Genomic DNA, 144,179 nt, shown 5'->3' with positions numbered 1-144,179 from the left:
ATAATCCTCATGCTTAAAATCTTAAAGACACGTTATCTTTTGGACAATTAGGATGAATGGGTTATAAATTAACATCATGGGTAAACACTTAACATTCATCACTTGAACAAATTTCACTCCTCTCTCTCCTTCCTCTTGATTCTCGGCCGACAACCATAGCCACACCACCACCACTTTCCGATTTCGATCTTGCTATTTCAAGCACATACAAGGGTGAAGGATCACGCACAAGGAAGCCCGGTGCTTACGGATTGCCAAGGACCTCACTACGTTGCTATTAACCACCCGTTTTTCGTCTAGTTTCTTCCCTAGCCTCGAGCTAGTAGTAAGTGACTCTAAACGCCTTCTTGATCTTGTCTAAAGTGGTTAATAAGAGATTTGTCGGTTGAAAATCATGAACACTAGAGAACAAAACTAAAAGTCTACTAAAAGTGATGAACTTGGTGGATAATAAGTAAATATTGGCGTAAAACTCTTGGATCTTGTTTTGTGATGATTATTTTATGTTGTTTTATGCTAGTAGTAGTTCGGATCGTCATCTAACCCGGCTAAGTTATGTTCATGGAACATGGACTAGTGTATGTTAATGTGTGAAAGTGGTTAGATGAAGAACACTACTACTTATAACCATGAACTTGTGTAAAAGTGATTCTTTTTGTAAAATGGAGTTCCAAACTAGTAGATCTAAAGATCTACAAGTGGTATTTTTGAAGAACCAAGTGTAAGATGAAACCATGTTTTAAAGCCGGATCTTTCATAAACTAAAGGTGATTTTGTGAACACACAAGTGTGTAAACACTTTTGTAACAAAAGGTTTTAACAAAGAATTATTTTTGTAATATTGACCTAGAAGTTGTAAAAATGTATTTTCTGTAAAAATAAGATTTTCAAGAAACCGATTTCATTTATAACAATAGAAAGATCTATTAAAAATAATGGAAAGTTACTACGCACTTTTACATAACCCGCAAGTTCATGTGTTTACGATTTAAGTATATTTTGAACTAGATTGACGTTGAAATATTGTTTGTTGATGTTGGGAACATTGTTGATTGAGTTTTGAAAAGAAAATGATACGCTTGTAAGCGTGGCCACCTCCAGTTACAGAGAAAACTCTGGCGAAATTTTTCCAGAAATAAAACACTTGGAAATATTTTTACAACAAGTGTTATGAATGTATTTTTAACTTGTTTTTCCAAATAAGTTTCGCCACGATTTTTATTACAAAAATAACCAAGTGTCGGAGGTGGGATTTTCGTAAATAAAACTTGCTAAAATATATATTTTCATACTAGCCCTTGTGTGATTGTTATGATTATTTTGTGAACTATACAAATATTATTTTTACAATAAAAATAATATAACTCGTATACACTGAGAAGTAACAACTCCGAAATAATACGAACGTCTTCATAATATTTAAGTTACACTGGTATTATTGTATTTACCACCCGAACTTTAACTGTAACTTGCGTATTTACAGAAATACTCTTAAAAGCGTATTTTGATAGAAGTATTATTTTGGGAAATTATATGTAATAAAATATAATATTTTTGGGAAAAGTATTTATATATTGGAGTTAGAATTAAAATATATTTTAAGTGAGACCTAATAATATATTTCGAAATTATACGAACACACATGTATTAAAGCCCTCATCCTTCGGAAGGAATATAATTAATACATAATTACGAAGTGTAATCACAAAATAGTTGTCTAACTATTTCCCAAAAAACTTAAACCTTAACCTAAGGCACGACCGTCCGTCTAATAGAAGTTAGTACGTGTAGGTCGTCGTACAGCAGATTGTTTGGGAGATTTCTTTTTAGAGACGCACTTCGGTGAGTTCATGTCCCCCTTTTCTCTTAACTGTTTTCAGTTTTCTAAACTGCGGGGGTGAAATACATGTTACTATGATTACAAGTACTTTTACACATGGTATGATTAGCGTAAGGAGGGTTACTGCTTAGATCATGTGAGTGGGTAGGCGGGAACTAAAGGCCATTAGTCCTCATTGTAGGACTGAGGGACAGTAGCGGTAGATCTATCTGGGTGTAGCGAGCCCAGCCCCAGGCCCAACAGAACGGACCTCGGGGTGACTTTGTACCCAACGCAAAAATCTGCTAGGTTTGAGTCTTCCTACTGCACTTCACACATATCAATGGCCTTGCAAACCATTGGTGATCTCTTTATTTCCTTATTTGCTACATACCAGGGTTTTTATACTTACAAAGGTTTTACTTACTCACTACACATGAACTCGCTCAACATTTTTGTTGATTTTTCCAACTTACATGTATTTCAGGGAACTAAGGATCTGGCGCGGTATGCTACGTTTCCGCGCTGCGTTAGAGTTATGGGATCATCCTTGTTTAGGGATTGCGACTTTTACCTGGAGGAGTCGCAAGTCTTAAACGGTGTTTTATTTTATGTTTATGGTTGCGTCTTAAGAACAATGTTCTGGTATTTTGTTTTTAAGACTTTAATTAATGGATGATTCTGCATGGTTTTACATTCATATAGCTTTGTTGTGATTAAGCTATGGTATTAAGAAGTCACACCAAATTTACCCACGCTTCCGCAAAGCCAGGGTGTGACAGCTTAGTATCAGTGCTCTGATCATAGCGAACTAGGATTCCTTCTCGAGTCTAGACTATGATCACTAGGGCTCTCACGAAAACATTTTTACATTGCATACCACTTAAGTCCAGATCCAGGTCACAAAACGTTTTCTTTACAAGCAAAAGTTGAGCACATTTTATTTGTTAGTTATGGCTCAATCTGGGAGGCTGAGGCTCGGTCTGGGAGGCTGAGGGAGTTGTCTAGTGGGACTAGGGAGTCAGTCTGGGAGGCTGGGAGAGTTGTCTAGTGGGACTAGGGAGTCAGTCTGGGGGGCTGGGAGACTTATCTAGTGGGACTAGGGAGTCAGTCTGTGTGACACCCCGCTGAAACACTCTAGCTTGACAGTGGCTGCTTTAACTTTCGGGACGAAAGTTCTTAAAACTTGGGGATAATGTGACACTCTAGGTTTTTCCGAACGAACACCTTGTAATATCTTTGTGCATATATATGTTATCAAATGGAAACGTGACTTTTGTATGATATGTGTTATATATATATATATATATATGTGTGTATGTGAGTCGAGACCATGACTCGCAACCGCTCGGTTGCGAGTGGGCCGTAACCGGTTTGGGCCGAAACCCCCTTAGCCTATTTGATACTTGTTATATAATCTCCAACATTTCCCCACTTCCCTCATTTGTTACACAAACATATCCACACTCCTTCTATTCTCTCTCACTAGAAAACCTTCAACAACATCCCATCTCTTCCAACTTTCGGTTCAAGCTCGGATCTCACAAGGAAACTCGGCCAAGTTCATCATCATTACTCGGATACTTCAACTCTAGGTTTCTTCCTTCTATTCGGTGACTTTTTCACAAACCGGTTAGTTTTGAGATTTACTAAATGTTATATGAACTATGATGCCTACTTTCAATGCTAGAAAGATGAGGGTTAGAAATGTTATGCATGATCTTTGAAGTGATTTGTGGGTTTAATGATGTGTGTAAATCATTATGTGATAACATTTGATAACATGATTCAAAATGGCTAAAGAATGATATTTTAGGAATGATAAATCAACCAAATTCATGCTTGATGTTACAAAAGTATGTTTCTTTTGCTTTCTTGCATAATGATCTTGTTAAAACATGTGTTGGGACTCATAAAATGCATGTTTATAATTACTTTGTGTGAATGAGAAAACCCTAAAAAGATGAACTTGGGATGAACATGATTGAATAATAGTTGAAGATGGGAAAACCCTTAGGATTTGATCCATTTTTGATTAATAGATAGTTTGGATAAGTTGTTAGTTAGACCCTATTGGTTGTTTCCTGATATGGGTCTGTGTATTACATCATTTGACTGTTAAAAATCAGCATCAACACGTGAACAAGAAAAGGACAGCATTGCGACTCGAGATCACACGGTTGCGACTCGTAACCACAGCATGACAACTCGAAACCGCAACGGTTGCGACTCGAGACTACGACGGTTGCGACTCGCAACCACAGCGTGACAACTCGAGACCACACAGTTGCGACTCGCAACCACAGCATGACAAGCCGAGACCTCCTGGTTGCGACTCGAGACCACCTGGTTGCGACTGGGCTGTCCACTTTGGTTATTGGGCCATAATGTGTTTAATATGGGCTACCTGTTGACTGATCTACGTGTTACTGTTTGATTGTGTAAATGTTAAGGCCGGCCCAATAACCCACTGTCTGATTTCATGCGTGCTACGTGTTAGTTAAGTGTAGAATTTTTACGTGATTACTTGTACACCAAACCTGACCTATACCGGTAACCATGTTAGGACGTGGTGACCAACGTGTTTGACAAGTAACCTAATCTGCCGAGCAACCCAAGGTGAGTTCACACACTAAAAGCATGCGTCCCGCGGAGGGACACGAACAAACTACCAACTTTGGGAAAAACACTTTTGACCCATTACTCCGGGGGAAAACAGAATGGGTAATTACTATCTCCGGGGGAGATACGTTTGGATATTATTTATAAATCACGACTAGCCATGCTAAACGAAACTCTATCACTTTAAGTCCCTGCTTACAGTACCGATTAATCGCCGGGGGCGAACGGGTTATTAGTTGATAGCGCTATTAGGTTTGACAACCTCACACCGTGACCGGGGGAGATCGGGCGTGAACTAGTAGACCTTGCAACATGGTCAATGACGATAGACATTGACTCGGGGCACAATAACATTCCGTCAACAGTTTCGGTATCTACAGTTTAGTGAGCTTACAGTTGGGGTAGCTCCCCACAACGTGGTTTTAAATGCTTTATCTAAATAACTTAAGTTTTTGGTAAACTAAAACTGGACAACTAGTGAACTCACTCAGCATTATTGTTGACCCCTTACTGCATGCTTTGCAGGTAATCAGTGACTGTGGAGCTGCTGCTTGGGGATGTGTAGTGTTCGTCAAAACCCGTGTGTTGGGTTTAATTATCTTGAACTAAGAACTATCTTTAAAACTATTTGGTTTTTGCTTCCGCTGTTTTGTTAAACTAATCATCGAACTTAAACTGCGATGTTGCTAACTACTTTGAATAGTGTCTATTATTAAATCAATGCTCAGTATGATTAGTGGCTGGATCCTGGTCGGTCACGCCTCCAAGCGGTGGTGTTCCGCATGTGGATTTTGGGGGTGTGACAGATTGGTATCAGAGCCATTGGTTATAGTGAACTTGGTTTTAAAAAGGGGAAAATCTTTTTGGGAAAAACCAGACTATAACCTGTGACTCGCGACGACACTACACTCCAAGTGCAAGGCTCAACACATTAGACCTCATAGCTCGGACTAGTGTTTACTTGATTGCTTACCGTATGTTTCCTATTTTGCTATACGTACTAGTGTGCCTAATTAGATAGATACGCCTCTCTCTTCTATCCCATTCTCGCTACATTACAACATCACACTCATACTATGTTTTCTGATTATGAAGACAATGAGTGGACGTGGAAGAGGAAACATCAACATGACTCAGGCTCAATTCACTAACCTGCTTAACACGGTGGCTGCAGCTTTCGCAGCTCACCCTGGAGGTCAGCATGCACCTGCGCAACCACCCGTGTGTACTTTCAAAACTTTCATGGATTGCAAGCCTCTCCCTTTCAACGGCACTGAGGGTGCCATAGGTCTTCTGCATTGGATTGAGAAAGTTGAAGCTGTCTTTGCTGTCTGTGAGTGTCCCCCTGCGAATTGGGTGAAGTTTGCTACTGCTACGCTTGAAGGAAACGCGCTTTCCTGGTGGAAGGCGCAAATTCAGATGTTTGGATTGGAAACTGCTAATGCTACTGCGTGGGAGGATTTCAAGGATATGATTAAGGAGGAGTACTGTCACCGGGATGACATCCACAAACTTGAGAACGAGTACTATGCGCTTAAGATGGTTGGGTCAGAGATTGAAACCTACACCAAGCTGTCCAATGACTATGCTGCCCTTTGCCCAAACATGTCCCGACCTATGTATCGAAGAATCGAATTGTACGTCAAGGGTTTGGCTCCAGAAATTCGAAGCCATGTAACTTCAGCCAACCTCACTACCATTCAGCCGATCGTTCGACTTGCTCACAAACTCACTGATCAGGCCGTAGAAGAGGGCAGGTTGCCCAAAAGGATCAGTGCTACTGTCGGGTCTTCTAGTGACAACAAGCGTAAGTGGGAAGGGAATCAAAGCAAGGATGCTAACCCCACTCAGGCCCCAGCACAACAAAGGAAAACTGAAAACAACAAGGGCACTCAACAACAGGGTGGCTATCGCGGTAACCACCCCAAGTGCAACAAGTGCAATCGGCATCACAGTGGGCCTTGTGGGAAAAGTCAGTGTCAGCGATGTAACAAGATGGGGCATGAGGCCAAGGACTGTAGGAGTCCACGCCCCGTGGGGCAGAACCAGCAGCCACAACATCACGGGAATGCTAAGGGTTGTTTCCAGTGCGGAGCTGAGGGGCACTTTAAGAAGAATTGCCCTGAACTGAACCAGAACCGCAATAACAATCAGGGAGCTGGAAACAACGATCAGAACAACAACGCTGGGAATGGTGCTAGAGGAAGGGCTTTTGTGATTGGAGCTGGAGAAGCAAGGAATGACCCCAATGTCGTGGCGGGTAAGTTCCTACTCGATGATCGTTATGTTTCTGTATTATTTGATTCTGGAGCCGATGCTAGTTATGTGTCCCTACGTATTAGTAAGAAGCTTAAGCGTCTGCTTTCGTTACTAAGTTCACACCATATCGTCGAGTTAGCTAATGGTAGAAACATCGAGGCCTCACATGTTATCAAAGGCTGCAAGCTAGAATTGTCCGGTCAGACGTTTAGTATCGATCTTTTCCCTGTTACACTTGGAAGCTTCGACGTCGTTGTCGGCATGGATTGGTTATCCAAGCATCGCGCGGAGATCCTCTGTCAAGAGAAAGCAGTTCGTATTCCCCGCCGTTCTGGCAAACCCCTCATTGTACAAGGTGGCAAGGGCGGAGAAATCTCCGGCGTTATCTCGTTCTTGAAGGCCCAGAAGTGTTTACGAAAAGGGCACACCGCTATCTTAGCACTTGTCACCAACACGCAGGAAAAGGAAAAGAGGATTGAAGATTTTCCAGTAGTGCGTGACTACCCCGAGGTATTTCCTGAAGAATTACCTGGACTCCCTCCCCACCGTCAGGTCGAATTCCAAATCGAGCTAGCTCCCGGAGCAGTGCCTATAGCTCGTGCGCCTTATCGACTAGCCCCCGCAGAATTGAAGGAACTCTCCACTCAACTACAGGAACTATTGGATAAAGGGTTTATCCGCCCTAGTTCATCACCCTGGGGAGCACCGGTACTCTTTGTTAAGAAGAAGGATGGCACGTTCCGAATGTGCATTGACTATCGTGAGCTGAACAAGGTTACCATCAAGAATCGTTACCCTCTCCCGCGAATCGACGACCTATTCGATCAGTTGCAAGGATCGAGCTACTACTCTAAGATCGACTTACGATCGGGCTATCATCAGCTAAGAGTCCGTAATGAAGACATCTCCAAAACTGCATTCAGAACTCGTTATGGCCATTATGAATTCCTTGTTATGCCCTTTGGAATGACCAACGCGCCCGCGGTATTCATGGATCTCATGAACCGAGTGTGCAAACCTTACCTCGACAAATTTGTGATCGTGTTTATAGACGACATCCTGATCTACTCGAAAAGTCAAGAAGAGCATGAACAGCACCTACGCCTTATCCTCGAACTCCTTCGCAATGAGCAACTGTATGCCAAGTTCTCGAAATGCGACTTCTGGCTTCGAGAAGTCCATTTCCTTGGGCACGTGGTTAACAAGGATGGAATTCACGTCGACCCTGCAAAGATCGACTCTATAAAGAATTGGCCTACCCCTAAGACTCCGACCGAAGTCCGCCAATTCTTGGGACTAGCAGGGTACTATCGAAGATTTATCATGGGATTCTCAAAGCTTGCTCAGCCTCTCACGGCTCTTACTCAGAAGGGTATGGTTTACAAATGGGGTGAAGCTCAGGAAACCGCATTTCAGAAACTAAAGGATAACCTCTGTAGTGCTCCCATTCTCTCGTTGCCTGAAGGCACTGACGACTTTGTGGTTTACTGCGATGCATCCATCCATGGGCTCGGTTGTGTGTTAATGCAACGCGACAAAGTTATTGCTTACGCCTCTCGACAACTTAAGACGCACGAAAGGAACTATACTACGCACGACTTGGAACTAGGAGCAGTGATCTTTGCGCTTAAGATATGGAGACATTACCTGTACGGTACCAAGTGCACCATTTACACCGATCACAGGAGTCTCGAGCATATCTTCAAGCAAAAGGAATTAAACATGCGACAACGTCGATGGGTCGAACTCCTGAATGATTATGAATGCGCCATCAAGTACCATCCGGGCAAGGCCAATGTCGTGGCAGACGCCCTCAGCCGAAAAGACACTACGCCCAAGCGCGTGCGAGCGTTACAACTTACTATCCAGTCTAATCTCCCTACCCAGATTCGAAATGCTCAGGCTGAAGCTCTGAAACCGGAAAACATCAGGGCTGAGTCCCTGCGAGGATCGAGACAACGACTAGAGCAAAAAGAAGACGGCGCCTACTATGTGGCAGGGCGCATTTGGGTCCCACTTTACGGAGATCTACGAGAGCTTGTGATGGACGAAGCCCATAAGTCCCGTTATTCAGTACATCCTGGTTCAGATAAGATGTACCACGACTTAAGGACCACTTACTGGTGGCCTGGCATGAAGGCCCACATAGCAGCATACGTTAGAAAATGTTTGACCTGCGCAAGAGTCAAGACTGAGTATCAGAAACCAGCAGGCCTACTCCAGCAACCAGAAATCCCGAAGTGGAAATGGGAACAAATTTCCATGGATTTTATTACGGGGCTACCTAGATCCCAACGCGGGAATGACACTATTTGGGTGATAGTAGATCGATTGACTAAGTCTGCACACTTTCTGGCCATTAAGGAAACAGACAAGTTTTCTACCTTGGCAGAAATCTATTCAAAGGAAGTAGTCTCGAGACACGGGGTGCCAACTTCTATTATTTCCGACCGAGACGCTCGTTTTACTTCCGAGTTGTGGCAAGCTATGCACAAATCCTTTGGCTCACGTTTGGACATGAGCACCGCTTACCACCCACAAATGGATGGGCAGTCTGAACGCACCATCCAAACCCTGGAAGACATGCTTAGGGCATGTGTGATCGATTTTGGCAAGAACTGGGAGAAGCATCTACCGCTGGTGGAATTCTCCTACAACAACAGCTACCACACTAGCATTCAGGCAGCACCTTTTGAGGCATTGTACGGTCGTAAATGCCGATCACCTCTTTGCTGGGCGGAAGTCGATGACAGTCAAGTCACAGGCCTAGAACTGGTGGTTGATACGACAGAAAAGATTACCTAGATCAGACAACGCATGGCGGCAGCTCGTGACCGTCAGAAAAGCTACGCTGATAAGCGTAGGAAACCGCTAGAATTCCAGGTCGGGGACCGGGTTCTACTTAAAGTCTCACCCTGGAAGGGTGTGGTTCGTTTCAGTAAACGGGGCAAGCTGAACCCGCGATATGTTGGACCATTCGGAATTACCGAGAAAATCGGTAAGGTTGCTTATAGATTGAACCTGCCTGCAGAGCTGAGTGCAGTGCACAATGTCTTTCACGTGTCTAATCTGAAGAAGTGTCTGTCAGATGAAACACTCATAATTCCCTTCAAGGAACTCACTATCGATGAACAGCTACACTTTACTGAGGAACCGATTGAGATCACGGATCGAGAGATCAAAACCCTCAAACGTAGCCAAATACCTCTCGTGCGAGTTCGTTGGAACTCACGACGTGGCCCAGAGTTTACCTGGGAGCGGGAAGACCAGATGAAGTCCAAGTATCCCCAGTTGTTCCCAAACGAAAACCCCAGCACTGAAGCTACAACCGAATTTCGGGACGAAATTCCAAACTAACAGGGGGATGATGTGACACCCCGCTGAAACACTCTAGCTTGACAGTGGCTGCTTTAACTTTCGGGACGAAAGTTCTTAAAACTTGGGGATAATGTGACACTCTAGGTTTTTCCGAACGAACACCTTGTAATATCTTTGTGCATATATATGTTATCAAATGGAAACGTGACTTTTGTATGATATGTGTTATATATATATATATATGTGTATGTGAGTCGAGACCATGACTCGCAACCGCTCGGTTGCGAGTGGGCCACTCGGTCTCGAGTGGGCCGTAACCGGTTTGGGCCGAAACCCCCTTAGCCTATTTGATACTTGGTATATAATATCCAACATTTCCCCACTTCCCTCATTTGTTACACAAACATATCCACACTCCTTCTATTCTCTCTCACTAGAAAACCTTCAACAACATCCCATCTCTTCCAACTTTCGGTTCAAGCTCGGATCTCACAAGGAAACTCGGCCAAGTTAATCATCATTACTCGGATACTTCAACTCTAGGTTTCTTCCTTCTATTCGGTGACTTTTTCACAAACCGGTTAGTTTTGAGATTTACTAAATGTTATATGAACTATGATGCCTACTTTGAATGCTAGAAAGATGAGGGTTAGAAATGTTATGCATGATCTTTGAAGTGATTTGTGGGTTTAATGATGTGTGTAAATCATTATGTGATAACATTTGATAACATGATTCAAAATGGCTAAAGAATGATATTTTAGGAATGATAAATCAACCAAATTCATGCTTGATGTTACAAAAGTATGTTTCTTTTGCTTTCTTGCATAATGATCTTGTTAAAACATGTGTTGGGACTCATAAAATGCATGTTTATAATTACTTTGTGTGAATGAGAAAACCCTAAAAAGATGAACTTGGGATGAACATGATTGAATAATAGTTGAAGATGGGAAAACCCTTAGGATTTGATCCATTTTTGATTAATAGATAGTTTGGGTAAGTTGTTAGTTAGACCCTATTGGTTGTTTCCTGATATGGGTCTGTGCATTACATCATTTGACTGTTAAAAATCAGCATCAACACGTGAACAAGAAAAGGACAGCATTGCGACTCGAGATCACACGGTTGCGACTCGTAACCACAGCATGACAACTCGAAACCGCAACGGTTGCGACTCGAGACTACGACGGTTGCGACTCGCAACCACAGCGTGACAACTCGAGACCACACAGTTGCGACTCGCAACCACAGCATGACAAGCCGAGACCTCCTGGTTGCGACTCGAGACCACCTGGTTGCGACTGGGCTGTCCACTTTGGTTATTGGGCCATAATGTGTTTAATATGGGCTACCTGTTGACTGATCTACGTGTTACTGTTTGATTGTGTAAATGTTAAGGCCGGCCCAATAACCCACTGTCTGATTTCATGCGTGCTACGTGTTAGTTAAGTGTAGAATTTTTACGTGATTACTTGTACACCAAACCTGACCTATACCGGTAACCATGTTAGGACGTGGTGACCAACGTGTTTGACAAGTAACCTAATCTGCCGAGCAACCCAAGGTGAGTTCACACACTAAAAGCATGCGTCCCGCGGAGGGACACGAACAAACTACCAACTTTGGGAAAAACACTTTTGACCCATTACTCCGGGGGAAAACAGAATGGGTAATTACTATCTCCGGGGGAGATACGTTTGGATATTATTTATAAATCACGACTAGCCATGCTAAACGAAACTCTATCACTTTAAGTCCCTGCTTACAGTACCGATTAATCGCCGGGGGCGAACGGGTTATTAGTTGATAGCGCTATTAGGTTTGACAACCTCACACCGTGACCGGGGGAGATCGGGCGTGAACTAGTAGACCTTGCAACATGGTCAATGACGATAGACATTGACTCGGGGCACAATAACATTCCGTCAACAGTTTCGGTATCTACAGTTTAGTGAGCTTACAGTTGGGGTAGCTCCCCACAACGTGGTTTTAAATGCTTTATCTAAATAACTTAAGTTTTTGGTAAACTAAAACTGGACAACTAGTGAACTCACTCAGCATTATTGTTGACCCCTTACTGCATGCTTTGCAGGTAATCAGTGACTGTGGAGCTGCTGCTTGGGGATGTGTAGTGTTCGTCAAAACCCGTGTGTTGGGTTTAATTATCTTGAACTAAGAACTATCTTTAAAACTATTTGGTTTTTGCTTCCGCTGTTTTGTTAAACTAATCATCGAACTTAAACTGCGATGTTGCTAACTACTTTGAATAGTGTCTATTATTAAATCAATGCTCAGTATGATTAGTGGCTGGATCCTGGTCGGTCACGCCTCCAAGCGGTGGTGTTCCGCATGTGGATTTTGGGGGTGTGACAGTCTGGGAGGCTGGGAGACTTGTCTAGTGGGACTAGGGAGTCAGTCTGGGAGGCTGGGAGAGTTGACTAGTGAGACTAGGGAGTCAGTCTGGGAGGCTGGGAGGCTAGTGGGACTAGAAGAACTATTTGATTGCTTATTGGTGACTAATGTGTTTATATGACTATATGATTGATTATTTGTGCATATATGTGTTTGTGTTACAGACATCATGACTCTCCGGTGTCAGATGACATGTTTGTGCGTATGAGAGTCGGACACCACAGACCCCATGCCTACCGTATCGGACGACATGGTCTCATCAGAGCACGAGGTGCATACCTCAGACACTACCAGCACAGACGACGATGATTTCCGGCCATTTGCGTTGCCCGATGTCGTTGCTGAGCCCGCTGATGGCCCTATCGTTGGGGATTTGCCGCTCGTGGTGATCCCTGCCCCTATACCTCTTGCCTCTTACCCTGCTCTTGATATGCTCCTTGACGTAGTCGCAGACGACGACGCCGACTTATTTGACGAGGATCCACTAGAGGATTATTTTGAGGGCGAAGCCCACATAGCTGCTGGTGATCTCTTACTTCTCGCGGATGCTCCTGCTGAGGAGTCACCTGTTCATTCACCCGTCCCAGACTCCTTTGAGTCTGTGGCATCTGCACCATCGCATGCACGGGGAGTGCAACACTTTTCGCTTGATTCAGACCCTGATAGAGCATCATCCGCTGCACCTGCCCCTGCCCCGAGTTTTGCGATCGATCATGACATTGATGATGATTCAGACCCCGTCTTTCCACCTGGTTTTGATCTAGACCAGGAGATTGAGTTTATTCACCTAGATCAGCCCATGGAGGACCTTGTTGACCCTGTTGACCCTATGTTTGCTGATCCTGCAGATTTTGAGATGGAGTTTGACGATCCAGAGCCTGCTGTGGCCCCCGAGCCAGAGGTTGCTCCAGACCCCGCATTCGAGCATGGCCCTATTCATGCTGATGTACCCGCTGTTGATCCTTTAATTGCTGATATACCTGTCGATGATCATCCTATTGTTGCTCCACTGTTGGAGGATGATCATGCTGTTGATGCCCCTCACATTGCTGACATTCCTGCTGATCCTGTTATTGCTCCTCTTCCTGACCCAGTGCCTATAGAGCCCGAGCATGCACTTTTTGCGACCCATGTTGACCCTCGATATGCGCACACCCGAAATGGGTGGATAGATGATGATGATGACTACCTGCCTTTTGTTGTACCCGTTACACCTGCTTTCAGCACCTGCTTCAGTTCCTATTGATGCACCCTTGTTTCCTGCACACGTTACTGATGCGCATCGCGCAGACCTGCCTATCACATTTATCCAGGACATACCTCCACCACGTCCTGGGGAGGGTTCATCCCGTCAGCCTTTTGGCCATGCACCTTTTATGCCTGGAGGATACCAGTTTGTACCACAGGTCTCTCATCAAACTGCTATTCCCCCTATTGCACCGTTTGCTGTGCCGTCCATTGCTCCATCTAGTGAGCCTTTTCTTTGGACTTCACCACCCATCATGCCACCATCTGATCCTTATCATCCTTATCACATGGGTTATTCTGTAGAGGATATTCTCAGGTCGTTCATGATCCAGCAGGAGGCACTGACACGTCGCGTGCAGGAGCTTGAGAAAGCACAGCGACCACCATGCCAGTGCCAGGGCCAGACTCACCCTGCGATATCACACCCTCCTCATCCATTATCTCCCGATTCTGCTGCTCGTTTTTGGACTCAGGAGCAGCAGCTAGCGTATCTATTGTGTTCTCATCGAGCCATGGAGGAGGATTGGCTTCAGATGCGACGTTTGTTCTTTTCCCGTTTCCCCCCTCCTCCACCGCCATCAGCATAGGGCTATTTTGTACGACACGGGTAGAATTTTGTTGAGAAGACGGCGATTGCACAGATTGCACAACTTTTGGGAGACTGCATATTGATCTTGACTTTTGGTTGTTATGTATATTGGATATTGTTGACACTGATTTGATATTTTGGACTGGGGTGATGTAGCCCTTAGTCGTTGATGTTGTATGATACATTACGTACTTGTAAACTTTACATTGTGGTCCCGATTTATGGCAATGCAATCGCAGTATTCTCATCACATGTGATGTTTGATTGATTATTTATGTTCTATAACATGAGATGTTATGTGGTTGAATTATTTGTAACATGGGATGTTATGTGTTTGGTTTATTTTAACATGAGATGTTATGTATTATTACTATCGTTATATACGTACACTTTACCTACTATGACCTGACCTACGTGAACACATCTTTTAGAAGATGCCACCGAGACGCCAGACACGCATGCCTACCAACGAGGCAGAACTTCAGCAGGTCATCGCTGCCGCCATTACGCAGTACGCAGCCTCACAAGGAGGAACTAGCGGGAGTAATTCAAACAACAATGGCAACAACAATCCGCCTCATGGTAATACTAAGTCATTAAGGCATACCACGATTCAATTGGATATCTCTAGAAAGTTTGCTAAAGCCATTTGTATATTCTAACGTATGTGTAGGGTGCACCTACAAGCAGTTCCTAGACTGCAAGCCTGACAACTTTGATGGCACCGGAGGTGCTGTTGCTTTTGTTCGATGGGCCGAGAAGATAGAATCTGTTCTCCGAATGAGCAAGTGCGCTCCAGACCAACAAGTTACTTACATTTCTGGGCTATTCTTGGACGGAGCCCTGTCCTGGTGGAACTTAAAAGTTCAAACCCTTGGAGAAGCCGCAGCCTACGCAATGACATGGACTGAGCTGAACGAGCTCATATTGCTATCGCGCTGAAATTCAAAGGTTGGAGACTGAGTTTTGGCATTTGAAGATGGAAGGTCCGAAAATTGCGGAATATGTTCAAAGATTCCATGACTTATCTCATGTGGTACCTTATATGGTTACACCAGAATTCAAGCGAATCGAGCGCTTCATTTGGGGTTTAGCTCCTCAAATCATAAGTATGGTGACCTCTTCCAAGCCGGCAACAATCACTGAGGCAATCGATCTGAGCGTGGCTCTTACTGAGGAGGCTATCTGCCTAAACAAGTTTTCTGATGTTGAGCAAAAGAAGAAGGAGACTCATGTAGAGTCGTCTGGGGGTAACAAAAGGAAATTCTCAAACTTCAAACAAGGCACAAGCAATGATGGTAGGAAAGGAGAACCAAGCGCACCAGTCCAAGCTACAACTGGTACTGGAAAGAAAGGAAAGGGATATATGGGCACCCATCCTAAGTGTAACACCTGCCAGCGTTGCCATTCTGGCCGGTGTGGGTCAAAAGTATGTGAAGCATGTGGAAAGGTTGGTCACTCGAAGGATATCTGCTGGGCCACTGTTGGCCGGGGAGGCCAAGGAGGTTTTGGAAATAGAAACAATAATCGGGATGGAAATGGAAATCGTGCATAAGGAAATAACGGAGGGAATGGAAATCGAGGCAACAACGCGAATCAAGCTGGTACTGTGAATCGTAACCAAAACAATAATCAAGCTGGGAATGGAGGTGGAAACGGGCAGAGGCCGGGTTGCTTTAATTGTGGTGACATTGGGCACTATAAGAGGAACTGCCCAGAGTTGAACCAAGCACGGGGAAGGGTTTTCAATATCGAAGCGAGGGAAGCGTGCCAGGATCCCAATGTTGTTACTAGTACGTTCCATGTAAACCAACGCTTTGCATCCGTTTTATTTGACATCCCCTACTCAATTGAATTGGCTAATGGAAAGTTAGTAGAAGCCAATGAAGTGGTCAGAGGTTGTGTGATCGAGTTGGGAGAGTGTGAGTTTGCTCTGGATCTACTACCGGTCAAGTTGGGAAGCTTCGACGTGGTAGTAGGGATGGATTGGTTATCGAGCAACAAGGCAGAGATTGTTTGTCACGAAAAGGTTGTTCGTATCCCAACCGAAGATGGTGAAACAATTGTGGTTCATGGAGAAAAATGCAATACACCTTTAAGAATCATCAGCTGCCTGAAAGCCCGTAAGTGTTTGCAGAAGGGATGTGCTGCCTTCCTGGCACACATTGTAGATAACAAAGCTGCAGAACCAAAGATCGAAGACATCCCTATCATGAGGGAATATCCGGAAGTCTTCCCAGAGGACTTGCCAGGATTGCCACCCCAAAGGCAAGTGGAGTTCCGTATTGACTTAGTTCCAGGCGTCGCGCCTGTAGCTAGGGCACCTTATCGACTTTCCCCGTCTGAGATGCAGGAATTGTCGACACAACTCCAAGAGTTGTTAGACAAGGGATTCATCAGACCAAGCTTCTCACCTTGGGGAGCTCCGGTCCTGTTTGTCAAGAAGAAGGACGGTAGTTTTCGCATGTGTATTGACTATCGGGAGTTGAATAAGTTGACTATCAAGAATAGGTATCCTCTGCCAAGGATCGATGATCTTTTTGACCAGCTGCAAGGTTCAAGCTTTTACTCGAAGATCGATTTGCGATCAGGTTACCATCAGCTAAGGATACAAGAGGAAAGTATCCCGAAGACAACCTTTAGGACTTGTTATGGACACTACGAGTTCCTAGTTATGCCGTTTGGGTTGACAAACGCACCTGCAGTTTTCATGGATCTAATGAACAGAGTTTGCAAGCCATACTTGGATAAGTTCGTGATTGTGTTTAGCGACGACATTTTGATTTATTCAAAGACAAAGGCTGAGCACGAACAACACTTAAGAGCTATTCTGGAGTTGCTGAAAAAGGAATAGTTATATGCCAAATTCTCAAAGTGCGAATTTTGGCGACGTGAAGTCCAATTCCTTGGACATGTGGTGAATAGAGATGGGATTCATGTGGATCCAACAAAGATCGAGGCGATCAACAATTGGGAAATGCCAAAGACGCCAACCGAGATACGTCAATTCTTGGGTTTGGCTGGCTACTACCGAAGGTTCATCGAGGATTTTTCAAAAATCGCTCAACCAGTGACACTCCTCGCGCAGAAAGATAAGAAGTTTGATTGGGGAATCAAACAGGAAGAAGCGTTTCAGCTATTAAAAGACAAGCTCTGCAATGCGCCAATCTTAGCACTACCAGAGGGTACAGATGATTTTGTGGTATATTGTGACGCCTCGCGTCAAGGTTTGGGTTGCGTCTTGATGCAATGCCAGAAGGTTATAGCTTACGCGTCACGCCAATTGAAAGTTCATGAAAAGAATTATACCACACACGATTTGGAACTCGGCGCAGTGATATTTGCATTGAAGATGTGGAGACACTACCTATATGGTACGAAATGTACAATCTTCACAGATCATAAAAGTCTGCAGCACATATTCGACCAGAAGGAGTTGAATTTGAGACAAAGACGTTGGGTTGAGTTGTTGAATGATTACGACTGCGAGATAAAGTATCATCCAGGGAAGGCGAATGTGGTCGCCAACGCCCTAATTCGAAAAGAAAGGATCAAGCTCATAAGGGTTAGGGCTTTGGAGATGATTATTCAAACGGATCTTTCCTTGCGCATTCGTGCCGCGCAAAAAGAGGCTCTGAAAGAAAGAGACATTGAAGCAGAATATCTTCGTGTGATGGAGAAGCAGTTAATACCAAACGAGGAAGGAACATTATGTTTTATGAAAAGGAATTGGGTTCCTCTGTTGGTGGTTTGAGACAAGTTATTTTTTATGAAGCTCACAAATCGCGGTACTCTATCCATCCAAGAGCGGATAAGATGTACCAGGACCTTAAAGATTACTATTGGTGGCCTAGAATGAAAGGCAACGTTGTTGTTTATGTGAGCAAGTGTTTAACGTGTGCCAAAGTTAAAGCGGAATACCAGAAGCCTTCGGGACTTCTGCAACAACCTGAGATTCCCAAGTGGAAATGGGAACAAATTTCCATGGATTTTATAACGAAGTTGCCAAGAACACCAAAGGGTCATGACACTATTTGGGTAATAGTGGACCGATTAACAAAATCTACGCACTTCTTACCTATCAGAGAGAAAGATAACACGAGCAAATTAGCTGAAATTTACATGAGGAAAATCGTTACACGCCATGGAGTGCCTCTCTCGATCATCTCTGATAAAGACGGAAGGTTTCTGTCAAGGATATGGCAATCCTTCCAAGAAGCTTTTGGCTCACAATTGAATCTGAGCACTGCATTTCACCCACAGACCGATGGACAAAGCGAACGAACTATTCAAACATTGGAAGATATGCTGAGAGCATGCATTATGGATTTCGGCGGTAGCTGGGATAAACATTTACCATTGGTCGAGTTTTCATACAATAACAGCTACCACACCAGTATTGGTGCCGCGCCATTTGAAGCTTTATATGGCCGCAAGTGCAGATCACCGCTTTGTTGGTCTGATGCAGGTGATAAACAATTGGTTGGTCCTGACGTGGTCCAGGAAACCACAGATAAGATTGCACAGATCCGAGATCGCATCAAGGCGGCTCGCAATCGTAAGAAATGTTATGCGGACCGAAGAAGGAAACCTCTAGAGTTTGAGGTAGGTGATATGGTTTTGTTGAAAGTATCACCCTGGAAGGGTGTGGCACGCTTCGGGAAGCGTGGAAAGTTGAACCCGTGGTATATTGGTCCATTCAAGATTCTAGAAAGAATTGGGTTGGTAGCATACAAGCTGGACTTACCTGCTGAACTGAACGGTGTTCACGATACATTTCATGTATCAAATTTAAAGAAAAGTCCAACGCAAGATACTGTTGTCATTCCTGCAGACGAGATCCATATTGACGACACGCTCCATTTTGTCGAAGAACCGGTTGAGGTTACAGATTGGAAGATCAACAAAACCTGCCGGAGCAATGTCAAACTCGTCAAGGTACGTTGGAACGCAAGAGATGGTCCTGAATACACCTGGGAGCGTGAGGACCGAATGAAAGAAAAGTACCCCCACTTATTTCACAAGAACCCTGCAACTAGAAACGGAACTTAAAATTTCGGGACGAAATTTTTCTAACGGGGGGAGAATGTGACAACCCTCACCAAATCAGGTATCCGTACGAACTAATTAATATTTAAATACTGCTTAATTACTGTGCTTACATACAGCTGTGAATAAACTGCTACTTGAATTCTGATAAATACACATACTTGCATCATACCTTATTAACTGTCACTCTATTATTTACATACAGAACGTTAGTGACAAACTTGATGCACAAAAGCACAGTAGCACAATGAACGGATAACCCAGTAAACGTACTGACATAGCCAGCACCAGGCAGACACTGCCTCTAAGGCCTGTATGAGCCAGAGATAGTTTACTACACCTGTAGAGAGTGTAGGGACATGAGGGCTGTAGAACTGCGTCGCTAGGTGATAGTTATAGTGACCGGATGTGCCAAAAATATGATTTAAACACAAAATTCTGCACTTTAACCCAAAATTCAGCATTTTAGCAAACTAGTAAAGTGCAAAAACATGGGAAAATAATACTAGACACTTTCCAAAGTGTCAGGAATTCCTTGTGTCCCTAGAAATAATATTAACGACACTTTAAATGCTTGTTAAGCACTTTAACGAATCAGTATCCAACCGAACAACCGGACTTTACCCGGAACATAAAAATATTGTCATTAACACTGTTTTTCTTTTTCTGAGCCAGTTAGGTTCCCCGAATACCCTAACACTCGTTATGAATTACAACACACTAGTAACCAATTTTAAATCTCTAACTTAACTAACTAACTTAATCATCTAGTTGGAATCTTACCATGAGACCCCCCCCCCTCCCCCCAATGAGTTCGGTCCCATGAAAGGGACAACCACTTACACATTTTGATTATTATAATCCTCATGCTTAAAATCTTAAAGACACATTATCTCTTGGACAATTAGGATGAATGGGTTATAAATTAACATCATGGGTAAACACTTAACATTCATCACTTAAACAAATTTCACTCCTCTCTCTCCTTCCTCTTGATTCTCGGCCAACAACCATAGCCACACCACCACCACTTTCCGATTTTGATCTTGCTATTTCAAGCACATACAAGGGTGAAGGATCACGCACAAGGAAGCCCGGTTCTTACGGATTGCCAAGGACCTCACTACGTTGCTATTAACCACCCGTTTTTCGTCTAGTTTCTTCCCTAGCCTTGAGCTAGTAGTAAGTGACTCTAAACGCCTTCTTGATCTTGGCTAAAGTGGTTAATAAGAGATTTGTCGGTTGAAAATCATGAACACTAGAGAACAAAACTAAAAGTCTACTAAAAGTGATGAACTTGGTGGATAATAAGTAAATATTGGTGTAAAACTCTTGGATATTGTTTTGTGATGATTATTTTATGTTGTTTTATGCTAGTAGTAGTTCGGATCGTCATCTAACCCGGCTAATTTATGTTCATGGAACATGGACTAGTGTATGTTAAAGTGTGAAAGTGGTTAGATGAAGAACACTACTACTTATAACCATGAACTTGTGTAAAAGTGATTCTTTTTGTAAAATGGAGTTCCAAACTAGTAGATCTAAAGATCTACAAGTGGTATTTTTGAAGAACCAAGAGTAAGATGAAACCATGTTTTAAGCCGGATCTTTCATAAACTAGAGGTGATTTTGTGAACACACAAGTGTGTAAACACTTATGTAACAAAAGGTTGTAACAAAGAATTATTTTTGTAATATTGACCTAGAAGTTGTAAAAATGTATTTTCTGTAAAAATAAGATTTTCAAGAAACCGATTTCATTTATAACAATAGAAAGATCTATTAAAAATAATGGAAAGTTACTACGCACTTTTACATAACCCACTGTGACACCTGTGTCACCGCGACCATCAAACAAATACCAAGCCGATGAAATATTGTATTTCATACTTGGGATCTTGTATAAATATGTGTATCTTTTGCACGTATCAATTCTTTTTCAACTTCAAACTTTATATCGCTTTCTGGAGAATTATACGCAAACTGGTGCGTAAACGTACTCAGTTTAAATGCGACAAATACTCCGGAACATCAACATATACTTAACATACCTTAAATAACCTTTACATAACTTAGAAATAAGTTTTGAAGGCTTTGGTATGGCAAAAAACAAGTTAATTCGCTTACAGGGACTAAACTTGACAAACTGCGAAAGTATGCCAATTTGAACTGTAACGAACATTCCGGAACATGTCCATAAGTTAAACGTACCATAAATATCCTTTACATAGCTTAGAAATAGGCTTTGAGGGGTTTGGTATGCTAAAACAAACTTTTGGATCATTCAGGGGCTAAAAGTGTCAAAAAGTGCACAAGTTTGCACTTTCGCGCATAACTTACGTTCTGAATACATCCGGACATCCAAAAATTTATGTAAGCCTCCTTATATTATGCCTTAGTGTTTGGCATGAGAAAAATCCCTTCGTCGCGCAATTTGGATCATTTTTCGCGCTTATACGCATTCCATCGTAATTAACCGAACATCGCGATCGTACGGCCAAACGAACCAACATCTGGCATATTTTTGAGCATGTTTCATGTTCACAATGTTTAGGCATCATTTTAGGGCCTTAAAGTTGGCTTTACGGGCATTAGAAGTGTTGGAAATGGCTTAAATATGCAACAGGGACTAAAACTGCCATTTATGAAAGTTTGTGCAGATCAGACAAGGCCAGGCGGCCCGCCTGAGTTTTGTGTGCATCCTAACGCGGGCCGCGTGAGCCCTGCAGATGCAGAAATTCGTTTTTTTTTTTTTGCTGTTTTTGGCCTTTCAAACACTCCAAAGGGCAATGCCCTTTCACAATCTCTGGAGTTAAGGTCATTATAAGCCACCACAACATCTTGACAAGTGTACGCATGAGATCGTGGCACGATATTCAAGAAACGATCCTAACGGTCTTGCTTTTCCTATAAATACCCCCCCCCCATTTGTGTTAAAACCCACAAAACTGATCAAAGAGCTCTAAGTTGATGCTATTGCTTCATACCTGAGCTCCTGGATCAAGTTTAGCTTTCGGGGACCCTTCGTAAGTGTTCTTTCGTTCTTTTAATCGCTTTCTAGTGCCAAAGTCAAACTTTGTTTGACTTTCTGCGTTGACCAGCTTATGGTCAACACGAAGTTCGTTGGAACTTCATAACGTGAGCGTGATCACGATGGTTATAGTCCGTAGTGACTATACCTACTGATTACCACGTATCTAGGCTCAGTGACGAGTAGTAGTTTCGGCCAAAATGCGCATTCTTGCGTATTTTGTAACCAAACTACTCGTGGGTATCAAAACCGTTTGTTTTGATACCAAACCTGTTTTCTAAACTTAGTTAAGCATGTTTTAACATGCTTAGCTCGTCACTTTCAGTATAGTGCTTGTATAGGGTCGTAAGATAAGCGATCTAAACAATCGCTTATACTTCCGAACCCGACCCATTTGGTCGATCATTAGGATCCGACCAAAACACATTAGGTGACCATAGCTCTAACCTCCCGAGGTTATACCTTATGGTCACGATGTTAGGCATTCCAAACGCGTTCTACGTGAACGACGCGTTAAGGTAGCCTAAGCTACCTAAACGGGTCGCAGTGGGTCATAAGCACTTAGGCTAGGTTTCATTTTAGTATGTAGGCTTTGTTAAATCATATTACACGAGTCTCCATACTCGTAGGGTTTACGAACCCGCATACTATCCGATCCTCCGATTTAGGTCCGGTATATTAATATAGCTACCTATTAGGTGCCGTTTGATATCCGTGATCTCTAGCATTATTTGGTTGTTATACAAGGACTTCTAAGCAATCTCAGGTGAGTACATAGAACCCCATCTTTCAAATGCTTTCAAGGTGTCTATGTGAGTACATAGACCCCTCTTTTACTGTTTTCCAAACTGTTTTGGGGTGAAACACATGTGCCTACTTGTTACTTTCGTGCTTTCCTGTTTCCACATCATATACTTGCTATGTTCATTAGTACATTTATAGTACATGATTTCAATACATTTTATGCTATGTATGCCCATTGTGTGCATACTTAGTACATCACTTTACAATACATTTCATGCTATGTATGCCCATTGTGTGCATACTTAGTACATCACTTTACAATACATTTCATGCTATGGACGCCCATTGTGTGCATACTTAGTACATCACTTTACAATACATTTCATGCTATGTACGCCCATTGTGTGCATACTTAGTACATCACCTTACAATACATTTCATGCTACGTACGCCCATTGTGTGCATACTTAGTACATTATTCTACATTGCATTTCTGTTGCATATGCTCATCCAGCATATGAACATATTATACTACATTTTGAACCGTTGTAACCACTTGACTATGTGAACCGTCTTAACCCTTTGATTATATGAACCGTTCGTAACCATTGAACCGTGTGAACCAGTTGTATCTGTTGACATGATTTACATTTGACAATAGACATTTGACTATACATAAACATTTCTACAATAGTTAAACATTTATCTTGATGGTTTGGTTTGAGTAAGTGATCTAAGTAACGAGGCGTGTGTAATATGATACAAGCATGGTGGATACGCCGCTGGTACTTCCTATATATAAGTGTTTGTGTGGTATTACATATCGTAGCGTTATTTGAATCATTTCAATTTGAGACATATAACATTTTATACAAATAACACACTTTTCACAAGACCTTGATTCACAAACAACTTATCTTATACAAACTCATTTTACATGGTTATTCAGTTAACCATACATTATTCTCTTATTTATACATATCATCTGATCTTACCGTTCTTCAAATGATTTACAAGACAAAGCAAATCACAAGGTTTATGACTAAACATTTTCTCAAACATAAGTCATGAATTCTGTTTTCACAAAACCTATGTATCTCACAGGCATTTTTATGCTGACGTACCTATTTTCACATGTGTTTTCAGGAGATGATGCATAGGACTTATCAAAACTTACTTAGGCGGACCTGTGCCTTAGTGACTTAAAACGAGACAAGAGCTAGTTAATTTATGTTATGTACTCTTTGGTTCTTGTTTAAACAATGTATACTTTCATATTTGATTAATAAAACAAAACTTCATTTGCCATGGATTTGAAACAATAAATTCTGTTACAACACTACCCGATGTTTCCGCCATGATTTGTATGTTCTTCGTGGTTGGGTGTGACACCCACAAGTTCATGTGTTTACGATTTACGTATATTTTGAACTAGATTGACGTTGAAATATTGTTTGTTGATGTTGGGAACATTGTTGATTGAGTTTTGAAAACAAAATAATACGCTTGTAAGCGTGGCCACCTCCAGTTACAGAGGAAACTCTGGCGAAATTTTTCCAGAAATATAACACTTGGAAATATTTTTACAACAAGTATTATGAATATATTTTTAACTTGTTTTTCCAAATAAGTTTCGCCATGATTTTTATTACAAAAATAACCAAGTGTCGGAGGTGGGATTTTCGTAAATAAAACTTGCTAAAATATATATTTTGAATATATATTTTCATACTAGCCCTTGTGTGATTGTTATGATTATTTTGTGAACTATACAAATATTATTTTTAGAATAAAAATAATATAACTCGTATACACTGAGAAGTAACAAATCCAAAATAATACGAACGTCTTCATAATATTTAAGTTACACCGGTATTATTGTATTTACCACCCGAACTTTAACTGTAACTTGCGTATTTTCAGAAAATACTCTTAAAAGCGTATTTTGATAGAAGTATTATTTTGGGAAATTATATGTAATAAAATATAATATTTTTGGGAAAAATATTTATATTTTGGAGTTAGAATTAAAATATATTTTAAGTGAGACTTAATAATATATTTCGAAATTATACGAACACACATGTATTAAAGCCCCCATCCTTGGTAAGGAATACAATTAATACATAATTACGAAGTGTAATCACAAAATAGTTGTCTAACTATTTCCCAAAAAACTTAAACCTTAACCTAAGGCACGACCGTCCGTCTAATAGAAGTTAGTACGTGTAGGTCGTCGCACAGCAGATTGTCTGGGAGATTTCTTTTTAGAGACGCACTTCGGTGAGTTCATGTCCCCCTTTCCTCTTAACTGTTTTCAGTTTTCTAAACTGCGGGGATGAAATACATGTTACTATGATTACAAGTACTTTTACACATGGTATGATTAGCGTAAGGAGGGTTACCGCTTAGATCATGTGAGTGGGTAGGCGGGAACTGAAGGCCATTAGTCCTCATTGTAGGACCGAGGGACAGTAGCGGTAGATCTATCTGGGTGTAGCGAGCCCAGCCCCAGGCCCAACAAAACGGACCTCGGGGTGACTTTGTACCAAACACAAAAATCTGCTAGGTTTGAGTCTTCCTCCTGCACTTCACACATATCAATGGCCTTACAAACCATTGGCGATCTCTTTATTTCCTTATTTGCTACATACCAGGGTTTTTATACTTACAAAGGTTTTACTTACTCACTACACATGAACTCGCTCAACATTTTTGTTAATTTTTCCAACTTACATGTATTTCAGGGAACTAAGGATCTGGCACGGTATGCTACGTTTCCGCGCTGCGTTAGAGTTATGGGATCATCCTCGTTTAGGGATTGCGACTTTTACCTGGACGAGTCGCAAGTCTTAAACGGTGTTTTATTTTATGTTTATGGTTGCGTCTTAAGAACAATGTTGTGGTATTTTGTTTTTAAGACTTTAATTAATGGATGATTCTGCATGGTTTTACATTCATATAGCTTTGTTGTGATTAAGCTATGGTATTAAGAAGTCACACCAAATTTACCCACGCTTCCGCAAAGCCAGGGTGTGACATGACAAAAAAATCTTTTTAAACATATATCACAGGATTAGCAAGTTCACAAGGAAAGTGGCGACTCCACTGCTAAGTCAGGTATCAGCTGTGCATGATCGCCCAGGTTTCGGGTGTGGTGTTATAGCTGGTATCAGAGCCCGATGTTTTTAGCGAATTAGGTATTGCATAGAAAATACCTAGGCTCTAACCAGAACATCTAAGGGACATAGATGACTAAGACTTGGACATTAAGACTTAATTACATTGGTCGTCCTAAGAATACTTACGCATTAATAATGGAAGCCTAAGGCTTCATTGCTTGGATTCATAATACTAAGTAATAATAGTACTTAATAGACGAGTCACTAAGTATATTATCGTAGGTCATGATAGCTAGATCGTACTCTACTAAAAAGAGTGATCATTAACTCTTTGACATTCTCAATGTTGACGTGAGTGATTTGCTCAAATCTGAATCACGCAAGTACAAATATAAATAAAGCAAAGACTAAGCAAAGAACATGTATTAGTAAATATGAAAAAAATGTTGCCCTTAAGTTGTGGTTAGACTAAGAGCATACAAATGTGTATAACATGACTAAAGCATGAAATTTAAACAAAAAAGTACAACATGCGGTATGTGACGTGATCATATCCTTGAACTATAATAACTTAATGAATATGCTATTGTGGATCGATCACATGGTTTGAGAAAATGATTATACATTTTGATCCATACCTTATTAAAGGAAAGTAATCTATTTACTAACTTATATATAATATCTCAAAAACACTACGCCTATAAGCAAAGATAAAATAGTTATATCATAAATGATAAAACAAGTATTAGTATAATAGAAACATAGAATTTGATCAAATTTTACATTGGAAGGTGAAGATGAGATTAAGATGTTTCACCCTTACTTATTAATAATTTAACAGGTTTCGAGGACGAAACCTAATTTAAGTGGGGTAGAGTTGTAACACCCCAATTTGTAGACAAATAAAATATACAAAACTAATATTTCTCTATTTGTTGTCAAATGAGTAAGTAACGAGTAAGATGTCATTTGAAATATGAGATATCTAGATGAGCCTTAGCATTTTTGTAGGAGACCGTTTAATATTAATTATAAAATATATTATATACTAATATATATTATATTTGGCCCTACTTCGTTTTTGACGAAGCTTAGTTTAAAATGTAGATAAAAATGAGCTCGTCCCGATGACATATTAATCGTTTTATAAAACATTATATTTTAAAACTTATACAAGAAAAACGAGTGAAGCAGCTGAATTAATTATAATAATAATATTTAAAACACAACATTTCAAAACAATACGTGAGGAAACAAGCACCCACACACGTCAATCTATCCCACATCGCCTCAAAGAAAGAATTGAGCTGTTTGCCTTCTATTATAAATATAGACAGTACACATGAGTTATAATTATAAGTGTAACGCTTCGCATTTTCTGTACTTTCCATATTTAGAAAGTTATATTCGTATTTTTATTTTTAGAAACTTGTATTCTTACTTCATTTCAATCCTTGTAATCTCGAGACTTTGATCATAACGGAAATCGAATTTTTATATCAACCTTGTTTAATCATACATGCATAATATGTAATCAGTCGCAAAATACACGTTTTAATTTAAAACCGAGACATACATCGATATTTTATTTTCTCGGAATCACATTCATGCATGTATTATACTTATAATATACCTGCATACACCTTTATAGCATAAAATAACCAACAATACAAGTGCAAGGACTAAAAATGAAAATTTTCATCTCCCTAACCACTTTCTTTAATGTCCTAACCTCTAACCAACTCATTTAATACCCCAAACTCACCTTCTAACCTCCAACCAACTCATTTAATACACCTCCTAACTTCCAACCACCTTCATTTAAACCCCAACCACTTAACCCTCTTATAAATACCAACCCTAACACCTTCCAAACACTTGCACCACCTCCAAATTACTTCCAAACTCTCTCAAATATCCAAGATTTTCAACTTTTGTCAAAAAGTTCAAGAACCAAAACTGGTAACTTCGGTGTTCCAACAATTCAAGACTCGTCAAACTCACTAAGTGGAAATTTCTTTGCAAACCGTGAGTATACATGATCCCTTTTTCCTTTTACACTTTTGGGTACAATACGTTATACTATCTAAACACATGAAATTGTACTTTATGCTTTAACCACAAACAAAAGCAATCCAATCATACTTGCTTAAATACATGATACTTTATTTGTATACTTGGGTGATTCTTATGTGATTTACTTGTTATTAACTTTGTTTAAAGCCTCCCCTTAACATGTATGGCACTATAGGAGTAACGCACCGCCCATATTCTTGAGGTCATGTTAAGTTTAGTCATACAAAAATGGTCTTATCATTGCTACAATAAGATTACGCTAGCAGTAATCAGAGGATTGACTTGTATAATCTCATGCCATGTTTACATTAATTTAGTTAACTATTTTTGTCATGTGGATTATCCAACCTTTTGTATATTTATGCTAGTACTCAAAACTTGTATACTCTCCAATACTTTTGTATTGAACTATATTTTAAAACATATTGCAGGATTTTGATGATGATGATGATGATGATGATGATGATGATGATGCACGAAACCTAGTAGGATGCCTAGAAACGCACCAAACTTAAATTAATGTGTATTAGTTTAGTCATGCGGTAATTGTTGTAATTTGTTTGTTTCAAACAATGTACTTGATATTAGCAATGAAATGAAATTATTTATTAAATACTTGTCACATTTAGTGTTATGAAGTCTCGAGAAATCTCGTTCGTCTAACTCCGATGTTTCCGCCATCGGTTGGGGTGTGACAATAAGTTTCTTTTTGGGAATGCTCTAGTTTAGAGAATCCTGAGCATACGATACCCCATCAGGTGTTGTTAGTAGTCATTTTTGGAGCATGAGTAGGGGCTCGAGTAGGGAGACTCTACATCAAACTTCCGTAGATAGTTTAAGGTATGCTCTCTTTTAAGTTTATGTTTAGTTATTTATTATCTTTTAGTAATTAATAATATTAGTGTTATTATTAGTTGTATTATTAGTATTATTTTTAGGTACTAGGGTTATTATCAGGGGCGAGTACTGGGTAGCCTAGCCTTAGTTAGGAGTTGACTGATCAACCATGCTTAAACAAGGCAATAACCATGATAATGACTAGTAAGGTGTACCATTGCCTAACCTAGTATTATGTATTTCTGTCAGGACTCTGAGATAGTACTCGGTCATACTAGCAGCTGTTTAGCAACTGTTAAATAGGTTGGTTTCATGTTTTTTTTCCCAAAACCGTGATATACGTTTGTGTAATAAATATATGTGATGTGAAGGAGGTGTTCAAACCATGTAAGGCCTGCAACACACCCAAACCCAATAAATAAATGAATGTGATGTGTCTTACAAGCATGGGCATTGGGGTATTCCGGATCCATGGATACGTAATGGGGTATTGAGGCTGGGGAAACCGTGGTGAGCCGTCCCAGTATGGGTTGCCCAGTATAGGTTGCCCAGTAGTAAAATACGCTCATAGTAGGCAGTATGCCACTGTCTTATATAATGGCAATACGCCAGCCCAGTACGAGTATTTGTTTAGTATGTAAGGTTGTAGGGATGTATATCCACACCCATAAAAGTAAATATGGACATGCTAAGGTAACCAAGACATGTGCCAACCTACGTGTATCATGTAAATAGAATTAGTAATGTTCATTATTCATAAAGGAGATGATTATTTTTATATAACTATGCATGAGCTCACCAGCAAAAGCTGGCATAATTTTTGTTAAATATATGTCACAGAATTAGCAAGTTCATAAGGAAAGTTGTGATTCCGCTGCTAAGTCAGGTATCAGCTGTGCATGATCACCCGAGTTTCGGGTGGGGTGTTGCACAAATCCAGCCAACAAGGCCAAAGTTTCAGAAACCACTGCTCAGTCTATCCAAACCACTGCCCAACCAACTCAAACCTCTGTCCCATCTCAAACCACTGCACCTCAAACATCTTTTGGCATTACAAAAGGCCAACAGATGTTACAACAATATCACTCACCACATCACTACCACCTATCCCTCAAACCATAAAAAGAAAAATGATAACTTCACCTATCAAATCACCCAACAAAGCACCTTCCACCAAAACCATAACATCATCACCACCATCTGTGAGTGCATTATTTGTATGTCCATAGTTAGAAATCTATTTGTACGTGTAAAGTCTAATGTCTTGAGTCAGTAAAATTCCAGACATAGGTTTCGCTAGGTTTGGTTAGGATATATTAGACTGGGTCAGGATACGATACGTCACGGAGCAGGAATGATAAGGCATGATGTCATCATCCTACATGATGACATCATACCAAATATATCATCATAACATCATTACTATAGTATTAAAAAATTTATTCATGCATGGAAAGACAACTCGCACGACTAGAAGCAATTACCATTTGCATGACACGGAATTAATCCAATTCGAGCGAGTAGGAGGTACTGTTTGGAACGAAAGGGATAGTGCATGAGCTTTGGAACGACTGAGACTTCTCCTATAAATACCTAGCATGTACTCTTGTTCAAAACAGTCATTGACAACAGACCTTCAAGTTCTTCAAGTTCATCAGACAGTCAAGTTCTCATTCAGCACTCTCGGTTACATCATGTTGATCCAATCTTGAGTGTTTTGTGTATAGAATTGAGTCGAAACTCTGTCCGGTTTACGTTCGTTTGCAATAAAACAGCGTTTCTTTACGATTCACGCATTCGATTACGCTTCGTTTTAAGGATTCCGCACATAAAAACGAAGTTAAACACAGATCTTTTGATTGTTAAGATCCGATCCTCAACTCACACCATCATCATCACTTCCATCTACAAACCTTCCAAGTCTAGCCAGTGTCAGTGAATATATAGAACTCATGAAAAGGCAGGTTAAAAGGATGGTTTTGGAAAGAAACTATGGGAAGGATGACAAACAGATTTTGCAGATTCTATTAGAAGAATACAAAAAGGTAGAAGCTCTAAGAGGCTATGTCATCATGATCTGTAGAACTCTATCCCATGATCCCATAGCTGATGTAGATCTCAAAATCTTGATTAGGGAAGATTACCTTAATCACGTCATGGAGAAGAAACTATATGATGCTATTAAGGAATAGTTCAATGGATGGCCAACTAAATCCTTGCTAGATGAAATAGTGAGGATTTAAAATTGAAGTTATTCCCAAACATCAATACTTCACCCCCATGCTGTTGGCAAAAAGCCAAATGACAAGAGGGCTCTAAAGATGAGAAGAATGAAAGAAGAACTGGCTGCTGCGAAAATGGGCACCATGAAGACAATAGCAAAGTGGAATGAGTCATATAGGTCCCTATCACACATGGATCAATCACTAGATTGATAATCAACCAAGGGTGAGGAATCCCCTTAGTTAATCACTCGAATACCGAAACAAGTATTAAGATAAAGAACACACAAATTCCAAAAAATGACCTTCTATGATTATCCAACACAAATGTTCACAATCACTCAAGATCTCTCACCACTCAAACTCACAACCTTTGTCTGTGTTTTCTCTATCTCTATAACTTCTCTCAAGTGTCTAGCCTAAACCCTAATGCATTAAGCTGTTTATATAACACAATCATGCAAACTAGGCTAGGCCCACGTTACAATTAACTCAAACTCGGAACAAACATAAAGAACAAACTCAGAATAATAATAAAGAACACTAAACTCGGAATACTCTAAAGCAAACTGGGAATCCTTATGTAACTTCACAAACTCAGAATCCTCTCACAAACTCCGAACTTCTTGAATATCTTCAGTTCCGTGGAATGCTATAATTCAGAATCCCCAAACTCGGAACCAAGTCTTCAATATTATCCAAGTCTTCTTTAATATATACAAAGACCAAACCCAAAGTTGTTGTCACATAAAATGCACCAACAAACTCACCCTTGACAATAACTTGCAAATGTGAACTTAGTCTTCAGAATCTCTAAATCTTTGGTCTTTGGATAGCTTCAGCTTCAACAAGATTTCTGTCAGCAACAGACTCCCCCTAAGCTGATGCATCCAATCACCAAGTCTTCCAATTGAGTTAGCAATCCAAGTATGTCTTCATATCTTCCGTTCTGCATTGTAGAATGAGGATTCTACCAAGCAGCATAACTCCCCATTTTATCACATCACTTCTGTGAGTGCATAATGTCTATCACTTCCATCAATCACGTATCGTAGCTTAATCAGATGTAACAAGACTAGTGCTGAACTAAGCTGAATAACAAGATGATGAAGATAACAGTCCATTTGGATGGATGGACACAAAGTCGATCTGAAACGAATGTGCAATCTGGTTGATCCAAGAAGTACTATATATCGTTTTACTCCATCCGTCCGGATGGAGGTCCATCCGTCCAGATGGAGGTCCATCCGTCCGGATGGAGGCCATCCGCTAGGTGCATACGTCCGGATGGAGTCTGCCTATAAATAGAAGTGTAGGGTCTTGTCATTTGATAACTTTTGGTGACTAGACTGGGGAAACTCTGTCCCTTTGATTTTGTGGTTTTTTACTATCACAATATCAATAGAAATCAGTTTACAATTACATCTTTGTGTCTGATCCACACACGTGATTGGATTCCACACAAATTACGTGTTCGTATGCATTCAACGGTCAAGGAATCGATCATGGATTCGAATCCACAAGTGGTATCAGAGCGGGTGATTGTTTGCACGGATTGAAGACACGAAGATTCAAGCTTCTTCATCAATTTCAGAGCCGAAATCATCATCTTCTACACACATCTTCTTCTACTCTTTTTTTGAACTTAAAATTCAGATCTACAACGTTTTCATGGTTAAAATTGACCAAATTTTGGATATCTTGTGTGAAAAACGTTTTTGAACAATCCTTCAAAATTTCAAATCATAATTCAAACTAAACTCGTGAAAATCAGTAAAAAACCATGAACTTTGGAACTAAGTTTGCTGACGTCATCGCTCATCCAGACGGATAGACTTGCTTATCCGGACGGATACACTTTTCTGTAGTGGAAAGTGTTCAAGGTTTTTAGTCCATTCGTAAAATTTCAAAGTCTATCCAGACGGATAGACCTTTTAGTGTCCATCTGTTAGTACATTAATGTCTATCGCCTCCGTCATCTCAGTTCGTAGCAGAAACAGAAGAACTTTGTGTTTACAATGTAATATCTTGTTACTAAAAGGCAAGGTGGCATTATTGTAAATAAGGAAAGTTTCCTTATCACCTTTGGCCTATAAATAGAAGCCTTAGGCTTTTAGTTAAGAACTTTTGCCATTTTGATCTTTGGAGCTTAGAGGTTAGAGAGAGAAGCTAGAGAGAGAAAGTAGAGAGAGAAAGGCAAAAAGTGATTCACGGTTCTTGTATCTTTTCAGATCTATCAAAGAATCACGTTAATAGTACGTCTCGTGTGTTTCGGTTATTCACGTTCACGGTTTCCGCACGTCGAACGTGTCATACGCAATCGTTTCGGAGTCAAACCGATCCTAACAAGTGGTATCAGAGCAGGAGCTCGATTGCACAGATCAAACGCACGAATTCGCACAGAAATCCTTCAGATTCAGAGTCGAATTTACTCAGATTTGTCAAATTTCTTCATACTTTCTTGTTCTTCACGTTTTTATCTGAAAATCGCAAAATTAACAGTGTTTTTACGGTTGAAATTGGCTGAAATTTTGATATGTTGTGCGCCTATATCTGATCTATGATCCTACAAATTTTCAGGTCAAAATTCCAAGCCGTTTGGGAGAAATCGTTGATTTTGTGTTCGTTTTTGCTGAAAATGTGATTCGAGGTAATTCAAAAAGTTCAAACCATGGCTGAGGAATTTTATAACACGTTTTTCAACGCGTTCACATCTGAATCATCCGAAGTTACAACTGTTACACCAAAAACAATTACGAAGGCAATCAATGAGAACATCAAGCATGATAACTTTTACGGAACGCATTCTAAACCACCAACGCTTGAAAGCATTGAAGATTATACTTGGTGGAAAGAAAGATTTATTAATTGGGCAAAAGCGTATGCACATGAAAGTTGGTTTTGTCTAGAATACGGATACGAAAAGCCAAAAGATGATAAAGGTGAAGATCTACAGTTCAAAAAATTCTCCAAAGACGACAGAGCAGAATTTGCCGCCGAACAAAGGATGATCGCATTGATACAATCAGCAATTAGAAACGATATATTTGCATTATTAAATCATAGCGGGACATCCAAATCGGTTTGGGAAGCTCTACGTATTAAAGCTGAGGGTGGCAAACAAATTAAAAAGAACAAAATCGCGCTAATTAAAAAAGAATTTGATCTTTTTGATAGTTTAAAAGGAGAATCGGTGAGACAAATGATAGAAAGATTTTGTCACCTAAAAATCGAACTCGAAAGATTTGAAATTGCTAAAACAAGAGAAGAAATCATCGATAAAGTGATTGAAGCGTTACCACGAGTTGATCAGTGGCAAACGTTTGTGTTTATTTTGAAAAATGATGATTCATATGATACAATTTCTCTTGATACATTATTTGAAAAGATTGAGAGTCATGATCTAGAGCTGCAGAAACAAAGCAAGATGACAGAGTCTTCACGTCAACAGAATGTTGGCTTGTATTACAAAAGTAGTGTACTTTCAGAGAAAGGCGTTGGTTCACCAAAGACAGCATTCATTGGTGAAAAGATGAATGAATCTCAAACAACGTCAACAAGTCATCAGTCTGGATATCATTCATCTTCAAAAACAAATTCTGAAGACACAGATGAAATTTTGTGCAACATTGCTCTTAAACTGAAGAATTCTCCAGCAATGAGTATCAATGCAGCGAAGCAGCAAATGAGCTTTCTTGCATCTGTCCTGGAATCATATGAAGGTCTGGTAGCTGGAAAAATCGGTAATTCTGAACTGACGAAAGAAGACTACGACCAGATTGATCCAGAGGAGATGGAACTTATTGATATTCGTTGGTGTTTAGCAAGCTGCATTAGGAGAGCTCAAAGATACATGGAAATTACTGGGAAACAATCTCTTGGTGGTCCGTCAACAAAGCTCGGTTTTGACAAGTCAAAAGTGACCTGTTTCAAATGCAAGCAAAAGGGTCATTTCAAAAGAGAGTGTAAGAATGCAGAAGTTGCTGAAAGAAATGAACGTCCTTTCAATGATGATTATTATCAAAAGGCGATCTACCATCGAAGCAGAGAAGAGCCAAAGTTGATTGAAGATAGACCAAAAACAACTTCAAGAGCTTGTCCTGTCATATATCCTGATGAAGGATATGATTGGTCTCAAATTTGTCCAGAAGAAGATCGAAATGATATTGTTCGCAAAACAGCTCATGGGAAAGCTACGACAGCACCAAGAAAGTTTGCGAATGTTGCTGAAATTAAAGAAGAAAAAGAACCTGCTAAAAACCATGAAGAAAAGATTGAGAACAAAGAGAAAACTCGAGAAGAGATCTTGAGTGAGAAAACACATAAAGAAAGAGATGTGGTTTACAGAAGAATGGATGAGATGCAGGAAGAATATGAGAATGCTGTCAGCAACAAACGATGGGACAAGAAGAGAGAGTGTTATTACAACAGAGAAGGAGAACCAGTTGTTCCAAAGAAAGATATAATCTTTGATGATGTTCTTCTTGCTGTCCCGTTGAGAGCTGAATATTACAGAAGAGTGACGAAAGATGATGCATACGTTAAACAATACGAAAGAGATATCCGATATGCTATGCTGTCATGCTTGAGAAAAAGGGATGAAGAGAAAATGAAGAAGAGTGTTGAAGAGATGGTAGTTAATCTGAAGAAGGTTGCTGAAGAAGTCGAAACAGAAGCTGTAGAAGCTGAAGTGGTGAAAGAAGTTGAAGAACAGCAAATTGAAGAAGAAGAAGAAAAGAAAAATGAAAAATCAGTTGTTGGTGATGTTGGCGAAGAAGTCAGTGTTGAACAAAAGCTGAATGATGCTGAGATGAAGCAGCCAGAGGAAGCTGAAAACACCGAAGTGCCAAACACTGAGGTACATTCTGATTCTGAATTCTTAAAACCATTTGAACAGTGCAAGAAATGCATGGTACCGTGCAGAGCTTGTACAGAAAAAGATGAGCAGTTCAGAATAAAAGAACTTGAATTCACAAAATTCGAAAACATTTTCAAAATTAAATGCAAAGAAATGTTAGAAAAAGAAAAAGTTTTACAAGAAAATGATGAAAAACTTTCAGAAAAATGTAACAAATTAGAAAAAGAAAATGAGGTTTTGAAAGAAAACGTTTTGAAAATGACAAATGAATGTGAACAAAAAGAGATTGCTTGTCAAGAAATGAAAAAGGAATATGATTCAATGAAATTATCATATGAGATTATAAAAGAGTCATATGAAAAAGTGAAAGACGAAATGAAATATGCTCAATCTAGAATGAATTATATGTCTGAAACAACAAAAGAGCTAAAACGAATGTATGCTATAAAACAAGATGTTGTTAATTCATATATTGAGAATATTGCTAAGCTAAAGCAACAGATTGTTGATTTAGAACAGGAAAACAACAAGTTAAAAAGTTACCATGTGTCGTCATATGTGCTTGAACGAATTTTCAATATAAAACCTGGTGATGGTGAGTCTGAGCAGAACAAGAAAGGCATTGGCTCAGAGTTTCATCAAGTTCCACCACCGGAAAAGTTTGCATTTTATGATGAGGAAAAGGTCGAAAAAGCTTTCAACATGGTAGACAAATTGCCAGACAACATTGACATAACCTATTCCAAATCTGATGATATTCATGATTCAGAGGTGGTAGGTAAAGTCGTTGAAAGTGTCTTGAACGAAGAGTCGGTTCATACAGGTAAAACTGAATCACAGGATGAAGATGAAGGAAATCTTCATGATGGATATCTGAAGAACACAAAATCCGAGAAAAATTTGAATGATGATTCAAAAGGATTGGTTTATACCATGATTGGATCAGACAAATTATTCTTAGATGTTGTATTCCCGATTCAGAATGTGATTTCAGAAAAGATTGACAAAGTTTTCAAGATGGTAGAGATTGAAAAATCTGAAATTCCAAAATTTGCTGGTAAAGGTCACAAAACTTGTTATAACAAACCTGGTTACAAGAAGAAAAACATGAAGGCTGGGTTGGGTTATAAGAAGAAACAAAATAGAAATAAAAATGAAATTCCGAATTTTCAGGCAAAAATGAACTTCGTTCACGGAACAAGTTCCGAAGAAGAGAAAGAACTCAAATTTAGACAACAGTCAAATGAAGAGTTTCAGGCCCAGAAAAAGCAACAACAACAGGTCAAAGATGTTTCAAAGAGAACATGCTTTAAATGTGATCAAACAGGACATCTTGCTCGCAAATGTCCAAATCTGAAACCTGTTGGTGTTGAGACGAAAAAGAAGTCTGAAGTTGTGAATCAAAAGTCAACCAAGTTTGAATCAAAGCAAACTTGGAAGCCAAAATTGTCAAAGGCTGACTCACAACAAACTTGGAAACCAGTGACACCCGAACTTAGAACAACACAAAGTTGGAAAACAACTGTTGATGCAACAAAACCAAACCAATTTTGGAAACCAAAAGATGTTGTTCAGAGTCCAAATGTTCAAAAAGAATCACATTTTTACAAACGTGGGACTCCAAAAGGTCAAACATGGAGTGTTAAGAAACATGTTGATTTGATTAAAAATGAGAAACAAAAACAAATCTGGAAATCGAAAACAGAAACAGAAAGTTCAACTTATGAGGTGAAAAAGGCTGAGGAGTCAATTTTGATTGATTATGATGCAAATTTTCCATCACTTAAGGCTGAAAACTTTAAAATTCAGATTGCTAGAGTCAAGGTTACACCCAAGGCTGGTGAGGCTTGGGTGGATAAAATGTTTGATTGAACAATTTAATTTGCCGGAGTTTCCTTTATCGCGAAGCATGAATCGGCATCCATCTTTAGTGAATGAAAATTATTGTGTTGTATTTGATAAAGCTTGAATGTGCAGGTGTTTCTGAAGAAAAATGAATGTCAACCAAAGGAAAAACGAAGCAGCCTGGCACAGGAGGTTGCTGATCCCTGCAATGGTTAATCAGGGAGTTTGTTTGATTTCTGTAAATAAATAAACAATATTTTCAAAAACTCTAAAAATTGAAAAATTTAAAAACCAAAAATATGTTTTCATTTTGTCAAAAATTTGAAAATCAAAAATATGTTTGTTTCTAAATTTTTCAAAAATACAAAAATTCAAAAATATGTTATTTGAATTTGCCGGAACTCCCAGGTTGGTAATTGAGGAGTAGGAATCGGCATCTTTCTTGAGAAATGTTTTATCAAGGACATTAAGTTGTACTTGATTTAACTTTCGAATTAGTTAATGAAAGAACAAGGTGATGAATAAACCCCGTGTGTGAATTAAACAAAACTTATTTTCCGGAAAAACCATTTTGATTAAAACAAACTTAAGTGTTTTGAAATCATAATGGGAAAATAGTTTGTTATCAGGGGATGTTTTGATTGAATACGCCGAAACCCTCACGGCTGAACAAACATGATTAATTTCACAAGATTGAAAAACGGTTTTCAAACTGTAAAAGATCAATGTGTTGTAAATCATGGGGGTACATCTGCAAATCTATGCATGAGATGTAGAAAATGGATGGCGAGACAAAGCTATCAGTATCAGGTTGTCAAATTTTCTTTAAATAGTTTTGAATTTTAGGGGGAGTAAGAGATATTATTGTCAGAAAATCCAAAAACATTAGAAAATTTGAAAAAGCCAAAAACATGATAAAATTCAAAAATTTGAGTTTTTGTTGATAAAAGAGGAAATGATAGTACATCAGTGGACTATCACAGCACGCTAAAGAAATGTAATGACAAATGTGATAAATGGTCTCACTGATGATGTGACGATAGGTTTTTTGTACATTTAGTAGATTTATTCAGGATATAAACCTAAAATTTCAAACTTGCGAAATTTGTGGGGAACACTACTTGGATATATAGGTAACCCCTGAAATCTCGTTTGAAAGGTCTCGTATTCTGATATACTAGGTATTAATACTCTATGATGTCTGGGGTATTATTCCGGGACTTCTGCTGAACGGTAGTTCTGACCTAGTCCTTGGATAATGCTTTGCAGTAAATGCTTGAAACATAGCATTCTAGCCCTCAGTGATTAGACAATAAAATTGATAATCATCTGTTGTAGCTAAAAGATTCTCTAAAGGGGACACACCGCAAAGTCGAAATTGATATCTCTCTGCTGAACGGAAGTTCTGACCTGAGATCCCTCAATTCTCGCATTAAACCCCTAATTTATGTACAGACATCATTGTAGTACTCTTGTCTGTAAGACTGAATATTGAGATTCTAGATACGGGAGTATATTTAAGAGGTGGGACACATAAATCGAGCTAAGTTCCTAAAATATCTAAAACGTATCCTGAATAGATTGAAAATTGTGTGAAAATTTAAGAGGACAACTATATCGTTAATCGAGGTGAATCATTTAGAACTTAAAATGATTAAAGCTTAACGGTGCTAGTGATTTGTTTCAAAAACTGATATGATCCTCTTACACGAACTCAAACAAAAATATTGTCTGTAAATATGTTTGTACATATTTCTTTACTGCTTTATATTTTCAGTAAAATACAAAAAGATTTTGATTTCCGTTTTATTTTCGACAACCGATGTCTGAATGTTGTGTTTCAAAATCTAAGTATGCTAATCGTGTTTCTGGAAATAAATCAAGTTCATTAATTTGAAACTTGAAGTTTTTAAAATTAAAATCAAAATTTAAAAATAGTTTGTGATATCTCCAAGGTCATTAATTTGGACTTGGATGATCAACCATGAAGGATTTGGATGCTCATATTGTTAAAATCTTAAAAGAGTCAGTTTTTCGATTTGGATTCTTTAACGCTGTCAAATCTATAAAGCATTTTGATAGGGGGAGAGAGTCAAGATAATCCTGGATATATTCATATTATTATATCTTAAAGCCAGAATCTTGATTTAGAAAGTTTAAAGAGCCAGATTACGATTTCTGGACAATTTCAAAACACTGTCACTTATAAACGTATGAGTGTTGCAGATGTTATTCCAGACTACGATCCCGACAGCCGAGTCTGAGGGGGAGTTTGAAGACGAGCTCAATGCTAACGGAAGCGTGTAAGGAGCCAGGTATCGTTCCTGGAAGAGCTTGTAACTGGAAAGCCAGGTGTCGATCCCAAAGCACGGAAGCTTGTCGAAAGGGGGAGCCTGAAGAGTTTACCGAAAGGGGGAGCTGAAGCTGAAGACAGATCCACCGGGATTATATTCAAGCTAAAGAGAGAGAAAGAAAAGAAAAGAAGCTATGAGTCTGAATGATTGAGATTGACTGCGGCAATATCCAAGGGGGAGATTGTTAGTACATTAATGTCTATCGCCTCCGTCATCTCAGTTCGTAGCAGAAACAGAAGAACTTTGTGTTTACAATGTAATATCTTGTTACTAAAAGGCAAGGTGGCATTATTGTAAATAAGGAAAGTTTCCTTATCACCTTTGGCCTATAAATAGAAGCCTTAGGCTTTTAGTTAAGAACTTTTGCCATTTTGATCTTTGGAGCTTAGAGGTTAGAGAGAGAAGCTAGAGAGAGAAAGTAGAGAGAGAAAGGCAAAAAGTGATTCACGGTTCTTGTATCTTTTCAGATCTATCAAAGAATCACGTTAATAGTACGTCTCGTGTGTTTCGGTTATTCACGTTCACGGTTTCCGCACGTCGAACGTGTCATACGCAATCGTTTCGGAGTCAAACCGATCCTAACACCATCCGGAGGTTTGTACATCTGGATAAAGTCCACCCGAAAATTGTCCATTCGGATACTTATTCATCCGGAGATCTTGTCCATCCGGAACAGTATATCCGGACATAGTTCATCCGTAAATCTGCTCATCCAGACCAGCAGAGTGTTTAGTTTGGTCTCAAAAGTGTTTGACTTTCTTTGACTTTTGTAGGTTGCTCAAAGATCAAAACTATAGCTAAAGAATTTTATAACACGTTTTATAACGCGTTTATATCCGAAACAACAACTGAAGCAACACCTGGGACATAAACTGTTTCAAAAGTCATTTCCGAGAGTTTAAACCATGATAATGTTTACAGAAAGCACCAAAAGCCACCTAAACTAATGAATATCGAAGATTATCATTGGTGGGGCACAAGATTTGAAAACTGGGTGAAGGATTATGCCTACGAGAGTTGGATTATGATGACTTACGGATATGAAAAACTTGTGAGCGATCAAAATGAATTACTTACAATTCCACAATTTTAAAAAATCGAGAAACAAAAACATTCTGATGAACTGAAAATGGTAACATTATTGCAACAATCGGTTAGAGAGGATATCTTGTTTATACTTCAACATGGTGAAACATCCAAGTCGATGTGGGAAGCATTGAATCTGAAAGCTGAAGGCGGTAAAGATATCAAAAAGAACAAAATCTCTCTACTGAAAAAGGAGTTTGATCTGTTTGGATGCATGAAGGCCGAAATTGTTAAAAAAAAAGATAGAAAGGTTTTGTCATTTGAAAATCGAGCTGGAGAGGTTTGGAATCAACAAAGACAGAGAAGAGATTGTTGATAAACTGATTGAGGCATTACCACAGATTGATGATTGGAAAACTTTTGTGATAGTTTTGAAAAATGATGCTAAGTTTGATGTAATCACGTTAGATAGTTTAATTGAAAAACTAGAGGGACATGATCTAATGTTACAGAAACAAAACAAAATGTCCAGTTCTAGTTATCAACATAATGTTGATCTGTATTACTGAAGAAGTATGCTGTAGAACAACCAATCACCAAAGATCAGTACAACATTCAGTGCAGATAATTCTAGTGATTCATCGAAAAGCAAATCTCCAAGTTATGATTCTGGATACCATTCATCTTCTGCATCATAAATCCAGTCCGAATCAAAACTGGAAAGATTTTCCAAATTTAAACACTGATTTCGCAAGACAGCACATGAGTTTCTTGGCTTCAATTCTGGAGTCTTATGAAGGTCTGATCGCAGGGAAGATAGGCAATCCAAACATGACAACGGAAGATTACGATCAGCTAGACCCAGAAGAAATGGAGCTCATGGATATTCGCTGGTGTATGGCTAGCGTCATCAGGAGGGCTCAACGGTTCATGGAGATCACTTGTAGAAAATGTTTGGAAGGCCCTGATATGAAGATAAAGCTAAAGTTACTTGCTTTAAGTGCAACCAGAAGGGGCACTTTAATAGAGAATGTACCAATCGGCAAGCTGATGATAGCGTGAATCCATTTCATGAAGACTATTACAAAAAGGCTATCTATCATCGCAACAACGAGCAACCATCAAGAAAGCAGATTGAGGAAGGGTCATCTAAAGAAAAGAAACAAGCTATGTTGACGATTCATGATGGTAGTTTTGGACCCAGTACGTTTCATCATGATGAAGGTTTTAACTGGGATAAATATATTAAAGACGAGAGAAAAGAAAAATGGGCGTTGGTTGCTGAGTTCAAACAGAGCCGAGAGGTAGAACATGCACGAGCGTATCTGAGTGAAGTATACAAGGCTTTCATAGAAGCACATCGTGCTAATAGATGGAATCAAGAAAAAGAGTGTTACGTGATCCTCAAGGAAACCCGACAGTTGATCCTGATGAGGTAGATTTTGAAGCATTAGTTGCTGCCATTCCAACTGTGGGAGTTTAGTGTCGAGGGCTCGAAGAGATTCCACGCTACAGAGAAAAGGTAGAGGAAGGAATAAACAAGGTGATCTATGAGAGTTTAGAGAAGAAGAAGAAGATAGTAGAGGAAATTGTTGATGAAAGTCAGAAAATGGTGAAAGAGGTGAAGAAAGAAAAAGTAGCTGATGAAAAAGTAGAGAAGCCGGTTGATGAATCTGTTGCTGAAGAACAGTAGGGGAAGGAAGAAGATCAGAAAAATCGGCAAAAGAATCCGAGGTGTCGACTACTGAGATAATATCTCAAACTGAATCTTCTGAAATATCAAATAAATCTGATCACAAAACTGATGAACACTGCAAGAAATGCATGGAAATGTGCAAGGCTTGTACTGAAAAGGATAGAAACTTGAGATCCAGAGACATTGAATTTACTAAAATAGAAAATATTTTCAAAGAAAAATGTAATGAAATGCTAGAAAATGAAAGATTTTTGAAAGAAAACGAAAAAGGGTTAACATAGAAATGTGAAAATCTTGAAAAAGAAAACAAAGTTTTAAAACAAAAGTGTTTAGCTAAGTGCAACGAATGTATTCCAAAAGATAAAACTATTTAAGCGTTGCAAAAAAGAATATGATGGAATGAAATTGTCATATCACACGGTAAAAGAAGCTTATGAAATTTTGAAGACTAAAGTCAAAAGTCTGGATGATAGATTGTCAGCATGTCAGGAAACAACTAAATTTCTTGAAGACAGATGTGAAGGAAAACAACTGGTTCTAAATAAGTATATTGATGATGTTGCTAAACTTAAACAAGAACTGGTTGAAAAAAAAATTGGTTAATAAACTTCAAAGTTATCATGCTTCTTTATATATTCTGGAACGTATTTTCAACATCACACCGGATGGTAAAGAGTCTGAAAAGAACAAAAAGGGAATTGGGTTAGAATACCATCAGGTTCCACCACCGTTGGAGGATAATTATACATTCTATGATGGCGAAAAGGTGGAAAAAGCTATAAACATGGTTGACCAATTACCTGACAACATAGATGTGACTTACACCAAATCTGATGATCTTGGTGATTCAGAGGTGGTATGTAAGGTTGTTGAAAGCGTTCTAACAGAGGAGTCTACCAAAACATATAAGTTTGAGTCATAGGATGAAAATGAGGGAAGTTTTCATGAAAGTTATATTAAAAATTCAAAATCTGAGAAAGATGCGAATGATGATCCGATAGGAATGGCTTATACCATGATTGGATCAGACAAATTATTCTCAGATATTGAAGTTCCGATTCAGAATGTGATTCCTGATAAGATTGATAAAATTTTCAAATTGGTAGAAATTGAAAAGTCTGAAATTAAAAAATTTGCTGGTAAGAGCAAGAAAATTTTTGTTAACAAACCTAGTTACAAGAAGAAAAACATGAAGGCTGGGTTGGGTTATAAAAAGAAACAAAATCAGAAAAGGTTTGAAAAGAAAAATTTTTAGAAAAAGAAGAACTTTGTTCACGGAACAAGTTCTGAGGAAGAGGAAGAACTTCAGTTTAGGCGACAATCTAATGAAGAGTTCTATGCTCAAAAGAAACAACAACAACAACAACAATAGGCTAAAGATGTTTCAAAGAGAACATGCTTTAAGTGTGATCAATTTGGTCATCTTGGTCGCAAATGTCCAAATCCGAAGCCTGTTGATGTTGAAAAGGAAAAGAAAGTTGAGGTCAAAATACAGAAGTCAAACAAGTTTGGATCAAAACAAACTTGGAAACCAAAACCAACGACACCCAAAGTTGTGCCACACTAGATTTGGAAACAGAAAGTGAATGTTTCAGAATCAAAATAAATCTGGAAACCAAAAATTGATTTAATAAAACAAAACAGTCAAAATAATTCACGATTTTATCAAAGAATTGCTTCAAAAAGGCAAATCTGGGTGGTCAAGAAATCAAGTACTTCTGTAAGTGAGAATAAGATTGAAAAAGTTTTTGTTAAAAATGACAAAGATTTTCCAAAGTTGACCGATTCATATTGTGTTGAAATTCCTAAAGTCAAACAGACTTGGGTTAAATTGTTCAAATGATTGAAGTATTTGTATGTGAAGGTGCTCCAGATGACGGACGAATGTCAAATCGAGGAGAGGAGCAGCCTGGCATAGGAGGCTGCAGGTCCCTGCAACTGAGAAATAAGGAGTTTGTTCGTTTTTGTACATAAATAAACCTTAAATCAAAAACCCTAAAAATTGAAAAATTTAAAAACCAAAAATATTTTTTACTTTGTTAAAAATTTGAAAAATGAAAAAAAAAATATATTTGTTTTTAAATTTGTTAAAAATTAAAAAATTTTCAAAAAATGTTTTGATTGAATATGCCGATACCCTCACAGCTGAACAAACATGATTAATTTCACAAGTGATTGAAAATGGTTTTATTATTATTAAAAATCAGTGTGTTGTAAATCATGGGGGTATTTTCTACAAAATAGAGCATGTGAAGTAGAAAATGGATGGCGAGGCAAAGCTCTCTTCATCGGGTTGTCAAATTTTTAAATTTTTTTTTGAATTTTAGGGGGAGTAAGACTTTTTGATTGAAAATACAAAAACATTTGAAAATTTGAAAAAACCAAAAACATGAGAAAATGAAAAATGAGTTTTGTGTAAAAAGAGGAAATGATAGTACATCAGTAGACTACCACAACATGCAAAAGAAATGGAAAGTCAAATGTGATAAACGATCTTACTGATGATATGCCAGTAGGTTTTTACACATTTAGTAGATTGATTTTGAGATAAAACCTAAAGATCAATCAATTTACTTATATCGTGGGGAACAACTCTCGAATATATGGGTAACCCCTGAAATCTCGTTTGAGGGGTTGCCTGATTCTGAGATACTAGGTCTTTATACTTTTTGATATCTGGGGTATTATACTTGGTCTTCTGATTTTGCGTCGGTAATGGCCTAGACCTCGTATAATACTTTATGCACTTTAAAAAGCTTTCCCTCTGGATAAAAATTGAGAAAATATCGTAAGATATAAATCAAGTGCAGTTGTAAAGAAGATCCCTAAGTGGGATACACCTAAAGTCGAGCCTTCATCTCTCTCACTAAACGAAAGTTCTAACCCGAGCTCTCAAGGTCTCGCATTAACTCAGAGTACAGATATCAATATAGTATACTCACCTGTAAGACTGAATCTAGGGAATCTTAATACGGGAGTATATTCTGAGGTGGGACACGCGAATAAGTTAAGTTCTTAAAACACTAAATCGTGTATCTTGGAACAATTGAACTTTGTATGAGAATTTAAATGGATCAGTATATTGACAATCTAAGTGTTTAGAACTTAGAGTGTTTATAGCTAAACGGTGCTAGTGATTTGTCATAAACTGATATGATCCTCTGACGCAACTCAAACAAAAACATTTCTGTGACTATTTCTTTACTGCATTTCATTAAAGAAAAATTATAAAAAGATTCTCGATGTGTTTTAGCATAAACTTTGAGAAATTCAAAAAGATTTTGTTTCTACTTTGTTTTCAATAACCGATGTCTGAAAGCTGAGTTTCAAATCTGAGTATGCTGATCATGTTTCTGAAAAATAAACAAGTTCATTAATTTGATACTTGAGGTTCTAAAATGAAAAATGTCAAAAACAGTTTGTGAAATCTCCAAGGTCATTAATTTGGACTTGGATGATTATCTGAGAGGGTTTTGGATACTAAAATTGTCATATACATCTGTATTTAAGGGCCAGGCAATCGTTCTTGGGAGATTTTAAATAGTTTTAAAATTGCTAAATTTGAGCCAGGTTTTCAATCTTAGGATATTTTGAGCCAGGTCACTGATTTTGTGAACAAAAGATGTCCTGTGCAATCAAATATTTGAAATCCTCCAGCTTATTCATGTTAAAAGTTTAGAGTTAGGTTTTTGATCCTGAATTTAAATTGTCAAATATCTTACAAATAGTTTGAGATTTTTCAGATGAAAAAGCCAGATTACGATCCTGATAGCTGAGGCTAAGGAGGGGTCAGAAGACGAACTCGAAGCAAGGGGAGCTTGCATTCAAAGAGCCAGGTAACTAGCCTAAAGGTTCTTGTGGAAATATCAGGTGTCGATTCTTAAAAGCACGGAAGCTTAATGAAACAGGGAGCCTGAAGATCGAGTGAATCAAAAGGGGGAGTAACTGAAGCTATAAGCAGATTCAAAGGAAGTCTGTTAGAGTAAAGGGAGAGACTGTATTGATGAAAATGTCCTTATTTCTAAAAGACTCAGAGAGAGACAGAAATCTACGAGATTGACTGCAGTAATATCCAAGGGGGAGTCTGTGAGTGCATAATTTCTATCACTTCCGTCAATCACGAATCGTAGCTTAATCAGATGTAACAAGACTAGTGCTGAACTGAGCTGAATAATAAGATGATGAAGATTACAATCCATTCGGACGGATGGACACAAAGTCCATCCGAACGAATGTGCAATCTAGTTCATCCGAGAAGTATTGTGTGTCGTTTTAGTCCATCCGTCCAGATGGAGGCCAACCGCTAGGTGCATACGTCCAGATCGAATCTGCCTATAAATAGAAGTGTAGGTTCTTGTCACTTGATGTCACACCCTGCTAGTTGCGGAAGCGTGTTGCGTGTGACGTAAGAAAGGTAATCATTGCATCTAATCATGTATCACCGGCTCAAGACTTGTTGCCTGAAATACATGTAGTTTTAAAAAGTCAACAAAAGTTGAATGAGTTCATGCAGTTTTTGTTATCATATGTAATCGTAGTATTCATGAAAATGAAATCTTGTAATCGTAGTATTCGTAAAAATGAAATCATGTAATCGTAGTATTCATGAAAATGAAATCCTGGTATCGTAGTATTCATGAAAATGAAATCTTGTAATCGTAGTATTCATGAAAATGAAATCTTGTAATCGTAGTATTCATGAAAATGAGATCTTTGCATTCTTGTATTGAAATCCAGGTATGTTAATAGCATATATGGAGTTTAAGGATCTACCAGTGGGTAGCGAACCCCTGACATTATGTACCATAAGTTACGTAACCAAACCGAAACAACTTTGACATTTTCTAGGATCACAAAAGCACTCCTATGGCCTATCAAAGGAGTGGAGCGTGTCTCAAGCTCAATAGATCTACACCTTTTGCACCTTGGACACTAAGTGATTAATGGTTACTATGTTATCATCCTACTTATGTACATTGATCGTGTTATCATCTAAACCTATAGCTAACAAACCCATAGTATTAGCATGTATGCTAACATATCCGTAGTTTTAGCATGTATTTCCCCTTGATTGTTTTAAAACCAAAACATTGAAATCATTGAAAGGAGGGACATGAACTCACAAATTTGCGTTTCGTGTAGTATGAAATCGAAGTGAGCGTCCGTACGTGTCAATAACCTACATGTGTACTAATCTCGTTAGACACTAGGTCTTTCGGACCTCGTACAAGTTGTTCATCTTGAATTCTTTATTATGTTCTCGTTTGTCATCCTTGGAACAACTTTGTATTTTAGAGTGTTGATAGTTTACTCACTCAATTGTTATGTATATACATGCATTCTATACTTATTGAATTATATGTGAACGGCTTCGAACCTATGTCATTGGGCTTATCCCACGTTTTATTGTTATTGGGCCTAGCCCTAGTTTTCTTGTTATTGGGCCTAGCCCTAGTTTTCTTGTTATTGGGCCTAGCCCTAGTTTTTAACGTCATTGGGCCTAGCCCTAGTTTTACTGTCATTGGGCCTTGGCCCATGTACTTTAGTAATTTGGGTCTTGGCCCATATAATTTATCTTTGGGCTCTAGCCCATGCATTTTAGTAATTTGGGTCTAGCCCAAATCTAATTTTGGTGAGTCCATTAAATATCCAAAAATTCACCAAGCATGTAACTTAATAAGATCGTTTTTCACATGAAAAATTCTTGGTAATTTTTATAGTTTTCGACTCTCCGGATTCTTGTTTTTGACCACTTAGATATGTGTTTGTTTTAGTGTCTAAAAATAAGTTATTTTTAGACTCGACATTGTAGTAACTTGTTCACGATGTCGATACGCCCAATTTGTCGTCATCAAGTGTTATGTATTTCCATTTCGGCCATTTTATTTAATTGTCCGATTTACTAGCATTTCTTGGACCATGTAGGAACATGTATGTGTATTTATTTTGATCACCCTATAGGTATCTAATACATACACATATAGCACATAATACATGCACTTGACAAGTTTCCAAAAAAAATATATAATTTTTACCAAAAATCATATATACATATATGGTTACATTTTAACCATTTATTTTTGTAAAAGAATTAGTTTTAGTCCATAAAACTTATTGAATATTTAAGACTTAAATATTCTCATTAGGGTTTCCAAAATGACGTTTATGACCACTAATCGCGTTTAACATTGTTAATCACCCTTTAATCCCCTCTTTAATCGCGATTAGATTTTTAGAAAAATTCGCCATAGTTTCCCCTAAAACTATAACGTTTCCCACGTTATAAAAACGCGTTTAAACCCTGTTTAACCCATAATCATAATCAATTCTCCAAATCAATTTTCAATACCTCAACTTTACTTACATGATAATATACACTTTAATCCCTCATTTCCATGAACTTAACAAGTGTATTTTAACAACTTGATTATGACAAATAATTTTCATATTTTTGCTATGCTTTTAAATAAATCATTTTTGCCATAAATTCAAATCGAGTTTCATACTTTAACCCCTTTGATTACAAGGCTTTTTATAATGATATTTTGTAATAATCAAGTCTTTTAACTAATCTTGTAAAAATCAAAGTCTACTAATCTTCCAAGATAGGTTGTAAACCCTTTTAAACTCTTGTTTCTTTTTGAAATCTTTAAAACACATATTTAGTTCATGAAAGTGAGTATGATGATCTTTAAGATTTAAACATATCCATGTTTAAATCATATAATTATGTTCATCATGGTGAGATGAACACTAATCTTGAATACTACAAGAATATACCCACAAGATCATCATAAACATAAACCTTAACTCACTAATATTAACAAATATCATCATAAATAACAAGGTCACACAAACTAACTACACTAATCTACACATAACAACACATGATATGATTAGATTTAGTGTTTATTAGCTTTGAGATTAGGGTTTTTGGTTATATTTTTCTTTAGTTTCAAGGTAATCAACTTGTACTTCTATAATCTACAAGTAATAAGGAGCTTAAAAATGGTGGTTTGAGAGCTTACAAATTTGCACAAGCCAAATAAGAATATTAAGAAGAAGATAAAGTTTCCAAGCCCCTCCTAATAATCCTCCATACTTGCAACACCTTAGTTGTTCTTGAAATGGCTTGAATTAACTTGAATGGAGGTATTTAATGTTAGAAAAATAAAGGAATTGGGGTGTTTGGGGGCTGCCGAAAGTTAGAGAATGAGAAAGTGTGTTTTGGTGTTGTGGTAGGTTGTAAGGAAGTGAAAGAAGATTGGTAGGATGATGTTATAAGTTTCAAATATTTCATTAGTCAACCAAAATCTTCACTTGCCATACTTTTGCATTCACTAAATCTAGAGGTACTCAAGGAGGTATGGCCAATTGGGTGTTCATGTATGTTTTCTTTTTTTCTTTTCTTTTTTTTTTTAAACACATGTGACATAAATATTTACTTTTAGATATTTTAGGCATTATTTTAATTAGGGTGATTTGGGTAGTAATGGTAGCTTAGGTTTTCAATAAGTCCAACTAGTTTATTAGTTTAAAGGGGTATTGATTTTGGATGGCAAAAATGCCACTAGTTCGTTCATCGTTTCGATACTGGGTGATATACAAAAGTTGTAGTGTAATACCGGGAGCTATGGTTTTAATTTACCATCGACACTATAGCGTTTATTCAAGGCGTTTACGACGCCAAAATATGGTTAACTAGCTCGCTAGACTAGTGTAATTTGTATTTTGATACCTTAAATACTTTCTGTGACACCCCAGAGAAACCAGTAAACGATACAACTCAACTAGCTTCCTCGGTAACTGCATGCTAAATTTCGGGACGAAATTTCTTTCAAGTTGGGGATAATGTGACAACCCGTAACTTCAGGTTAATGCCTTAACCTAGCGTAGTTAATTTTGTCATATAATCATTTAGCATTTTTGGAATTATGTGTTACTTTACGAATGATTTGACAAATACATGAACTTGATGATGAAACTGTAAATTGTATGTGTTGTGCGTGTTTTATGTAATAGATAATACTTAGGGGTGTTTAGTGTTAATAATGAAGATAAAACAAAACCTCCCAACCCTAATCATTGTCACCAATTCCAATCATACGGCAGTGAAGGTTCTCTAATCATTTAGGGTTTCACCAATCTCTAAACTCTTGATCTTTGATCTTTCAATCTTTCCAGAGCAAACCCCACGTCAAATCTAAGGTAATGTTTTCATCATACGTTGTTATTCTTATTCAATTGATCTCATGCAAACCCTAGTTCTCCAACAATGATTCTGTGATTAGTTGATCTTTTAGATTGTTTGTAAGATGATTTGTAATTGTCTGATGATTTGCCTGTGATTAGGATCAATCCACATGCTAGAATAGTTAAACTCTTGGTTGATTCCTATGAAAGAATAGGGTTTTGATCGTACTGGATTATTGTAACTGTTGCATCAGAAACCATAATTTGGCTTGTTGATTCGTAGTGTTGTTGTTTGGGGTTAACAGTCCGGGCATTGTGATGTCACAAGTCTGAGTTTTGTAAATATGAATGGTCTGAGTTTTATAAATGATAAATGGTCCGACTTTTGATGCCTTGTAATGGTCCGAACTTTGTAATGCTTGTAATGGTCCGAACTTTGTAAATGCTTGTAATGGTCCGAACTTTGTAATGCTTGTAATGGTCCGAACTTTATGATAATGTGTGGTGTCCGAACTTTTGTAAGGGGAAAGCATGGTCCGAACTTTTGTAAGGGGAAAGCATGGTCCGAGTTTTAGGAGGGGGTGTTTGGTCCGAGCTTTTGTGGGGGGTGTATGGTCCGACTTTTAGATTTAATACTTGGTCCGACTTTTATGACGCTTGAAGGATCCGAGTTTCGTAAACAAAACACATTGTCTGAGTTTTCAAACATTAAAGGGGCCCGAGTCTGTTGTTTGGTTCATAAGTGTTACTGTATATTACTGTATGCCACTGTATGCCACTGCATGTTACTGCATGTTATTGTGTGATACTGTGTATTACTGTATGTTACTGTATGTATGTGTAATCTATGTTATGTCAATCTATAAACAATTATCACACGGAACACAGTTGTTTGGACACCAAGGAATTGTAAACCTTATTTGAACGTAAACACTTACATTGAGTTTATGTGCAATGTACCTTAGGTCGTGTGTACGGACCTAACCATTAATTAACACTAGAAGCACAATAACAAACCGAGCAAACCAAGGTGAGTTCACACTCTTACCAAGGCATGGGATTCCCGGTGGGTAGGGAATGGGATTGAAGGAAAAGGATTGGTGAATTATTTGGATTTACACTGTTACTAGACTATCTACCATCGTCCTCGGTTGCGAAGGACCCTTACGTAAAACCTACGTAATACTTGTGCTTACTACTGTCCTCAGGGTTCGAGGGACACTTACGTAAAACCTACGTAAACTCATACATACTACTGTCCTAGGGTTATGAAGGACACTTACGTAAAACCTACGTAAACCCCCGCGTACCACTGTCCTCGGGATAAGAAGGACACTTACGTAAAACCTACGTAAACCTCGTACGTACTACTGTTCTCGGGTTAAGAAGAACACTTATGGTTACCTCTAGTCTAGTATATACACACATGGGAAGCCCCCACTAAATGAACATACAATTGACTTAGTGAATAACGCATGGTGATGCAACGAACTTACTATTACGAACTTATGTCCTGTGAACTCGCTCAACTAGTTGTTGACTTTCTGTTACATGCCTTGCAGGACCATAGGTACTCATGGAGCTTGCACGGGAGGCGCGGTCATTGTGGACATGGATTGTGGGTGTTTCGACAAAAACATTATGACTCTTTAAACTTAACACTTGTGTTGGATTTTTTATACTATGCTTCCGCTACTTATACTATATTTTGAAATGAACACCAATTGTATTGTGATGAATTACATTTACACTTACTTATTATTTACATGTTTAATATGATTGGTGGCTTGATCCTGGTCAGTCACGCTCCCAAGCGGTGATACTCCGCGGGTGGATTTTGGTGGTGTGACAGATTGGTATCAGAGCCATTGGTTATAGAGAACTTGGTTTTAATATGGGGAAAATGTTTTTATTAAAACCAGACTATGACCAGTACAGTGCTCAACGATCCACAATGACGCCTCGCTCCACGTGCAAGACTCAACATCCTAGGTAATATGGTTTATGTTTATTGCCTACATGCTAGAATTACATAGAACTTTGCTCGTGGTATGCATAGATTACATTGCCTACTATTTGTTATTGCTTGAGAACACTTGTGTGCTTACTCTCTTCTGTCATCGCATTATTCGCGAACCACTCTCACTTATGTTACATTTGCTATGAAGATCATGGCCGGACGTATTAACTTGACTCAAGCCCAGTTGACGGCTCTCATCAACGAACAAGTTGCTGCGGCACTTGCAGCTGCACAAGCAGGTAGTATACCCTGCAGTTGTGACTTACACTAGGATCTTTAGATCCTACATTCCTAAACCAACTCTTGTGTTTAACCTTGTCCTATTCTTACACACTAGGTCAACACGCTCAGCAACCAGTTTGCACTTTCAAGAACTTCATGGACTGTCGTCCAAGCACGTTCAGTGGCACTGAAGGAGCAGTGGGACTCCTCCATTGGTTTGAGAAACTCGAATCGGTGTTCGAGATGTGTGAATGCCCTGAGGCTCGCAGGATGAAATACGCCACTGGTACTTTAGAAGGAATTGCGCTGACTTGGTGGAACGCGCAAGTTCAGATTTTAGGGTTGGCAGCTACTAACGCCACCCCTTGGAATGATTTCAAAGAGCTGATTAAACGGGAATACTGCACACGTGATGACATCCACAAGTTGGAAGTGGAGTTCTATCATCTGAAAATGACAGGGTCGGAAATTGAAGCTTATACGAAACGGTCAAACGAGCTGGCCATCTTGTGCCCAACTATGGTAGACCCTCCAGTCAAGCGCATTGAGTTGTACCTCAAGGGGCTAGCACCAGAAATTCAGAGCCATGTGACATCGGCTAACCTTAATAATATCCAGGATATCCAGCGTCTTGCTCATCGTCTCACGGACCAGGCAGGGGAACAAAACAGGCTGCCTAAGCGCATTAGCGCTACTGCTACCGTTACCACTTCTGCTACTCCTGCTACTCCCATTGACAACAAGAGAAAATGGGAGGGGGATTCCAGCAAGGGTTCAGCTACAGTTCAGTCTCAGGTTCAGCAGCAAAAGACTGACCACTACCAGAGTCCCAGTCAGCGGTCTTCTGGTAGTCGCGGGCAGAGAGTTTATCGCGAAAATCACCCCAGGTGCAACAACTGTAACAGACACCACAGTGGCCAGTGCAACAAGGGTCGTTGTCAGAGGTGTCTCAAGATGGGTCATGAGGCCAAGGATTGTAGGAGCCCACGGCCTGTAACTCAGAATCAGCAGCAGCAGCAAACACCGCAGAATCAGCAACAGGGCAACAAGGGATGTTTTCATTGTGGCGCTGAAGGTCACTTCAAAAGACACTGCCCTCAGTTAAACCGAAACCAGAACAACAACAACAACAACAATAACCAAGGCAACGGAAACAACAACGGTGGGAACAACAACAGCAACGAAGCTAGGGGACGTGCATTTGTGCTGGGGCAGGGTGATGCCAGGAATGATCCCAACATAGTTATGGGTAAGTTTCTTCTTGACGACTTTTATGTTACGGTATTGTTTGATTCGGGTGCGGATACCAGTTATATGTCTTTGAAAGTTAGCCAAATGTTAAAACGTGCAACAACTCTCTTAAGCACCAAGCATGTTGTAGAATTAGCTAATGGTAAGAGTCTAGAGGCCACGCACATAGTTCAGGGTTGTAATCTTATCCTCGCTGGTCAGACTTTCTCCATCGACCTCATTCCTATAGTTCTGGGTAGTTTCTACATCGTTATTGGCATGGATTGGTTATCCCAACATCACGCAGAGATCCTGTGTAAGGAGAAGATCATTCGTATTCCGGCTCTGGTAAAGAACCTCTCGAAGTTCAAGGCGACAAGAGTGGTGCAGTGGTTGGCATCATCTCCTTTCTGAAGGCTCAGAAGAGTTTACGAAAGGGGCACACTGCCATTTTGGCACTAGTTACGGATGCATCAACGAAAGAGAAAAGAATAGAGGATATCCCAGTTGTACGCGATTTTCCTCAAGTGTTTCCTGAAGATTTACCTGGGCTACCGCCTCATCGCCAGGTCGAATTCCAGATTGAACTAGCTCCTGGAGCAGCACCTATAGCTCGTGCACCATATCGATTTGCTCCAACTGAACTGGAAGAACTGTCTAAGCAACTGCAAGAACTCTTGGATAAGGGTTTTACTCGTCCTAGTTCTTCGCCTTGGGGAGCTCCAGTATTGTTTGTGAAGAAGAAAGACGGTACATTCAGGATGTGCATAGATTACCGCGAAGTGAACAAGGTGACCGTGAAGAACTGCTATCCTCTTCCACGAATTGATGACTTATTCGACCAGTTGCAAGGGTCGAGCTACTACTCCAAGATTGACCTGAGGTCAGGTTACCATCAGCTGAGAGTCTGGGATGAGGACGTCTCCAAAACAGCAATCAGAACTCGCTACGGCCACTACGAGTTTCTAGTCATGTCGTGCGGGCTAATGAACGCACCTGCAGTTTTCATGGATCTAATGAACAGGGTGTGCAAGCCTTATTTAGACAAGTTTGTGATTGTTTTCATTGACGACATCCTGATCTACTCCAAGAGTCAGGAGGAACATGAGCAGCATCTACGACTTATTTTGGAACTTCTTCGATCAGAACAGCTGTACGCCAAGTTTTCAAAATGCGACTTCTTGCTTCGTGAAGTCCACTTTCTAGGCCACGTGGTAAACAAGGATGGGATCCATGTTGATCCATCCAAGGTAGATTCGATCAGGAACTGGCCTGCACTGCGTACACCAACGGAAATACGCCAATTCTTGGGTTTGGCGGGTTATTACAGACGATTCATTAAAGACTTCTCAAAGATTGCGCAGCCGCTTACTCTACTGACACAGAAGGGTGTCACCTATCGTTGGGGTAATCCCCAGGAAACCGCTTTTCAACACCTATAGGATAGGCTCTGCAGTGCACCTATCCTCTCATTGCCAGAGGGCGCGGACGATTTTGTGGTCTATTGTGATGCATCCATTCAGGGTCTTGGATGTGTGTTAATGCAGCGCGACAAAGTCATTGCCTATGCGTCACGCCAACTCAAGGTTCATGAACGGAACTACACGACGCACTATTTAGAGCTGGGAGCTTTTGTTTTCGCGCTTAAGATATGGCGACACTACCTGTACGGTACCAAGTGCACCATCTACACCGATCACATGAGTCTCGAGCATATTTTCAAGCAGAAGGAATTGAACATGCGGTAACGTCGATGGGTCGAGCTACTTAATGATTACGAATGCGCTATCAAATACCATCCAGGCAAAGCCAATGTTGTGGCTGACGCCCTCAGTCGGAAAGACACTACGCCTAGACGCGTACGAGCATTGCAACTCACAATTCAGTCTAGTCTTCCTGCACAGATACGAGATGCTCAGGTAGAAGCATTGCAACCAGAAAATGTCAGGGTTGAAGCCCTACGCGGCTCAAGGCAACAATTAGAACAAAGGGAAGACGGCGCCTACTACGTAACAGGACGCATTTGGGTTCCACATTATGGCAACTTACGCGAGCTTGTAATGGATGAAGCTCATAGGTCCCGCTACTCGGTACATCCAGGTTCGGATAAAATGTATCACGATCTCAGAACTACGTACTGGTGGCCTAGTATGAAGGCCCACATTGCAACCTACGTCGGCAAATGTTTGACCTGCGCGAGGGTCAAGACGGAATACCAGAAACCATCGGGCCTACTTCAGCAACCAAAGATACCACAATTGAAATGGGAGGAAATTTCCATGGATTTTGTTACTGGCCTGCCTAGATCCCAGCGTGGGAACGATACTATTTGGGTAATCGTGGATCGACTCACAAAGTCTGCTCACTTCTTGGCTATCAAGGAAACTGACAAGTTCTCTACATTAGCAGACATTTACTTGAAAGAAGTTGTTTCGAGGCATGGAGTGCCAACCTCTATTATTTCGGATCGTGATGCACGATTCACTTCAGAACTATGGCAAGCAATGCACAAATCTTTTGGCTCACGATTAGACATGAGCACAGCTTACCACCCTCAGACAGATGGGCAGTCTGAGCGCACTATCCAGACTCTAGAAGACATGCTTCGGGCGTGTGTTATCGATTTCGGCAACAGCTAGGAAAAACATCTCCCGTTAGTGGAGTTTTCGTACAATAACAGTTACCACACCAGCATTCAAGCCGCTCCATTCGAGGCATTATACGGACGTAAATGTCGATCACCTCTTTGTTGGGCAGAGGTGGGTGATTGTCAGATCACAGGTCCAGAAATGGTAGTTGATGCTACTGAACGGATTGCACAGATACGACAACGCATGGCGGCAGCTCGTGACCGTCAGAAAAGCTACGCTGATAAACGCAGAAAACCGCTCGAGTTCCAAGTTGGGGATCGAGTGCTACTCAAAGTCTCACCCTGGAAGGGTGTGGTTCGTTTTGGTAAACGAGGCAAGCTCAATCCGCGGTATGTTGGACCGTTCGAAATCACTGAAAGAATAGGCAAAGTAGCCTACAGACTAAACCTACCAGCTGAACTCGGTGCAGTTCACAACGTTTTCCACGTGTCGAATCTGAAGAAGTGTCTGTCAGATGAGACCCTCATAGTTCCTTTGAAGGAGCTCACTATCGATGAGCAGTTGCGATTCGTCGAGGAACCAGTAGAAATCACGGACCGGGATGTTAAGGTCCTCAAGAACACTAGAATACCTCTTGTACGAGTTCGTTGGAACTCCCGTCGTGGCCCAGAGTTCACCTGGGAATGAGAAGACCAAATGAAACTCAAGTATCCCCAGTTATTCGGAAACCATGCAACCACTACTGAGGCTGAAGCTACTACAAAATTTCAGGACGAAATTCCAAATCAACGGGGGGATGATGTGACACCCCAGGGAAACCAGTAAACGATACAACTCAACTAGCTTCCTCAGTAACCGCATGCTAAATTTCGGGACGAAATTTCTTTCAAGTTGGGGATAATGTGACAACCCGTAACTTCAGGTTAATGCCTTAACCTAGCGTAGTTAATTTTGTCATACAATCATTTAGCATTGTTGGAATTATGTGTTACTTTACGAATGATTTGACAAATACATGAACTTGATGATGAAACTGTAAATTGTATGTGTTGTGTGTGTTTTATGTAATAGATAATACTTAGGGGTGTTTAGTGTTAATAATGAAGATAAAACAAAACCTCCCAACCCTAATCATTCTCACCAATTCCAATCATACGGCAGTGAAGGTTCTCTAATCATTTAGGGTTTCACCAATCTCTAAACTCTTGATCTTTGATCTTTCAATCTTTCCAGAGCAAACCCCACGTCAAATCTAAGGTAATGTTTTCATCATACGTTGTTATTCTTATTTAATTGATCTCATGCAAACCCTAGTTCTCCAAACAATGATTCTGTGATTAGTTGATCTTTTAGATTGTTCGTAAGATGATTTGTAATTGTCTGATGATTTGCCTGTGATTAGGATCAATCCACATGCTAGAATAGTTAAACTCTTGGTTGATTCCTATGAAAGAATAGGGTTTTGATCGTACTGGATTATTGTAACTGTTGCATCAGAAACCATAATTTGGCTTGTTGATTCGTAGTGTTGTTGTTTGGGGTTAACAGTCCGGGCATTGTGAAGTCACAAGTCTGAGTTTTGTAAATATGAATGGTCTAAGTTTTATAAATGATAAATGGTCCGACTTTTGATTCCTTGTAATGGTCCGAACTTTGTAATGCTTGTAATGGTCCAAACTTTGTAAATGCTTGTAATGGTCCGAACTTTGTAATGCTTGTAATGGTCCGAACTTTATGATAATGTGAGGTGTCCGAACTTTTGTAAGGGGAAAGCATGGTCCGAACTTTTGTAAGGGGAAAGCATGGTCCGAGTTTTAGGAGGGGGTGTTTGGTCCGAGCTTTTGTGGGGGGTGTATGGTCTGACTTTTAGATTTAATACTTGGTCCGACTTTTATGACGCTTGAAGGGTCCGAGTTTCGTAAACAAAACACATGGTCTGAGTTTTCAAACATTAAAGGGGCCCGAGTCTGTTGTTTGGTTCATAAGTGTTACTGTATATTACTGTATGCCACTGTATGCCACTGCATGTTACTACATGTTACTGTATGATATTGTGTATTACTGTATGTTACTGTATGTATGTGTAATCTATGTTATGTTAATCTGTAAACAATTATCACACGGAACACAGTTGTTTAGACACCAAGGAATTGTAAACCTTATTTGAACGTAAACACTTATATTGAGTTTATGTGCAATGTACCTTAGGTCGTGTGTACGGACCTAACCATTAATTAACACTAGAAGCACAATAACAAACCGAGCAAACCAAGGTGAGTTCACACTCTTACCAAGGCATGGGATTCCTGGTGGGTAGGGAATGGGATTGAAGGAAAAGGATTGGTGAATTATTTGGATTTACACTGTTACTAGACTATCTACCATCGTCCTCGGTTGCGAAGGACCCTTACGTAAAACCTACGTAATACTTGTGCTTACTACTGTCCTCAGGGTTCGAGGGACACTTACGTAAAACCTACATAAACTCATACATACTACTGTCCTAGGGTTATGAAGGACACTTACGTAAAACCTACGTAAACCCCCGCGTACCACTGTCCTCGGGATAAGAAGGACACTTACGTAAAACCTACGTAAACCTCGTACGTACTACTGTTCTCGGGTTAAGAAGAACACTTATGGTTACCTTTAGTCTAGTACATACACACATGGGAAGCCCCCACTAAATGAACATACAATTGACTTAGTGAATAACGCATGGTGATGCAACGAACTTACTATTACGAACTTATGTCCTGTGAACTCGCTCAACTAGTTGTTGACTTTCTGTTACATGCCTTGCAGGACCATAGGTACTCATGGAGCTTGCACGGGAGGCGCGGTCGTTGTGGACATGGATTGTGGGTGTTTCGACGAAAACATTATGACTCTTTAAACTTAACACTTGTGTTGGATTTTTCATACTATGCTTCCGCTACTTATACTATGTTTTGAAATGAACACCAATTGTATTGAGATGAATTACATTTACACTTACTTATTATTTACATGTTCAATATGATTGGTGGCTTGATCCTGGTCAGTCACGCTCCCAAGCTGTGATACTCTGCGGGTGGATTTTGGGGGTGTGACACTTTCCGTTTAGGCGTCGGCTAGTTAATGTCACTTTCATTTCGAACCGACGAAAGTTTGCCGCAAGTTGTCATCCCACAACCAAATGAAGTATGAAGTGATTACGAGTTCCAAATTAAGCTTAACTAGTTCACTAGCTTCTTTGTTTGGTTGTTTTGTGGCGAAAATACCGCTTACTAGTTTTTCGGGTCCATAACGGACTAGTTAAGTGTATAGCGATATAATACCGGAAGCTTATTATTTTGGACACTACAATGATATTCCTAAAGTGTTTTAGCGTATATGTCATCAATGTCATCATTCCGAAGTTCCAAAAATGCTTAATTATTAATACGGACAAGCTAAAAATGTTATATTTTTAGCGGAACGGACGTTTTAGTATTTAGGGCGTTGTATCGGAAAGTCCTAGATTTTTGCAAGATATGTTCTCTCATTAGAGTTTTCTTATGCAAATGGACTCAGTTATGTTATCTGTGTGTCGTTTTTCATAGTTTCGAGCTGTTTTCACGGTTTTGCTGGCATGGATTGTGTAACCGTGAATAGTGCGCACAACACTTTCTACCATCACTTTTAGGACATTGTTTGATTGGTTTCGCAATACGACGAAAACCAACATATGTTTTAGCATTGTTTTCTTGTCCTAACACTGTTATATGATTTTCGACACAGTTACAGTAATTAAATTACGCTAAATACATGAGATTATGAAATAAAAAATAGTGATTAGTTTGTACGGAATTGCCGGTTATTTGCCAGTTGTCACATTCTCCCCCTGTTAAAAAGAATTTCTTCCTGAAATTCACGTTGAGTTATCCCTTAAAGGGGTTTTTCTCGAACAGGTGGGGGTACTTTGTCTTGATCTGACCTTCACGTTCCCATATATACTTAGGACCGTGACGTGAGTTCCGACGGACTTTGACCAGTTTAATACGACTTCTCCTTGTCTTATGGGCTTTCCAGTCCATAACCACAACGGGTTCTTTAGTAAACTGGAGTTTGTCGTCTATATGAATTTCATCCGCTGGGATGATAACTGTCTCATTGGTCGGACCTTTTCTTTAAGATTCGACACGTGAAATGTGTCATGTGTGTTATTGAGTTCTTCTGGCCACTTTAGCTTGTAAGCAACAGTACCAACCTTTGCCAGGATTTCAAAAGGCCCAATGTATTTCGGGTTTAGTTTTCCGCGTTTCCCGAATCTAGCTACGCCTTTCCAAGGCGAGATTTTCAGTAAGACTTTGTCTCCGACCTCGAAGGATAATGGTTTACGTCTTCTGTCCGCGTATCTGCATGACCCATTTTGATACGGTCTCGTATCTTTGATATCTTATCAGTAGTCTCTTGGACTAGTTCGGGGCCAATGAGTTGTTTGTCTCCGACTTCCACCCAACATAGCGGTGATGGGCACTTTCGTCCAAATAGTGCTTCGAATGGGGCATCATTAATGCTTGTGTGATAACTGTTATTATAGGAAAACTCTACCTGAGGTAAACGAGTATCCCAGTTTCCGCCTAAATCCATCACACAGGCACGAAGCATGTCTTCCAAAGTTTGGATGGTTCGTTCGCTTTGGCCATCGGTTTGCAGATGAAATGTTGTGCTTAGATTAAAACGAGATCCAAGTGATTCTTGAAATGCCTGCCAAATCCTTGACACAAAGTGACCATCGCGATCCGAGATTATTGAAATAGGCATTCCATGTCGTGCCACAATCTCGTTAAGATAGAGTTCAGCTAAATTCTCGGTACAGTCTTTTTCACGAATCGGTTAAAAGTGAGCTGACTTGGTTAATCGATCAACGATAACCCAAATCATGTTACGACCTCAAGAGGTCCGTGATAGTTTCTGTAATGAAATCCATTGATATATGTTCCCATTTCTAAACAGGAATCTCAGGTTACTGTAATAAGCCAGACGGCTGTTGGTATTCGGCCTTGACCTTTGCATAAGTTAGGCATTTCCCAGCATAGGTCGCAATATCTCCCTTGAGATTAGGCCACCAATAGTATTCTTTTAAGTCTTGATACATTTTATCTGGATCCTGGATGTATTGAATATCTTGACTTGTGCGCTTCGTCCAACACCAAGTCTCGTAGACCGCCAAAGTATGGAATCCAGATCCTTCCCATGAAATAATAGGTGTCAACCTCATTCGTTTCCATTTGTTTCTCTAATCCTCGCAAGGATTCTGCTAGAATGTTTTCCGACTCTAGAGTTTCTTGTTGTGCATCGTGCACTCGAGTGGTAAAGCTCGTTTGAATTGTCAACTCTAAAGCTCGTACTCGTATTCGTAATGTTTTAACTCGCTCTTCCGGCTCATAGCATCAGGTACAACGTTTGCTTTGCCTGGATGGTACTTGATTTCACAGTCATAGTCATTCAACAACTTCACCTAACGACGTTGGCGCACGTTTAATTCCTTTTGATTGAATATATGTTGAAGACTCTTGTGATCAGCGAATATAGTGCACTTTGTACCATAGAGATAATGACGCCAAATCTTTAAAGAAAATACCACTGAGCCTAGCTCTAGGTCATGAGTGATATAGTTCTTTTCGTGAACTTTTAACTGTCGTGACGCGTACGCGATGACTTTTTCACGTTGCATTAATACACAACCTAAGTCTTGGTGCGATGAATCACAATACACCACAAAGTTATCAGTGCCGTCGGAGAGTGATAAGATTAGCGCTTGGCATAGTTTATCTTTCAGCGTTTGGAATGCCATTTCTTGTCTTTCACCCCAATTGAACTTTTTATCCTTTTGTGTGAGGGAGGTTAGCGTTTGAGAAATTTTAGAAAGTTTCTCAGTGTCTACGATAGTATCCCGCTAAGCCCAGAAATTGTCCTACTTCCGTTGAGGTCTTTGGGGCGTTCCAGTTCTTTATCGCTTCTATCTTAGCTGGGTCAACATGTGTTTCGTTCTCGTTCATCACGTGACCGAGAAATTGTACCTTGCGAATCCAAAATTCGCATTTCTAGAATTTGACAAACAATTGTTCTTTATTAAGCAGCTCCAGAATAGTTCTCAAATGTTGTTCATGTCCTGCCTCGGTTCGTGAATATATTAATATGTCCTTAATGAATACGATCACGAACTTGTCAAGGTATGGCCTACATACCCGGTTCATTAAATCCATGAAAATGGCGGGAGCGTTTGGTAAACTGAAAGGCATACCAAGGAACTCGTAAAGCCCATAGCGAGTCCTAAACGCTGTCTTCGGTATGCTTTCCTCTTGAATCCTTAGTTGATGATATCCGGATCTTAGATCAATCTTGGAATAAAAGCTGGAACCTTGCCACTGATCGAACGAGTCGTCGATCATCGGTAAACGATACCGATTCTTGATAATTAGTTTGTTTAATTCTCTATAGTCGATGCGCATCTGAAGGGTTCCATCTTTTTTTCTTGGTAAATAGCATCGGAGCTTCCTAAGGTGAGAAACTCGGTCTAATGAATCCTTTGTTAAGCAGCTCCTGAAGCAGAGTAGATAATTCATGCGTCTCCGAGGGCGCCAGTCGATATGGAGCTTTTGCCACTTGTGCCACTCCTGGCGCTAAATTAATACGGAATTCAACTTGTCGTTGTGGAGGAAATCTTGGCAAGTCCTCTGGAAAGACTTCAGAATATTCCTTCACTACAGGAATGTCCTCCACCTTGCACTCCTCTGCCTTCTTGTCAACCACATGGGCAAGAAAGGCGATGCATCCTTTTCTTAGACTCCTCCGAGCCTTCATGCAATTAATAATTCGCAGTGGGGTGTCTTGATTCTCCCTGTGCACTAAAAGATGTTCTCTCGTCGGACAGGGGGATGTGAATGATCTTCTCGTGACATATGATTTCAGCTCGATTATCGGATAACTAGTCTATGTCAAAAACTACGTCGTAGCAACCCAATTAAATGAGTGAAAGGTCGATATTAAATTTTTGCGCTCGAAGTTCGAGGGTGCATCCGTTAATGTCTTCTCCAGACTCAACTAATTTATCGTCGGCCAATACTATGGAATGAGGGGACGTCTAGTTTACTTGACTCTAGGCCAAGTATATTTCGAATCGTATGGGGATGCAACTAATACCGACACTGGTATCGAACTAAATAAATGTAACAGGTTGATTAATAGGAAATGTGTCGGTGACCCTTAATGACTTCACATGACTCTCCTAAGTCCCCATTAGCTAACTCGATAGAGTAAAACATGTTTAACCTACATGACTCTAATTTGTGTATATGCTTAGTATCTAAAGACACTAAGTTAATCCGACGTTGGTATCCAAAGAATTGATACATGATGGTTGTAGAGTAGAGCATACCCCTAGACTTGCTTACTCACTAGCTTGCTTCATCCTTAACCACCCATGCTCGTAGTGACCTCCTTGCCACAGTAAAAACCACCTCGTTCATTCTTAAATATAGCTAACTCATTAGTTCATGTTTTGTGCCAAGTCTCACCACACTGCTACTCTTGTCACTTTTGCAAGTGCCCTCATGATGAAAGTTTCACCTATCTCATTCTGAATTTTGACAAGTTATTAGCATACTTCTCAATGCGAGCATCGATTATGGCAGTAATCGCCTTCGCTTTGCTTGTCACGGGATTTCTCTTTCTGAGAGAGTTACTTGAAAATAAATCTAGGTAGGGTGACATGATGTGATCGTGATTCGGACCTCAGGGCTAAACCCCAAATGTAGCGCTCAGTGCGTTTGGATTCGAGTGTTATCCAATATGCAATCAATCCTTGACAGATTGTAGAGGCGTCGGGGTAACTAACAACATTAGCTCTAATCATGATCGAGTCCTAGAGCTCGGTTCCCAAACTTGGAATTTTTCCACTAGCGAGCAATACTCTTCCCACTTAAGATTCTTGAGTTCTTCCCACAATAACCTCCTTGTTGTATTACTCCCTATAGTTTGCACTTGGAGATTCCACCAAGTTAACGCCTCATTCAATAGAAGGCTATTCGTTTACCAAAACGTTTACTTAGAAGTACATTTATTAGCAACGTTAACTGACTTCCTTATCTTTATCTAGCGGATAGAACGCACCGCACCTTCCGTATCAATGAGGTCTCGCGGCTTATAATCCGGAAAAGCATTAGGATTAAAATCTGGTGTGATTGCATCTCCAAGTGTGGCATTACCACTCATTCTCGTCCCATCGGGATTTAAACCACTTGAACTACCGGTACCATCAGTACCATCACTAGTGTCGACTCGACAACCACATGTTGTTCCATATGACCTCAAGTTCAACTTTAATAGTAGGGCACTGATTAACTGACCCTCTTCTAGGCGTAGATTTTCTTTTCGGCGCCATGTTATTGTTAATACATAGTATCAAAGGGTCTAGACTTGTATTTGGACAGATATAGTCTGCCATGCGCCTAAGAAGTAAGAGTGTAATTGGTCATGGAAACCTCAAGACCGCATTGTTCATGCATGTTTGAACAATGATAACATGAATAAACGCAACCCAAAGTGCGCAGTACCCCTTGCGTGTATTGGCCATATGCGTAAGTGGGAAAAGAGGTAATTCGTTAAGGAGGAGAAACGAAATGGTCGTCTCTATCCTTACAGTATGTATTCTCTACCTCATGGACCTCAATTGTCCCAAGTAGGAAAGTCCTTCGCCACGCTAACCCGTGTGACGAATACATTGATATCCCTTGAGCTCCACGAGCTCCAAACAAATTGTTATAATTTCCATTGATGTCGAATAAAATGAAATGAAGGGGGTGTAGCATGGCCCATGCTAAATGTCAAACGAAAGAGTTTAATGTAATCATTTCCCATAGCTAGGTTAAGGTAAGGTGTCATAGACACCAAAAAACCAGCCCATGTACAAGAATTCCGAGAATGTAGAGGAAAATCCTCCATGAGTGGACAACAAATTTTGTTTGCTTTCGACAACTAGTCTCAAACGACTCGTGTTATAGATCGAATGTGATGTGCGAGCAATACGTGTGATCTTCCTGTATCATAGGGTGTTACAGTAACCATTCCGGTTAGCGTTCTACTAGATAAAAACTTGAACAACTTAAGAATTTTCAGATGGATTAGTTATCATTAGCTTGACCCGCAGAGCCCACCAGGATTTCCATACACTACAAGTTGTTATTATGTGGGCCCCCGTAATAATAAATTGTCTTGCATGGTCACCCTAGCATTCTCTCGTTCAAGTAGACGATCGGTCAAAGAGAGGACACTATTGTCTATATACTTTCAACATAGGAGGGACCTTCGTGCTGGTCCACGTGTCAATGCCCCTTGTCATTATTCGTGAAAGGGCATAACGTTAGTCTAAAAAGAATTCGTAATAATAACCACTGGAGGGGCACCTTCAAGATGAATACCTCATCTTCCTTGCCTTAACAAGAATGTAATCAATCATGACCTTTATGAATCTCAGGGACCTCTTCCCACTAGTAGAGTTGTTGTCCAAGGCTACCACCTCCGCCTCGTCATCACAACCGAAGCTAGACATATACTACCCGAGGGAAGCAACCATCTTCCACGGAATCAATGCTTTAGGGTCTCGATTAGGGACCACTTCCGCCAAAAGCTTCGTAATAGACGCGAGGTCATCATTCTCATCGAGTGAGTCAAAGGTAATAATAGAATTCGTAGTCGAAGGTATTTTCATTCTTGGCAAAATATTCCGTACAACACATATATAACTACATTATATATATAATCACTAAATCTCATGTTGTTTTTGTTCTCATGTTTCACATGTAGTCCTTAATGTTTTCAAGTCTATTCCTTATAGACTACCCATGTATTGATTCTTATCCGTTACTTATGACTGAGCTCGCGTGATAGATCCTCATATTATAGTGACACAATGAAAACCTTTTGTCATTTTTTTGTCATACTTTTGAAATCACTTTCGTATTGTTATTGACTTTGTTTTCATGTGTAAGCCCTTCGGTGATTGTAGACCAAACTTTGTAAAAGTTTTTCCCCGGTTCATTACAATCGAAGCTCTGATACCAATCTGTCACACCCTGCTAGTTGCGGAAGCGTGTTGCGTGTGACGTAAGAAAGGTAATCATTGCATCCAATCATGTATCACCGGCTCAAGACTTATTTCCTGAAATACATGTAGTTTTAAAAAGTCAACAAAAGTTGAGCGAGTTCATGCAGTTTTTGTTATCTTATGTAATCGTAGTATTCATGAAAATGAAATCTTGTAATCGTAGTATTCGTAAAAATGAAATCCTGTAATCGTAGTATTCATGAAAATGAAATCCTTGTATCGTAGTATTCATGAAAATGAAAATTTTTAATCGTAGTATTAATGAAAATGAAATCTTGTAATCATAGTATTCATGAAAATGAGATCTTTGCATTCTTGTATTGAAATCCAGGTATGTTAATAGCATATATGGAGTTTAAGGATCTATCAGTGGGTAGCGAGCCCCTGACATTATGTACCATAAGTTACGTAACCAAACCGAAACAACTTTGACATTTTCTAGGATCACAAAAGCACTCCTATGGCCTATCAAAGGAGTGGAGCGTGTCTCAAGCTCAATAGATCTACACCTTTTGCACCTTGGTCACTAAGTGATTAATGGTTACTATGTTATCATCCTACTTATCTACATTGATCGTGTTATCATCTAAACCCATAGCTAACAAACCCATAGTATTAGCATGTATGCTAACATATCTGTAGTTTTAGTATGTATTTCCCCTCGATTGTTTTAAAACCAAAACATTGAAAGGAGGGACATGAACTCACAAATTTGCATTCCGTGTAGTATGAAATCGAAGTGAGCATCCGTACATGTCAATAACCTACATGTGTACTAATCTCGTTAGACACTAGGTCTTTCGGACCTCGTACAAGTTGTTCATCTTGAATTCTTTATTATGTTCTCGTTTGTCATCCTTGGAATAACTTTGTATTATAGAGTGTTGATAGTTTAATCGCTCGATTGTTATGTATATACATGCATTCTATACTTATTGAATTATATGTGAACGGCTTCGAACCTATGTCATTGGGCTTACCCCATGTTTTATTGTTATTGGGCCTAGCCCTAGTTTTATGTCATTGGGCCTAGCTCTAGTTTTCTTGTTATTGGGCCTAGCCCTAGTTTTCTTTTTATTGGGCCTAGCCCTAGTTTTCTTGTTATTGGGCCTAGCCCTAGTTTTTAATGTCATTGGGCCTAGCCCTAGTTTTACTGTCATTGGGCCTTGGCCCATGTACTTTAGTAATTTGGGTCTTGGCCCATATAATTTATCTTTGGGCTCTAGCCCATGCATTTTAGTAATTTGGGTCTAGCCCAAATCTAATTTTGGTGAGTCCATTAAATATCCAAAAATTCACCAAGCATGTAACTTAATAAGTTCGTTTTTCACATGAAAAATTCTTGGTAATTTTTATAGTTTTCGACTCTCCGGATTCTTGTTTATGACCACCTAGATATGTGTTCGTTTTAGTGTCTAAAAATAAGTTATTTTTAGACTCGGCATTGTAGTAACTTGTTCACGATATCGATACGCCCAATTTGTCGTCATCAAGTGTTACGTATTTCCATTTCCGCCATTTTATTTAATTGTCCGATTTACTAGCATTTCTTAGACCATGTAGGAACATGTATCTGTATTTATTTTGATCACCCTATAGGTATCTAATACATACACATATAGCACATAATACATGCACTTGACAAGTTTCCAAAAAAAATATATAATTTTTACCAAAAATCATATATACATATATGGTTACATTTTTAACCATTTATTTTTGTAAAAGAATAAGTTTTAGTCCATAAAACTTATTGAATATTTAAGACTTAAATATTCTCATTAGGGTTTCCAAAATGACGTTTATGACCACTAATCGCGTTTAACATTGTTAATCACCCTTTAATCCCCTCTTTAATCGCGATTAGATTTTTAGATAAATTTGCCATAGTTTCCCCTAAAACTATGACGTTTCCCATGTTATAAAAACGCGTTTAAACCTTGTTTAACCCATAATCATAATCAATTCTTCAAATCAATTTCCAATACCTCAACTTTACTTACATGATAATATACACTTTAATCCCTCATTTCCATGAACTTAACAAGTTGTATTTTAACAACTTGATTATGACAAATAATTTTCATATTTAGCTAGACTTTTAAATAAATCATTTTTGCCATAAATTCAAATCGAGTTTCACACTTTAACCCCTTTGATTACAAGGCTTTTTATAATGATATTTTGTAATAGTCAAGTCTTTTAACTAGTCTTGTAAAATCAAAGTCTACTAATCTTCCAAGATTAGGTTGTAAACCCTTTTAAACTCTTGTTTCTTTTTGAAATCTTTAAAACACATATTTAGTTCATGAAAGTGAGTATGATGATCTTTCAAGATATAAACATATCCATGTTTAAATCATATAATTATGTTCATCATGGTGAGATGAACACTAATCTTGAATATTACAAGAATATACCCACAAGATCATCATAAACATAAACCTTAACTCACTAATATTAACAAATATCATCATAAATAACAAGGTCACACAAACTAACTACACTAATCTACACATAACAACACATGATATTGTTAGATTTAGTGTTTATTAGCTTTGAGATTAGGGATTTTGGTTATATTTTTCTTTAGTTTCAAGATAATCAACTTGTACTTCTATAATCTACAAGTAATAAGGAGCTTAAAAATGGTGGTTTGAGAGCTTACAAATTTGCACAAGCCAAATAAGAATATTAAGAAGAAGATAAAGTTTCCAGGCCCCTCCTAATAATCCTCCATACTTGCAACACCTTAGTTGTTGTTGAAATGGCTTGAATTAACTTGAATAGAGGTATTTAATGTTAGAAAAATAAAGGAATTGGGGTGTTTGGGGGCTGTCGAAAGTTAGAGAATGAGAAAGTGTGTTTTGGTGTTGTGGTAGGTTGTAAGGAAGTGAAAGATGATTGGTAGGATGATGTTATAAGTTTCAATATTTCCTTAGTCAACCAAAATCTTCACTTGCCATACTTTTGCATTCACTAAATTTAGAGGTACTCAAGGAGGTATGGCCGATTCGGTGTTCATGTATGTTTTCTTTTTTTCTTTTCTTTTTTTTAAACACATGTGACATAAATATTTACTTTTAGATATTTTAGGCATTATTTTAATTAGGGTGATTTGGGTAGTAATGGTAGTTTAGGTTTTCAATAAGTCCAACTAGTTTATTAGTTTAAAGGGGTATTAATTTTGGATGGCAAAAATGCCACTAGTTCGCTCTTCGGTTCGATACCGGGTGATATACAAAAGTTGTAGTGTAATACCGGGAGCTATGGTTTTAATTTACCATCGACACTATAGCGTTTATTCAAGGCGTTTACGACGCCAAAATATGGTTAACTAGCTCGCTAGACTAGTGTAATTTGTATTTTGATACTTAAATACTTTCCGTTTAGGCGTCGGCTAGTTAATGGCACTTTCATTTCGAACCGACGAAAGTTTGCCGCAAGTTGTCATCCCGCAACCAAATGAAGTATGAAGTGATTACGAGTTCCAAATTAAGCTTAACTAGTTCACTAGCTTCTTTGTTTGGTTGTTTTGTGGCGAAAATACCACTTACTAGTTTTTCGGGTCGATAACGGACTAGTTTAGTGTATAGCGATATAATACCGGAAGCTTGTTATTTTGGACACTACAATGATATTCCCAAAGTGTTTTAGCGTATATGTCATCAATGTCATCATTCCGAAGTTCCAAAAATGCTTAATTATTAATACGGACAAGTTAAAAATGTTATATTTTTAGCGGAACGGACGTTTTAGTATTTAGGGCGTTGTGCCGGAAAGTCCTAGATTTTTGCAAGATATGTTCTCTCATTAGTGTTTTCTTATGCAAATGGACTCAGTTATGTTATCTGTGTGTCGTTTTTCATAGTTTCGATCTGTTTTAACGGTTTTGCTGGCATGAATAGTGTAACCGTGAATAGTGCGCGCAACACTTTCTACCAACCCTTTTAGGACATTGTTTGATTGGTTTCGCAATACGACGAAAACCAACATATGTTTTAGTATTATTTTCTTGTCTTAACACTGTTATATGATTTTCGACACAGTTACGTAATTAAATTACGCTAAATGCATGAGATTATGAAATAAAAATAGTGATTAGTTTGTACGGAATTGCCGGTTATTTGCCAGTTGTCACACTTGATAACTTTTGGTGACTAGAGTGGAGAAACTCTGTCCGTTTGATTTCGTGGTGTTGTATTGTCACAATATCAATAGAAATCAGTTTATAATTACATCTTTGTGTCTGATCCACACACGTGGTTGGATTCCGCACAACTTACGTTTTCGTAAGCATTCAATGGTCAAGGAATCGATCCAAGATTCGAATCCACAACTTCAACTTCTCATCAACATATTGCATCAATATGTGTGCTGTAAAACAAACATCTCGAGAAACCTTAAGAATTTTTCAACAAAGTTAAACAAATTATTAATCAAGAGATGTAACAACTGTATCACAGACTAATCAATTTTCAAATCAAAATCAACACTCAAAAACTTTGTCCAACATACTAGAACTTGCAAGGTTTAAAAATTGGAACTCATCTTCTAACATCGTCTCATGCTTTCAGTAACAATTCCACCATGAACAACCATTTTCTGTACGTTAAGAATTTTAAAGAAAAAGGAAAATCTTTTTGGATTTTTATATTTTTTGAATGCTAATAAATAACACAAAATGAAATTAACAAAGAAATAAACACTTTGTTTTTATGAGAATCACCGGTAAGAAGATCATATCAGCAATATCAAACTGTTTTCACACCAGCCGATAATTCTTTATTCAATTTTCGTGAAAAGCAGTCCAAGACGATTACCAGTAGCAGATGTCTTTGGTGAGTTAGACACTTTTTGCTCACCATCACCTTTCTTTTCTGGTGATTTTTCACTCTTGTTCTCACTCACTGGTGCTTCACCCTTTTTGTGAGGACAACAGCTTGCTACATGTCCTTTGACATGACATTTGAATCGTGATCTTTTTGCCAAAGACTTCTTAACTGAAGCCTTTGGATTAGATCGTTTAGGTAATGATGATGATGCCTTAGAAGGACCTTGTTTAGTTTGCTCAATTTTCAGATTTTTCTAAATTTTTATTTTTAGCAAACTGTACATCTGATTCTTTTTCAATAATAGTTGTTTCATTTTTCTTGTCACTTCCTTAAACAAAATTGACTTTTTTAACAAAAAATTGTGTTTTGTTTTTAGGAGGCGCATTCTTTGTTTTCAAAAATGTTTCTCCATTATTTTCCTTCTTGACATCAACTTCATCATTTTTAGACTTATCACCATTTTCTGATGTGGAATTACTAGATGTGTTGATAGTGATTGGATCCACTACAACAGGTGTAGTTAATACAAATTCTGTTAAATGATCTTCTTCTAGCAAAAACGAATAGTCATGACTTAGAGGTGGCGATACTTCATTAAATACCACACACTTCTTGTTACTACTATTCTTTATGCCACCCATCATGTGTTTCATTAAAAAAAGGAATCTCTGAATTGATCTAGTTTATTTGAAGTTCAACAATTTTCAGTTGTGCTCCGACAACTCTTTGCATTTTTCAGAAATTTCTTTTGTTTTCTCACTTATTGTATCATGAGCTAAGTCGATTATTTGAAGTTTTTCACTTAATTTGTTGGTTATAATGCTTGTTTCTGTTTCATAACCTTTAATTTTCTTCAAATATAAAGACTCATTTCTTTTCAAGAAAAAGTTTGACTCTTTTTAAGCAAGATAGATCATTTACCAGACTTAGATTATGTTTAATAATCTATCAACATCACCTTTTAAATCACTACAACTTAAGCAAACTGAACTAATTTCCTCTCCTGTTGCTTTGCTCAAGTCGCCCATGAAAGCAGCAAAATTAGTGGCCACCTTCTTTTCTTCAGCATCCTTCTCTTCATCAGGCTTTATCTCATTCTCTACAACTTCCTCTTCTCTGCTCTCAGTCTGATCGACATCATTCTTTTCAACTTCAGTCTTCATTTCAATCTCAGCATCTAGCTCTTCTTCCGCATCAATAACTGTAGCATTCCGCCATGAAAGCTTGTGTGATGGTTCCATCAACTTCCAAATGAGCACTCCAGTCATAAGAACCCCCTCGTTTAGTGAAGATCAAAGCGCTTGATCCATTGTTGTTAGATGCATTCCTGTTGCTTGAACCTTGACTAGGAGAATCTTGAAATAATGAGTTAGGATGAGACTCTACTTTTGGTTTTTGACATTCCTTAGCAAAGTGTCCAAAATTCTGACAGTCATAACACCTAACTTTGGACTTGTGAAAACCAACATTCTTTCCAATGAACTTTCTTCTATTTCTATTCATGAATCTCTTAAGTCTCCAGGAAATCATTGCCATCTGCACTGTAGATCCATCTCCTCTAGGTCATCAGGATCAGTCTGATCATAGTCTTCGTCAAATGTGGTTGGATCAGATATTATACCCTGAATGTAATTCTCATATGAAGCAACAAATGATGCAAGCAGAGGAAGATGTTCCTCAACAGCTTTCACACTCAGAGGCATAGACTTAGTATTAGTACTATGATTATCAGCTTATTGTCTCTTTCCTCTTGTTGATCCTCCTGAAGAAGCAACAAAGAATACTCCATCATCAGCATCAGTCATAATCTTAGTAGCTTCACACTCATTAGACTAGAACGTTGTTGTACTATTGTTTTGGTCAAAAATTACCAAAGCAATTAAGTGATCAAATTAGTTTGTGAGGTAGTGTGCTAGCAATGCTTGTGAAAAATATGTTGGTTTGTTCGTTTGCAAAAACAGTTTTAGGATATAGTCTCAGGATATGAAACTATATCAACAATCAAACAATTAGCTGAAAAAGTAAAAATGGACACAGGATATATGAGGAAAGCCCTTGATCAATCTAGATCTCCGGCATAAAACCTCGGGAGCTGACAATCGTCGACTGCCTTATTCTTCTTATTACTCGAATGTTCAGGATACAATGCGGGATAAGGCTCAGATTGATGCTAAGTGGTACAATGATTACAAGTGTTGAGTGTTAGTGCGTGATTGCAAGAAAAAGAAGTAAGAGTTCGAGAGCAGAAAGTGAAGTGAAGTGAAGTGAAGTGTGCGTTCCTACGATCTGGCCTTCTATTTATAGTTAGAATTATCAAACTAATTCTCGTATAAACTAGGGATGCTCCGGAATATTCCCTTTTGAACGTTAGAGACCTGTTCTTCCGGCTTCAACATCCATTTCCCAACTGATTAGAGCGAGTCTTCAGGAGAATGAGTCCACGTGAACGTTATGACCCTGCAACCATGACCTGCATGTTGAGTTCGTAAGATCACAACTTTCCTACAACCTCTTCTAGCTCCATCATTACATATCCTTGATCACCTTTGATCATAAGAGTATAGACGTCCCACTTTGTTGGAAGTGCATCTAAGAGTTTGTCATTTATTTCACTATCCGTGTATCCATCAATTCCATAGTTTTGAACTTCAATAAGTAGATGATAAAATCTCGTAATAATCTGCTCTAGCGATTCATTCTTCATGCACTTGAAGACATCAAACTGCTTTTTCAACAAGTCAATTTTACTCTTCTTGATTTCATCATTGCCCTCATATCTCTTTTCTAGTGCATCCCATAGCTCCTTGGATGTAGTACCTACGAAAGTTGTACTTAATTTCATGAGGTAGAGCCATTTTGATTGCAGCTAATGCTCTCTTCTCAGCTTTGTACATTTTCTTATCAAGATCGGTCATAGATGCATAGGGAGTCACATGTTGTCTTCCCACAAAATCGTGAGTGGGATTAACATACCCATCGCTAATACACATCCACATCTTCGTATCATTATAGTCTATGAATGATTCAAACCCATCTTTCCATTCTACATACTGTAAAACCTTAAGCTGCTTAGGCAGTTTGTTTGTCGTTCCCACTTCATGGTCCATCTTCAGCAATTCATTTAAGTTCATGAAATTATTTGACATTTTTAACATAACCAAGTCGTTAAAAACGTTTAAATACTGTCTGAAACTTGTTTGTACCAAATTGTACCATTAGACTCGTCTTGAGATTACGAATCCAATGATATATAATGTCCAAAATATATTTCAGAAATTTTGTGCCTTTTTTTGTCCTAAAAAACATGGGAATCTAACCGTGCAGTTGGGTTTCAAAGTTTGTTCACCGATAATATTGTACACTCAAATGCATTTATTACCGAATACGTCAGCAGGTTAAACTTCAACCTTTGTGAGATAATCCAGAATAGATAATTTCGCAAAGGAAATCCGGAATAGGTAACTCAGACAAGTAAACTCGGAACAAAGTAGGTAGTTCGGAATAATCAAATTCAGAACTATTGAAAACTCTAAACACTGTACTCAAGAATACCTGTAGTTCGGAACACTTAAAACTCGGAATACTTGAAAATCCGGAACAACTTAAAAAATCCGCAACACGTGAAAATCCGGAAAATTTAGTTCAGAATGGTAGTCCGGAACAAGGTAACCCGAAACAGTTTAGACTGTAATCCGGATACTGGTTACTTGGGACTGTACTTTCGAAATTCCTCAAATTTGTGTGGTTTTGGTAAACCGCAACACTGTGACTTCACTGTAATTCAAATTTACCCACAAACTTAGGAAACCCTAATAATCTTATGATGATAGCAAAAAACTCCTTCAACCAAATCTAAATAAAATTTGTGTTGCTGTAAAATCAATCTCAAACCATACAATAAGAGCCGATTGCTCCAATACCAATTGTAGGTCTCTATCACACGTGGATTAATCACGAGATTGGTAATCAACCATGGATGCGGAATCCCATTAGTTAATCACACGATTATGAAAACAAGTATTTAGATGAAGAACACACAAATTCCAACAAAACGACCTTCTATGATTATCCAACACGAATGTTTACAATCACTCAAGATCTCTCACCACTCTAACTTACAGCCTTTGTCTGTGTTTTCTCTATCTCTTTAACTTCTCTCAAGTGTCTAACCTAAACCCTAATGCATTAAGCTGTTTATATAACACAACAATGCAAACTGGGCTAGGCCCATGTTACAATTAACTCAAACTCGGAACAAACATAAAGAACAAACTCGGACTGATAATAAACAACACTAAACTCGGAATCCTTATGTAACTTCACAAACTCGGGATATACTTGATAAACTCAAAATCCTCTCACAAATTCAGAACTTCTTGAATATCTTCAGTTCCTCGGAATGCTATAATTCGGAATCTCCAAAGTCGGAACCAAGTCTTCAATATTATCCAAGTGTTGTTTCGTAACGCTTCGCATATTTGTACCTTCCTTATTTAGGAAGTGTGTTGTAAATTCTATTTTTGGAAACTTGTAATTATGTTGTATTCTATTTCGTTTCACTTTGTAATCTGAGACTATTGATCATAATGAGAATTCAAGTATTTTATTCACGATTATGTTATACATCTTAGACTTGCTTGCATGTTTATACTCAAAATCAATGTTTTAAACACCATTATACATGTTTCACACTAGTACAATACACATATATGCTTGTTACACGTAAAACCGGCCAAAACACGTGAAATAATCGAACTTGAAATCTCGAGAGGAAGGGACTTTCCCTCTCGCTCAAACTTCCCCTCTCATCCTAACTCACCTTTCAGCCTATAAATAGGCGCACTACTTAACTCATTTTACTTGCTCGTTCACTCAGACTTCTATCAGAAGCTCTCAACTTCTCTCTCACAATCAGAGACTTTTGGTATTGATTTTCTTCCATTTTCTTATACTTTTCATTCATTTCTTTACATTTCTTGCATTTTAATTCAAGTTCTCAAACTTTTCTTGCAAAACCTCATGATTGAACACATCTCATGGATGGCTTTCACGAGTTTGCTTAAGGAAACTGATGTTGAAGCCTCACCACATATGAGATTCAACCAAGATTTAAAAACATTGATGTTTTACAACTTGTTCGTACGTTTCATTATAATTTCTGAATAATCTCTGTAGGATCGTTTGCACGACCAAACGAGTCGTTCAGAAGAGTTTTTGATTAAAACGAGAGGCGGAAACAGACGTTTTGATGTTGAATCAACTTGATATACACTATAATTGTCTTGTATATTGATATAACAACGTTTTACAGGCTGGAGACACTTCGGCAGCACCTCGGCATCGGAATCAGAAAGTTACAAATGAAATGAACAAGGCAACTATTTATAGGAGAGGCCATTTCGCATGGAATGGCTTCACATGACTTGGCCAGTGCCATTTTGTACGAAATGGACATGTTCCATTTCGTGTGAAATGGACAACGTCTCCTAAAACTCTATTTTCTCATACAACGTGCCCTGATCTATCTAATTTATCACAAGACTCGATACAAGACGAAGTCGACAGACATATGCACCAACAGACTCCCCCTTGGATGTTGACGAAGTCTTCGGTGTCGAGTCTTCAGAATGTCACATCTTCAGTCTTTATCAGTCTTCTCGCTCTCTTCAAAGAATTCTCCATTGAAAGCATCCTCAAACTCTTTCTCTTCTTTTCTCTCTCTCTTTTCCAGGATCTCAATCTGACTTTATCTTCTCTTGATCAGATCTCTTGATTCCTTAAGTTCTTCAGCATTAGCAGCTTGCGTGGACAGCAGGTTTCAAACCTGGCTTTCTACCATTCAAACTTCCCCTTGAAAGTTGATCCATAATCTGTATCTGGCTCTTATGTCTTCAGACTCCCCCTTTCAATAAGCTGGGATCACAGTCTGGAATTCACTATCTGCACAAACTCTACCTCGAAATAAATTTCACAAATTTTTTAAAAATTTGACAAATTTATAAACCACTTGTAGATAACGTTTAACAATTTTAATTGCTGCTTAACCACTTGTAATCGAAACATTCAAATTTGGTTTCAAAATCATTTCTTATCTCAAACAATCTCTCCCAACCCTGTTGTCCATCATGTTTAGCACTCAGAATTTTGAAAATCAGCTTTCCAACATCAGTTGTCAAAAACAAAATAAGATGAAATGAAATCTTTTTTATTTTTCAAAATTTTATGCTAAAACACATTCTTTTTGGATTTTGGTTTAATGAAAAACAGTAAAGAAATATTTACAAACAATATTTTTGTGAGTTTGTGTAGGAGGATCATATCAGTTTATGAGACAAATCACCAACACCGTTAAGCTTAAATCATTTTAAGTTCTAAATGATTCACTTAGATTGTCAGTATACTGATTCACTTAAGTTTTCACACAAAGTTCAACCGTTTCGAGATACGAGATTAGTGTTTTAATGACTTAAACTTATTCGCGTGTACCACCTCAGAATATACTCTCGTATCCAGACTCCTATATTCAGTCTTACAGGTGAATGTACACTAATGATATTTGTAAACGGGTAATGCGAGACCATGAGAGCTCAGGTTAGAACTTCCGTTCAAACAAAGAGATGATGGCTCGTCTTTAGATGTGTCCCGTTTGGGGATCTTTTCTTCAACAACACATGATTAGCATTTTTCAATGTTTCATCATTTTTTATGCTAAGGGTAGGCTTTAAGATTAAAGCAGTGCAGAGCATTATACGAGGACTACGCTATTGCTCCCGCAAAATCAGAAGTCCTGGTATAATACCCTAGATATCATCACGCACAAAGACCTAGTATGTCAAAAATAGAAAGCCTTTCAAACAAGATTTCAGGGGTTACCTATATATCCGAGAGATGTTCCCCACGAGATAAGTAAGTTTTGATATTTAGGTTGATATCTCAAAAACAATCTACTGAATGTATAAAAACCTACTGGCACATCCTCAGTGAGATCGTTTATCACATTTGACTTTCCAATTCTTTAGCGTGTTGTGATCATCTACTGATGTACTATCATTTCCTCTTTTTCACAACAAAACTCATTTTTTGATTTTCGATATTTTTGGCCTTTTAGATTTTATCATGTTTTTGGATTTTTCAAATTTTCGAAATTTCTAAAAAAATTTACTCCCCCTAAAATCAAAAGTATATTTCAATTTTTGATTTTCAAGGAAAATTTGAAAATAAACTGTACAAATAAAGTGATAACTGATTTTCAAGCTTCAATTCTCCATCCTTTTGGCATAAACAATCAGAACTCTCCCTGACAACAAACTATTTTCCGATTATGATCTCAAAACACTTAAGTTTGTTTTAATCAAAATGGTTTTTCCGGAAAATAAGTTTTGTTGATTTCACTTGTAAAATCGGTGTTTTTGTTCGTCACTTTATTTTCCAACAGATTATGAATTAATCCCCATTTTTAACCACTTGAATGAGAGTTAAATCAAGTTCAACTTAATGACCTTGATTAACCACTTGTAGGTGAAAATCCCTTTTTCAACCACTTGTAGGTTCACTTATCATCAATACCATTTGTAAATTGAAATATGACAATTTTCAATAATACTACCACTTGTAGGTCGAAATATCACTTTTGTGAATTTCTCAAGAAAGATGCCGATTCCTACTCCTCAATTACCAACCTGGGAGTTCCGGCAAGTCAGGATTTTTACATATGGAATACAGACACCCAAGCCTGACCAGCTTTGGGTGTGACCTTTTCAGTTTCACTCGGGGTTTGAACATTCCTTTTTTCTTCATAGAAATCTTATACCCATTTTTCCTTCCCATCGACCATTCTTTCAAAAATATGTTTCACTTTGTCATTAAAAGCCTTTTCGACATCAAATTCTTTCTTTTCGGAATAGAATTGATTCGAGATCTCCACTTTTCCAACTTTTGATTTTAAATTTTTAGCCCGCAATGGTGGAAAATTGACATCATCCATTGGCGGTACTGAATTTTCTCTTTTTACCTCAACTTGTGGCTCCTCTGATTTTGACGAGTCAGATTCATCGCCAGATTTAACATCTGATTTCTTAACAACCCACGTTTAGTTGTCAAGATTCACTCTTCTTTTGTAAAACCTTCTTAAACTCTCACCAACTTCAAATGTAGAATTTTTAAACCCTTTGAATTTTTCAGTTGGTGGTTCAGTTTTATCAACAACTTTCTCTTTGAGTTTAGAAACAACTTCCTGTTTTGTGTTGGTAGCCATTGGACAGTTCCAGGCGATGTGACCAACTTTTTGACATCGGTAACAGGTTCTTGTCTCCTTTTTGTGATTAGCTCCATTCTTTTCGAACTTTTGCTTTTCTGTAAAGAACTCTTTGTTCGATTGTTTTCAGAATGAGCTCTTTTCTTCTTCTTCAGAACTTGACCCTGAAACAAATATTGTATTTGTTTTAGAAATTTTTTCATTTTTATAATTTTTGGGTGGAATAAATCCTAAACCTTTCTTTTTAAAATTACTGTTATGGTTTGGTTTCTTTTGAAAACCATAACCAGAACTGTAACCCTTTTTCTTGTTCTGTCTTTGTTGAACTCTTGAAGTGTATTTTTTAGATTTTTCAATAAAATTTACATCTTTTATTTCAGAAATATTAATTTCTGTTAATTTGAAAACCTTTTTAATCTTTCAATTTGAACACTTCTTATTGGAAATTCTTTATCAAAATATAATTTGTCAGAATCATTCAAAATATATGCAACTTCAAATGTTTCGTCATTGAAATTAGATTTTGATAACAGAAATTCTTTATTATAAACCTTTTTGTCCGACGATATTGGACTATCAACTGATGAACTCGAAATCTCGGATTCAGACTTTGACTCTGACTCCTCATTTTTATCTAACACCTGATCGACCACTTTCTTTATTAACTCAAACTCATGATCAATGTCAGACGATGTGAATGTGACGTCAATGTTGTCTGGTAAATCATCAGTTGTTTCGGACTTTGACTTTATATTGACTGCCTTTTTGACTTGTTCCTCATTTGGTTTTCTGGGTGAATAACCTTCCCATACCGGAGGCGAACAGTTGTTATAACTGACACTTTGTTTCTTACCAGTATCCTTCTCTTCTAGCTTCTCATCTTGAAATGCTACAAAACCTGCAACAGTTGGATAAATTCTATCAATCAAATAATCAGAACTTGAATAACTTTGCAGCAATCTTCTGATTCTTTCATTCTCAATTTTTCAGTTTCCAACTCCTGCTTCAATTTTGCACACTCCAAAATATAATGATTTATAGCCTTCTGCTTAGACATCATCACTGCATTCATCATTGTTAAAGCATCTTCCCTTTCTAAGTTTGTCTTTTGCAAACTGTTAACTGTTCTGTTCAAAACATCATACGATTCTTTCACATACTTGACATCAAACAATAATTTTTATTTCATCTTGTCAAGCTCACTATACTTCTTGTCTTTCTCTTGACAATGTTTGCAAGGTTCCAAACATTTTAGACAAGGTTTTATGACTTCTACAATCTTTTCAACAATTTTAACTTCTTCACTTTGTTCATTCTTCACCTTCTGAGCAACATTCTCACATTTTGCCTCTTTCTTTTCTTTTGCAGCTCGTTTCTCCTTTAGCTTCTCCAATTTATCTGCAAAATAAAATTTGAAACTTTCAGTAGATAAATGAGTTTTTCCAATGTTTATTTGATTAATTTCTTCATCATCATCACTACTATTAGTTGATGATTGATCAAAATCTGGTGTCTTTTCTGAACTTTCTGAAGAAACAGATTCTTCATCTTGAACTTTCTCATCATCTGCAAATACATCAATCCATTCTTTCAAAACTCTTGCTTTTGAACGATTTATGCAATAAATGCTCTAAACTTTGAATCAACCGGAATGTATTTGCCCCAGCTAAAACCTTCAGGCACTCTTTCATCGTCTTGATTAACTAGATAAGCTTTCTTCTTTCCATCTTCAATCGAATTAGCACTAGATGATGACGGTTGTTGAGCTATCTGATGATAAATCGCTTGTCGATGATAATCATTATTCCCGAAAGGATTCTGAGCTCCTCCTGCTTCACGGTTGGTACATTCCCTCTTGAAATGTCCTTTTTCCCTGCATCGAAAACAAGTAACTTTAGACTTGTCGAAACCTAAAGTAGAAACATTAGCATCATGAAAGTCATCTCTTCCTGTAATCTGCTTAAATTTCTCAGCTCTCCTCAACACGCTTGCTAAACACCACTTAATATCCATTAGCTCCAATTCCTCAGCATCAATCTGATCGTAATCCTCTTTTGTTAGCATAGGATTTCCAATTTTTCCTGCAATCAAACCCTCATATGATTCTAACACTGTAGCTAGTAATGCCATATGACCTTTAGCGACTTCTTTAGAGAAATTTTGACCGTTCTGAAGATGCAACGCGATGTTGCAGTGTAATACATGACCATTATTGTTGTTTGAGCTTTGGAACTGATGATTTGAAGTTGAAACATTCGGATTAACACTTGGATATGAAGAAAATCCACTGTTGTTGTTTGAGCTTCGATTGAGTGATCCGGATGAATTCTCTGCACTGAAAGCGGTTTGGATCTTTGGACATGCTTCAATATTTTAAACATTTCCTTTGTAGTACATCTTAATGTCTTGTTGACCGCTTGAATTGTTCATTCTAGCAATCTTTTGTTGTTCAAGATCTTGTCCCTCAAGTTTTTCAATAAATTGTGCAATCGACAATCTACTATATTCTCCGGAATTCTTCAAAATCATGAGGTATGTACCCCATTCTTTTTGAGGTAACGCCTCGGCTAATTTCTCAACCCATTCCTCTGGAGTTTTAGTAATTTCCAATCGAGACATTGAACGCACTAGATGACAATATCTCTCAATGAGAGTCTTTGTAGTTTCACCTGGCACATTTGTAAACAATTCAAATTCTTTCTTCAATAATGATTTTTTACTTTTGATCATCTCTGCACTTCCTTCGAATTTTTTTCGAAGTGCATCCCAAATCGAATAAGCACTACCATCGTGTTGAAGTAATATGAAAATATCTTCTTTCACAGCTTGTTGAAGTAAACTGACCATTTTTTCTGCTTTGTACATATCTCTCTCTTTATCTGAAAATTCCGAGATAATCTTTGCAACTCCCAAATCAGACAGTGGTCTAGCATACTTAATTTCAATACTTTCCCAAGATCTTAGATGATTTGCTTAAACCCAATTTTTGAAACGTTCTTCCAACTATGATACTCTTCAATGCCCATCAGCTTTGGAGGTTTCTGTAATGTTCCCGTTTTGATTTCCATAGTTACACTCTGAGTAACAATAACAGGAGTACTTGGGGTAGTAGCAAACGCATTGTAGAATTCGTTTTCCATGATTAGGTGTCAAAAGTTCACAAACTAAATACTTTCAAACAAACTGGAATCAAGTCTCAAACAAATTGGACACTTTGGTGCGAAATGAAATGTTGTTTCAAGCGAACTGGATCTAATTATACCAACTCGTGCGAACTGGTATCCTTTTCAAGCGAACCGAACACCTTACAAGCGAATTGGTCACTTTCACACGACCTGGAGTCAATTTCAAGCGAAATGATATCTAATCCGTATGACCTGGGACAAATTGTATCAATTCGTGCGAATTGAACAAACTTTCAAACGAAATGAGTCAAATAAATCCAATTCGTGCGAATTGAGGTCCAATTCGTACGACCTGGAGAGTCAATCCGTGCGAGTTGATGCTGATGTCACACAATCGGCCATGATTTTGACAAATTGATCAGGTTTTAATTCGATTTTAGGTCTAATTCTTTCAAGGATTTGTTAAAACAGTGTTTCGCGTGTTATGTGAGAAAATCAAGCCATTTTATCCGTTAAATCTTGGTTAATTTGATGAAAACTTGTAAAAGAAGGTGTAGAAAATAGAATTTTTGATGAAATCAAGCTGAATCGGTAAGAACTCTTCCTCCTGAGCTCTAATACCACTTGTAGGATCGTTTGCACGACCAAACGAGTCGTTCAGAAGAGTTTTTGATCAAAACAAGAGGCGGAAACAGATGTTTTGATGTTGAATCAGCTTGATATACACTATAATTGTCTTGTATATTGATATAATAACGTTTTACAGGCTGGAGACACTTCGGCAGCACCTCGGCACCGAAATCAGAAAGTTACAAATGAAATGAACAAGGCAACTATTTATAGGAGAGGCCATTTCGCATGGAATGGCTTCACACGATTTGGCCAGTGCCATTTCGTACGAAATGGACATGTTCCATTTCGTGCGAAATGGACAACATCTCCTAAAACTCTATTTTCTCGTACAACGTGCTGTAATCTATCTAATCTATCACAAGACTCGATACAAGACGAAGTCGACAGACATATGCACCAACAATCTCGGTGGAATCTGGAACCCATTAGACTCTTAACTCAGTCCATAGTTTAGGGTTTGCATTAGGGTTAATTTCCACCTAGAAATGATATGTTTCAGATAGATCAAACAAACGTTTTCGACAAAACTGACACCTTTCGCACAACAGGGCGTCCCTCTCACGCGACAGGCCTCCCTCTCGCGCGAAAGGCATCCCTTTCGCACGAAAGGGGACACTTTCATATATTTCGTTTTCGATTTCAATTATGTTCGATATCATTTCATCATAGATGAACACCAAGCAGTTTGCTGGTCACAAAGTAAGTTAACCCCATCCAGCCTTCGACACTTAGTTTACTGTTTCTATGTCGTGTTGGCACACCTGGGTTGTCCTTACTTGACTGTTTGGCTAACTTTACTTTCTGTTTTCATTTTAATAATAATTACAGCTTCTGTGTTTAGTTAAAACCGTTTAAAATTTAATCGTTACGCACAAATCCACGTTTAAACAGTCCTGTCGCTCGAAAGGATCCCTTTCGCACGGTAGGACCCCTTCGCACGAAAGGGTCTGTTACTTACTTATTTTGCACTTTCTTGTATTTTAAAGTCTGATCTGAACCTTTTTCACATCAGAATACTCATACCTCCGCTTACCCATTTAAGGGTGACTTCGGTGTACCAGCTCTCATCAATCAGCTCTCGGTTTTCATGGAATTCTACGTAAAACTGTGAGTATACTCGATCCCTTTTTTATTTTATACACTTTGGGTGCAACATGTACATATATACAAAAACACGTAACATTATTAAACATGTTTATCAAATCACACTCTATCCACTATTAAACATGAAACTTATTCTTGTAGTATTGTTAAGTATAACACCATTACAAGCTCTTCGTCTCGACGAAGTTGGGTAATCACCATTGCGTTAAACTCTGGTTTGACATATAGTTTACTCTAGTACAACATGTTAGCAACTTGTATACATTTATCATGTTGGATATGAGCACAGCTAAAACATTTTTCATTATTATGCTATGTATCAAACTTGTATACTCACCAACATTTTTGTTGATCATATTTTAATACATTGCAGGTTGATAGGTGATGATATGAAGAAATAAGTTTAGGGTGGACTTAGATACATACCTAAATAATGAACAATTATCTATATTTTAATGTTCATGTTTGTCACAATTTAGTGTTATAATGCTATGAACAATCATGTTTTCATCTCACTCCAATGTTTTCGCCATCAGTTGGGGTGTGACATGTTTAACATATCCAAAACCTAAAGTTTTTGTCACATAAAATGCACCAACCAGTCAACAACCCTTGAAAGCTACAAACAGTTGGAAATTAAAAGAGAAATGGATCTGTCATTACCAAGAAAGCCAGAGTGTGAGCAACTAGACTTTCCCATAAAAACTTTGGTTGAACCTTCTGAGTTTCCATCAAGAAGAAACATAGCAAGAGCTGTAAGGGAATTTCTAAGGAGAAATTTTGAAAAGAAAGAAACATGAAAGAAGATCTAGTTGACACTCTCATGGGAAGACTAGTATCTCCAAACTCATCTGCAATAACTCTGGTCCCAGCAAATCCTACTGACCTTAAAATTCTAAAATGGAAGTCAAACAAAGACACCCGTGAATTTAATTTGCTCAGGGCTAGTGGGGAGGTGGAGAAGATCTCAAAGAAAAGTGCTTCTGGGCTAAAAATTGAAGATCCGCAAGACTTGATAAGTTTGCCACTGGAGAGGGGCCCAAAAGACATTCTTTCTCTAGACTTTGAATTACTATTCAAAGGTCAAATAAGAGAACAGATGATGAGAAATAAAGATTGATCAATAAACATCTGTTTTGACATCATCTATTCTAGGGGGGATTGTTGGACCTACAAAAGAATAATGATATCCAAAAGCCAAAACATGACACAGAGATCAAGACATAAACAGTTAATGAAGCAATTCTATCCACAAAGATAGTGAATCTTGAACACCTAAATCAGAATATCTGTTGAAGACAAGCAAACATATAATGAAAGCCTTGGACCCGCTGTTCAAGAAGAAACAAGGTCTGTTGAAGGCTAAAGTTTGTTGAAGAGCAAAGGGCTGATGAAGAAGATCAACCATCTGTCTTGCCAAACAGATGTTTGGATCAAAGCAATAGAGGATAGTCCAAACAGAGGTTTCCCAATGTAACAATACTTGTTTTGTATCAATGTTTAGCATAGTTAGATCAGATGTTAGATTTGCACAGATGTTTGCAACATCTGTGGAATTTTTTCTGTTAGGAATGTTAGATGTCACTATTAGGGTGATGTCAGACTATCACGAACATAGCTTTAGTACTTAGTATAAATAGATCTCACCTATTAGAGATCTATTTTATCACTTCACACATTCTCTTTTGTACGAATAGTTCTAATGACTGGTCAGACTGAGGAGGAGATTGTAGAATCATTCTATAAATCATTTGATTATTAATGGAAAACAGTTATTGATAATATCTTTTGACTTGTGAATTATATTGTTTTTATCAGTAATTGTTTACAAGTATCATACTCAGATCCTAACATATTCAACATCCGATCCATCGGTTTAAAAAGAAAAACTGATGTGACAAAACCATAAGTTTAAAGGGGCTTAATAAAGTTTGATGTAAATTGTTATGAGTCTAATTAAATGAATAGATAAATGAACATGAACTAACCTAAACAAACAAACTTAAAAAATGTAAATGAACGAACGTGCTTGAATATAAATGAACGATCATTCACAAACATAATTGAACAAACAGGACATGGGTTCATGTTTGTTGTTTAAAAAATGAACAAATAAATTTGTTCATGTTTGTTCGTTTATTTAATAAATTAACATAAATGAACTTTCATGAATATAAATGAACACACACGACATATGTTCATGTTGGATCTCTTAGTCAAATAAACAAGAAATCTGCTGACAACCGACTCAGTAACATTTATTCTTAGACTTTCCACAATATCACCATCTATTACATTTATTATTGGGACAACTTAGAATAGCTACCAAGTTTCCATCTGTTTCACTAAAATCACTCAATCTTTTTAAAATTACTAAAGTTTCATTGGTTTTTCCAATCGATGTTACTTAATTACGAGTCAAGTCACAAATTTTCCTTAACCTCACCTTGTATTAGAACATTTTAATATTTTTATTATCAAAATGATTAACTCAAGATACACATTATACAACCATTTTTTTGTATCAAAATGATAAATCAGTGAGACCAACAATTGTGCCCGGCCCATAGTGAAGGCGAGAGCCCATTACACTTCCAACAACTCATGACATTCCAAAATCCAATTGGAGCAATTTGCCTTTCGTCCCCAGAGAAAAGGAATTGTTTAGAATATGTTGATTTGAGGAAAAAAAACTTAAAAACAATTTTTGTAATTTTGTTACTTATTTTATTTTATCATCAGAGTTTATCAAGGATATTAGATTACACTTTTTCCGACATAACACATAGTTTTAATAATTATTACCATAAACGGTTCTTTCGTTATAAATCGTTTGTAAATGTTTACAATAGGAACGAATTATAATCATAACTAGTTTACAACAAGTTTTATTTTTTATTAGGGCCGAACAAACATGAACATAGGAATTCGTACTTTTAAGTGTAACTGAAAAATTGGAAACACCTAAATGAATAATTATCCAGTTTGTGTTCGTTCTTTTGTAAAATATGCTTGGTAGTTTTTGTGCATATAATCAATTTGGACAGAGCCATCTTCGAGAACTCTCAAAATAGTTTAGGTCTCAGGCGAAATTAAAAACTGGGCCCAAAATCGTGGTAAGAGAATGAGTTAAAAATAATAAGATATACTACAAAAAAATTGCCATCTAGTGACACACAAAAGGTGCCACAGATCAACAAAAAAGTGCCACTATAAACAACTATAGGAATGAGCGGCACACAAAAAAAGTGCCACTAGAAGTGCTGACGCTAAAGCCTTTTAATGGCACTTTTTTGATTTGTCGCACAAAGTCTTTAGGCTTTTAGTGGCACTTTTTTATCTGCCACTACAAACTTTTGGGCTTTTTGTGGCACATATTTTTTGCCACAAAAATCACACCAAATTAAATACTATTGACATTTATCATATAAATTTTTATTGATTACACTTATTATTTATTTACATTAAATAATAAAAATAAATTTGTAGAATGTAGAAATCATAATATAATCACTTCAAATAAAAAATTCAATCAATCATCTTCCAAAGATTCCAAATGTCTGCAAACAAATATCTAACAAATGTCGACCTAAGTCTAAATATCAAACATACAAAACAAATAATTTATAAACATTTGAACAAAATACCAAAACTTCATTGTGTTCATGAATCTCTTTCACAATCTTCATACGAGTAAAATAATCATCAATTTCTCACTTCATATATAGTTGTTCCCTGCACTTATTTCTTATTGCCGACGCATCAGCCAAGTATGATGTAAGAGCACTTAATAAATGACAAATTCACTTCTTTGACATCACTTTAAGCTCTCCAACCAAAGATCGGGTGGGTCTTTCAATACCTCTAGTTATCTGAATTGCCATCACCTAACGGAAAGAGGCTTCATGATAAGAATCTTTACCCATCAGTTGATAACTAGTAGTATCCGCTGCGTTGTGGCCGGGTTCACCTTCACATATGATAGAAGATTACATCAACCTGATCAGAAGAATTAGTAGCCCATTCCAAACATAGTCAATAATATCTGCAAAAACAAAAATACCAGTATATACAGCAACCTTATCAAGATTAGTCCTAAATTACAAAAAAAAAAAAAAAAAAAAGGTGGCAATAAAATAACAGAAGTATCAACAATTTCTAAACATTCCAATAGCCACTTCATATGATCCCAATTACTAACATCTGATAAATTTGCCAATGATCCGTTGATCTTGTCCCAGCATTAGCAGCGGATGAAACAGATCATCATCAGCAAGGTATGAAATAAGTGATTCCATTGCCAGTCCAAAACCTTGTCCCCTAGAAAATTCCATCGAATCCTTCTCTGCCACCTCTACCTTCCCATGATGATGTCGGTCTTGAGGTTTCAAGTGCAGAGGCTATTTAACAAAACACTAATGACTTTCAGGAAAACAAGCTTGAATTCAAAATCAATATGATCAACTCTACAAATTTATGAGGTATAGGTTTTATTCAACGAAACACTAATGACTTTCAACAATTAGCAAAAAAAGGATAAAAAATTTACCTCAGACACAAGTCATGTGTGTCACGAATTCAAAATCTCCATGTTTCGCTTGGTCAAAATCAATAGCAAGCCGGGGTGTGGCGGGGACAAGTGCTGGGTGCGGTGTGCTATGCAAAACAGATTTAGGGATGAAGACGATCAAGCATTCATCAGAAATTCAAAATAAACTTAAAATTAATGCAATTCAGTTGCTTACTATTCCATAACAAAAAAATGAGCCTATAAAAAACATCAATATCCATAGTTCTGGATTTATATACATGTGAACAATCTCGAGAGTGCGTAAGTTGAAATGACATAATATAACCGTCATTCTGCACCGTCTACTCTAATTTCTGCATTTAGGAGCAAAATATACCGTTCATAAATATGAAAATTTTAATTTTGGACATAAGAGTGTTTTTGGTCGATCTGGACCTGTTTGTTTTAAATCCCCATCCCAGTAAAAAAGATTATAAAAGATGCCTCTTTGGACTTGTTATCCCAACCTGACATACCACTCTTAACCCACCTATCTTGTTACATTACTTTAAGTTTTGTCTTATTTTCTTTTACTATTTAAAGAGATGGAGAGACGGAATCAGCATCCCCACCACCTGTAAGTCTGTAACTACCGGTCATGAAACCGCAATTTCTAGTATCCCTCTAGCGGCTCCACCAGTAGCCGCAACACCTCCTGCAGTTGCTCCATCCACAGCAGCCGCTGCAACTCCTATAGTTGCCCCATCGTCAATAGTCGTAGCTGATCCACCTCTTTACCTGTCTTCGCCTCAAACAATGAAACAAACAGGTTTAACGACTTTGATCCTCGTGGTTTCATCTATTCATTTCCAGATTAAATTAAAAATAACTATTCTGTTTTACCATTCCATTAAGCTTAGCAAGTCTTAATACTATACACAAACTTATAATTTGGTATATAAATAGAAATTGACCCATTATGCAAACATTAAAGCTGTTTACCCAAATTAACCCGTTATGAAAAAACTACTCATCTGACATATCTTTAGCTAATCTTGTGAACAAATACACAACGCCCATTACATATTATAATAAAAATACTTCAAGTCAGTCGATACCAAAGTGAAATCACTATCTCTAATGGGACTAAAAGAAGAGGTAAAAGGTCAAACATGTTTGGGTTCTTATTAATTGCTAAAATAAAGCTTAAGTGTTATATTCCAAAGGTTTTGGAATATAATCACTTTGACTTTTTGTTCTGTATAGTATGGACTCTATATAGCCCTTCCTTTATTTCACACAATTCATTGGGTTTATTTAGTTAGAAAGAAAAAAATAGCAGCTTAAATTTTATCTCCTCCCAATATCTCCTGTATAGCTATATTAATTAAATCAATCATTCATTCTTTAGGATGGGTTTAGGTCAAGATGGGTTTTATCAAGATGGATTTGGGAATGATAGGCTAATAATATAAATAAATAAAAAAAAATCAAAAAAATGTAAAAATAAAAAAAATCAAAAAAAATTTAAAAAATCAAAAATATTAAAAAATTAAAAAAATTAAAAAAATTAAAAAATTAGAAAAAATGTTCAGTGTTTTTTGAGGATTGTATGTCACGATGAACTTCATTTGGTACCGGGTACCGGTACCGAAACAGTACCGTAAAACGATGTAATAACTAGCTAGGAGTGGGCTAGTTATTACATCGTTTTCGCTATAAGTGCCAAGTCATTCGACTATTGTCCCATTAAATTACCATAAAACGATGTAATAACTAGCTAGGAGTGGTACGTGATTCTTTACATGACCCGAACCTGAAACTAAAATCCAACCCATTTACAACCGTCAACCCCAACACGATTACCACCCCTAGTACTAACTAGCTACTCACCATATTTTTTTACTAAAATAGCAGCCAATATAGCATTTTCCTGACACTTATCTGAAGAAAGGCTTAGATCAGGGCATTTCAAGAAATATGTATGTGTATTGATCTTCTTATTGGCATAAGCAATATCCAATGGTGACTCTTCCTTGCTATCTAGAATCACCACCAGCTCCTCGTTCCTCTTCTGAACCAAGAGTTGGGCTGCGTGCATATTACCAACCATTGCCGCAATGTGTAGGGCTGTTCGACCCTTAGAATTTTGTGTTTCAGTATCTTTTCGTCATTTAAAAACTCCACCAGTTTTTCTACGAAATAGTTCTGCCCCATTTCAACTGCTACGTGAAGGATCGTGTCAGCATTTTCATTGATTGCCACTGTGGCTGCACTTTTATGGATTTTCAATATGTATTTTGCTTTCCACCACCACCCTTCAACAGCAGCTTCATACAATATCTTCCTGTCTGTGTTGTCCATTTCTGGGATATCTCTTAAAAACTCGTTTTCGAACTTAAATTCTACTGAATCTATAGAAGCATTTTGGTTCTTTTTCAAAAAGGGAAATAAATTCAAAATCAAATAATAACAATTCTGCCAAAACTTGAGTTACTGTATAAGATATCATATACGTGGTTGCAGGGGCGGACCCAAGTGTATGGGTGGGCGCCCCCTTAAAAAGATTTTTTTTAGTGTATTTTATAGGCTAAAATCCCGATCGCACCTCTTGAAAATTTGGTTGAACCCTTTATAAGAAACATTTTGTCAAACAGTTGGTGTGCAAACAGCATACTTCAAGAACTTGTGATTTTCTTGTATATAACACCTCCAAATACACCTCTTCTTCAACCTCAGTCAATTAAAGGCCAAAATCAGATAAATTAAGACCTTTTTTTCTAATTCTTTTAGTTTTGAGAATTCTAATAAACGTAACAAGTTAACCACTGGTTCAGTTCAGTAGCAATCATTACCCGTATTAACCACTGAAATACACACAAATTTTCAAAAATCATTTGACCTATTAGATACGAGAGCAATCATACCTTACAGATCTTACGTATTGATCAGTTAACAACTTATAAACAAACAATTACGTTTTCAGGCAAACTTCACAACGAAAAGATCAACTAATTTAAAAAAAAAAAAAAAAAAAAACACTAATTTCATTCAGAACTTGTGACTTTCTTGTATATAAACCCTAAAACTTCATCTGACGAAATTGAAAAAAATAAGCAATCTAAAAACAATTAAGCAACATGTCATCAAACAAGAGATCAAAGAATAAGATACCTCATAGAGAAGGTGCAGATTTCCTCCGGTGCACAACCTGTTGATGATATTTTTTAAGAGAAAACCACAAACGACGAAGAATAGTTGATTTGACGCGTTGCTACTCATATTGGAGTTGGCCAACCTTGCAATTGGAGAACGATTCAATAATGTCGCTTCTCCTCCGCCACGACTTGAACGATTTTAGGGTGAATTATTAGGCTTTTTATTTAAGTCCCTACATTTGGGTCGACCATGGCTGACGACGGCTACAATTGGGTAGTTTTGGCCTTTTGGGGATGGAAAACAAGCGGGAATACAATTTTTTTCGAGAGGGATAATGAAATGCCTTTTGGGGCTGGAAAACAAGCGGGAATAATAAATTTTTGCGGAGAGGGATGATGAAATTTAAGAAGTAAAAAAAAACAAAAAATACATTTAAAATTAACGTAATTATTTATAATAATATTTTTTTTTATTTTATAACTTGATCTAATTTACATAAAACAACTTGTATTTTTGTAACCCTGTCTAGTTAATATTTTTTTAATTTTAATCAATTAATTATAAGTTTTAGTATAATTTACATGATAAAAGTTACATATACTGAAAACAGACAAATAGAGTGATGGGTATACGTATTTCATCAAACCTAGTTTTATGTATTATGTGTGTGTATTGTAAATTTATTTGGAGAGACAAATATAAAAATTAGGGTAAGGGACCAAGGAGGGAATAAAGAAAGTTTAAAAAGAAGTGCTCGATAATTTTAGTGGCATATGCAAAGTGCCACTAAAAACCTAAATTAGTGTTGTAAAAGCTAAATGCCGCTAAAAGTGTGTAATAAGCAAATACGGCATACTCAAAGTGCCATTATATTCTAAATTAGTGGCACAAAAGCTAAATGTCAGTAAAGTAAAAGTGTGTGCCACTAGATGGCATTTTTTTTGTATGGATCAAGCGCTGAACTTGAGACCTATACATTATCTTGAAGTGATTTTTTCCACTCTACCATCTTTTATGTATAATTAATGAATGCGTATATTAAATATATAATTTACTGTATATATAAAAGCTTATAAAAACTATTCGGACCCTTAAAATTTTTGGGCTTTGAGCGACTGACACGGGTTGGCCGGCCCAAGAGTCGGCCCTGAATTTGGGATATAAGCAAACGAGTGGAACTGTAACTGAGCCGAGTCGAATTGAGCAGAGCAGGTTGAGCTTGAGCTCGAGCTTGAACTTAAGTGAGCCAGCTTGGCTTGGCTCGTGTATTTTTTCGAACTGAAAAGTCGAGCTCGAGCTCAGCTCGTAAAATGTTTGAGCCAGCTCAAGCCAAATTCAGTCGGCTTGTTAAGTTTTTTTATTTTTTTTACAAATATTTATAACATAAAAGACAAAATAAAAATAAAAATTACACATATATTTATATATTTTATTTTTTTAATATTTTAATGACCGAAAGGCATATTAAAAGTATTGTTGGGATTGAACCCTACCAGAGGAACAGATATGAAAGCTAAAACTGGTTCACTTCAGTGGATTCATCATAAGCACCCTTTGCATTAAGCTTTCCCCTTGACAGTGGTTATCTGGCAACTCACAGACTTCAAAGCACTGCCCAAAAGAACAATTGTTACTAAAGTACTGATGAAGATTAAAGACTGAAGCTCCATCTACTGATGGAATCCAAGCACTGTTGAAGAACTGAAATACTGCCCATTCAAGGTCTGATCACCCTTTGAAGAAAGCACTGATGCTCAACATCAGTGGTTGACCACAACAGTGGAATGAAGAATCGGTGTTTATACATCAGTGCTTAGAATGTAATCAGTGTCTGTATGGTCAGTAGTTATAGATCAGTAGATAAAGTTTGTTAGGTTGTTAGATGTCACTTTCATGATGACGTCAGCTGAGATGCTTCAGTCGTTTGGTTTGCCTATAAATGTAACAGTACCCTGTACTGTTACATTTGATGGACTTTGTGAGTTCTTCTCCTCTGATCCAATCCTTTCATCTTGTGCAATCAATCATGGAGCATCAGGCTGAGGGGGAGTTTAGTTTGTAAGCATGCTCTGTAATCTTTTGATGCGTATTGTAATCATTCGACTCAATGAAAAGCATGTATTTATCAAAACTATTTTCTTCCTGAATTGTGTTTATGAAGTTTGTGTTCATTTCCACTGCACTTAGTCTCGATTCATATTTATTAAGAGTTCAAATTACACAAACACACACAATTATGAGAGCCTCCGATCCTAACAAGTATTAAACATATATTTTTTCTCATATTTTTATATATTATTGATTAATTAAACTTAAAGTGTTAACACTTCAACCCCCTCCCACATATTTTTTATTTTAAAACCTTTTAAAATTAAAATTAAACTATATAAAATATAATAATTCGTGCTGGCTTTCGAGCTCACCAGCTGAGCCAGGCCTAGCTCGAGTTTGGCTCGTTTACAAATCAAGTCGAACTGAGCCAGCTCGTTGACAGTCGATTTTTTTCGAGCCGAGTTTTTTTTCCGAGCAAGCCACAAGCTTTTTGAACACCCTAGATCACTACACTCTGTTTTAATATAGTAATATTTCTTAACTCTATTATCTGTTATATTATCAATGCTCATGTTTACCACCCTTTATAAGTCAAGCTTGAAATTTATTGATCTCTTTGTTAGGTTCATCAATTAGTTTGGTTATTTATCCACCATGTTTTACATATGGTTATAAATATAACTTTTCTTCATGGTTGCAAAAGTTGCAGGTGCTCCCTAATCAGTTAGTTAGAGATTTGAGAGTATTCGATTTAAGCGGAGAGTGCTCGGACATATTAAATTTTATATAAATTAGTTTTTGGGAAATTATATATAAGTCAAATATCATAAATTTCCAAATATTTATAACAAAATACGTGAATATCAATATATACAAAAAATACAACTTCAAATAGTTTAGTATTTCAAAATTTGATATCCATTCCTTTAAAAATGATATTTAACAATTAATAGTTATATACAATATGATAGACATGAGAATCATGTTTTTCTTTTTTTTAAAGTCAAATTTGGTCCGAGTTGATCTACTAGATTCGATTCTGGCCGAGGTTTACCATGTTTGGTCGATTCCGCGTAACTATGCGGAGTTGAAGAAAAATTCCCTGTCACGGCCCCCGATCCGGTTTTACCCGGTTCAGAAGTCGCGGGACAGAAAACCCATGGTATTGGTGTTTAATTTGGCAGCGGAAATTTTAACAGGGTCGTTTAAACCGAAAACACCCAATTATTTTATTCCGAGTTTCGAGACAAACCCCGTAATTTACAGTAAAGGAATTTCACTAGGAAAATCCCTGATTACAAAAACATGTTTATTTATTTACTGAGCTACTTCATTCAAGCTGGGGTGCTACGAGGCACTTTTCCTTGTTCACAGTTTATCACCTGAAACATGTTTAAAAAGATTTTATCAGCGGGGAAATACTAGCGAGTCATTCAATTTGTACAAAACGACACATTATTACAAATTACAGTATTAAGAGTTTTTACATTTGGCCCTATCTTATAATTATCTGGTCCAGTTGTCACTCGACCGGATCTATGACTGTGGACATATCACTAATTAGGCTCGCCCACCTAAGAGTGATAAATCAGTAGTAATGTGCACAATACCCCCACTTACTGCCAGTAATTTAAGATTTGCAAAGACTTAATCCCTGTATAACTAGAAAACATTTAGGGTTTTACAAAACAACTTTGATAAAAACGAAATGACTCACATTGCAAGTTTATACTGACAGAGTCTGCCTACTGATTAAGCCTGATAACCTAGTTAAATAATGCAAACGGAACTAGGTTAGTAACTTAATACAACATTTACGATAATTTCACGAATCAAAACCCTCACGACGAATGACAAAGAATAGCCCGAATTCAGGCAACACTTAAACATCAATCAGATCGGTTTCAATTGGTCGGACATTGTATCCTAGCAGTGATCGAGTTATTACCCTGTTATCGTAGCAGCGTCTTGACACTAAAACGGAAAATTCATACAGAAAGAAAGCTGTTTTGATGAAATTTTTCGAGCAGAATAGACTAGCCATGCAACGTCGAATTTATAGCTGAAAATTAGGTCTCTCGCGGCCCGCGTAAGCTTGAAGGATATCCTTTGCGGCCCGCGAGGGCCACCCTAGCTATGGCTAGGGCTGCCGTGTCATACCCTAGGTCTGCCACGTGTGCGACATATGTCCTGGATCGTTATCTGGAGATTTGCAGGGCTGTCGCGCCCCGCGAAGACTCCCCTTAAATCTTTCGCGGCCCGCGACCAACTAATAAAACTTGTTTCTTGATTTTTCATAAAGTTTAGGGTTTTAGGGGTTCGGGTTTTCACTTACGGAGTGCTTTAGAACGTTTTCGTGCAGATCCTTACATCCTCCCCACCTTATTTAAAATCTCATCCTCGAGATTTACTGGAATATGTAAGGATATTTTCGTTTCATTTCCGATTCCAACTCCCAAGAATACTCAGGCCCTCTTTTCGAATCCCACTTGACTTTGACTAGCACCAATCTTTTGTGCTTGAGATGCTTGACCTTTCTATCTTCTATTTGGAGAGGTTTCTCCACAAATTTCAAGTTTTCGTTTACCTCTATATCTTGAAGAGGTACTACCAGTGATTCATCAGATAAACACTTTTTAAGATTAGAGACATGAAACACATCATGTACCCCGGCTAGCTCTTCTAGTAGTTGTAATTTATAGGCAACTAGTCCTATTCGTTGGGTAACTGTGAATGGTCCTATGTACATTGGACTTTGCTTTCCCTTCTTACCGAATCGAACTACCCCTTTCCAAGGAGAAACCTTCAATAGTACCCTGTCTCCAACTTGAAATTCTAACAGCTTACGTTGATTGTCTGTATAACTCTTTTGGCGATCTCGAGCCGTTTTTGGTCTCCCCTTTATCTAAGTTATCTTGTCGGTGGTTTCCTGCACAATTTCGGGACCTGATAGTTGACTTTCTCCTATTTCTGCCCAGCATACTGGAGTTCGACATTTGCGTCCATAAAGTGCTTTGAACGGGGCAGCATTGATACTTGTATGATAACTATTGTTATATGAGAATTCTATTAGGGGTAAGTGGTCATCCCAGTTTCCACCGAAATCTATTACACATGCCCTGTGCTTGTCTTCTAGGGTTTGGATTGTCCTTTCACTTTGTCCATCTGTTTGGGGATGATATGCAGTACTTAAATTTAATCGTGTCCCCATTGCTTCTTATTAAACTTGTCTAGGAATGCTAAGTGAAACGACTATCCCTATCTGACACAATGGAGAGTGGGACTCCATGTATGGATACTACCTCGTCTACATATAACATAGCCAATCTTTCCATGCTAAAAGTTTCTTTCATCGGTAGGAAATGAGCTGATTTGGTTAATCGGTCTACAATCACCCAGATTGCATCGTTACCTTTCCTTGTTTTGGGTAGCTTAGTAACAAAATCCATTGTTACTAGTTCCCATTTTCATACAGGCATTTCTAACTGTTGCAGTAAACCTGAGGGTTTCTGGTGTTCTGCCTTAACTTGAGAACAAGTTAGGCATTAGAAACATATCTAGCTATGTCCTTCTTCATTCCTATCCACTAGAAATTATTCCTTAAATCTTGATACATCTTGTTATTACCAGGATGCATCGTATACCTAGATTTATGGGTTTCCTCTAGAATCTTATCTCTTAAATCTCTTTGCCTAGGTACTCAAATTCTTTTCTAATGAAATCTCTAAATTCCATCAGTCCCTTGCTCTAATTCCTTTATCCTTCCTTTCATTCCTTCAGCATCATCCTTGATTGTTGTTTCTTGAACGTTCTTCAGTTGTTCAATTAAATCTAATTGTAGATTTAGTCTAAGAGCACAGACTCGCTTTTGTTTCTCATAGTACTTACGACTTAGGGCATCTGCTACTATATTTTCCTTTCCTTCGTGATATAGGATATCACAGTCGTAGTCACTTAAAATTTTCATCCATCTTCTTTGTCTCATGTTTAATTCTTTTTGCCCAAATATGTACCTTAAACTCTTATGATCTGTATAGACAGTAAACTTACTTCCATACAGATAATGTCTCCAAATTTTAAGGGCAAAAATTATTGCACCTAATTCTAAGTCATGAGTCGTATAATTTTCCTCGTGCTTTTTCAACTGCCTTGATGCATACGCAATTACCTTTTTGTGTTGCATTAGCACACATCCTAATCCTAGCTTAGAAGCATCGCAGTAAACCTCAAAATCTTCTATCCCTTCAGGTAAGGCAAGAATTAGGGCATTTGTTAACCTTTGCTTCATGATTCTAAAGGCTTCTTCTTACTTAGGTCCCCATTCAAACTTAACTGTTTTACAGGTTAGCTTAGTTAATGGAACAACTATTTTAGAAAAGTCCTTAATGAAGCGCCTATAGTGTTATGGATCATTTTCTGAGCGTATATATATCCTGACTAATATTCTGCTTTTTATTGTTTACTTGTGGTCAGGATACTGGATCAGCATATTGGTAACATCCTGGTGCGATATCCTGGTATTAGCTAAATTAACAATGTGCAGGTTAGAAGCTGTGGGTCACTAACGGTCAAGTGGACCTCTTCTCCTTAAGACTCAGGCAAACCAGCTATGTAAGAGACGTTGAACGCGAAAGATCAGGTCTACAACGTTCGAATGGGGAATATCTGCCGAATCCCGGTTTAATAGGGTAGTTTGTTAAATTTCTTTTACTATAAATAGATGGATCAGATCAAGTTAAGGCACTCACTTTTCATTCGCACAATTTACACTCTAGCTGCTAGCAATCACTATACACAAACACTTGTACTCAAATTACCTTGTAACACCTAGTTGATCCGCATCACATCCTGCACTGTATCCTGATATTTGAATCAATTGAAGAACAAGGCAGCTGCGATTGTCAGCTCCCGAGGTTTTATGCCGGCGATCTAGATTGATCAAGGGCTTTCCTCGTATATCCGGTGTCACCCTTTACCTTTTTTGCTCATTGTTTGATCATAGATATAACTCTATATCTTGAGCTGTATCCTCCAACTGTTTTTACAAATAACTTAATCAACATATTTTAAACACATATTTCTAGCACACTACCTCACTTAACTAATTTGATCACTTAATTGCTTCGGTAATTTTTGACCAAAACAATTTGGCGCCCACCGTGGGGCAAGTGGTGCTATTTTTAATCAATACTCTGTTAAAATCATTACCTGGTTGTCTGTTTTCGAAACTCTTTTCAAAACTATTTTCAATGGCCACAAGATCAATTATGAGCTCTTCCACCATGTCTGCTTCAACGTCTGCAACAATTGGTTTGGTGCTTCCACCACCTCCTCCGAGATTCCAAGCTTCATCTCAAGGAACTGAAATTCATGTGGCTCGAGATGTTATCCCTACCCGCAATGTCCGGGGGTCCGGTCCTGTTTTAGCTTCTAATGAGGAAATTCTAAATTTGTTTGGTAGTGTACAGGAACAGATGAGGCAGCAGCAGGAGACTAATCAGATGCTGATAAGAGAGATACAACTCTTGAAGTCAAGCTCGAGCAGGCCTGCTGAAGACACTGTCACTCCCTTGCAACCCAGGGCTTTGAACCTCAGTTCTGCAGTTTATACTGAGGATAACCGAGGAAATATTGTGCCTAGCCATTCCCAGAATCATACTCCTGAAATACCCTCATCAGTTAGAATATCAACTGTGAGAAGCTCAGGATATGCTTCAGGATATGGCCAAAACCCTCAGAACGGTAATGTATCTAATAATAATAATAATAATATTCTTACCACTAACGGTGTTGGATCTTTGCAGGATGCAGGAACGACATCAGCGCTGTCTAGAGAACTTCAGAAGCTGAAAGACATGATATCCAGTGTACCTAGGGTGGTGCAGCCGATTCCTGAAGTATCCCAGGATAGCCACAGGATATCGTGGTTTGCACATCCCATCTGTGATGCTTGTTTTGGTCAAAAATTACCGAAGCAATTAAGTGATCAAATTAGTTTTGTGAGGTAGTGTGCTATTAATACTTTGTGAAAAATATGCTGGTTTGTTAGTTTGTGAAAACAGTTTCAGGATACGGGTCAGGATATCGAGCTGTATCTACAATCAAACAATGAGAAAAAATGTAAAGGTTGACACGTGATGTACGAGGAAAGCCCTTGATCAATCTAGATCTCCGGCATAAAACCTCGGGAGCTGACAATCGTCGGCTGCCTTGTTCTTCTTATTGCTTGAATAACAGGATACAGTGCAGGATATGATACGGATCAACTAAGTGTTACAATGCGATTCGAGTACAAGTGTGAGTGTTCGTGAGTGGTTACAGGTGGTAGAGAGCAAGAGTGTACGAGAAATTGTGTGTGTGAAAGTGCCCTTTTCCTATGATCCGATCACTCCTTTATATAGTAAAAGGAAATAACTAACTATGCTAAAAGTTCGGGATATTATGCTAAAAATCCGAGATACTTTCCTTTCTGAACATTGGGGACTGTTTCTACTCGTTTTCCACGCGCATATTAACCATATTTCCAGGATTTAAGCTTCCATGACCGTTACAACATTAATATCTTTGACCAGCTCCCATAAAATACGCCTTTCTTCAATGTTGACCGTTACAAGAGCTATTTTTCCGCCATCAACGTCCTTATCCTAACCAATTTGAGCGGGTCTTCAGGATGATTTGGTCCTTATGAACGTTAGTCCCTTGTAATCAACGTTTACAAGCAAATTGTTAGTAACTGTCAGGATACTGCCTCAGGATGTTACCAATATCCTGGTCCGGTATCCTGATCTAGTATCCTGATCCGGTATCCTGATCATATACAACTAATAAAAAATCAAGATACAAAGTCAGGATATGGGCTCAGAATTTCACCCATAACAATTGTCCCCAAAAATATAACTGTTGGATATCCTGATTCCAATGGATATATTTTTTAGTCATTCCAACATGTCTGGTAAGGATATTTGTTTTCTTCGATCATGAGAAGCTTGACAGCTATCCCAAGCCTGTCCTGGTGAGAAAGGAGCCATCTGTTGCTGCTGCCGAAGGTTTCTCTTATGATAACCTTGGATTCATGGAATCTATTGAGCCCATGACCTCCTTCCCTAACAAAGTAAATATCCAGATTCTGTATCCCGTACACATATACTGAACCTGTATTTTGGTTAGTTTGTATTTAATGATACCTGTATTTTGTAGGGTCTAAATCATCTGGTCATCCTGCACTTAGAACAATTTTAATTTCCTGCAAGTAGAATATTTTGACAGTTGAAGGTGGAGGGATCCTGTGTTTCCAGGATGAAGCCTTCAACTGTTTATGTAAATATGCTTTAAAAACTTAATTGTGTTCTTGGTGGATGGGTCTTTTTCTAAGATGAAACCAAGAATACTATCTTTTGGACTAATAATAATAAACTGACCTTTTAGTCTTATTTTTTTATTTTGAAAGATATATTTTGAACATCCTGATCAAATATCCTGGTCAGGATACTGATGAAATGTCTTCTAAATGTTAGACAAAACTTGGTTGAATATGACTTTTTAGAAAACTTAGATCATTTAGATAAGGTTTTCGGGATTTGAAGAATAATAAATCATACCAGAAACACTTTAGGCAATTATTTCCAACCTTAACCTTTGAATCCTTTGCAATGTCCCCGGCATGGATGTCCCCTGTCTGTGCAGGATATTGCATCAGTGCACGACATACTTGAGTACTTCTTCATTTAGTGATTAAACTACGTAGCTTCTTATCCACAAAAGAACGTGTGTAATCACAGCTTGTCATAGCAATCTTGTTAAAAACTTTAGTTTTACTGGGGATAAACCCTTAATGTACTGGGGATAAACCCTTAGTATCCTAGGGAAAATCCCAAATTTTCATGCGCTACAGGCGGGAGTGTATAAACCCCAAGACTTAGAAAGGTGAAAACCTTTAAACCTTAGAGAGTATGAAAATACCCTTTCGCGAGAGAGGGTGATCAATCCTCATATACCTTAAGGATCCAGGGTATAGCCAACAGTAACGAAATTGTCAGCCAATTTTACATGAACTGGTCCCGCCACCTTGAACTATCCCTGGATAACTTGTGCTCCAGGCGGGGTGTTTAAACCCAATTCGTGAGAAAGGTAAATACCTTTAAACCTGTGAAGGGATCATGATCCCTTAAACATGAGAGAGGGGGCCAATCCTCTAATCTTTCGAAGTATCCTGAGTGTGAATCCTGGAACTATATCCCGAAGCATATTCTGCAAAAGAACCTTAAACTAAGGTGGGTGTTAGCTTGGCTAACACCCCTCCGATGCTTAAGTTAGTATTGGGTTCAAATAAAATAATTTATATTTAAAAGAGACAGAACTCATACCATCTTGAGTTAGAAATTAAATTCTAAACTCACTTGAAATAGGCTTTGAGATGTATAGCATTCCAGGATCTTGGTAGTATATCCCCCTCCATATTCTTAAGCTGGTATGCTCCTTTTCCGGATTCCGGTTCAATCTCATAGGGTCCTTCCCACTTTGGAGCCAACTTTCCATCAGCAAGATTCGTAGTATTCTGAAAAGCTTTCCTTAACACCCAATCTCCGACTTGGAACCTTCTAGTCCTTATATTCTTGTTATATGCTCTGGATATCCTCTGTTGATATCCAGATTCCGATTCAATCTCATAGGGTCCTTCCCACTTTGGAGCCAACTTTCCATCAGCAAGATTCGTAGTGTTCTGAAAAGCTTTCCTTAACACCCAATCTCCGACTTGGAACCTTCTAGTCCTTATATTCTTGTTATATGCTCTGGATATCCTCTGTTGATATGCCGCCATCCTTAGCTTTGCTGCATCTCTTGTCTCATCAATGGTATCCAGTTCTTGACATAAGATTTCAGGATTTGATTCAGGATCCCGTAGGCTTGATCTAGCTGTCGGTATCACCATTTCTGTCGGGATCACTGCTTCTGCCCCAAATACCAAAGAAAATGGGGTTTGCCCAGTAGCATTCTTCATAGTTGTTCTATCAGCCCATAGGACAAATGGTAGTTCTTCTGCCCATTTTCCTTTTTTGGCACCTAATCTCTTCTTTAAATTGTTGACGATTATCTTGTTCGAGGATTCTGCTTGTCCATTTGCTTGAGGATGCACTGGTGTTGACGTAATCATCTTAATTCCCCAACTCTTGCAAAAGTCAGTAGTTTTTTTGCTGATGAATTGAGAGCCATTGTCACAAACTATCTCAGCTGGTACCCCAAATCTAGTCAGGATATTCCTCTTTATGAAGGATACAACTTCTTGATCCCTGACTTGAACAAAGGCCTCGGCTTCGACCCACTTGGAGAAATAATCTGTCATTGCCAGCATAAAAACCTTTCCTCCTGGAGCCTTTGGAAGTTTTCCCACTATGTCCATTCCCCATTTCATAAACGGCCAAGGGGATACGATAGGATATAATGGTTCTGCAGGCTGATGCAGGATGTTGCCGTGTCTTTGACATGCATCGCATACTCCGCGGCATCCTTTCTCATGGTCGGCCAGTAATATCCTGTTCTCAACACCTTCGAGAACAGAGATCTGCCCCCAGTATGGTTGCCACAGTCTCCTTCGTGTATATCCTGAAGTACCTCCTTGGTTTCAGGATCTTCCAAGCACCTTAGGTACGGACCTGCAAGGGATTTCTTGTACAAAATATTATTTATAATAGTAAAACGAGATACCTTCATCCTAAAAGCATTAGGATTTGCATCCTTTGGGATATCTCCTTCTTGAAGATACTTCACAATTGGAGTCATCCAGGATTCAGGATCCTTCTCAGGATATCCATCACCAGGATCCTAGATACATGCTACTTCTTTATCCTGAGATTTGAAATGTTCCATTGTAGGATACAAGATGTGTACTATTGGTATCTGAGTTCCCTCCGGTATCCTGACAGTAGATCCTAAGTTTTCTAGAGCGTCAGCTTCAACATTCTTTTCTCTTGGTACCTGTTCAAGTATAAAAATTTCGAAATATCCTGCTAATTTTTTAACAATTTCAAGATATTCAGCTAACTTTTCGCCTTTTACTGCATAAGATCCATTGAAATGGTTAGTAATCAACAGGGAATCAACATATACTTGTAAATATCTAATATTCATATTTTTAGCTAATTCTAATCCTGCTATCAGAGCTTCATATTCTGCTTCATTATTAGTGGCAGGAAACTCACATCTAATGGCTTGGGGTAATATGTCCCCCTGTGGCGATTTTAGTAGTATACCCAAACCTATACCTCTTACATTAGATGCACCATCAGTATATAGTGTCCAAGATTCTATATTTTCTCTGAGTTGTTGCACTTCTAGGTCTACTTCATTTTGAATATCACTACTGAAATCAGCCACAAAGTCTGCTAGAGCCTGAGACTTTATAGCATTTCTAGGTTCATATATTAGATCATAGGCACTTAATTTTACTGACCATTTAGCCATTCTACCCGACATCTCAGGTTTCCTAAGCACATTCTTAACAGCATAATTAGTTTTAACATGAATCCTATGTGTCTCAAAATAATGTCTAAGCTTAGTTGATGTCATAACTAGGGCCAATATCAATTTCTCTAAGTGAGAATATCTAGTTTCAGCATCTAATAAACTTTTACTAACATAATAGACAGGATACTGCTGACCTTCATGATCCTTTGTAAGGACAGCACTTACTGCATTCCCTGATACTGCGAGATATAGGGATAATGGTTCACCATCCTCAGGCTTCATTAATAGAGGTGCGGTTGAAAGATATTGCTTTAATTCCTGTAGGGCTGCTTCATGCTTTTCTCCCCACTCGAACCTCTTATTCTTCTTCAGGATATCGTAGAATTCCTTGCATTTTTCTGAGGATCTTGATATAAATCTGTTTAATGCTGCTACTCGCCTTGTTAATCTTTGAACATCTTTCATATTTGAAGGTGACTTGATATCCAAGATAGCTTTAATCTGCTCCGGGCTTGCTTCTATCCCCCTTTTAGTCACCATGTATCCTAAAAACTTTCCTGCCCCCACTCCAAAATGGCACTTGGCAGGATTTAGTTTCATATTATACTGGTCCAGGATATCAAATGCTCCTTTAATATCCAAGAGATGATCCTCAGCCTTCTTGGATTTGACTACCATATCATCAATGTACACCTCCATGGTGTCCCCCAGTTTGTCTTTAAACATCATGTTCACCAATCTCTGGTACGTTGCACCTGCATTTTTTAAACCAAAAGGCATAGCAGTATAACAGTAAATACCTGTTGGTGTCATGAAAGCAGTATCCTCCTGATCTGAAGGTTCCATTTGGATCTGCTGGAATCCTGAGGATGCATCCATGAAGGTTAACATCTCATGACCGGCAGTGGCATCCACCATCGAGTCTATATGAGGCAGAGGGAATGGGTCTTTAGGACAAGCTTTGTTCAAGTCTATGTAATCTACACAGACTCTCCATTTCCCATTCTTCTTTTGAACTACGACCACATTTGCTAACCACTTGGGGAATTTGAATTCCCTAATCATCTTGGATTTCAATAACCTTTCAACCTCCTCCTGTATGATTGCATTTCTTTCAGGAGCAAACTTCCTTCTCTTTTGTTGAACGGGCTTGAAAGACCTGTCAATCCCAAGTTTATGAGTTATAATATCTTTCGATATACCTGTCATATCTTCGTGTTTCCATGCAAACATGGATATCCTGCATTTCAAAAAGTTAGTAAGCTGATCCTCAATATCCTGAGGGATATTGGTTCCTACGAGCACCGAGATATCTGGATTATCCTGGTCCATGATAACTTTCTTAACATCCTGCTCCGAAGCCTCCGCGATATCCTGGGCTCATATCTTTAATTGCTATCCTGCATTGGGTTTGGTTGAGGATTTCATCGAGGATGAGTAACACTCCTTAGCTTCTTGTTGATCACTTTCCACCTTGACAACCCCCCAAGGGTTAGGGATCTTGATGCACTGGTGATAGGTAGACGACACAGCTTTCATATCATGAATCCATGGCCTGCCCAATATAATTTTATAGCAGGATAACGAATCCATGACACAAAACCGTTGCATCGAGTTTACTCCTTCAACATATATGGGCAATTTTATCTCCCCAACAGTATTCTTTGCTTCTCCACTAAACCCTACAAGCACAGTGGACTTTGAGGTAATCTCTATCTCGGGGATGTTCATTCTCTTTAAGGTTTCCAATTGGATGATGTTGACTGAGCTGCCATTATCCACCAGTATCCTGCGTACAAAGTGATTAGCAACATATAAAGTTATTACCAGAGCATCATGATAAGGATCCTGGACAGTATCCCTGTCATCACTATCGAACGTGATCATTTTATCAGTCGTGAGGGTCGATATCCTGGTTGGCTTATTCCCCCTTTCGGCCTTAGCCTCCTTTGCATGTCTTTTGGCTGCAGAATAAGAAGTTCCGCAGATATCGGACCCTCCTGAGATAAAGTTAATTATCTTGGCGTCGGCAGGAGGTGATGCTGCTCGTTCAGGATCCTTCTCAATATCCTGACCCTTATTCTTCTTTCTGCCCAGAAGATCCTTCAGATATCCGTTGCTTAGTAGGTAGCTTATTTCTTTCCTCAGGGCAATGCAATCCTCAGTAACATGTCCGAAATCCTCATGGAAGGCACACCATTTGGACTTATCCTTCCAATCAGCTTTTTGTTGATTCTTCCGAGGCCACCTGGCTTTATCTCCCAAACCCTGCATAGCATACATTAGTTCAGGTATATTAACAGAAAAACAATATTCTGACAATTCAGGATACTCCTCAGGATCCTCATTTTCAACAGCGTTCACTTTTTTGCTATCATTCCTGTCATATGGCTTAGAACGATATGGTTTGTATGAGGATTCTGACTTCCTGTTTGTTGGTTCATATGTTGAGGATGCATTCATCCTCTCTTGCATTTTCTTATCACCTTCCAGCCTGATATATCTCAAGGCCCTGTTTCGAGCTTCGTCCAAGTTCCTGCAAGGATTCATCACAAGATCCTGATAAAACTGGGAATCCTTTTGTAGTCCCATCTTGAATGCTTGGACTGCTGTAGCAACATCAAGGTGTGGGATATCCAAGGATTCCCTGCTGAATTTGTTCACATAATCCCTTAGGGATTCTTGAGGCCCCTGTGTTATCCTATAGAGGTCACTTGTTAGTTTTTCAAAGCTTCTACTACAAGAAAACTGACTATCAAACAAATTAACTAAATGAGCAAATGATGTAATTGAATAAGGTGGAACATTTAGAAGCCATTTCAAGGCTGGTCCTGTTAGAGTAGAGTCGAAGCCCTTACACAAGCATGCTTCCTTAAGTTCTGGCGGGATAGGGTTAATCTCCATCCTCTCCCTATACTGGGCAATATGCTCCTCGGGATCCGTCGTCCCATCATACAGCTTCATGTTAGGAGTCTGGAATCTCTTTGGGATTTCTACATCACAAATGGGGTGAGCAAAGCGAGATATGTTGTGACTATCCCGGGATACTTCCGGTATAGGCTACACTATTCCAGGCACACTTGATATCATATCCTTCAACTTTTGAAGTTCAAAGCTCTAGGCTGTAAGGGAGTGACAGTATCCTCAGTGGGCCTGCTTGAACTAAATTTCAAGAGTTGTCTCTCATCAGCATTTGGTTGGTCTCCTACTGTTGCCTCATTTGTTTCTGTACACTACCAAACAAAGTTAGAATTTCTTCATTAGAGGCCAAAACAGGAGCAGATCCCTGAATACTCCGAGTAGGGATAATATCCTGAGGTTGTGAAGAGGCTTGCGTCCTTGGAAAAGGTGGTGGAAGCACCGAATCAATTGTTGCAGAGGTTGTAGCAGACACGGTGGAGGAGCTCATGTTTGATCTTGAGGCTAGTGAAAATAGTGTAGCAAAAAGTTTCGAAAAAAGAAAACAAAGTAAAGATTTTAACAAGGTTTTTAATATGAATAGCACCACTTGCCCCACGGTGGGCGCCAAATTGTTTTGGTAAAAAATTACTGAAGCAATTAAGTGATCAAATTAGTTTTGTGAGGTAGTGTGCTATTAATACTTTGTGAAAAATATGCTGGTTTGTTAGTTTGTGAAAACAGTTTCAGGATACGGCTCAGGATATCGAGCTGTATCTACAATCAAACAATGAGCAAAAATGTAAAGGTTGACACGTGATGTACGAGGAAAGCCCTTGATCAATCTAGATCTCCGGCTTAAAACCTCGGGAGCTGACAATCGTCGGCTGCCTTGTTCTTCTTATTGCTTGAATAACATGATACAGTGCAGGATATGATACGGATCAACTAAGTGTTACAATGCGATTCGAGTACAAGTGTGAGTGTTTGTGAGTGGTTACAGGTGGTAGAGAGCAAGAGTGTACGAGAAATTGTGTGTGTGAAAGTGCCCTTTTCCTATGATCCGATCACTCCTTTATATAGTAAAAGGAAATAACTAACTATGCTAAAAAACCTGGATATTATGCTAAAAATCCGGGATACTTTCCTTTCTGAACGTTGGGGACTGTTTCTACTCGTTTTCCACGCGCATATTAACCATATTTCCAGGATTTAAGCTTCCATGACCGTTACAACATTAATATCTTTGACCAGCTCCCATAAAATACGCCTTTCTTCAATGTTGACCGTTACAAGAGCTATTTTTCCGCCATCAACGTCGTTATCCTAACCAATTTGAGCGGGTCTTCAGGATGATTTGGTCCTTATGAACGTTAGTCCCTTGTAATCAACGTTTACAAGCAAATTATTAGTAACAGTCAGGATACTACCTCAGGATGTTACCAATATCCTGATCCGGTATCCTGATCATATACAACTAATAAAAAATCAAGATATAAAGTCAGGATATGGGCTCAGAATTTCACCCATAACAATGCTGAAATCCCAAAAAGATTTCAAGCACCTAATATGAAACTTTATGACGGAACTACGGATCCTGAGGAGCATATCGCCCAATATAGGGAAAGGATGGAGATTAATCCTATCTCCCCATATCTCAAGGAAGCATGCTTGTGCAAGGGTTTTGGTTCTACCTTGACAGGATCAGCCTTAAAATGGCTGTTAAATGTTCCTCCTCTTTCAATTACTTCTTTTTGCTCATTTGGTTAATTTATTTAATAGTCAGTTTTCTTGCAGCCGGAGTTTTGAGAAACTAACCAGTGACCTTTACAGGATAACTCAAGGACCTCAGGAATCCTTGAGGGATTATGTGAATAAGTTTAGCCGGGAATCCTTAGATATCCCGCACCTTGATGTTGCAACAGTTGTGCAGGCTTTCAAGATGGGATTGCAGAAAGATTCTCAATTTTACCAGGATCTTGTAATGAATCCCTGCAGGAATCTGGATGAAGCTCGTAACAGGGCATTGAGATACATTCGGCTGGAGGATGACAAAAAGATGCAAGAGAGAATGAATTCGTCCACAACTTACGAGTCAACCAACAGGAAATCAGAATCCTCGTAGAAACCATATCGCTCAAAGCCATATGGCCGAAATGACAACAAGAAAGTCAATGCTGCTGAAGATGAGGATCCTGAGGAGTTATGACAACCCTCAAAATCCCATGTATTCCGTACAATTTATTAATGATAATTAAAGTGCTTGACGATTGTGTGGAATTACTTAACTGCTCTCTGGTTACTATGTTATACTTACCTGTACTTGTCAACATACTAATAGTGTACAGAAAAGTCATTAAATAGTCCGTTATGCTTTCCTGAGTATTGAAAATAAAAAACGTTACAAAAATATATATGTATGACACTTTACGGATTAATTAAGAGTTTAACGGAACAGTATCAAACCGAACAACCGGACTTTACCCGGAACATAAAAATATTGCCAATAACATTGTTTATACTTTTCTGAGCTAGTTAGGGTCCCCGACACCCTAACACCCCTTATATTAATTAACACACTAAACATGCTAACTAAATAACATTAGATTGCAAATAGATCCTAACTATGGCATTACACCCCAACCATACCCCCTCCCCCTACTTGTACGGTTTTGTGGTGTGGGGAACACCCCACAATTGTTTGAGTATTTTATTAAAGAATGTTTGATATCTAGGTGACATAGTATATGGTGGATAATAAGAATGTTGGTTTATAAATTTGCACACTAGAACTTCCACCTTCATTTCATCCAACATCCAACACCAAACTTCTCTCTTCCTCTCCTTCCCCACCTTCGGCAGCCAACACCCTCCACCATATCACCACCATCAACTCTCATTCAAGCCATTCTCCATACAACCAAAGGTGCAAGAGGTCCAACAAGCAAGCTTGGTGCACTCGGAAGTTGAAGGACCTTCTCTATTCGCTTTTAACCACCACTTTTCTACACTTGAACTCCCCTAGCCTTGAGCTAGTGGTAAGAACTTAGATCCGTTCATTCTTCATGTTATTTAAGTGGTTAATAGTTGTTTGATGATGAAAATCGAGAACTGTTAGTGCATTACGTCTATTGACTTCGTCTTGTATCATGTAATAGGATAGGTTAGGATAATCAGTGCACGAGGATCGAGAAAAAAATGAAAGTGGTTAAGTGAGTGATTTCGCCCGAAATGGTCCAAGACCATTTGGAGCAAAATCAGAAGGTTCTGATTTCGCCCGAAATGGCTTTGGATCCTTTGGAGCGAAATCAACACAGTATATAAGGTGCACTTGTTTGTTCATTTGGCACGGAATCAAAAATGGATTATCCCATGAATCCATGTAACATTCCAAATCGTCATTCCATCTTTTGGCTCTCTGGGCTTCTTTGAATGGTTCACTGAGTTTTCCGATTTCCCATCTTGCATAATCTGCTTTCCACCATCTATCAGGATCAACATTAGCCATGTTTTGAAATTCTTGAAATACCTGAGAATTCACAATCAAACAAACTTAATCAGTTTAAACAATATCAAATAAACTGTAATAAACCAACACTCAATTGTCGTGAAATGATCTTGACACGAAAAAGTTCACTTTCGAGCGAAAATAAGAATTTCGAGCGAAATCCCAATCTGGTTCTTCAAGCGAAATCAAAATTTGACATGTTGGAGCGAAATCAGGTTTTGGTTTTGGAGCGAAATCAGATCCTGAAATTTAGGAGCGAAATCCGATTAATTTTTCGGAGCGAAATCAGGATGTTTGACTGTCTGGAGCGAAATCAACACAGAATTTGGAGCGAAATCACAATCTTTGTGTCTCAGGAGCGAAATCAGACTGACATTGGAGCGAAATCACACATTGTCCGTTCGAGCGAAATCAACTCGAAGTCCATTTTTGTCCATTTTTAGTCCGAATTTAGATGTGAAACTTTCAAGGGTTTATCTATGTCTAATTCTAAACAAACTGTGAAAATTTGATCCGGTTTTGTCCGATAAAACTTCCTGAAATGATGAAAGAAGGTGTAGAAGATAGAATATAATTGCAAACGAGCTAAACTCTTCCTCCTGTGCTCTGATACCACTTGGTGAACCTGAGGACAAAATCCTTTCCAAATACTCTAGTGCTTTCTTCCTCTTTTTCCTCAGTCTGTCTTTTTGCCCCTGTGAAAGTGTCACTTTCTGTTCTAGAACCTTCTGTTCTTCGGGCTTGACATTGACTGGTTTCTTCACCATCTCTGAGATTCAACCCTCGATTTTCCCATCGATCTCCTTGAGCAATCTCTGGCAATATGTCCTATGATATGACAATTATAGCATCTTCTTGTTTCATAATTCCAATTCTGGCAGTTAACAGCAATGTGTCCTCTAACACCACAAGTGTAGCACACTTTGTTATCGTACCATCCACTTCTTTCAGTCCAAACCTTCAGATCATAACATTGTTGGGCTTGGTGATAGTCATTTCTCCTCTTCAATGCTGGATTTAGCTTTTGAGCACTGTGGTCACACTTGCACCACTTATTACCAACATTTTGTGAGTTTTCATTTTTAGATGTTTGTGATTTTTTATAATGTTTTTGGATTTTCTGACAACACAATTTTTCTCCCCCTAAAATGCAAAATCATTAAAAATTTGACAACCTGATACTGATAGCTTTGTCTCGCCATCCATTTTCTGCTGACTATGAATCATTTGCACAAAAAGCAGTAATTGCCCCCATGATTTACAACACATTGATTTTTACAGTTTGAAAACCATTTTTCAATCTGGTGAAAGTAATCATGTTTGTTCAGCCATGAGGGTTTCGGCGTATTCAATCAGAACTTCCCCTGACAACAAACTATTTTCCCATTATGATTTCAAAACACTTAAGTTTCTTTTAATCAAAATGGTTTTTCCAGAAAATTAGTTTGCTTACCAACCATTCGTAGGTTAGGGGTCAAATCATACTTGTGATTTAGATTGATAAAGTCGGCCCAATCACAATCAAAGTAATTGAAACACAATTAATAGTTGGTCGGCACAATCAATAGGATTATAATAAGAACAAAGTTGCCGGCCCAAAGTTCAAATACAGACCATATAACAGTATCGGTCCAATCAGCAATCAAGTTTCATATTCAAGTAAAGTGTGTCTTCGGCCCAATCATATTCTAGTGCAACATTTTTGTTGGTCATCATTAATAATCTAAAACAAAATGCATGTGATCTGATGTCATATTAGTGGCCCAATCAACAAACAAATAGTTGTGTGTCTGAATTGCATAAAATAAAGTGTGTCGGTCACTTCTGATATTTGGTCAAAATGTTTGATGAACAAGAAAACAAGAATCTTGAAAATTCGAATAATTGGCCTAGTGAATCTTGGTATGAGATGAGAAGTGATAAGAATGTTTATGTTAAAAGATTCGAAAATTTTTTGTGTATGAAGCATGAGTCATTGGAGAAGTTGGAAAACCGGTTTAATGAGCTAATTAGCAAGTTAGAAAAACATGGGATAAGATTTTCAAATGATGAAAGAATGTCAAAATTTGTTGATGCATTACCTTTGGAATGGGATAAATTTTTGCATGAACTGAAACGGGATTCTAGTTTCTCACGCTATGATTCAAGAAGTTTCATCATTTTACTTAAAAATCAAAAGTGTGATGAAGAATCAAGAAAAAGGAAGATAATGGATAAAACAAAAGAAGATTTAGAAAAGATAAATTTGGATGTAATCATTGAAATGAGAAAAAGAATCTCTGTGTGTCTTGAAGCAAGAAATGTTATGAAATACGATATTAAGAGGGGTTGTTATATTGATGAATATATGAATCCTCTTGATTTTGTTAAAATTTTCTGTGTAGGAACATACAAGACAGAGACACAGGATATTTCAAAGAATGAAGAAAAAGAAAAAGATGAAATTTCAAAAAGTAAAGTTGTGTGCTCGAAATGCGAAAAATCAGAAGTAGACAATGTGAAACTCTTGAAGGATGTGGAGAGTTTGACATTGGAAAACAAAACTTTGAAGATTGAGAAGAAAGCTGATGATGAACAGATTCTGGAGTTGCGCTTGAACTGTGAAAAACTAAAATCTGAACATGACAAACTTTTGAAAAATATTGAGAGTTTAACATTAGAAAACAAAGATTTTGAAAAAATTAAAAGTGAAAATAAAGATGTTTCTTGGATAAAGCTGGAAAACAAAGTTTTGAAAGAAAAAGAAACAAAATTTCAAAATCAAATAAAAATTTTAGAAAATGAAACAAAATTGTGAATGAAAAGGCAATCAATTCTCATATTGAGAAAATCTCTCAGCTTGAAAAAGAAGCTGAGAATTCAAGGAACAAAATTGATGAACTTGAAAAGAAATTGAAAGGCTTTGTGAGTTGATCATTATTATCAAATCTTGTATGTCCAAAACCGATCAATTCTGTTCCAATAAGTGACAATGTCACAAATTTTGACAAAGTCAAAATTGAAGATTGTGATGACAAATCTGATGATGAAAAAGAAAAGAAGAAAAAAGAAAAACATTTTTGAAATTAAATGAAATGTTTAAAAATACTGTTTTACATTCTACTAAGAAAAGTGAATGCTCAACGCAAAAACCTGTAAAGAAGAATGTGGAACAGAAACAAAAAGATAATAAATCGAAAAATTTTCAAAAAGAAAATAAAAGCTCATCAGATCAATCATCCAATCACAATAAAAAAATCACAAAAATTTAAAAATCAAAACTCAAAAATAGTTGGTAACCAATGGTGCAGGTTTGACCACAATTCTCAAAAGCCAAATCCAGCTTACAAGGGAAGATGGGATGAAGATTCTTCAAGAACAAATCATTACAATGATCGAAAACAGAGAAATGGTGATTACCACAAGGCAACTCAATGCTATGATCTAAGTGTGTGGTATGAAAATGGTGTACGATATGAAAGTGAGAAGAGGTATGATAACAGAGTGTGTTACACTTGTGGCTATCAAGGACACATTGCTGTTAATTGCCAAAGTCAGTGGTTTGAGACGAGAAGATGCTTTGAATGCCAAATCAAAGGTCATATTGCCAGAGATTGCCCGATGAGATCTAAGGGAAGATCGAGGGCTGAATCTCAGAAAATGGCAAAGAAACCAGTCAATGTCAAGCCCAAAGCACAGAAAGTTTAACAACATAAAGTTCACGAACAGAAAGTAAAGCTTTCACAAGAGCAGAAAGACAAACTGAGGAAGAAAAGGAAGAAGGCAAGAGAGTATCTAGAAAGGATTTTGTCCTCGGATACAACAAGAAAATCAGAGAAGAGTTCTGATAAATCGTCTTGCTCTCCAAAGAATGAAAAATCAAGCAAAACGAATTCATCAGATGCAAATCTGAGGACAAAATGGAGTGTGAAGAAAGGAAATGTTCCTGGCGATGAATTTGTTTCTTCAGAAACAAAGGAGCCACGTTATAGCGATGATTCTGATTCGTCAAAATCAGAGGAGCCACAAGTTGAGCTCAAAAGTGAAAATTCAGTTCCGCCAATGGATGAAACAAACTTTCCACCATTGCGAACTGAAAATTTTAAACAAAAAGTTGGTAAAGTGAAAATTTCGAATCAATTCTATTCTATTCTGAAAAGAAAGAATTCGATATCGAAAGGGCTTTTAATAACAAAGTGAAAAATATTTTTGGAAAAATGATTGAGGGAAAGGTAAAAGGGGTAAAAGAATTTTATGAAGCAAAAAGGAATCATCAAACCCCAAGTGAAATTGAAAAGGTCCCACCCAAGGCTGGTCAGGCTTGGGTGCCTACTTTCTTTGCTTAAAATCCTGACTTGCCGGAACTCCCAGATTGGTAATTGGGGAGTAGGAATCGACATCTTTCTTGAGAAATTCACAGGTTGGTAACTGTGATATTTCGACTTACAAGTGGTTAATCAAGGACATTGTTAGTGCATCACATCTATTGACTTCGTCTTGTATCATGTAATAGGATAGGTTAGGATAATCAGTGCACGAGGATCGAGAAACAGATGTTAGTGTATTAGAGGTTGATTTCGCCTGAAATGGACCAAGGCCATTTGGAGCGAAATCAGAACCTTTTGATTTCGCCCGAAATGTCAATGGTACATTTGGAGCGAAATCTACACACTATATATAGTGCACTTGTTTGTTCATTTGGCACAGAATCAGAATTGTGTAACGAAGTGCTGCCAAACTGTTCTCAGGTTGTAATCAGTGTTAAATCAATACAAGAGGCATTATAATTACATTGAGCATCCGTTTCATTGTTTCCGCCTTTGATCCGGATAAACAACTCTTCTGATCGACTCATTCGGGTCCAACAACAATCCTACAAGAACACTAAAGATTAAAAGTAAAAGTCTTGAATGAAAGATAAACTTGATGGATAAAGAGTAACTATTGGTGTAAATCATGTAGATCTTGTGTGGTTATGATTCTTGTTGATTTCTGATGATTTTGTTGGTTAATATTGATGTTTGATGTTGTTGTGATCGCTAAACATGTTAACGGAATCAATCGAACACACTTTATAATGTTAAAAGACTGAAAACAGCTTGCTGATCTGCATTTCCAGCTGCCTTTAACTGGCTGTAACAGGACCATAACTTAATGAAAAATGTATTTTCTGAAGTCTAGATTTATGTACTATGAAATACGGTTCTAATGGCACCGGAATCGTAATTTTTGGACTTCGTTTACTATTTTTAAAGACCCGATTTATAACAGCAGCTAGAGCTGCATTTTTCTGCAGAAAAATTGGCGATATGTTTTCAGTCATAACTTGAGTTCCGTGTCGAATCAGCCCATGAAATCTGTACAGTAGATGGACACTTATGTCATAGTAATTGTCCCACTAGAATTTCGTCAATCCGACTTACAATGAATTTTTAGTGAATTATTCTGTGGGCTGCAGTCAGAAAATAACAAATCTGAGTGCAGTCCGTAAAATGATTTTTAATAAAATATTGGTGAGGAATTAGATCCCGAGAGTTTTACAAAATAATATTTGGGTCGTTTAGCATCTTCTGTAAAAAGTTGGGAATTTTTGAAATAAGATAACTATTTTATTAAAATGCTCGAAAACAGCCCAGTTTCGGATAATTAAGTTGAAACGACATAAGTAGTGATTTGCGTGTCTAAATGTCGAATATGTTATCTGTAAAGGATCTAACATGTTATGTGTTAATAAGAGTGTTATATGCAATGTCGTATGTTTATTTGTGAACGGTAATAGGTGGGGAGTTTACATGGGCATAAGTTGTTAAAGTGATGCATGTTATGTGTTAGATGTGTGTAGGAATTTTGTGCCTATTTGAAGTCACTAGTAAACTAAGTGGTAATCCTACTAGGACGTGATTGACCGACTTTGACTATTAGCTATATTTGAGAATCTAACCGAGCAAACCGAGGTGAGTTCATACACTTTCTAAGGCATGGGATTCCCGGTGGTTTGGGAATGGGTTAAAGAATTTAAAAACGAAATCTACATATCCTACTTAGGTAGGATATGTACGGCCATCCTCCTCGGGTAGGATGCCAGTATTAATCCTGCGTATTCTCTTCAGGAGAACTACGTACGTTCGTCCTCCTTGGGTAGGACAACAACCTTAAAACTTACTAGACAAAACTCTATCATAAGTCCCTCATTTTATATCGACTTAATCGTCGAGGCCAATGGCGAGCGGGTCATTCGGGTCCAACAACAATCCTACAAGAACACTAAAGATTAAAAGTAAAAGTCTTGAATGAAAGATAAACTTGATGGATAAAGAGTAACTATTGGTGTAAATCATGTAGATCTTGTGTGGTTATGATTCTTGTTGATTTCTGATGATTTTGTTGGTTAATATTGATGTTTGATGTTGTTGTGATCGCTAAACATGTTAACGGAATCAATCGAACACACTTTATAATGTTAAAAGACTGAAAACAGCTTGCTGATCTGCATTTCCAGCTGCCTTTAACTGGCTGTAACAGGACCATAACTTAATGAAAAATGTATTTTCTGAAGTCTAGATTTATATACTATGAAATACGGTTCTAATGGCACTGGAATCGTAATTTTTGGACTTCGTTTACTATTTTTAAAGACCCGATTTATAACAGCAGCTAGAGCTGCATTTTTCTGCAGAAAAATTGGCGAAATGTTTTCAGTCATAACTTCATTTCCGTGTCGAATCAGCCCATGAAATCTGTACAGTAGATGGACACTTATGTCGTAGTAATTGTCCCACTGGAATTTCGTCAATCCGACTTACAATGAATTTTTAGTGAATTATTCCGTGGGCTGCAGTCAGAAAATAACAAATCTGAGTGCAGTCCGGAAAATGATTTTTATTAAAATATTGGTGAGGAATTAGATCCCGAGACTTTTACACACTAATATTTGGGTCGTTTAGCATCTTCTGTAAAAAGTTAGGAATTTTTGAAATAAGATAACTATTTTATTAAAATGCTCGAAAACAGCCCAGTTTCGGATAATTAAGTTGAAACGACATAAGTAGTGATTTGCGTGTCTAAATGTCGAATATGTTATCTGTAAAGGATCTAACATGTTATGTGTCAATAAGAGTGTTATATGCAATGTCGTATGTTTATTTGTGAACGGGAATAGGTGGGGAGTTTACATGGGCATAAGTTGTTAAAGTGATGCATGTTATGTATTAGATGCGTGTAGGAATTTTGTGCCTATTTGAAGTCACTAGTAAACTAAGTGGTAATCCTACTAGGACGTGATTGACCGACTTTGACTATTAGCTATATTTGAGAATCTAACCGAGCAAACCGCGGTGAGTTCATACACTTTCTAAGGCATGGGATTCCCGGTGGTTTAGGAATGGGTTAAAGAATTTAAAAACGAAATCTACATATCCTACTTAGGTAGGATATGTACGGCCATCCTCCTCGGGTAGGATGCCAGTATTAATCCTGCGTATTCTCTTCAGGAGAACTACGTACGTTCGTCCTCCTTGGGTAGGACAACAACCTTAAAACTTACTAGACAAAACTCTATCATAAGTCCCTCATTTTATATCGACTTAATCGCCGAGGCCAATGGCGAGCGGGTCATTAGTTAATAGCGCAATTAGGTTTAACAAACCTCACACCGTGCCAGTTAGACAAGCGTGTACTATTGGACTATGGCAAACCATCAGTGATGATAGACACTGATGTAGGGCACAACTTACTTGCGTAGTAGTCGATATCATACGGTCTAGTAGTTCACATGGGGAAGCCCCCACTAATCATGGACAGGGTATGGGTAATAAAGAATGAACAGGTTAAATTTTCTATCAACTACGGGGTAACCCCCACGGCAATTACGCCAACGAAAGACAAACCACATTTTCGGAAACAACTTAAAACTAAACAACCAAACGTGAACTCACTCAACTTTGTTGTTGACTCGTTGTTACATGCCTTACAGGTCGCTGAATGCTTGGAGCTTGTACGAGGAAGGAGTCGTTGTGGTGTACGGACGGTTATGTTCCGTGCTTAATATTTAACTCCTTATGAACTTATTAAACTTGCGTTTTGAACTTTAACTTTTAAACTATGGACTTATGATTTGGACTCTACGTATATGCTTCCGCTGTTTAAATTAAAACTTGGTTAACCAGATTTTGGTCACCAATCGTATTGTGGTTGGCTTTATTTACTTAAATACGTTGTTCAGTATGATTGGTGGCTCGATCCTGGAGTATCCTGAATTATCTGAATACTGTTTTCCTGTTAATATACCTGAACTGATGTATGCTATGCAGGGTTTAGGAGACAAAGCCAGGTGGCCTCGTAAGAATCAACAAAAAGCTGATTGGAAGGATAAGTCCAAATGGTGTGCCTTCCATGAGGATTTCGGACATGTTACTGAGGATTGCATTGCCCTGATGAAAGAAATAAGTTATCTCTTGAGCAAAGGATATCTGAAGGATCTTCTGGGAAAAAAGAAGAATAAGGGTCAGGATATTGAGAAGGATCCTGAACAAGTAGCTTCACCTCCTGCGGATGCCAAGATAATTAACTTTATTTCAGGAGGATCCGACATTTGTGGGACTTCATATTCTGCTGCCAAGAGACATGCAAAGGAGGCCAAGGCCGAAAGAGGAGATAAGCCGACCAGGATGACGACGCTTACAACTGACAAACTGATCACTTTTGATAGTGATGACAGGGATACTGTTCTGGATCCTCACCATGATACTCTAGTAATTACTTTATATGTCTCTAACCATTTTGTTCGCAGGATACTAGTGGATAATGGCAGCTCCGTCAACATAATCCAACTAGAGACATTGAAAAGGATGAATGTATCTCCGATGGATATCACCTCAAATTCCACTGTACTTGTTGGTTTCAGTGGGGAAGCCAGGAACACAGTAGGAGAGATAAAGTTGCCAATATATGTTGCAGGGGTCAATTCAATACAACGTTTCTGTGTGATGGACTCCCTATCCTGCTATAACATCATACTAGGCAGGCCATGGATCCATGATATGAAGGCTGTGCCGTCAACTTATCATCAGTGTATCAAGATCCCTACCCCTTGGGGGGTGTCAAGGTTGATAGTGATCAGCAGGAGGCGAAGGAATGTTACTCATCCTCAATGAAATCCTCAACCAAGCCTAATGTAGCATAGCAATTAAAGATGCGGGCCCAGGATATCGTGGAGGCTTCGGAGCAGGATGTAAAGAAAGTTATCCTGGATCAGGATAATCCGGATATCTCGGTGCTCATAGGAACCAATATCCCTCAGGATATTGAAAATCAATTAACTAACTTTTTGAAATGCAGGATGTCGACATTCGCGTGGAAACATGAGGATATGACAGGTATTTCCAAGGATATTATAACACATAAGCTTGGTATTGACAGGTCATTCAAGCCTGTCCAACAGAAAAGAAGGAAGTTTGCCCCAGAACGAAACATAATTATTCAGGAAGAGGTTGAAAGACTATTGAAGTCCAAGATGATCAGGGAAGTCAAATTTCCCAAGTGGCTAGCAAATGTGGTGGTGGTTCAAAAGAAGAATGGGAAATGGAGAGTTTGTGTAGATTACACAGACTTGAACAAGCATGTCCTAAAGACCCATTCCCTCTGCCTCATATAGACTCGATGGTGGATGCCACTGCCGGTCATGAGATGTTAACCTTCATGGACGCATCCTCAGGATTTCAGCAGATCCAAATGGAACCTTCAGACCAGGAGGATACTGCTTTCATGACACCAACAGGTATTTACTGTTATACTGCTATGCCTTTTGGTTTGATGCAGGTGCGACGTACCAGAGATTGGTGAACATGATGTATAAAGACAAACTGGGGGACACCATGGAGGTGTACATTGAGGATATGGTAGTCAAATCCAAGAAGGCGGAGGATCATCTCCAGGATATTAAAGGGGCATTTGATATCCTGGATCAGTATAACATGAAGCTAAATCCTGCTAAGTGCCATTTTGGAGTGGGGGCAGGAAAGTTTCTAGGTTATATGGTGACTAAAAGAGGGATTGAAGCGAGCCCGGAATAGATCAAAGCCATCTTAGATATCAAGTCACCTTCAAACATGAAGGATGTTCAACGATTAACAGGGCGAGTAGCAGCGTTGAACAGATTTATTTCAAGATCCTCGGAAAAGTGCAAGGAATTTTATGATATCCTCAAAAAGAATAAGAAGTTCGAATGGGGAGCAAAGCATGAAGCAGCATTGCAGGATTTGAAGCAGTATCTTTCAACCGCACCCTTATTGATGAAGCCAAAGGATGGGGAACCATTATCCCTATTGTTTTGGTCAAAAATCACACAAGGATAATGCAACCAAACTCTATGTAAACGGGGTATGATGCTTGGTTTATTGAAAAAGTAAAGGATCACTTCAGTATGAAATATGCAAAGACACAATGATTTATACGAGGAAAAAGCCCTTGATCAATGTATGATCTCCGGCATAAAAAACCTCGGGTGATGGCAACTACCGATCACCAAACTTCAATATAAGAAAAATGGTTACAACTTCGGATGATAATGAGCTGAGTACAAGGATCACTATAGTTTCGAGTGTCTAAGCGTGTGAGAATTGTGTTGTGTGTCTTCCGAATGGGGAAGAGTGTTATATATACAAGTGTAGGTGGCCTATTTTAGGTAAAAAGACTAATAATCAGCTCATTACCCCTTTAGAAATAAAAGCAAATCTATCCTAAATTATCGCCCTTAAATCATGCCAAGTTTCCATATCCTTCACAACGTCCATCTCCGATTAAGCACATGCTATAATTGTAAAGACGCGTCCTTTGATGGTGATGCTAAGAGCGGATCCTGCTAGATGTTCCTGCAAAACAACATTTAATTCAATGAAGGTAACTGTTAGCATGAGGATCCTATGATGGTCCGTGATCCTGATCCTGGAACTCTGCTGAGGATCACTATCTGCCAAAGAAATAAGGATCACTGGTTAGGACCACATGTAAGGATCATGTATTATAAAAATCCAGCCCTAACAATTGCCCCCAAAATATAAGGAGTGATTTTGTAAATAAATGAGTTATATTTTGCTTTTATCTTATTTGCAACGAACAACTCGGATAACTAGCCGTTAATCTCGAACTAGCCGTTGCAATCCTTACGTCACTGAGGTGACATCCCTGCAAATCATGATTATAAATAGGAGATAGGGTAAGGATCAATCTGCATTTAAATTCAAGATATACTCCCTTTATAATCTCTACCGAAGATCAATCAGGTATTCTCTTCTTTTCTTTCTTCCTTCTCTTGCTCTGTTTTTCTGCTCCTCTGTTTTCATTCTGCTGTAAGTATGTTGCTCCGAAATTCTCCTCACAAGGATCACAAGAAGAGCAGTCCCCTAAAAAGCCAAGGGATCATTAAAGACTCTCCTACGGAGAGATGCTGCTTCACCGACGCTCATGTTGATAGGATCCGTCATTGTTTTCCGGCGGATGCTATCTTCAAGTCATTCACCTCCACCGCTTTAAGCGATTTTGTTTCCGAGACCTGGGTGGCTTTTCCTGCAACTCCGTTCACCATAGGATATTCGTATCCTTTTCCAGCCTTTACCCAATCCTTCTTTTCCTTGACCGGCATAACTTATATCCAAGCCATGCCGATGATCTGGAGGGTGTTGTATACCTTCGAAAGGATCATCGAGCAGGAGGGGATTGATTTGGGGATGGCAGAGCTGGCCGAGCTTTATGATCTTACCACGTTTGGTTCCTATCGATACTTGCTGAAACGGAAAGCCGGGGAGGATCACCCTATTTTTAAGGTTACCAAAAATGACACAAACTGGAAGCGACGCTTTTTCTTTGTTAGGAGGGATACCATCCCTGATGGGAAGGATCTACCCAAGGAGTGGGCCACTCATGGTAGGATAGAGGATCCTGGAAGGATCACCATCAGACTTGTCTCTTATGATGAGGATCACTAATGTCTTTCTTTGTTATTTGTTTATTGTGCAGCTATCTCCATCTCTTATCTGAAGCTGACACCTGCGGCAAAAGAGAGGCTTTTGGCCTTCAAGAAGCTTGATCCGGAGACAAGAAGTTTTCAAGTTGCTATTCAAGATTCACTGGAAGTATCCTCCGCATCTGCCACAATGTCAAGTAAGTATCCTTATTAAAAAGTAAGTTATATGTAAGACTGTTTAGTTAGTAAGGGAACTTATCTTGTTTTGATTGTGTAGGCGCTGGGAAATCTGCTAAGTCTGCCTCCAAGTTCGGGATTGATGAACTTGCCAATGTCAAGTCTTCAAGAAAGAAGACTTCTGTTGCCAGTCCCTCTGCTTCGGCCCCTAAAGCACCTGTTAGGGGTAAGGGGAAGAAGAGAAAGACTTCTGAGGATCTCCAAGGATTTCCCCTGCTCCGCCAGCAGTTCCTTGACTATGTCAATGAGGTAAGGATCATTGCCCCTGTTGGTTATCCTTCTTGAATATCCTGCTTGTGTATTTTGCCTGTATATCCTGCTTCTTTGAGGATCACCTGGTCCTGAACTTACCTTTTTTCTCTTCTGTAGAAACTTGCTGAGATTGAGACCTACCTTGGCCATGTCGAGGATCAGGAAAGCCAAATCGCCGACCTCCAACAAATGGGCGTGTTAAAGGATCTCAAGATAGCCGATCTTGAGAAGGAACTCCGGGCTACTAAGGATGAGGCTGCTCAAATGCTGATCAACATGGATGGCGAGAAGCAGGAGATCACCCAGGACGCCAAGGTCTCTGCCGCAATTGCTATGTACAAGATACAACTACAGATGGCTGCGGAGGCTCAGGATCCTGCCTTTGACAAAAGCTCATGGGACGTGGAGGGTTGGAAGGCGAGATTGGCAGAGCTGGAGGATGAGGACGAAGCTAAGGAGATCCCAATGCTGGAGGGCGGTGATGCTGACAAGGATCAGGGTGGAGAAGCTGGTGGTGATGGAGCAGCAAAGGTGTGAGCTGCTGGATTGGGCGATGATGGATATTTCCAGACTAGGCTGGAGCCCAATTTTTTAAGTTTGGTAGTGGTTTTTTGTGGTTGTGATGTTTTGAAACAATGATGGTTTGTAACTTTGAACAATAGTTTTTAGGGTTAAGGATCCTGGATCCTTTGAACAATAGGTAGGATCGCAAATGGTGGAGGGATCCTCTGTTTGGGGGATGAAGCCTTTGTGATCCTGCCGCCTTTTAATTTCCTGCACCTGCTGAGACCGCATAGACAATGGACACCCTTTGCCAACCCATGTGGACGGGCCACGTTTTGCTGGTAGAAATGTGGGTTGGCAATTTTGACAATCTTTTTTGAAAGGGTTTAAGATCCTTTTGTTAATAATATAACTTTAATCTTTCTGGCTTATCTCGTGTTGTTATCCTTTATTTATCCTCTTTATTTTCCAGTTGTTTTAGAAATATATTTGTTAGAGTAACAAGAGTTGAGCTAACCATATTTAATAAATTTAGGATATGATCCTAGATCAGATATCCTGACACTGAAAATTTTTGAAGCAATCAATTTCAAGGATCATAGGTTTTTTTGTCAAAGTGTAAGGGTTGTTCAGTATAACGAGTATAATCAAAATAGTCAAGGATCATACCTGAGAATCCAAGTTAGGATCCTAACCTTTAATCAAGATAACCGTAAATGAAATTTTAATGGATAATAAGGATTAAGGATCCTTATTTGTTTAACTTCAAAAACCTGAAAAATGGAACATAACTTGGGACTAAGCCAATGTAAAAGATAAATTAATAGCTGGGGACATGCCCAAAGGATAACTGGGGACAAGCCCAAAGGATCACTGGGGACAAGCCCAAAGGATAACTCGGGACAAGCCCAAAGGATAACTGGGGACAAGCCCAAGGATCGTATGTAAACTGGAGTATGGCCCTTACTGGCGACTATCCAAACTTGGTGACTGTTAGGGCTGGATTTTTACAATACATGATCCTCACATGTGATCCTAACCAGTGATCCTTGTTTCTTTGGCAGATAATGATCCTCAGCCGAGTTCTAGGATCAGGATCACGGACCATCATAGGATCCTCATGCTAACAGTTGCTTTCGTTGAATTTAATGTTGTTTTGCAGGACATCTAGCAGGATCCGCTCTTGAGCATCACAATTAAAGGACACGTCTTTACAACTATGGCATGTGCTTAATCGGAGATGGACGTTGTGAAGGATATGGAAACTTGGCATGATTTAAGGGCGATAATTTAGGCTAGATTTACTTTTATTTCTAAAGGGGTAATGAGCTGATTATTAGTCTTTTTACCTAAAATAAGTCACCTACACTTGTATATATAACACTCTTCCTCATTCGGAAGAACACACAACACAACTCTCACACGCTTAGACACTCGAAACTATAGTGATCCTTGTACTCAGCTCATTATCATCCAAAGTTGTAACTATTTTTCTTATATTGAAGTTTGGTGATCGGTAGTTGCCATCACCCGAGGTTTTTTATGCCGGAGATCATACATTGATCAAGGGCTTTTTCCTCGTATAAATCATTGTGTCTTTGCATATTTCACACTGAAGTGATCCTTTACTTTTTCTATAAACCAAGCATCATACCCCATTTACATAAAGTTTGGTTGCATTATCCTTGTGTGATTTTTGACCAAAACAGTTTGGCGCCCACCGTGGGGCAATTGGTGCTTCATTCATAAGAAAACTTTCTGTTCGAAATCATTTCAAAGAATTACATGGCTTCATCATTGAAAAACATGTCCACGGCAATGTCTGCAGTCACCTCGTCTCAGAACACTCTGCCTCCTCCACCGGCAGGATCCCAGAAGAATGCTGAGATGAGACCAACTTCTACCAACTCCAAAACTCCATCTCCTTCTGCTATGAATTCTTATATTCCCAGTACTAGTGACGTATTTACTTTGATTTTGCAGATGAAGGATCGTATGCAGCGGCAGGATGAAACTAATGAAAGGATCCTCAGGGAAATTGGAGATCTCAAAAGACAAAAGAAAACGGCAGAGGATCATTCCCCACTGATGCCCAAATCCTTGAGCTTTGATACTCCAATGATCACTTCTCAGCCATCGGGAATTCCAGACGTGCAAATTATGGGAGAATCAAGAGGATTGCACCACGGATCGACAGCAATGACTCAGGCATTAGGCTCACACTTTCAGCCGGCAGGATCCTACCCCCAACATATGGGATCCTTCATGAATTCGGGAGCCTATCCGGGAGCACAGCAGTTTCAAGGATCCTACTTTGTTCCAGGATAATCCCAGGTTCAAGGATCCTCCTTCGTTCCAGGATCATCCCAGATACCAGGATCCTTCCAGATGCCAGGATCCCTAAAAAGTTTGCAAACAGGAAGTCTAGATGTCCATCAAGGGGACTTCATTCCAATGCAGACCATTGCTTCCACTGGTCCCTCCGTTATCCCCGAATCCCAGCAATATGGATTCACTAACTTGAACTCGATGGGAGGTAACACTTTAAATAATTATCTTACCACTAACCATGGATTCATGCAGGATACAGGTGTCAATCATGCTATGGCCAGGGAATTGCAGAAGCTAAAAGATATGATCTCAAGTGTTCCAGGGGTAGTCAAGCCTATCCCAGAGATTGCAGATGGAAGCCACAAGGTATCTCGCTTTGCACCACCAATTTGTGATGCAGAGGTACCCAAAAGGTTCCATATCCCTACTATGAAGCTGTATGATGGGACAATGGATCCAGAGGAGCACATAGCACAATACAGGGAGAGGATGGAGATCAATCCTATCCCAGAAAAGTTGAAGGAAGCATGCCTATGTAAAGGATTTGGATCCACTCTTACTGGATCAGCTCTTAAGTGGCTGCTAAGTCTTCCCCCTTACTCTATTACTTCATTTGCTAATTTAGTTAATTTATTCAATAACCAATTCTCTTGCAGTAGAAAATTTGAAAGATTAACCAGTGATTTATATAGGGTAACTCAAAGTCATAATGAATCATTAAGGGATTATATAACTAAATTTAGTAAAGAATCCTTGGACATTCCCAACTTGGATATGGCTACGGCTGTTGAAGCCTTCAAAATGGGACTGCTTAAGGATTCATTATTCTATGATGATCTTGTTATGACACCATGCAGGAATCTAGATGAAGTAAGAACTCGGGCACTCAGGTTCATCCGGCTAGAGGATGACAAGAGGATCCAGGAGAGACAAGTAGGATCCTCAAAACAGGAGAAGCAAGGATTCTCCTTCAAGGACAACAAATTCAAATCCTACCATAGAAATGAGAACCAGAATGTGCATGCTGTTGACCAAGAAGAGGATGATGAAGATTATCCTCCAATCTCAGAATATTGTTTTTCCGTTGATAATCATGAACTAATCCTTGCAATGCAGAATCTAGGTGAAAAAGCTAGGTGGCCCAGGAAGAATGATAAACCATCCGGGACTAAAGACAAGTCAAAATGGTGTGCATACCATGAGGATTTCGGGCATCTAACTGAAGAATGCATAGCTTTAAGAAAAGAGATTGGATATCTGTTAAGCAAGGGGCACCTAAAAGAATTGTTGGGAAGAAAAAAGCAAAGGACTCAGGATCCTGAAAGGATCCCTGAAAAGGCTCCAGCACCTCCGGCAAATGCACAAGTGATCAACTTTATTTCCGGAGGATCAGACATCTGTGGTACATCCTTCTCGGCGGCCAAAAGGCATGCAAAGGAGTCAAAGATGGATAATGGAGAAAGACCTATTAGAACATCAAGTGTCTCAGAGGGGAAGATGATAACATTTGATGAGGATGATCGCATTAACATTCAGGATCCTCATCATGATAGTTTGGTTATTACTCTCTTTATCTCTAACCATTTTGTCCGCAGGATCCTTATCGATGGAGGAAGCTTAGTGAACATTATCCAGCTTGATGTTCTGAAGAAAATGGGTATTCCAGAATCAGACATCACACCAAGATCCTCCGTGCTTGTAGGATTCAGTGGAGAAACGAAGAAAACTCTGGGGGACATCAAACTCCCAATATACGTGGAAGGATTACATAATTATCAGAAATTTTGTGTTATTGACTGTCTATCTTGTTGCAATGTTATCCTTGGCAGGCCTTGGATACATGATATGAAAGCAGTCCCATCCACCTACCATCAATGTGTGAAGCTCCCTAGCCCATGGGGAATAATCAAGATCGACAGTGATCAGCAGGAGGCTAAGGATTGTTATACCTCATCCATGAAGCCAACCTCGAAGCCAAGGGAGCAATAGCAATTACAGTATCCTCCGAGGAATGTCTTGGAGGCAAGGGAACAAGATGTGGACGAAATCCTCTTGGATCCTAGTGATCCTGAATTAAAAATCTATATCGGATCAGGGATCCTTGGCAAGATGAAAGAAGACTTAATATCCTTCCTCAAAAGAAGAAAATCTACCTTTGCTTGGAAGCATGAAGATATGACAGGTATATCTAAGGATATTATTACTCACAAACTTGGCATTGACAGGTCTATCAAACCAATCCATCAAAAAAGGATGAAGTTTGCACCAGAAAGGAATGCCATTATCCAAGAAGAAGTAGAGAGACTACTTCGAGCAGGTATGATCAGAGAGGTAAAGTATCCAAAATGGTTAGCCAATGTGGTCGTTGTCCAAAAGAAAAACGGAAAGTGGAGGGTATGTGTCGATTTCACTGATCTGAATAAGGCATGTCCCAAGGATCCTTTCCCATTACCCCACATTAACTCCATGGTGGATGCAACAGCGGGGCATGAACTGTTGACCTTTATGGATGCATCATCTGGATTCCAACAAATTCAGATGGAACCATCTGACCAAGAGGATACAGCCTTTATGACCCCAACAGGTTTGTATTGTTATATTGCCATGCCTTTTGGATTAAGGAATGCAGGTGCAACATATCAAAGGCTGGTAAATATGATGTTCAAAGATCAAATTGGATAAACTATGGAAGTATACATAGATGATATGGTAGTCAAATCAAAGAAAGCTGAGGATCACCTAAGGGATTTGGAAGAAGCATTTGATATCCTTGATAATTATAACATGAAGCTTAATCCTTCAAAATGCCACTTTGGCGTTAAGGCAGGTAAATTCCTAGGATATATGGTAACTCAGAGAGGTATTGAAGCAAGTCCGGAGCAAATTAAAGCACTAGTGAACATCAAGTCCCCTGCCAACGCTAAGGATGTGCAAAGGCTAACAGGCAGGATAGCAGCTCTGAACAGGTTCATATCAAAATCCTCAGAAAAATGTAAAGAATTTTACGATATCCTAAGGAAGAACAAGAAGTTTGAATGGACTGAGAAACATGAGAATGCTTTACAAGCCCTTAAAGAATATATGTCCTCAGCACCAGCATTAACAAAGCCTGAAAAAGGAGATGTGTTATCCTTATATTTGGCGGTATCCTCAACCGCTGTAAGTGCTGTCCTTGTTAAGGATCATGAAGGTACACAATATCCTATCTACTATGTAAGTAAGAGTTTACTTGACGCCGAATCCAGGTACTCACACCTCGAAAAACTTATTCTTGCATTAATCATGGCATCAACTAAGTTAAGGCATTATTTTGAAACCCATACTATTGTTGTTAGAACTAACTTTCCAATTAAGAATGTCCTCAGGAAACCAGAGATGTCAGGAAGAATGGCTAAGTGGGCAGTAAAGCTTAGTGCCCATGATATAAGATATGAGCCAAGAACAGCCATTAAATCCCAAGCATTAGCTGACTTTGTGGCTGATTTCAGTAGTGATCTACAAAAAGAAGCAGAATTGGAAGTCCAGCAGCTGGATGAGACCAAGGATCCTTGGATACTAGACACCGATGGATCCTCAAATGTCAAGGGCACAGGGCTCGGGATACTACTAAAATCGCCACAGGGGGACATAATACCCCACTCCATAGCCTGTGAGTTCCAAGCAACTAACAATGAGGCTGAATATGAAGCCTTAATTGCTGGCTTGCAAATTGCTAAGGATATGGGGGTGAAATATCTTAAAGTATATGTAGACTCATTATTGATCACCAATCACTTTAATGGATCCTATGCTGTTAAAGGTGAAAAACTAACCAAATATTTAGAGATAGTCAAAGAATTGGCACTTTCTTTTGTTTCTTTCAGCTTAACACAGGTACCAAGGGAGGATAACACGGAAGCTGATGCATTGGCCAACCTAGGATCATCCTTAAAGATTCCAGAAGATATAAATATCCCTATCATCCATATCCTGGCTCCTGCTATTGAAAATCAGGTGGCCATGGAAATAGAAGAGGATACTGCAGTAATCCCTAGTGAAGAAGTTCAATCTTATGCAGGATCATGGATCTCACCAATCATGAGATACTTGCAATACGGGGAGATTCCGATGGGAGAAAATCCTAGAGCTTTCAGGATTAAGGTATCTCAATTTACAATCTTAAATAATGTGCTATATAAACGATCTCTTGCAGGACCATATTTAAGATGTATCGAGGATCCTGAAATTGAAGAAGTGTTGAGAGACTTCCATGAAGGAGATTGTGGAAACCACACTGGGGGCAGGGCATTGTTCTCAAGGATCCTTAGAACAGGATACTACTGGCCAACCATGAAAAGGGATGCTGTAGCATATGCTAGGAAATGTGATCCTTGTCAAAGACACAGCAATATCCTTCATCAACCAGCTGAATTGCTACACCCCATACCATCCTCTTGGCCATTCATGAGATGGGGGATGGATATAGTTGGCAAGCTCCCTAAAGCACCTGGTGGAAAAGTATTTATGCTTGCCATGACTGACTACTTCTCTAAGTGGATAGAAGCTGAAGCTTTCGCTCAAGTCAGAGAAAAAGAAGTTATATCCTTTATCAAAAGAAACATTATAACTAGATTTGGCGTTCCCTCTGAAATTGTATGTTATAATGGTTCCCAATTCATTGGTAGCAGAACTACTAACTTTTGTGACAGTTGGGGAATTAAGATGATAACATCAACACCAGTTCATCCACAAGCCAATGGTCAAGCAAAATCATCCAACAAGATCATCATCAACAATCTGAAGAAGAAGCTAGGATCCAAGAAGGGAAAATGGGCAGAGGAGTTACCTTATGTGCTATGGGCTGATAGAACAACTCCCAAGAATGCCACTGGTCAAACACCTTTCTCTCTAGTATTTGGGGCAGAAGCAGTGATCCCAACAGAAATGGTGATCCCAACTGCTAGAACAAGTGCTCGTGATCCTGAAGAGAATGCTACAATCCTGGCTCAGGATCTGGATACTATTGAGGAAATCAGGGATCTGGCTAGGATAAGGATGGCAAGCTACCAACAAAGAATGGCTGGTGCTTACAACAAAAATGTTAGGATAAGGAAGTTCCAAGTCGGGGATATGGTGTTGAGAAAAACATTCCAAAACACTATTAATCCTGCTGACGGGAAGTTAGCACCAAAGTGGGAAGGCCCTTACTTGATTGAGGCTGAAGCAGGAAAGGGGGCATACAGATTGCTAACCATGGAAGGAAACTTGTTACCAAGAGCCTGGAATGCTGTTCACTTAAAGAAATACTTTATGTGAACGTGATCCTTCAAGCATGTGATCCTTACATTGAAGTATCCTCAAAGGATCCCGGTGATGTCCGTGATCCTTACTCTGGTAATGTCCTTATCTTAAAACTATTACATTTCCTTACTTTTTACCAAAGGATAAGGATCCTGTATCCTTCATCCTCTTCTCACGAACCATTTGAGTTATGATAGCTCAGGTATCTACAGCATATCGTCAAAGATCTTCAAAAGCAACGCAGATCCTTGGGTCCAACCCCAGTTATCCTTGGGATTATCCCCAGTTTCCGCCAGCAGCGCACGATGATCCTGATATAGTTCACGTCTTTGGGACCAGTACCCACTTCTGGGGCTGACAACCTCATCGTACTGGCTATACCCAGGATCCTACGTATAATGGTAGACGTACCATACATCCGTTCCTAAGGTTTCTAACGTTTTCACGTTAGCTAAGGTTTTGACATTTTCATGTCACTAAGTTTGGATAGTCGCCAGTAAGGGCCATACTCCAGTTTACATACGATCCTTTGGGCTTGTCCCCAGTTATCCTTTGGGCTTGTCCCCAGTTATCCTTTGGGCTTGTCCCCAGTGATCCTTTGGGATCATCCCCAGTTATCCTTTGGGCATGTCCCCAGCTACTAATTTATCTTTTACATTGGCTTAGTCCCAAGATATGTTCCATTTTTCAGGTTCTCGAAGTTAAACAAATAAGGATCCTTAATCCTTATCATCCATTAAAGTTTCACTTATGGTTATCTTGATTAAAGGTTAGGATCCTAACCTGGATCCTCAGGTATGATCCTTGACTATTTTGATTATACTAAACAACCCCTACACTTTGACAACTAAAACTATGATCCTTGAAAATCTTCAATGATAGGATATTTGATCTAGGATCATATCCTAAATTTATTAAACATGGTTTGCTCAACTCTTGTTACTCTAACAAATATGTTTCTAAAAACTGGGAAATAAGAAGATAAATAAAGGATAACAACACGAGATAAGCCAGAAAGATTAGAGTTATATTATTAACAAAAGGATCTTAAACCCTTTCAAAAAGTTGTCAAAATTGCCAACCCACATTTCTACCAGCAAAACGTGGCCCGTCCACATGGGTTGGCAAAGGGTGTCCATTGTCTATGCGGTCTTAGCAGGTGCAGGAAATTAAAGGCGGCAGGATCACAAAGGCTTCATCCCCCAAACAGAGGATCCCTCCACCTTTTGTAATCCTACCTATTGTCCAAAGGATCCATGATCCTTAACCCTAAAAACTATTGTTCAAGTTACAAACCATAATTGTTTCAAACATCAACAACCAAACTCAAAAAAAATTGGGCTCCGGCCTAGTCTCGAAATATCCATCATCGCCCAATCCAGCAGCTCACGCCTTTGCTGCTCCATCACCACCAGCTTCTCCACCCTGATCCTTGTCAGCGTCACCGCCCTCCAGCATTGGGATCTCCTCAGCTTCGTCCTCATCCTCCAGCTCTGCCAATCTTGCCTTCCAACCCTCCACGTCCCATGAGCTTTTGTCAAAAGCAGGATCCTGAGCCTCCGCAGCCATTTGTAGTTGTATCTTGTACATAGCAGTTGCGGCAGAAACCTTGGCATCCTGGATGATCTCCTGCTTCTCGCCATCCATGTCAATCAGCCTTTGAGCAGCCTCATCCTTTGTAGCCCGGAGTTCCTTCTCAAGATCGGCTATCTTGAGATCCTTTAACACGCCCATTTGTTGGAGGTCGGCGATTTGGCTTTCCTGATCCTCGACATGGCCAGGGTAGGTCTCAATCTCAGCAAGTTTCTGCAAAAGAGAAAAAAAGGTAAGTTCAGGATCAGGTGATCCTCAAAGAAGCAGGATATACAGGCAGAATACACAAGCAGGATACTCGAGAAGGATAACCAACAGGGGCAATGATCCTTACCTCATTAACGTAGTCAAGAAACTGACGGCGGATCAGGGGAAATCCTTGGAGATCCTCGGAAGTCTTTCTCTTCTTCCCCTTACCCCTAACAGGTGCTTTAGGGGCCGAAGCAGAGGGACTGGCAACAGAAGTCTTCTTTCTTGAAGACTTGACATTGGCAAGTTCATCAATCCCGAACTTGGAGGCAGACTTAGCAGGTTTCCCAGCGCCTACACAATCAAAACAAGATAAGTTCCCTTACTAACTAAACAGTCTTACATATAACTTACTTTTTAATAAGGATACTTACTTGACATAGTGGCAGATGCGGAGGATACTTCTTGTGAATCTTGGACGGTGACTTGAAAACTTCTGATTTCAGGATCAAGCTTCTTGAAAGCTAGAACCCTCTCTCTGGCAGCAGGGGTTAACTTGAGATGAGCAATGGAGATAGCTGCACAATAAACAAAAAACGAAGAATGACATTAGTGATCCTCATCATAAGAGACAAGTCTGATGGTGATCCTTCCAGGATCCTCTATCCTACCATGGGTGGCCCACTCCTTGGGTAGATCCTTCCCATTAGGGAGGGTATCCCTCCTCACAAAGAAGAAACGACGCTTCCAGTTTGTATCATTTTTGGTAACCTTTAAAACAGGGTGATCCTCCCCGGCCTTCCGTTTCAGCAAATATCGATGAGAACCAAACGTGGTAAGATCATAAAGCTCGGCCAGCTCTGCCATCCCTAAATCAATCCCCTCCTGCTCGATGATCCTCTCGAAGGTATACAATACCCTCCAGATCATCGGCATAGCTTGGATATAAGATATGCCGGTCAAAGAAAAGAAAGATTGGGTGAAGGCCGGAAAAGGATACGAATATCCTATGGTAAACGGAGTTGCAGGAAAGACCACCCAGGCGTCTGAAACAAAGTCGCTCAAAGCAGTGGATGTGAAGGATTTGAAAACAGCATCCGCCGGAAAGCAATGACGAATCCTATCTACATGAGCATCGGTAAAGCAACATCTCTCCGTAGGAGAGTCCTTAATAATCCCTTGGCTTTTCAGGGGACTGCTCTTCTCGTGATCCTTATGGGGAGAATTTCGGAGCAACATACTTGTGGCGGAACAGAAACAGAGCATAAGCAGAAAAAACAGAGCAGGAAAAGGAAGAAAGAAAGGAAAAGAATACCTGATCAATCTTCGGTGGAGATTATAAAGGGAGTATATCCTGAATTTAAATACAAATCGATCCTTACCCTATCTCCTATTTATAATCATGATTTGCAGGGATGTCACTTCAGTGACGTAATGATCGCAACGGCTAGTCCGGTTATAACGGCTAGTTATCCGAGTTGTCCGTTGAAGATAAGATCAGAACAAAATATAACTCATTTATTTACAAAATCACTCCTTATATTTTGGGGGCAATTGTTAGGGCTGGATTTTTACAATACATGATCCTCACATGTGATCCTAACCAGTGATCCTTGTTTCTTTGGCAGATAATGATCCTCAGCCGAGTTCCAGGATCAGGATCACGGACCATCATAGGATCCTCATGCTAACAGTTGCTTTCGTTGAATTTAATGTTGTTTTGCAGGACATCTAGCAGGATCCGCTCTTGAGCATCACAATTAAAGGACACGTCTTTACAACTATGGCATGTGCTTAATCGAAGATGGACGTTGTGAAGGATATGGAAACTTGGCATGATTTAAGGGCGATAATTTAGGCTAGATTTACTTTTATTTCTAAAGGGGTAATGAGCTGATTATTAGTCTTTTTACCTAAAATAAGTCACCTACACTTGTATATATAACACTCTTCCTCATTCGGAAGAACACACAACACAACTCTCACACGCTTAGACACTCGAAACTATAGTGATCCTTGTACTCAGCTCATTATCATCCAAAGTTGTAACTATTTTTCTTATATTGAAGTTTGGTGATCGGTAGTTGCCATCACCCGAGGTTTTTTATGCCGGAGATCATACATTGATCAAGGGCTTTTTCCTCGTATAAATCATTGTGTCTTTGCATATTTCACACTGAAGTGATCCTTTACTTTTTCTATAAACCAAGCATCATACCCCATTTACATAAAGTTTGGTTGCATTATCCTTGTGTGATTTTTGACCAAAACAGTGACATGAAAATGTCAAAACCTTAGCTAACGTGAAAACGTTAGAAACCTTAGGAACGGATGTATGGTACGTCTACCATTATACGTAGGATCCTAGATATAGCCAGTACGATGAGGTTGTCAGCCCCTAAAGTGGGTACTGGTCCCAAAGACGTGAACTATACCAGGATCATCGTGCGCTACAGGCGAAAACTGGGGACAAGCCCAAACTAGGGACAAGCCCAAAACTTTGGAGGGTTGGCCAACCACTTTGATCTTCTGTAAAATGATAACAACTCTGCAAAAGCTTAAACTTTGTGAAAATAGATGTTAACTGATTAACATCTTTAACTTATGATAAGTAATAAGTATAAAATGAATGAAAATGAAAATGAAAGTAATGTGTTACCAAATGTAGAATTATATATCCTTTGAGGATCCTGGATCCTTAATCAGAATACCAGTATCGCTGAGGATCCATGATCCTTCTTACTTAAAGTATTTTTTGAAATGAACAGCATTCCAAGCTCTTGGTAGGAGATCATCATCCATTGCTAACAAATGATGTGCCCCCTTTCCTGATTCAGCTTCAATTAGATAGGGGTCTTCCCACTTTGGTGCTAGCTCGCCATCAGAAGGATTTGTAGTGTTCTGGAATGCTTTTCTTATCACAAAATCACCAACTTGAAATCTTCTAATCCTGACATTCTTGTTGTACGCTCCAACCATTCTTTGTTGATAACTGGCCATTTTCTGACTTTGAGCGAAAGCTTCTTCTTAGGATGCAGATGTTATGTTGGTTGGTGTAGAATATTACTGTGTCTTTGACAAGCATCACACTTCTTTGTGTATTCCACAGCATACGTCTTCATGGTAGGCCAATAGTATCCTGTTCTAAGGATCCTTGAGAATAGTGCTTTGCCCCAGTGTGGTTTCCACAGTCTCCTTGACTTTGAAAGCTTTAGGATTTTGTCTTGTAGGGATCTCTCCCTATTGTATATATCTTAGGATTGGAAGGATCCAGGATCCTGAATTCGACTGTGTAGGATCACCAGGTATGATTGCAGAATCCTCCACTATCTCCATGGCTGTGGTAGACTGAAAAAGCAAAAGAATCTGCCAGTCTCCTGACTGATCCTCATATTATTAGCTAATTCCAAACCTGCTATCAAGGCCTCATACTCTGCCTCATGATTAGTGGTTTGGAATTCACATGCAATGGATTGGGGTATAATGTCCCCCTGTGGCAATTTTAGTAGTGTGCTTTGTCCAGTTCCTTTAACATTTGAAGCTCCATCCATGAAGAGTGTCCAAGGATCCTTGGTCTTCTCAAGTTGTTGAACTTCTAATTCAGCTTCCCTTTGTAGATCACTACTGAAATCAGCCACAAAGTCAGCTAAAGCTTCGGACTTGATGACAGTCCTAGGTTCATACTTAATGTCATATGCATTAAGCTTGACTATCCACTTTGCCATTCTACCTGCTATTTCAGTTTTCCTGAGAACATTCTTGATAGAAATGTTAGTTTTCACAATAATGGTGTGAGTCTCAAAATAATGTCCATGTTTAGCAGAAGCCATAATTAAATCAAGAATTAATTTCTTCAAATGAGAATACCTGGCCTCAGCATCAAGTAGAATTTTACTTACATAGTATACCGGATGCTGAGTGCCTTCATGATCCTTAACTAGGATCACACTTACTACTTTAGCTGAAATAGCTAAGTATAAGGATAACGATTCTCCATTTTATGGTTTCATCAGGGCTGGCGCTGAGGATAGATGATCCTTAAGAACGTTAAGTGCAACTTCATGCCTATCAGTCCACTCAAACTTGTCTTGAGCAATTTGTCTACCTCTTCTTGGATAATGGCATTCCTTTCAAGTGCAAACTTTCTCCTTTTTTGGTGGATTGGTTTGAATGACCTGTCAATGCCAAGTTTATGAGTGATAATATCCTTAGATATACCTGTCATATCTTCATGTTTCCAAGCGAAGGTAGATTTTCTTTTTTTCAAGAAGGATACTAAATCCTGCTAAATACTGTCTAGGATCCCAGATCCTATAAAAATTTTGGATTCAGGATCCTCTGAGTTCAACATAGTATCCTTGACGTCTTGCTCTCTTGCCTCCATGATGTCTTGCTCCTTGGAGGCTGGCTTCTTTTGAAGAAGTGTAATAGTTTTTTGCCTCCTGCTGATCACTTTCTATCTTCACCATATCTCATAGAGTTGGGACCTTGACACATTGATGATATGTTGAGAGGGATTGCCTTCATATCGTGTATCCATGGCCTGCCAAAGATAACATTACAGTAAGATAAGCAATCAATAACATAGATTTTTTTTTACATAATTTACTCCCTCTATGTAGATAGGAAGTTCGGTGTCCCCCAATGTAATCTTTGTCTCTTCACTGAATCCCACAAGGACAGATGATCTTTGGACAATATCGGATTCAAGGATGTCCATTCTATCGAGGACATCCAACTGGATTATGTTCACTGAGCTTTTCCCATCAATGAGAATCCTGCGAACAAAATGGTTAGATATAAATAATGTAATAACTACACCGTCGTGATGAGGATCCTGAATGTCCGCACAGTTATCCTCATCATAGGATATCACTTTCTACTGGGTAAGGATGGAGGTCCGAACAGGTTTGCCCCCATTCTCCATCTTTGTTTCCTTTGCACGTATCTTAGCTGCTGAGAACCTCCGGGGATGAAATGGATGATTCAAGCATCGGATGGTGGAGGAGGAGCTTTTTCAGGAATTTTCTCAGGATACTTGATCCTTGACTTTTTCCTTCCAAGCAATTCCTTCAAGTATCCTTTACTCTAAAGATATCCTATCTCCTTCCTAAATGCTATGCACTCATCTATTAGATGACCAGAATACCCATGGTAAGCACACCATTTCGATTCGTCTTTGGTGGCAGACGGTTTGTCATTCTTCCTTGGCCACCTAACCTTGTCACCTAAACTCTGGAAGGAGGAACCTTGAACCTGAGAGGATCCTTGAACCTGAGAGGATCCTTGAACCCGAGAGGATCCTTGAATCTGAGAGGAGCCTTGAACCTAAGAGGATCCTTGAACCTGAGAGGATCCTTGAACCCGAGAGGATCCTTGAACCCGAGAGGATCCTTGAATCTGAGAGGAGCCTTGAACCTGAGAGGATCCTTGAACCTGAGAGGATCCTTGAACCCGAGAGGATCCTTGAATCTGAGACATTGCCGATGATCCAGAACGTATTCCTGTTGATCCACCCTGGTATTGGACATGTGGAGCTGCAAAGTTCTGGGAAGTTATGACCGGAGTGTCGAAATTCAGCGACCACGACATCAAAGGGGAGTGATCCTCTGCTGATTTTATCAATTTCGCGAAGGATCCTGCCATTAGTTTTGACCTGCTGCATGTGATCCTTCATCTGCACAATCAAAGCATAAAAATCGCTGTTAGTAAGTGTAGAGGAAGAAACAACAGTTGGTTTTGTGAAAACGGGGGTTGTCTATTTCGGAGAATTCTCAGCATTCTTCTGGAATGCAATAGGGAGATGATGCAAAGGCGGAATGCCCTGTGAAAAAGTGACCGCCGACATAGAGCTTGGAGTGTTCTTCGCTGGAGAAGCCATGTGGTTGAAGGTAATGAACCGAAATAAATGAAATGAACAAAATTTCTCAGAATTGAAGCACCAATTGCCCCACGGTGGGCGCCAAACTGTTTTGGTCAAAAATCACACAAGGATAATGCAACCAAACTCTCTGTAAACGGGGTATGATGCTTGGTTTATTGAAAAAGTAAAGGATCACTTCAGTATGAAATATGCAAAGACACAATGATTTATACGAGGAAAAAGCCCTTGATCAATGTATGATCTCCGGCATAAAAAACCTCGGGTGATGGCAACTACCGATCACCAAACTTCAATATAAGAAAAATGGTTACAACTTCGGATGATAATGAGCTGAGTACAAGGATCACTATAGTTTCGAGTGTCTAAGCGTGTGAGAATTGTGTTGTGTGTCTTCCGAATGGGGAAGAGTGTTATATATACAAGTGTAGGTGGCCTATTTTAGGTAAAAAGGCTAATAATCAGCTCATTACCCCTTTAGAAATAAAAGCAAATCTAGCCTAAATTATCGCCCTTAAATCATGCCAAGTTTCCATATCCATCACAACGTCCATCTCCGATTAAGCACATTCTATAATTGTAAAGACGCGTCCTTTGATGGTGATGCTAAGAGCGGATCCTGCTAGATGTTCCTGCAAAACAACATTTAATTCAATGAAGGTAACTGTTAGCATGAGGATCCTATGATGGTCCGTGATCCTGATCCTGGAACTCTGCTGAGGATCACTATCTGCCAAAGAAATAAGGATCACTGGTTAGGATCACATGTAAGGATCATGTATTATAAAAATCCAGCCCTAACACCTATATCTTGCAGTATCATGGAATGCAGTAAGTGCTGTCCTGGTAAAGGATCATGAAGGTCAGCAGTATTCTGTTTATTATGTTAGTAAAGGTTTATTAGATGCTGAAACTAGGTATTCTCACCTAGAAAAGTTAATATTAGCCCTAGTTATGGCATCGACGAAACTTAGACATTATTTCGAAACACATAAGATTTATGTTAAAACTAATTATCCTCTTAAAAATGTGCTTAGGAAGCCCGAAATTCAGGTAGGATGGCTAAATGGTCAGTAAAATTAAGTGCCTTTGATCTAGTATATGAACCTAGAAATGCTATTAAGTCTTAGGCTTTAGCAGACTTTGTGGCTGATTTCAGTAGTGATATCCAGAATGAAGTAGACCTAGAAGTACAGCAGCTAGGAGAAAACTTAGAATCCTGGACTTTATATACTGATGGTGCATCTAATGTAAGAGGTGTAGGTTTAGGTATACAACTAAAATCGCCACAGGGGGACATATTACCCCAGGCTATTATATGTGAGTTTCCTGCCACTAATAATGAAGCAGAATATGAAGCTTTAATTGCAGGATTAGAATTAGCTAAGAATATGAGTATCAAGAATTTGCAAGTATATGTTGATTCCTTGTTAATCACTAATCATTTTAATGGGTCCTATGCAGTTAAAGGTGAGAAGTTAATCGAGTACCTTGAAATTGTCAAAAAATTAGCAGGATATTTCGATGTTTTTGCACTTGAACATGTACCAAGAGAGGACAATGCTGAAGTTGATGCCATGGCAAATCTGGGATCATCGGTCAAGATACCAGAAGGGACCCAAATACCAATATTACATATCCTGTATCCTGCGACGGATCCTCAGGGCAAGAAGGTAGTAAGTGTTCAGGATCCTGGTGGTGAGTATCCTGAAGAGGATCCTAGATCCTGGACGACTCCAATCACAAGATATCTCAAGGAAGGACACATCCCCAAAGATGAGAATCCTAAGGCCTTTAGGATGAAGGTATCACGATTTACTATTATAAATAACGTTTTATACAAGAAATCTCTTGCAGGTCCATATCTGAGGTGCTTGGAGGATCCCGAGACCAAAGAAGTGCTTCAGGATATCCACGAAGGTGATTGTGGTAACCACACCGGGGGTAGGTCATTGTTTTCGAAAGTATTGAGAACAGGATATTATTGGCCTACCATGAGAAAAGATGCTGCAGAATATGCTCGAAAATGTGATGCATGCCAAAGACACAGCAACATACTACATCAGCCTGCAAAGCCCTTATATCCTATTGTATCCCCTTGGCCATTCATGAAATGGGGAACGGATATAGTAGGAAAATTGCTAAAAGCTCCAGGAGGAAAAGTCTTCATGCTGGCAATGACTGATTATTTCTCTAAGTGGGTTGAAGCTGAAGCATTTGTTCAAGTCAGAGACCAGGAAATAGTATCCTTCATAAAGAGGAATATACTGACTAGATTTGGTGTGCCAGCTGAAATAATTTGTGACAATGGATCTCAATTCATAAGTAAGAGGACTACTGACTTATGCAAGAGTTGGGGAATCAAAATGATCACATCTACACCAGTACATCCTCAAGCGAATGGACAAGCAGAATCCTCAAACAAGATAATTGTCAACAACCTGAAGAAAAGATTGGGAGCCAAAAAAGGAAGATGGGCAGAAGAATTACCCTTTGTTTTGTGGGCTGATAGAACAACAATAAAGAGTGCAACTGGCCAAACCCCTTTCTCCTTAGTATTTGTAGCAGAAGCGGTGATCCCAACAGAAATGTTGATACCTACGGCAAGATCCAATCTCCAGGATCCTGGGTAGAATCCTGAAGCAATGTGCCAAGAATTAGATACTATGGATGAAACAAGAGATGCAGCAAAGCTAAGGATGGCAGCATATCAACAGAGGATATCCAGAGCATACAACAAGAATATAAGGACTAGGAGGTTTCAAGTCGGGGATTGGGTGTTAAGAAAAGCTTTTCAGAATACTACTAATCCTGCTGATGGAAAGTTAGCTCCAAAATGGGAAGGACCCTATGAGATTGAATCAGAATTAGGGAAAGGAGCATACCGACTCAAGAATATAGAGGGGGATATGCTACCAAGATCCTGGAATGCTATACATTTGAAGCTCTATTTCAAGTGAGTTAGGAATTTGATTTCTAACTCAGGATGGTATGAACTTTATCTTTTTTAATATGATTAATATTATTTACTATTTTGAACCCATTACTGACTTAAGCATCGGAGGGGTGTTAGCCAGGCTAACACCCACCTTAGCTTACGATTGTTTTACAGTATATGATTCGGGATATAACTCCAGGATGCATACTCAGGATACTTCGAAAGATTAGAGGATTGGCCCCCTCTCTCACGTTTAAGGGATTCTGATCCCTTCGCACGTTTAAAGGTATTCACCTTTCTCACGAATTGGGTTTGAACACCCCGCCTGGAGCGCAAGTTGTTCAGGGATAGTTCAAGGTGGCGGGACAAGTTCATGTAAAAGTGGCTGACAATTTCGTCATTGTTGGCTATATCATGGATCCTTAAGGTCTATGAGGATTGATCACCCTCTCTCACGGAAGAGTATTTTCATACTCTCTAAGGTTTAAAGGTTATCACCTTTCTAAGTCTTGGAGTTTATACAATTCCGCCTGTAGCGCATGAAAATTTGGGATTTTCCCCAGGGCACTAAGGATTTAACTCTAGTATATTTTTGGGTTTTACCCTTGTAACACAAGAATTTTCCAAACAGTTGGAACTGATATTAAAAATTTTTCTAAGTGTTCATACACAGGAGACATCCCTTCTAAGACGACTATGTAAGGCTCAAAGAATCAAATTTGAACCTAGTATACTAAGACTGGGGGCAACTTAGTAGAAGGAGTTGCAAGAAGGATTGAGGCTCGGTACTAGGGTTACACCATATTCCTGGTATGACCTTTCCTTTGCGAATCTTACATGACTTGTTTGAACTTTTGAAACCATGTTTAAAATTTAAGTATCCTGATCAGGATATATCTTTAGGATATATTCTCATAATAAATTCTCTGGATATGAATCAGGATATTCGGTTGGAACCTTTGGGATACGATACGTGGGA

The 144,179-nt window shown here is 38.7% G+C and overlaps 1 protein-coding gene and 1 long non-coding RNA gene across 2 annotated transcripts; both read right to left on the bottom strand.

Moving 5' to 3' along the window:
- Positions 1-89,544: 89,544 nt before the first annotated feature.
- Positions 89,545-93,424, bottom strand: LOC110890624. Its single transcript, XR_002564645.2, has 3 exons — positions 93,154-93,424; positions 90,019-90,787; positions 89,545-89,869 (listed from the first exon to the last, which is right to left on the bottom strand). It is a non-coding gene; the product is annotated as an uncharacterized LOC110890624 (long non-coding RNA).
- Positions 91,713-92,979, bottom strand: LOC118484268. Its single transcript, XM_035980279.1, has 2 exons — positions 92,164-92,979; positions 91,713-92,119 (listed from the first exon to the last, which is right to left on the bottom strand). The coding sequence occupies exons 1-2, from the start codon at positions 92,341-92,343 to the stop codon at positions 91,865-91,867; spliced, it is 435 nt and encodes a 144-aa protein (XP_035836172.1). The 5' UTR covers positions 92,344-92,979; the 3' UTR covers positions 91,713-91,864.
- Positions 93,425-144,179: the final 50,755 nt, after the last annotated feature.

The sequence above is a fragment of the Helianthus annuus genome, chromosome 11 (genome assembly GCF_002127325.2).
Source record: "Helianthus annuus cultivar XRQ/B chromosome 11, HanXRQr2.0-SUNRISE, whole genome shotgun sequence".
Taxonomy (NCBI): Eukaryota; Viridiplantae; Streptophyta; class Magnoliopsida; order Asterales; family Asteraceae; genus Helianthus; species Helianthus annuus.
The sequence above is the reverse complement of the archived record's forward strand: the minus strand, read 5'-3'. Positions and strand labels throughout refer to the sequence as shown.

What these genes read in the sequence shown, in the direction of transcription:
- LOC118484268 (XM_035980279.1), bottom strand. Translation starts at nt 92,343, where the DNA reads ATGGACAACACAGACAGGAAGATATTGTATGAAGCTGCTGTTGAAGGG. An exon ending in ATTTCGTAGAAAAACTGGTG is followed by an intron (nt 92,120 to 92,163) that starts GAGTTTTTAAAT and finishes CAAAATTCTAAG; the next exon opens with GGTCGAACAGCCCTACACAT.